The sequence below is a fragment of the Perna viridis genome, chromosome 11, assembly GCF_037379345.1.
Source record: "Perna viridis isolate PV_CMFRI_1.1 ecotype Kerala chromosome 11, ASM3737934v1, whole genome shotgun sequence".
Classification (NCBI taxonomy): Eukaryota; Metazoa; Mollusca; class Bivalvia; order Mytilida; family Mytilidae; genus Perna; species Perna viridis.
The window spans coordinates 4,027,852-4,172,030 of record NC_142455.1 but is presented as its reverse complement, the minus strand read 5'-3'; the positions used below and the strand labels follow the sequence as shown (position 1 = coordinate 4,172,030).

The 144,179-nt window shown below is 32.6% G+C and overlaps 8 protein-coding genes across 12 annotated transcripts; 4 read left to right on the top strand and 4 right to left on the bottom strand.

Moving 5' to 3' along the window:
* Nucleotides 1–5,758: 5,758 nt before the first annotated feature.
* LOC148602380 (uncharacterized) lies at nt 5,759–25,572 on the bottom strand. The gene is made up of 3 exons (XM_088552425.1): nt 25,099–25,572; nt 7,412–7,483; nt 5,759–6,925 (listed from the first exon to the last, which is right to left on the bottom strand). Exons 1-3 carry the CDS (start codon nt 25,294–25,296, stop codon nt 6,650–6,652), a joined length of 546 nt encoding a protein of 181 aa, XP_088408551.1. The 5' UTR covers nt 25,297–25,572; the 3' UTR covers nt 5,759–6,649.
* A 16,081-nt stretch (nt 25,573–41,653) lies between these two features.
* On the top strand, nt 41,654–42,886 carry LOC148602379 (uncharacterized). The gene has a single exon (XM_088553289.1). It carries the CDS (start codon nt 41,837–41,839, stop codon nt 42,884–42,886), a length of 1,050 nt encoding a protein of 349 aa, XP_088409415.1. The 5' UTR covers nt 41,654–41,836.
* Nucleotides 42,887–45,499: 2,613 nt separating this feature from the next.
* LOC148602378 (uncharacterized) lies at nt 45,500–51,654 on the top strand. 2 transcript variants are annotated; one of them, XR_015916318.1, is made up of 2 exons: nt 45,500–45,589; nt 51,569–51,648. XR_015916318.1 is itself a non-coding variant. In XM_088551558.1 (2 exons), exon 1 carries the CDS (start codon nt 47,600–47,602, stop codon nt 48,008–48,010), a length of 411 nt encoding a protein of 136 aa, XP_088407684.1. In that variant the 5' UTR covers nt 46,592–47,599; the 3' UTR covers nt 48,011–48,428; nt 51,569–51,654. The 2 variants fall into 2 exon arrangements, 1 of the variants encoding a protein (XP_088407684.1); XM_088551558.1 differs by lacking the exon at nt 45,500–45,589 and adding an exon at nt 46,592–48,428 and having other exon boundaries at nt 51,569–51,654.
* Nucleotides 51,300–67,785, bottom strand: LOC148602377 (glycine--tRNA ligase-like). The gene is made up of 17 exons (XM_088551553.1): nt 67,515–67,785; nt 65,887–65,988; nt 64,711–64,810; nt 63,318–63,459; nt 62,766–62,854; nt 62,131–62,207; nt 60,761–60,906; nt 60,069–60,218; nt 59,006–59,168; nt 58,247–58,411; nt 56,979–57,091; nt 56,397–56,537; nt 55,637–55,722; nt 54,738–54,847; nt 53,792–53,885; nt 52,410–52,597; nt 51,300–51,502 (listed from the first exon to the last, which is right to left on the bottom strand). The coding sequence occupies exons 1-17, from the start codon at nt 67,743–67,745 to the stop codon at nt 51,389–51,391; spliced, it is 2,211 nt and encodes a 736-aa protein (XP_088407679.1). The 5' UTR covers nt 67,746–67,785; the 3' UTR covers nt 51,300–51,388.
* Nucleotides 67,786–67,978: 193 nt separating this feature from the next.
* LOC148602376 (tRNA N6-adenosine threonylcarbamoyltransferase, mitochondrial-like) lies at nt 67,979–79,206 on the top strand. Its single transcript, XM_088551555.1, has 10 exons — nt 67,979–68,350; nt 69,806–69,905; nt 71,020–71,114; nt 71,610–71,672; nt 72,824–72,953; nt 73,651–73,855; nt 74,752–74,900; nt 76,501–76,631; nt 77,350–77,421; nt 79,092–79,206. Exons 1-10 carry the CDS (start codon nt 68,112–68,114, stop codon nt 79,168–79,170), a joined length of 1,263 nt encoding a protein of 420 aa, XP_088407681.1. The 5' UTR covers nt 67,979–68,111; the 3' UTR covers nt 79,171–79,206.
* A 136-nt stretch (nt 79,207–79,342) lies between these two features.
* On the top strand, nt 79,343–89,662 carry LOC148602375 (uncharacterized). 2 transcript variants are annotated; one of them, XM_088551556.1, is made up of 10 exons: nt 79,343–81,194; nt 81,926–82,024; nt 83,655–83,816; nt 84,702–84,769; nt 85,484–85,588; nt 85,840–85,891; nt 86,087–86,203; nt 87,007–87,105; nt 87,380–87,442; nt 88,585–89,662. In XM_088551556.1, the coding sequence occupies exons 2-10, from the start codon at nt 81,970–81,972 to the stop codon at nt 88,758–88,760; spliced, it is 897 nt and encodes a 298-aa protein (XP_088407682.1). In that variant the 5' UTR covers nt 79,343–81,194; nt 81,926–81,969; the 3' UTR covers nt 88,761–89,662. The 2 variants fall into 2 exon arrangements, with proteins under 2 accessions (XP_088407682.1, XP_088407683.1); XM_088551557.1 differs by having other exon boundaries at nt 86,087–86,199; nt 88,585–88,728.
* Nucleotides 89,663–100,833: 11,171 nt separating this feature from the next.
* On the bottom strand, nt 100,834–110,584 carry LOC148602374 (uncharacterized). The gene is made up of 9 exons (XM_088552594.1): nt 110,508–110,584; nt 106,230–106,279; nt 105,533–105,805; nt 104,869–105,213; nt 104,497–104,551; nt 103,949–104,223; nt 102,278–102,341; nt 101,543–101,631; nt 100,834–101,394 (listed from the first exon to the last, which is right to left on the bottom strand). The coding sequence occupies exons 2-9, from the start codon at nt 106,255–106,257 to the stop codon at nt 101,342–101,344; spliced, it is 1,182 nt and encodes a 393-aa protein (XP_088408720.1). The 5' UTR covers nt 106,258–106,279; nt 110,508–110,584; the 3' UTR covers nt 100,834–101,341.
* A 23,988-nt stretch (nt 110,585–134,572) lies between these two features.
* LOC148602373 (uncharacterized) lies at nt 134,573–139,466 on the bottom strand. 3 transcript variants are annotated; one of them, XM_088553546.1, is made up of 6 exons: nt 139,179–139,466; nt 138,704–138,755; nt 137,407–137,607; nt 136,816–136,980; nt 136,278–136,413; nt 134,573–135,901 (listed from the first exon to the last, which is right to left on the bottom strand). In XM_088553546.1, exons 3-5 carry the CDS (start codon nt 137,572–137,574, stop codon nt 136,339–136,341), a joined length of 408 nt encoding a protein of 135 aa, XP_088409672.1. In that variant the 5' UTR covers nt 137,575–137,607; nt 138,704–138,755; nt 139,179–139,466; the 3' UTR covers nt 134,573–135,901; nt 136,278–136,338. The 3 variants fall into 3 exon arrangements, with proteins under 3 accessions (XP_088409672.1, XP_088409670.1, XP_088409671.1); XM_088553544.1 differs by lacking the exons at nt 138,704–138,755; nt 139,179–139,466 and having other exon boundaries at nt 137,407–138,643; XM_088553545.1 differs by lacking the exons at nt 136,278–136,413; nt 138,704–138,755; nt 139,179–139,466 and having other exon boundaries at nt 137,407–138,643.
* Nucleotides 139,467–144,179: the final 4,713 nt, after the last annotated feature.

The following is a 144,179-nucleotide window of genomic DNA, read 5'->3' as shown; positions in this document are numbered from 1 at the left end:
TCATTTTGATTATTTCCAAGATTATATCAATTCGGTAATTATTTAATACTCTTCATTCTAACATCAAACGAACCACTCATGATACCTTTCACCGATACCAATTATCATCATAGACAATTGTTCCATATTCCATTCCGTTTCCACCCCGTTCCGTTTTTGTTTTTCAATTACATCCATTTGAAAGTAGGTTCTCAAATACCAAGCTTAGGATTAGACCAAGTGTTTTTTTCTTTATATTCAAATTGATTTTACTTTAACCCTTTCACTCTTACAACTCTTTTTTTTACAAAACCTATAAGACCTATACAACCACTACACTCTCCAAAGAAGAGATAGTGCAAAACCATAAATCTGTGTTATCCTCTTTTAGTCTCTCCACCAAAGATAATGATTGTGATTTATCGTCTATGTACGGGATTCCTAAACTCCACAAGTATCAATACAAGCAACGTGACATAGCTGGATCTGTGAAATATACTACCAAACTTCTTTCAAAACTTTTAACTTTTAACTTTTATACTCACAACTGTCTTGTCGTAACTACGCAGACTTTTTGTATCGCGCTAGACGTCTTGCAGTTTGGCTTCTGGAACAGGGCTATGTTGCTACAAAATTGAAGTCATCACTACAGAAGTTTTATGGTCATCATCATGAACTCATGGATCGTTACAGTGTATCCAACTGCGCCATGAAAACTGATTTGTTCAACGTGTCTTAGTTTTCCTTTCCTCTTTCCTCTACCCCGGACTTGACTTTTTATGAGCAACTTGGCGGGTGTTTCTAGAAAAGCAGAGGTTACTTACCCTACCGGAGAACCTAGTCCATCCTCCCAGTTTTTAGTGGAGTCCGAGTTGCTCATTTACTTTTGTTACTTTGTATGTGTGATTTTAGTTACTTAATATTCTTTGTTGTGTATGTCTGTTTTCCATGTTTGGTCTTTGTCCTTGGATTGCTTTCTTTTGATTTCTGTTAGAACCTTGGTTCCCTTGATTATTCTTTCAGGCATTATTGGAGTGACCTTTTATAACACCCATTAAAGCAATTAAAAGCTAGGAGTGCTTCCTTGGTTTGACTGCGTGTTCTTAACCAGACGACAAAATAACAAAAATTGTAGCCGCGCCAGGAGATTTCTGGAAGTAATCCCGTTAGGAAAAGAAACTACATTTTACTCGTGCTTTTCGAGAAAACCCGACCTGCTTGGAGAGACTATCTATACTGACAACTAAGTTATTTAAAGATATTCATTGACCAAGTACCTACCGAAGCTCCAAAAAAAAAAAAAAAAACAAAAAAAAAAAAAAACGAATATTTGAATTTAAGTCTGCTGCTTTCCAGTGCTCCAAAGGAATAGTAAACTATTAGGTTAGAAGGTTTCTTCTCTTTGCTTAACAGATGATAATAATAATAATAAAAAATAAATAAAAACAAAGCCAAAGTGGTGAATATGAAAAAAAAAAGAATTATTGCAGAGTCACGTAATGTCCGAATCGCTTAATGTAGGATCATCCATCTTGGCCCACTTTTTATTAAGTTTTGTATAAACATAAAATGTTGTTTTTTTTTAACAAGTAAAGTTTACTAAGTTAAACTCTAATACTATAACCATCTATTATCCGTTTTGTTTGTTTGTTTGGGTTTAACGTCCGGGAAGCAATATTTCAGCTATATTCAGACGATGAACATGAAATTGATGATACAATGAACATGAAATGATGAAATAAAAAAGGAATGGCACACAAGGACAATGGGGTCGACAAATTTTGATAGCCACCGGAAATAGAGAGAGGTGGGTAGGGTCGGGCAATTTAGCCTCCTGTGGCGGAGCCCTAGGGTTCCTACTCCGGGAGAATACCACATTAGGGTTCTTTAACGTGCGAGGAACGGGGCATCTTTCCCAACACGGTGCACCACTATGATTTGCGGTCAGGTTTTCCGTATTATAGCCTGACAACCCCAGCATGTAACACGCCAGGGGTATCCCATTCCACCACCTGGGGCACACATCCCAGTTGCTCTGTGGGCAGAGCGCCCTACCCCCGGCTAGGGTTCTAATCGCTATTTAGTCGCCTTTTACGACAAGCTTAGCACTGCTGCAGGCCTATTCTTTTAACACCCGGACCTGCACGGGGCAATTATCCGGGTTATCCCGTTGCTACCAATGTGGTACTTGTCGCGAATGCACGGTTAATAAACAAGTTTTAGAAAATGGGGACATGCATGGAATAATAGGATAATTAATTGGAAAGAGTGAATAACCAAATTAAAATATTATCAAGAGTGCCGAAGAACGCCTAGATTTAACAGTGTGTGGAACCTGTTCCGCACACGAGTCAAACCCTCAAACGTTCTTGTCACGAGTTATTCACTCTTTTCAATTAATTATCCTATTTATTATATATATTTTCTTCATAATTTATTGATATTTTGAATATTAATTTTAAATTCTGTGATTGGCGGCTTGATATCAAAGTCGTGACGTTTTGGCGGGAGAAAGTCCGAGAGTGAAATTACCGAATTTATTTCACAGTGTGAATTGTCGAAATTTTTAATATGACGTCTTCATATCGTCAAACAGTATATGTCGGTTAAAAACGTTAAGGCGATGACTTAGCGGCTGAGAGGTTATCTAATTGGAAGCAATTTTATAAATACGCACATTTCACACATACGATGACATAATAAAAATTAATGTATTGGTCATATTAGAAAAGAATTAATTCCTTCCGGAGGTAGATTTGTACTAGATTTCAAGATTTATTTATTCACTCTGACAGTATAAACTGTTACAAGAGGCAAATACATATAACATATATTACAATGGCGAACTAGGTAAAAAATTTACCATATAATGCAATACAAAGATTTACAAATTGAACACACCTAACAAAACAAAAGTAGTGAAATAGCATAGATATGTTATTTTTTGTGTAGTTCATAATGTTTATAATATAATGATACAAACAAGAACCAAGTTGGTAAGTATAAAATTAAAAGTATTTCATAAGTTTTTTTTTAACATATACTGATAAATTAATTTACTGTTAACGTGGGTTTGGCATTTATATTCTCATTTAACACCTCGCGGTCGCTCCGTGTTAAATAATCCAATAAATGTCGTACCCATGTTAAAATGAGTACAAATCTATCCCCGGAAGGAACTATATCTTAATTATTACACTGGGAACATACGATAAAACTCTGCTATCTATAATAATAAAAGATCAATCACCAAAAAGTGATTTTTTTCAGGAAAGTGTCACTTCATTCATCGAGTAAATAATCACATTTGAAAAAATGGTTCATATTTGAAGAGAATCTCGAACAATAAGACAATGTCACTTTTCGGGTATGAATATATACTTTTTTATATTTGAACTCTTTACAAATTTACTTATTTCTATTGTAAATTGGTAAATATCAACTAAAAATTGTTGTAATTTTGTAACTTCTTTCTAATAACCACAGTACTCAGTTAAGTATTGCCAAACTTGAAATGGCACTACTCATACAAATGTACCAGTATAATATGCCAATCTTGAAGCAACACATCAATTACAAATTAAGCCTTTAACACAGTTGTAATTCAACCGGGGCTACAGCAACATCACTTCACAAAACTTAGTTTCTTAATGAACTTTTATCATTTAAAGATGACTAACATGCTTTATTGAATGTCAAATAAGGTGCACTCATCTCATGAAAAAAAAAATGAACAAATTTACATGCTTTGTCATACGAAATGAATAATTCATGCATCTTATCAACTTACAGCAATCAACAAACTTTTGGAAGGTAAACATTTGCATTCCTATCTATAAATGATGAAGTACTAGTATGATTATATTAAATTAAATAATACACGAATATAACAGCATTGCTTACTAACATCAATCCTATTTTGAACTTGTTTTTCATCCGCATCAGAAGCAATCGGTTTACCCAGGTGATCTATGAGTATGGACTAAGCGTCGCACTCTTGAATGGACTGAATATTGGTGAGCTATCATCTTACACTCCTGCATGACAAAACTACCGGTATATCCCAGACGTGCAACCACCGACACCAACTTACAAAATTTACGGTTTCTCACTATTACAGGAGACTAGTAACCGTCCTCCTGAAGACGTCTATCAACCCTTGCTGATGTCAATATATCAAAGTTCAATACATTTTATTTTTGTTTAATATGGTTGTTACAGCGACTACAAATTTCTAGTCTGCTACCTTTTCAGGTACGAACCCGGGACACTTCTACTCGAGACCACCGATAATGTAGACATTAATAGATAAAGTAATTCGTACATGTAGCTTCCTTTGAATTATTCATTGCTCGAAAATATTAGTTTTTTGTTGGTTCGGAATGTCAATTTCAGCCAAACAATATTTTTTGTCGAAAGCTTATATTTTTGCGTATCAGAAACTTACTTCAGCATGCTTTGTGTTTGTTTCGACTAGTACAGAATCTGTTACATGACCGGGGGTGTTTATTTATCATATTAATCATAATTTGCAGTTGTATTATATATTTCAAAATACCAAAACACTGAAACTTTATTTCTTGAATCGCACATGTTTGACGTTTCCGTTTTGAGTATTTCTTGCATATACTGTTAATTTTTGGATTTAGATCTTCGTATATGTTTGATTCTAATTCTGCTGATGAGAGATTACTCCTTGAAACACGCGTTCAGCATATCAAAATTTGGTGCTTTTATTCGTTTTGACACAATTTTCTGTGTTGACTTTTTTTTCAATAATGGCCATGTCGAGTACCGAGCACAATAAAATTTAAGATTAAAAAAAGAAGAAATATCATTTTTAAAACTTTATTACACATCTTGAGATAATACATATCTAACAATATCATATAACATATTTTTGGCTTGGTAGGGAACACTATCAGGCGTAGTATAGTACACTGTAAAGGTGATATACACAAAACTTGTAAAATTCTATCACATTTAAGGAAGTAGATCTATAGTAAGGGGCATAACTCTTACAAATCATTGGAATGTTTGTATTCAGCATTTTAAATCAATCTCATGTAGGATCAAAGTTACCTGGATTGATTTCATTCTGTTTCAAATGAAAGCTGGATAGGCTTTGGTGAAATTGAATATGATGCAAACATATCACTGATTTGAAGAGTAATGTTTCTTAGCTTAGGTCTACTTCCTTCAAAATAAATCACATTGAAGTGTAAACAAAGGTGCATAAGATACAATTTTATCCGAGCATTAAGGTTTGTATATTTTGATTTATTTCATAATTTTACTCAGTTATACTTACTATGAAAGTAAATCCCAAAATAGTCCAAAATTAAAAAAAAAAAGTTTAAATTATAAACATTATTGTAGAATAATTGTAGAAGCTACAATACTTGCGAAATAATTAAATTCTGGCGTTTAAATCTATTTTTGACATCATAAGATCCGCTCGTGTGAATCTATTTGTGACATCATCAGATTCGCTCGTGGCATCATCAAATCCGAATATCTCAATTAGATTACCATTGAGCGGCGTAATTATATTTTTTAGACATATATATATATATATATATATATTCATGTTTTGTTGCGCCAGGCTCAGATATGTTGCATAGACAGCCAATAAAGCACTTCAAAAGACACTTGATCAAAATATTGATTACTAGCAATTTTGATCAAACGAAATGTCTTATATTACATAAACGAACGTTTTTGAAATAAAAAAAAAAATAAACTAAAAACAGGAACAAAGTCTTGAAATAGCGGACGGTTTAGCGTGCTAAGGACACACTTGATACATTTAATTTAACGTATATTTGGTTCACCAATGTAAAACAATAAAGGTAGAATTTAAAAAAAAAATATTAAGACGGTTATGACTTTTATAATTTTCTTCAGTTTTTCTGTTGGTTAGAAAAGCACGTTATCATACATGAACAAAATTAATTTCCTCTTTAAGTCTCAGTCTCTGTAAGAACCAGGCAGTTAGTGAAAGATAGTATGATAAAAAAAATTGAAAGTTTAAATTTAACTATTTGCAACATCAGAATCAAGGAAAAAAGAGAAAATTTTCTTTTCACTTTGGTAAAATGAGTTTCATTGAACTGCACTGAAATGGACATTTCAAAGGGTAGATAACTCTGTTAAAAACCTCGCTTTTTCTACTGATCAAATAAGATCAATTCAAATAGAGAAAGCATTCTTGAATGAAATTATAATATAGTGGGTAGTTGACATGCACGTTTCTGATTTTTCCCATTTTGCCTGATTCATAAAAAATACTCTTATCTCATGGCGGTCATAAAGGTAATAAAATACCAAAAATAGAATACCATCTAGAAAATGTAACTTATTTTAAGTTTTGAAAGTGAAATGAAGGGATTGTATAGTTTCACATTCAACAGTTTTACGACTAACAAGAATAAAGCTAAGCATTGAAAACAAAGATATTGTACAGTACAAGATATAAAAAATACCCAAAATGTATAATTGTCTTGAATTTGAAAAAAAAAATTCTATCTCAAAGTCATGGTATCTAGCAAATGTTAAAAAATCATAATATTAAAATATGCAACAAAAAGGATTTACTTCTTTGATTGACATAAATATTATTTGATATGCATATATGTCTTTGGTTGAAAGCACTTCCTGAGTCAATTGCCTATTTTTTAACACTTTGATAAACTTTAGCTGACGGAACGCCACGAGTAGCCAAAATATGACGTAAGGATTTTTTGATAGTCTTTTTACTCGAATTTCGAACTTTTTCACTCTGCCTCAATTTCAAGATTTTTTCTCTGCATACGACACACTTAAGCGGCAAGCATCTCTGTGACACAGCATTCTGTATTGTTTTGATGAAACACCTCCGGCAGACGACTTTATGGCCACATGGAAAGGTTCGCATAGTTGCTCTAGACGCCAAGCATATAACACACTGAAATAATGTAAAATTATCATTTTAACCAATTAAGTAATTTGGAAATATTCTTTAATTTTTTTTATCATGTCATTAACAAAAGTTTACTATTAGTTAACCTGATTAAATGATTGCATGTGTAAACCGAATTATGTTGTTTTTGGAAATCAGAGAAAAATTCATTCAACACCTGTAAGACCTCTCTTGAAACTGTCTAATACTTTCCTGTTAGGACTTAATAGTTTAATTAAGCTAAGCCTTATTTAAGTACAAATATTATATGTTGTATTTTTATCACATAAATATCTTTATACTGTATACGATTTCCTGATTTTTTTTGTTTGATTACCATCAATAAATTTTACTTCAATTTCTGTTGTCGATTTTTACGCTTTTTGAAGTCTGTATATATGCATTCTAGACTATTTCGGAATAAACTATTGAATAAAACAGTATAAAATTGGAAGTTAGTAGTACTTCTACGGCATAATGTACATTATATACCTCATCGTCTGGTGTGTCATTGAGAAAATCGTGGGTAGAGTCTTTTTCTTCTAGTTTTGCTAAAAGTCTGTCCTGAATTTGAAAAAAAAATTAAATTAGTAGATTAAGTACTTTATATAATGAAACTCGTTTTAATCCGAAACATTGATAAACTGGAAATCTGTCTAAACCAGTCATCTTTAAACCAGACGCTGTAAACCAGACATCTCTAAACAAGACATTTAAATCAGACATCTCTAAATCAGACATCTCTCAACCAGACTTCTCTTAACCAGATATCTCTTAACCAGACATCTCTCAACCAGACATCTCTAAATCAGACATCTCTTTACCAGATATCTCTTAACCAGACATCTCTAAATCAGACATCTCTTAACCAGATATCTCTTAACCAGACATCTCTAAATCAGACATCTCTTAACCATATATCTCTTAACCAGACATCTCTCAACCAGACATCTCTAAATCAGACATCTCTCAACCAGACATCTCTAAATCAGACATCTCTTAACCAGACATCTCTAAACCATACACCTTTAAACCAAACATTTCTTAACCAGACATCTCTAAATTAGACATCTTTCAACCAGACCACCTGTAAACGAGACATATTTTGAGCCACCTTTATGTCAGATCTAATTCATTTAGAATTACCATAAATTGTCACTTGTGGTCTAAAAAGCGCAAATAGTATAAGTTCTCTTAGAGTTGTTAAAACTGTTTTTTCATGCTCTCAGTTCAAGTTGCTCATTTACATTTGTTTCACTGTACGTGTTATTTTAGTTATTTTATGTTTTTGTGTATTTTTCCTTTCTGGCTTTGGATGCATTCTATTGATTTCCGCTAGAATCTTGATTACTCTTTTGTTTTCTGTAGTTTATCTTTTATAAGTACAAAACATTTGATATCGCGGAGGATTGGACTTAACTCAAAAGTAACGTCATTTCAAGAATATTCAAATAATCCCTGTTGACTATTGTTGTCTTTGATAATACTCCTTTTTAGATGTAAAATATACCATGTATAGACTGGAGACTGCATTGTAAAAATGATTTATTTAGTTCTGTAAAACAACAGAATGACTGTAACATTGTAGTTTAACAGGACCATTTATCAATTTCCATTATTTCATGTATCTATATTCAGATATACAAATATAGATAGTTTGTCTGAAAATGCTTTCAAATGAAAATTCTAATAGCATACACATTATTTTTGCATTATGCTTGCGACAGTATTGTCTTAAAACTTGTTGAAATAAGTCTGTGTTGTGATCTCCATAAGACTTATGTAAAGAGTTGTAAATGTTTTCCTTCTCGAATCCTTACTTGTCTAGTATTTTTAATTAAATGATATCTTTGACATTTCAACTTGTACTGTACAAATATTGAATATTATCGAAAAGTGTTCAAATTTAAAAGCTTCATACAGTAATTGTATGGGGAAAATTTTCCATTATATGGAATATTGGATATGGCGAATGGGGATAGAGAGAGTGTAAGGGGGGGGTAATGATTTTAGATGGGGAGGATGCGTAATTTAAAGCACTCATGTGGAAAATGTAATCTAATTAAATACAGCAGTTAAAATGCCACAGAATACGAAAATAAAAAAAAATCAATTTTATAAAGAAAAATGTAATGGGGATTCTAACGGGAGGAAGGGTGTCAGGATTATTCCGCTGGGAATAGGGAATTCTCAATTGGGATGGGTACAAAAGGGAATGGGGATAGGTAAAAGAGTAATCAAGGGAACCAAAGTTATAGCGGTAATCAAAAGAATGTAATCCAGGGACAAAGACCAGACATGGAAAACAGATATACACAACAAAGAACATAAAGTAACTAAAATCATACATACAAAGTAACAAAAGTAAATGAGCAACTCGGACTCCACTAAATATGGACCAGGTGCACCGGTAGGGTAAGCGTCTTCTGCTTTTCTAGAAACACCCGCCGAGTTGCTCATAAAAAGTCAAGCCCGGGGTAGATAAACGAGGGAAGGAAAACTATGACCCGTTGAATAAATCAGTTTTCATGGTGCTGATGGATACACCATAACGATTCACGAGTTCACAATAACGGCCATAAAACTTCTGTAGTGATGACTTCAATCTTGTAGCAACATAACCCTGTTCCAGAAGCCTATTTGTTAGAGTTCTAGCGCGTTACAAAAAGTCTGCGTAGTTTCGGCAAGCTCTGGCATAACGTATGAGTTGTGATATGAACACTCCATACGCAGGAGCCGAAGGAATGTTGCCACAGATGAAATAAGGAACGTGGATTGTGTGGATGGATACAATGGGGAATAAGGATGGATACATTTGAGAATAGGAATGGGTACATTTGGGTATAGGGATGGGTAAAAAGGGGAATGGGGATGGGTACAATGGGAAATGAGGATGGGCACAATAGGAATTGATACAATGGGTATGGGGATGGGTAAAATTGGGTATGGAGATGGGTACAATGAGGACTAGAGATGGGAATACCGGGCAATGGTGATGGGTACGATCGGTAATTGGCATAGTTACAATGGTGAATGGGGATGAGTACCATCGGGAAATTGGCATGGGTACAATGGGGAATGGGGATTGGTACAATGGGGAGTGGGGATGGATACGATGGGGATAAGGGATGGGTACAATGGAAACAGGGATAGGTACAATGGGGAGTGGGGGATGGTGTATTCTTTAAATCGGAATAGCTGTATTGTGTAGTAGTTAATTAAAGTAAGCGTGCAGAATTGATGATTTTAATGCTCTATAAAAGGCCTTATACGATTTTACACATTTATGAGAATCGATAGAACTGTCCGTGTGTTCAAGAGAAGGTAAGATATTTGACAAAGAAATAAGACAGCAAAATGAAAAAAAAAAAACAACGAAAACATAACAAAACAGAAAATAAAATTAAAAAAAAAATGGCAAAAGACCATACAGAATTTACAGAAAACCTATGATTTTCAACTTTGTATACTTCTATTCGCCATAATCAGGTAAAATCCCATCTCAAAAACATTATACATCGTAGGGACTACAGAAGTTTTATGGTTGTCATTATGAACTCGTGGATCGTCACGGTGGATCCATCTGAATCATGATTTTTTTTATTTCCGCTAGAATCTTGGTTCACTTGATTGCTCTTACAAAGAAAAAAACAAAACAAAACAAAAAAAAAAAGGCACTCGGATAAACTCTTTATATTTCATCTCAGAGAAGCAGACTAAACAATTCAATGCATTAATGACCTGAAAGTACTTAAACCATTTGTCTCCATTGAACACCATTCTAGCATCATAAAAATGGTCTGAGGAAGAAATATATTGGTCTCATGAGTTCGATAGCATATTTGTCTTTAATTACAAGACAAATGATACAACTGAGGATAGGACTATGGACAACAGTTACATCATCACATGAAAGTAGAAACAAATAGTTCATAAATCCCCTGGGTGTCATTTCTTGTCTCTGATTTTTTCTTCTGTATATTTTAATACCATTGTTGCTAGATTATTACCGGATTATCAGAATTTGCAATATGATGGGTGTCACTGACTGGAGCAGGACATGCTTACCCTTCTGATGTCACTTTTTGTAGAAGTTCATATTGTTTGTACTTTAGTTTTGTGTGTGACGTCTTGTTTCACTGATCTTTAGTTTTAATCTTTTTATTCGGTTCTCTACGCTGTGTGTTTAGATCGTCTCTGTTTTATGTGTTCACGTTGTCATGTTTTTGGATTTTGACGTACTTGCATTCTCCCACTGCGAGACTTGATAATTTTTTTTGCCAGTATTATATGAATATTCCATTTGATGAGAAGAAACTGCATGGTGAATATTATACATTGATACTGTTTTAAGAAGAATGACCACCACATGCATGTCTTAAGAAGATGTGGTTAATTGATCTCATGATTTCGATTTCATGTTGGTTTCCAGATAAAAATCATGCAAAATGTGATTCATGGTTGAAAAGCTTACATATTGTAATTTTTGATATTTTGTTTGAAATGTTGTAGTAAATAGACCTCGCAGCTTTCTTATTACCATTAATCTGAAGAGATAAACATGGTATAGAATGTACTGTAGAATTCAAAAGTAAGGGAAATTAATGGCAATTAAATACAATAGAAAATGTTGAATTTTCGGTGTGGATTATATTCCATTAACAGACAGATTGAAATGAATAATTATACATTTCACCTGTAAAGCCACTTAAAAGCAAAAATGAAATGTGTAGCCTTTCATAGAGTATATCACAAATTACAGAATGTGCATAATTCTTACTAACACTACTACTTAAGTACAATACATTCGATACAACTGGGAATAAGGCACTGCACAAAAGTTACATCATAACAAGCAAATTGCAGCAAATAGCATTGATGATAAGGTACTTTACACAGATACATTATAGCATTCAAATAATTATTAATCCCCAGGATGTCATTTATTGTCTCCAATTATGATTTCTTTATATAAACATTTACAGTAATGATAAGAAAGTACATTGTAAGCATGATTTATCAGTATATTGTTCAAAGAAGGACGTTCATCACATTGTTCAGAAAAATACATCATTTTTACTTAGTTTCATGTATCCATATGGATAGATTCACTTATGAGAGATTTCGTAAGTAAAGCTTATTGGGACAGATTATTTCCCTGCGCACTGACAGTATTATCTTTCAAGTAGTCGTTTTATTTCCACTGAATAACTTGAATGATTTTTTTTTATCGTGATCTTCCTGATACTAATATGTCGCGTTACAAACGTTTTCTTCTTTTACTATACTAAATCCGTTGAAATAAAACCTATGTTAAATTTTACCATAGAAATGAGTTCAAATATAAAGTCTTCGTATTATGTAATAATTAATTCCAGGTAGTTATGTTATACATAAAGGTTTTGGTCATTAAAATGTTGTGATTTTATATATGTATTGGAAAAAGTCAAACACAAGGAAAAGAAATCAGAAAAAAAACAAAAGGGAAGAAAACCAAACCAAACCAAACCAAACCAAAAAAACCACACAAACAAACAAACAAACAAACAAAGTAAAACAACATAAAATTAACAAATCAACAAAAACAAACCCCCCCAAAAAAAACCAAAACAAAAACAAACCAAAACAAAACAAAACGAAAATACAATAACAACAATAAATAACCAATCAGACCATATTATTAAAGTAAAGCAATAAACAATAAAGTATATCAAAACGAAAATTTACTATTAGGAATCTGAAATTCAATGTCCGATTGTTTTGATGTGTCCCTAAGTTAAAAATAATTTTTTGTAGTTACTTTCAGATGAGTAGACTATATAATGCAATGCATAAATATCCTAAAAGCACTTTGGGAAGTTTCTTCCATTTGGACAAGATGCGTTATATCGGTCTCATGAGTTCGATATCCTATATTCTCTAAGTATAAGACATTTGATATCATTGAGGATAAGGTACTCTACACTGATACATTACCACATGCAAATAATGTATTAATCCCTGGTGGCATGATCGTCTTCGATTAAAACCTATCTATATAGATGTTCGCGACAATGATGGTTAAGATGATTTATTGGTATTGGTGAAAGAAGAATAACAAACAAACAGAAGGTTTACAGAACCATATATCGATAATAAGTAACTTCATCTTTCTGTATGAATGATATTTGTCTTAGAGACCGTAAAAAGAAACTGTAATTACATAACAAATCTTATTTTTATCGTACCAAGAAATGTTATCGTCTAAAAAAAATAAATCTGATGTATGTAACAGAGAAATTAAAGAAACCACGATTTGAAAGATAATCTAAAATAAGATAATCCAAATGATAACAATTAAACAAGAAAAAACAGACGCAAATAACATAAAACGTACCAGAAACAATAGTAAACTAGTAACCAAGAGAAAACTTGGAGAATGGACCATGTGCTCTGTGCTCTGGAAGGGTAAGCATCTCTGCTTTTTTAGAAACACCCATCGATTTGCTCATAAAATATGAGTTCGCATTTGGATCTCCCCATGTCAACTGGTTTTATAGGGATATCTTTGACAAAAAATGTTCGTTTCTTATTTTACTATGGTATACAATTGTCTCACCAACTTTTTTTTCTCTTAAGAATGAGAAAATATTCGACTCCTTATGGTTTTGTTTTTTAAAAATCGTATTTACATGTATGTAGTTGTTTGATATTTTAAATGTCAACTGTCATTTAAGCAAAGTTTGATCACATCTGTTCCAAGAATATCAACATTGTATCCGATGTGAGTAAATTAGGCATCATCATTATACATAAAGCACGGATAGGCCATTTTGAACTGTTATCATAATTCTCATAATATTGTATGAACGAGAAAACCAAACCCTGAACAAACCGGAATTCCGTGTAAAACAGACATATTTTGAATTCCAATAGACCTTTTTCATACTCCCGACACATTGGATTAGCGCAATGGACAGCAGTCGGCTTCAGATTCAAATATTTGATTTATTGTACCTGTGGTAAGTACTTGGTTACTTTTGAATACTTACCGAAGTGTAAATAGTTTCAAAGAAAAATGTTTACTTTTTTCCCTTTCTCCCATGAGATCGCCAACCAGGTTGTCGGGTGTTGGTGGGTTACGTCCCTTTGAAAAACCTGCTAAATAGGCCTGCATTCCGTAAATATGAAAAATGACTACTTATTGTCAATTTAATTGCGTATTGAACCAGTATGAACACTGATTTGAACAAAACACTTAGTCCAAAAGGGGATTTCAGTGTATGTCAAAAATGGTTGCCCCGTTCAGGTCCGGGTGTTAAAAGAATAGGCAGGCAGCAGTGCTAGCTTGTCGTAAAAGACGACTAAATAGTGCTCAGAAACCTAGCCAGGGTCTAGGCGCTCTGCCCACAGAACAACTGGGATGTGTGCCCCAGGTGGTGGAATGGGGTACCCCTGGCATGTTACATGCTGGGGTTGTCAGGCTATAATACGGAAAACCTGACCGCAAACCATAGTGATGCACCGTGTTGGGAAAGGTGTCACGTTCCTCGTGCGTTAAAGAACCCTGCTGTGGTATTCAATAGGAGTAGGAACATTTGCGCTCCTCCACAGGAGGTTAAATTGCCCGACCTTACCCACCCCCCCTTTTTCTAGTGGCAATCAAAATTTGTCGACGCTATTATCCTTTTTTTTTCATTTTGTCATCAGTTCATGTTCATTTTATCATCCATTTCATGTTCATCGTCTGAATATAGCTGAAATATTGCTGCTCGGTCGTTAAACCCTAACAAACAAACAAACAAACAAACAAACAAACAAACGAAAATTGTTTTTATAAAAACCCATTTTGTAATAGATATGCTTCAATGTCTCTTATTCAACCTGAATGCATCCGGTGTTATCTGGTTAGTTATAAAACCATATCGAAATGAACAGTTGGATTGTTCATCTTATATGGTAAGTTTTTGATTGCAACATTCTTTCCTAAAACTTGTCCGTTATTATTTCTATGTTCAATCAAGGTTACACAATTAAAAGCCAAATTGTGCTTATCGTTGACAGTGATAGGTTTACAACATTGCTTCATCATCATTTAAAAAAAAGTTCACTTTAAGAAAGAAGGGCCTGTACACTTGAACTTCACATTTCGTTTTTTTTTTTGACGTGCGATTTAGAAAACATTGCTTTCCGTCCGCTTGTTTTTATGTCCGTCATAATATTACATTTGTAATAATGACAAACAAACGCTCCCGGGGCAGAGTGTCATGTACTCAGCGCAGCTTTTTATCTATACTCTCATTTAATAGTTTTCGCATTATTTCCATAGCGGTTTCTAAAAATGACCAACCATTGCGGTACGAGCTGCTCCGGTGGAACAGTTAAGAATAAACATGCGGTCTAATTTTCGCGCTTTTATGCCATTGCGAAACATTGTACACTGAAAAAAACTGATTTATGTACAGTATAATTTATTGTATTTATTTGCTATTTTATTCGTTAACTCAATTCGTAATTTCATTATCAGTCTCTGTAATTGTCTGGCAGTGCATGAATCATTTTATGAAATAACTCACCCCTTTAACAGTGTGATTTGACTACGTATGCTATCAGGGTGAAGGGATATAGACAACTTTTTTTCTTTTCATTTTGAAAAAAAATAATGAATTATAATCTCACTGACATATAATGTAAATAAACATTAAACGGGAAATAACTCTATAAAAACCTCAATTTTCCTATGGTGAAAAAAAGCAAACAAATTCAATTATGCTCATATCAAATAGTGTTTATTTTGAATAGTGATGGTGTCCTTATATGTAATAATATCGTCAGAACGTTTTTTTCTCAATTTTTTGACTGATTCTGACGATGACTTGTACAATAGTACAAGATTGAACACAAATATAACTTATCATGCATAACTTAGAATGCAACAGTAGGCAAAATGTAAATATTTCAAGCTCTGTCATTAAATAAGTCAATTTTATTGTCAAAATTGATTGATGCCTGTAAAATAAGGTACCGATGCATACTGGCTGAATTTAGAGATAATAATTGTTTATTTTTCCATGAAAATCCATACCGATGAATTAATTTGAATAAGATAATTCTGCTGTTTATTGATAGGAATTCTCGAGTGAGTGCATCTTCATACATTTTATGAATAAAACTACTGCCAACTCATTGTAGAAGACAATATATTATGTAACCTTTCTAAGCTGAGCCCAGTTTGCATTTGGATGCGTTCATTCTTTGACAGACTATTGGTGTACAGAAGTTGAAATTGATATAAACGTATAGGATGTGATTTAAAAAAAAATGTCAGGTGTAGAAAGGTTTTCCGTTTTTTTTCAGAGTTTAGTTTAGATAAATTACAATGTATATTCTTGAATATGAATCATTGTGAATGGGGAAGCATGCGTCAATGACACTGCTTTCTTTTATTTATGATCTTACTGTGGTCAACATTTTATCAACAAAAATACTGCTAACAATGAAAGAATAAAAATAAGCTGTATAAATATAAGGCCTCACGTAAGTGTCACTATATTCTTCTATAATAATAATACTCTGGTCTACATTTTGAGAGTTCATTTCATAAATGTCAGATCGATCTAGGATTAAGTTTGTCCCATAAGCGTCAGCAGTGGGATGGTTCAAATACGTCAAAATCCAAATAAAAAAAATATATCCTAAACCTGAACACATGAAACAGAGACGGTATACAAACACAATGTAGACAACCGAATAAAAAAAAAGATTGCATATAAAATACATTATTTCTAATATAACAAGTAAAACAATCATTCCGCAATAGCACACTTTATTCCTTTACATTCAGGTTATTTCATTTTTAACACTGATAGGACACCGTTTTTTATTGCATATACATCATAGAAAAAAATATTTAAAAAAGTTACGCTACAGTTCAAAACCTAACATGATTATTTTACAAACAATAATAATGTATAGCATCAACGCTTTAAGTCATGTTTAATTTCAAATATATTAGATAGGACACACAATTTTTGTAATTACATAAGTGACATAGGGCATAATCACTTATTGTAATTTTAGACATAGGACAAATGTTTTTTTTTTAAATGAGAATATGAAATATGCCGTTCCAAAGCGCTTATGAATATAAAACTATCCTTAAATTAACGATTGTCATTATAAAGATGGTTTTATTCAGTTGAATGGAAGTACACATATTTGAGCATCATTACGATGTTTGCCACAGTGATCACCTTATATGGACATTGACGATGTTAATTAAGCCATTAGCAGGGAAATAAATAGATTTAATTAATGACATGATGACTTAATGCTCCTAAACTAAGACTTTCAATCCGGATGTTTAAAAAAAGCACGACGGTGTTAAAGGAATAAAATGCCATTACGAAGACTTTACCCGAGCGATTTTATCACGGAAAAATAATTTTGTCACTCAGGTTTCAATTTGTCTTATATTAATATCCATCAATTTGTTGTGATCATCAAGTTTGAAACATGTTACACTAGTTTTCACACAACACATAATATGGATAATTATACAGATGATACAATAAAACTTATTTACATGTTAAATGCTTGATCTCAAATCAGGAACCGCGAAGTTTTTACTTAAGGGGACATAACTCATGAAATCAGTGATATGTTTGTATCATATTCAATTTCATCAAAGCCTTTCCAGCTTTCCTTTGAAACAGAATGAAATCAGTCCAAGTTACTTTGATGCTTACATAAAATTGATGTAAAATGCTGAATATTAATGTTCCAATGATTTGTAATAAGAGTTGTGTCCCTTACCTTAGGTCTACCCACTTCAATGTCTTTTTCTTCCGACATTAACTCAAACATTTTATTACATTACAAAATTTAAATATTATATTTCGAATTTGATATGTTGAGTATTTTAAATTTATTTGTAAAGTCTAATAACAGAATTGTTTTTCTTAAAAAAATGATACCAATTTTTTCAGGACTAATACGATAAATAAGATGCAGGTTCATCATGCGAAAATTTACGCGGGCAAACGTTTGATACAATCTGGTTTTTCACAAAGTCATGAGACAACAGTTAAGTTACAATACATTATTCCAAAATTGTAGTTTTCAGATTGCAAGACTTACACTAAACAGCAAACTTATGGTCCCTTAACTTGGGCAGCAGCTAGAGTAAGTTATATATTTATTTCAAGATATATAGTCGGTCTTCCCTTGATTAAATAACTATTTCCTGATGAAATGTGTAGGAACGTTAACTGATAAACGGCATATTATAAGTATAATACAGCAGATTCCATGCTTCGTTATTGTTTGTGACAATCTTTTCTGTTAGTTGATACACTGATATGGAAAATAATATTCGATATGTGTGTTGGTTTTTGCTGTTCTCGTGAATTCTCCTGGGTCACATGACGAGACTACTTGGTCCTTTGTTTTAAAGATCGATGACTATACAGATAGAGAGACAAATCATTGATCAAACATAATCATTAGAGTATCTACTTATTTATTACATGTTTCTTATTGTCAGTCTGGATAATTTTTGATTGACTACAATGTATATGCGGACATTTTAGGCGAATTATTGGCGGATTTCTTCCAGATTATTAAGGTCATTTATTTCTGATGGATACTGCATTAGCTTGATTACATTGTATGTTCAAATAAAAATAGATGAGTTTAATGTGTTAAATGAGGTCTCGCAATAAATCAAAATAATTCTGCAGAAGTCGTGTAACTAAAGAATTATATTATGATCGTAAAAGACTCGTTCTTGTTTCGTTTTTCAGTACCTCAAGAGTAAAACTGCCAAATGTATTAACAAAACCTGTTATCATTGGCTGTCAGCAGTACAATGTAAAATTACGTCTTTATGCCGTTTCAGTTATTTGAACAAAAAAGATCTTATTTCCTTGTTTCCAACTACAATGAAACGGGAAAAAAAAAACAACTCAGAACGTTTCGAAAATCAATACTATTCATACAATGTCGATAATAGTCTACACGAGATTTTTTTTGTACTTCACTTGGGAGAGCTTAAGGCGTCAAGTGAGGTTGGTTGACCAATGAGAACCTTTGATTGTATATGCCGGCATTGATGTTTGCATTGCCCACGATTTCAAGAAGAAGAAAATGTCCATTGCCATGTAAATGCACATTTTTTTTTACAATTATGTAACAGTCTGGATAACGTGCAAGTATTATTCGTTAATTTGTTTATCGATCGGAATTACATTGAGTTTTCTTTGGTCTAATGATCATTGTTTTGGATGGAAAATATTAAGTCGTTTTTAAGCTTGCACTTTAGAAGGTAGTTCTTTCGAACAGCTTTTTTTTTTTTTTAAAATTGTGTATAAATTATTGAACATTTTAGACAGGTGCAGAAGTTCTTTAATACAAAAGAACTTCCCCTGCAAAAGGTCCCTTCTATGGCAACGCTTAGTACCTTGAAAATATTTTCTTTACAGTCATTGATTCTAGTTTTAACAAAACATTCCACCAACCTATCTACCATACATATACAAACAAAAACAGTTTCCCCCCAAAACTCGTTTGATCATACTCAAACAAACAATATTCTAGATCTAAAATATAAATTTCATTTGGATATAGAGATGTTGTTTTCTCCCTAATCTAAAAAATAGAAAAAAAAGATTCTATATTTTCAGTGTAAAATGTTTGGGCAGGTCCTTTACATTTTAGCTGTTTTCCGTCCACTGCTTCTATTAGAATAGAAACATATTCACTGTGACCGAAATTGAATCACGTTCCTAATTTCAACCCATTAACCACTTAATTGCTTAACTAAAGCTAAGTAGATTAGCTTTCTTATAACCGTCCGGAATAGATAAGTTTTAGTTACGTATCTACTAAAAGAGTTATCAAGGGAATAGAGATTCGGACGGAAATCAAATGAATATAATCTATGGATAAAGAGTAGACAAGGAAAAAATAACACAACAAAGGACATAAAATAACCAAAATAATACATACAAAGAAACAAAAGTAAATCAGCAACTCGGACTCCACTAAAAACTGTGGGTATGGATATGTACCAGGTGCACCGGTAGGGCAGAAAAAAGCCGAACGGAAAACTATGACCCGGTAAACAAATCGGTTCTCATGGTGCAGAATAAATATACAAAAGGTACATACTTGAATTAAATGTGAAAAGGGTTACATGAGTTTAAGGCAATGCATTTTATATTAATTTTTTTATTTTGTTCCAAACGAACAACTTGCATTCATGATCAATATCCATACTGAATGGGTACATGATACCCATATCCCCGACATAATGGCAGATCAGACTGGTTCAGTACATGTATTGTATGGTTGTCCCAATAATTAATCAGAACCCTACTTGAAGAGGTCAATGCCATGTTCTATGGCTCAAGTTTCCCTTCTGGTCCTTCTACACTGTATGCTCTATAATCTGTGCTACCAATCTACCCTTCCATTTCTTTTCTCTTTCATTTATCTTCTTTCTGTTATGTCTTAAAACAGTAATGTCCTTGAAAAGGTATCAACAATTCACAAACTACAAGTCTATTGGAGTCCAGGTTGCTCATATGTAAAGGCACAATTTTTATATACTTGTTTTTCATGAATTAATTTGTTAATCAGAAACAAATATTTTTTCATATGATTTTTATGAAAGTCCTTCACATATGGAAACAATATAACAAACACCAGCTTTCAGAAGTATTCCAAACAAATGCACAACATTTGGTTCAATTTGTCCAGCGTATTTCTAACTTTCCTTATGAATTTACAGCTTTAAAGTACTTATGACATGAAACAATATTGTTTGACGTGTAAATAACGTAAATAAGTACTTTAAAGAAGTTGTAAACAAATAGGTATAAAACGCAACGATGGTTAAAGCGAACAAATAAATTCTTAGATCATGGGACATAGAGCGCTTGGAGCTATCCTCTGTTCACTTTGTTAACTTATTTATGGTCAAAATGTCACTTTTCCCATTAAACTTTAACTTACAATAAATACGTAGTTTCGCATCAGGAGATTTTGGAAGTTTGTACGTCAACTGGATGGACAAATTATGCCTTTCACGGAAACAAAAGCGTCTTAAAATACTTTAATAAAATCTTCAGCACGTCATGTTTGTCAAGAGTTCTTCAGAGGTTTTATTTCTTAGTAAAAGTAGATAAGATATAAAATTTTGTTGAATATTTCGGTTGTACCAAATCATCTTAAGAGTCATTAAACATATGTTTCCGTCCTATTTTAAGCTAATAAAAAAAACATGAATGCTGTCAATAGACCTAGGATGTCAAATGGAGGACATATTCCAGAGCAAGCATAACAATGTTGAGTTGATTGAAATTGAGAAAAAAAATCCACTTGAATAAATTCTAATTGAGTATGTTGATTATGGGAGAAACAGAGATTTACATCAATTAAGTTTGTATATCATTGAAAAAAAACCAATGAACTAAGGAACAACTAATCTTTAATTAGACATAACCTCGTAATCCAATTAAAAAACAGCTAATTGACTTAATAAACATCCGTCTCTTAAATTACGATGTCAATTATGTAGCAAATGGTTTCCGTAATTGTCCGGTCAATAACAATAGTTGGTTCTTATATTGTTTTTTTTTACTAGTTTGAAAAAGTTAGGAACCAATGCGAGTTTTCCATTTGGTTTGAGTACTACTACGTGTCCATGACTAAATGTATCGTCCATGTTGTATTTTAACACAATTAAAGTAGAAAGGAGTCTTCAGTTTATGCAAAAGTATCCATATCTTTCTCGCTTTATTTAACAAAAAAATTAAATATACATGAACTTTAACCATACATGTAACTGACCTATGACATCACAGAAAGGTACGTGTAGTGATATTACAAGTGTCGAGACACAAACAGGATAACAATAATAACTAGATGATAAACATATTAACCCATTGGCGTAAGTATAGGATGATTAACAGTCTTTGCAGTTGTTTTACGAGGTCTATATTTACCAGTTTATATCATGGTTTAACAGGTCAGATGGATAAAATGATAGCACCGAAAGTGATTAGCTGCGTTTTATTCTCTAACGGTATTGTCTTAATTCAATTATCTGAAAAACGCTACAACGGTCGGTCTAGAAGGTCAATATAGTGTTATCCAGAGCATGCGACCTAACATGATTAGTATTAAATGTGTTAGAATTTGGTATCACACTAGAGAGTCAAAGGTCAATGTCACTCATTAGATAAATTTGAACGCTTTTTTTACAGAGCCAAGGTAATGAATAACACCTGAACACATTTTGATGTGGTATGATATTTACCAATGACGAGTTGTTAAAAAGAAAACAAAATTAGAAATATAAATATAATAAAATAAAAAAACGTAGTGTTTTAATTAAAGTCAATGTGCTGATTCTTTCTTTCTTTTTTATTTATTTTTTTTTCTAATAAGACACTGTATTAACTTAACAAGATGAGTCAATACATTGAGGTATAACAAATTTGTTCAAATTTTCGTTAATTACGCGTCAAACAAGACTTTACTGTTTCATGTCTTAAGACTATAAAACTGTAAACTTCAAAGATGGTTAAAAGATCATACAATACGAAAAAAAGTAATTCTATTTACAAATTTGGAAAATATTATCTTTTTTGAGACAATGCATATTTCCAATTCAGCTAATTGTCGAATTTTGGACATTGAATTTGTTATGTTTTAATAGTAGATGTTTAATTGCAAAACATTAAAATTAACAATCTTACAAAATGTTTTTATAGAAAATCAGATCATGTCCGGTTGAAACAAGAAAATGAGAAGAAATAATGGTTTGAGCGATATTCAATGCTCAAAACTTGAAAGACATAGAGCAAAGATAATACATTAAATTGCAGTAAGAAACAACATTCAATACACAGTAGCGAAAAGGAACGCAACAGCCAACTGAAAATAAGAAACCATATAAACGAAGCGGGCATAACAATGAACTCATAGAGACAAAAAAAAACACAGATTCCAATTTCGCGTATTTAAAGAAAAAACCAGCTTTTCTTTCCTCGTTTGTCTACCCCGGACTTGACTTTTTATGAGCAACTCGGCGGGTGTTTCTAGAAAAGCAGAGGACGCTTACCCTACCGGTACACCTGGTCCATGCCCCCAGTTTTCAGTGGAGTCCGAGTTGATCATTTGCTTTTGTTACTTTGTATGTATGATTTTAGTTACTTTATGTTCTTTGTGTATGTCTGTTTTCAATGTCTGGTCATTCCCTGGATTAAATTCTTTGGATTACCGCTATAACCTTGGTTCCCTTGATCACTCTTTAACGTCTAAAATAAAAAGTGCATGTAATCAAAGGAAGCAAGATTCTAGCGGAAATCAAAAGAATGTAATCCAGGGACGACGACCAGACATGGAAAACATACAAACACAACAAAGAACATAAAATAACTAAAATCATACATACAAAGTAACAAAAGTAAAGGAGCAACTCGGACCACTTAAAACTGGGAGCATGGACCAGGTGTACCGGTAGGGTAAGCGTCTTCTTGGGTAGCTTTTTTAGAAACACCCGCCGAGTTGCTCATAAAAAAGTCAAGTCCGGGTAGACAAAAGAGGAAAGGAAACTATGACACATTGAACAAATCAGTAGGCCTGGGTCTTTTCAGCACAATTAACAGAATTTTAAAAATGCTAGGAGTAATCAAGGGAATAAAAGTTCTGGCGGAAATCAAAAGAACACAGTTTAGGGACAAAGACCAAACAGGGAGAAAAAACACACACACAACAAAGAACATAAAATAACAAAAATAATACGTAAAAAGAAAAAAAAATAAAATAAAAGTGTTTCAAAAGTAACCGACGTGTAGTTATTAAGGCCGAGGTGTTGAAATTATTATTGTTATCAGTTGTAATTTAATCTGCTGATTCTTCTGTGTGTCATTTCCTACTTACGAATATTTCGTATAGTCCAAGAAACAAGGTATTAAAATATATTAATATAAAATTGAACAAAATTCTTTCATTTAGACTGTCTAAAACTTAAATAGACGTTTTTTTTTCAAAATATGTTCAAGAAAACAAATAAGCAATAATCTCCCATTTCTGTGAATATACCAGACAACGAAGACAAAGAAGCATTATATATAAACACACAGAAAACGTGGTTCAACGAAAGATGGAGCGATACATGGACAAAGTAGAGTGCGCATACAATGCAGTTTAAAAACATTTGAGAACATTGAATCGCTATCAAAATATTTAATTCTATTTTGAAATGAAACATGGAGAAAATGTTTTGAAATGCTATGTTTTCATGAGTATATATTTTATTTATTTCTCAACATTTGAAAACCATATATATCGCAACTTTTTTCGTGTAAGGCTTTTATTCTTTACAAAATGTTGAAGAAAAAGTAGAGCGCTCCTGTGATAGAAATATACAAGATATGAAAAATGATTCGATACGGATGAACGTTTTAACCGTTGCAGTCTACCTTTTTAAGGAGAAACCAGTCGTCATTACCCAGAAAACCTATTATTAATTTTTCGAAAGATTCTTTTTTTTTCAATTTTTGTTTTTAGATTGGATATGCTCATCTCTTTGATATTGTTCTTATAGATTTACTTCGTATTTTACTTTATTTTGAATGTAAATTGATGGCAGTATATAATAAAGCTCAGTTACTTATGGCATTTGTCGGCGTAAAAGGTAATCAGCTCTTTTCTCTTTATGTGTCATTATTTTTAATTAACTGCATTATCGATGTACACTATGTGCAATTTACATTATTTCATGTGTTTTTAAATTCCTTTTATCAAAGAAAGCAGAGAGTTTTATATTGTAAACATAACACTTATTAACTCCGAAAATATGGGAAACAGCATGTATACAGATAAATTGCACAAAATTCCTTTACTTAGATAACCATACAATACAAACAAATAAACAATAATGTACAACATGTATCAGCTTTTAGAGAATACAACAGACAAAATTCCATGTAATTTATTTAGAATATGAAATAAAATTATATTAAAAACAAACGTAAAGTTGAGACATTCCATCAAAACAATCGAGGTAATTTTACCCAATCGGATGACAACGATCAAATAACGGAGGTATCTTTACAAGATCAGATAATGCAATCATAACAAAATATACCAATTCTGAAAAAAAATGCTATATGTTAATAGTGACTTACAATTTTTTGATTCAGATGATCTAGTTCCTTTTCTGTTACTTTTCGTTTCTTATCCTCTTTTCTTTGACGCTTGAATTCGTAATACTTGTAATATAAATACATTCCCGGTACAGCAATTGCTGAAATATGCCTAAAGACCGAAGATGTTTGTGGTTCATCCATATCCTTAACTTGTTCTCGTCGTCTTACAGTTTGCATTGTTCTCTCTCTTAGAAGTCCTAATATCAGAAAAATGCGCGAAAGTTGAATCAATTAAAATGACGTTGCTCCAACCAGAGTCAAGCAGAAACACTTTCGAAGTTCGATAACAGATAGTAAAGCATATACCCAGATGATGCCAAACATTGATCCGAAAAGACCAATTAGAAAAGACAACCAATTCCAATACCATAATTTGTAAATTACTTCTGCAAAAGCATCACTTCAAACATGATTGAACCACGTGATTCATCAGACAACTTTACGAAATGTCGTCTGCAACTTGTCCCGATTCTGACACTGTGATAAGCATCTTGTCGACAGGATTAAAATCAAGTAATGTGGGATGCTGTCACCGAAAGCTTAGAATTATCGTTGATTTAAAAATCAATAAATAAATGGAAACATTTCAAGATTGATAAATATCTTAACGGTTTAATTTGAGTAGGCAAAACTAGCGATATCCACGCGCGGAACAAATCGCAATATAAAATTGAAAGGTTCCGAAAGAAACTATCGGCTTGTTATACAAATACATTAACTTTTTATTTGCAATGATATTACTGAATAAAGACAAGAAAACTACATACTTCATAGTAACAGGGTTTGTATGATTTTGGTATTTAACAGATTGAACAGGTGTATTCATAACTAACAGTATAAAGATTAATAAATGTTATTACTATAGTATACAGTTAAAGTTGTCTAAACCAAACCCAGCATAAACCAAAGCCCTGTCTATAGCAGACACTTTTGGACTTCCCTTTCTATCACTTAAATGTATTATGAACCTGGGTAAACGATGTGCAAAAACCTACCTTAACATATTATACAGTCGACAAGGGGTCTGGTTTATACAGTCGACAGGAGGTCGTCTGGTTTATACAGTCGACAGGAGGTCGTCTGGTTTATACAGTCGGCAGGGGATCTGGTTTATACAGTCGACAGGGAGTGTGGTTTATATAGTCGACGGGGAGTCTGGTTTATACAGTCGACAGGGAATCTGGTTTATACGGTCGACAGGGCGTCTGGTTTATACAGTCGACAGGGAGTGTGGTTTATATAGTCGACAGGGAGTCTGGTTTATACAGTCGACCAGGGGTCTGGTTTATAAGTCGACAGGGAGTCTGGTTTATACAGTCGACAAGGGGTCTGGTTTATAAGTCGACAGGGAGTCTGGTTGATACGGTCGACAGGGTGTCTGGTTTATACAGTCGACAAGGGGTCTGGTTTATACGGTCGACAGGGGGTCTGGTTTATATAGTCGACAGGGAGTGTGGTTTATATAGTCGACAGGGAGTCTGGTTTATACAGTTGACAAGGGGTCTGGTTTATAAGTCGACAGGGAGTCTGGTTTATACGGTCGACAGGGTGTCTGGTTTATACAGTCGACAAGGGGTCTGGTTTATAAGTCGACAGGGAGTCTAGTTTATACAGTCGACAGGAAGTGTGGTTTATATAATCGACGGGGAGTCTGGTTTATACTGTCGACAGGGAGTCTGGTTTATACGGTCGACAGGGCGTCTGGTTTATACAGTCGACAGGGAGTGTGGTTTATATAGTCGACTGGGAGTCTGGGTTATACAGTCGACAAGGGGTCTGGTTTATAGGTCGACAGGGAGTCTGGTTTATACAGTCGACAAGGGGTCTGGTTTATACAGTCGACAAGGGGTCTGGTTTATAAGTCGACAGAGAGTCTAGTTTATACAGTCCACAGGGGGTATGGTTTATACAGTCCACAGGGGGTCTTGTTTATACAGTCGACAAAGGGGTCTGGTTTATACAGTCGACAGGGAGTATGGTTTATACAGTCCACAGGGGGTCTTGTTTATACAGTCGACAAAGGGGTCTGGTTTATACAGTCGACAGGGAGTCTGGTTTATACAGGTTTCACTGTATTTCTTTCGTGCATCTTACGCGTACACTTCCGTTTAATTTAAAGATACAGCTGTAAAAATGTTATGATACTATCTTTAGTTGATGTGTAAAATGGGTGCCTAAAAGTATATACCTTTGATTTTTTTAGAGTAAACGTTTGTTGTGTGAAAGTATCAATGGCATTTAAAAGGTACAAAAATTTTCAGATATTAGACTTGAGATAATGAATTGCTAAACAAAACATGCACTGATATTTTGGTTGCTTTTCTATAAGAAGGCGACGAACACTTTAGATTTATACCATGAAGCATTCAATGTTTTGGTTTGTGTACATTATTTATGAAATAATGTCTGTATATAGGAGTTAACAGAATTATTAAATAATTTTGGTTCAAACGGTGACAGGTATATTAAAATTGAAATACTGTTCATGTATAAATTTTTGCATTTGCTGATTTTTGCGGATTTTGTCAACTTAACATATTTTCGCGATTTCTATCCATCGCAAAAATAGCAAAAATTAGTATACTGCCAAAATAAACTTTATAGTAATAATTGGGCGCAACAAACAAAAAAAAAAACAACTAAAGAAAAACAAAGGAAAACCTGTAGTTGAGACATTAAGAATTTGTCTGCAAATATCAATAAACTGTTACAGCTAGGAGCAGAAATCCTCTACTGTTATCATGTGTCGCTAAATCTTATCTAAATCTATCACTTCACAACTAAATGTAAGTGTGCTTAAAACCAGGCAGTTTAAAATATAGTTCACCCAGTCTGTCAATTCTGCTCTTTCACAACAACAAAATATTTGACATTTTAGCTTGAAGTTTTTAAAACGTTATAGTATTAATAATTACGTGAACAGTGAACTATTCTTATCAAATTACTTTGTAAAAAACTACAGAGGACGATGTTCTTATAATTGTAGTCAATGCGAATTAAACCCTTGACCCAAGAACCACTGAGGGCTAGATCTAAGTTTGAAGAAAGTTATCTTGTAATACCAAGTGTAATACAAAGAAATCATCTTTTAAATTTGTATCTTTAACAACATTAAATGTTTATACTTTGTCTCTTACAGACTACACATGCCTCATGTGATTGAATAAAGGTCGTTCAGTTCAGCATTATAGACATTGGCCAATTTCTTACAAAGACTTTTACCTAAGTAAAATGACTTTTAATACAACTGCTGCAATCGCTATTTGAATTATAGAAAATGTGCATCAGTTGGCAACCAAATGCAGTTCATCAAGAACTGGTTACTACATCAAAAGGAGACAAACTCTACACCTACTATACAACTGCTGCAATAGCTATTAAAGTGCCTAAAGGTTAGGAGGCTGTTGTAATTGATCGGGATTTGAAAGCATTCACCTCAATGTGCACTTACGATACGTCTGACGAATAATGGTAAAACAAATGTATATCCAAGAGACAACAATCCTTGAACCATCAAGAAAGTCACATTATTTAAGGAGGTGGATCAAAGATAAGGGACACAACTCTTACAAATCATTGGAACGATTGTATTCAGCATTTAAATCAATCTCATGTAAGCATCTAGGTAACTTAGACTGATTTCATTCTGTTTCAAATGAAAGCGTGATAGGTTGTTTTGAAACTGAATATGATACAAGCATATCCCTGAATTCAAGAGTTATGTCCCTTACCCTAGGTCTTCCTCCTTAAAACAAACAACAATAATACTAACCACTACTTTGAATCTTAATCAGGCCTTGGTTAAACCAATTGTTGAATATCAGGGCTCAGTTGTTTTATGTTAGGTATATACTCATCATCATTTTTCAAATTGATTTTCATTCACATAAAAGGATAGCACACTGGAATATGACATGGGATGAAAATCACAGGAACTTGACTTCGAACGTATTCGAAACAACAATAATAAAAGCTAAATAAAAAGTGTTATTATAAAGATAGTATTGTATTATCGAATGTTTCCTGTGTAATAAATTTCAAAAATACACACTGTGAAATAATCGGTAATTTTACTCTCGGAAAATATCCCGCCAAAACGAATGTCAATTTACCGATGACAAAATTAAAAATATTGAAAATAGCAAAAGAAAAGAAAGGGGATTAATTATGGAGAAAATCTATAAAATAGTAAGATAATCAATTGGCTGTCGTGACAATCAAAATATAATTACTCATACTAAGACCGCTTGAAGATTTAACTCGTGCGCGGAACAAGTTCTACCTACTCGTTACATCTAGGCGTTATTCGTGATCGTTAACAATTGTTAACAAACCTCATCTACTCTGAAACTGGCTAATATTTCTGTTAATGTGCTACGTCATATTGGAGTTATTGCCCTTTTTCGACCTTTTGCGCAATTTTTAATGTTATTTCTTATTATTACCAGATCTATAGGAACCAAACTTGGTATGAATGTTTCCTATAGTATTGCGCATAGAACTATTTTTTTCTATTTTTGATAAAGTAATCAAGAGAATCAAGGTTATAGCGGTAATCAAAAGAATGCAATCCAGAGATAAAGAACGGACATGGAAAACAGACACAACAAAGAACATAAAGTAACTAAAATAATAAATACAAAGTAACAAAAGCAAATGAGCATATCAGACTCCACTAAAAAACTGGGAGCATGGACCAGGTGCACCGGCAGGGTAAGCGTCCTCTGTTTTTCTAGAAACACCCAACGAGTTGCCCATAAAAAGTCAAGTCCGGGATAGTCGAAATAGGAAAGGAAAAGTATGACACGTTGAACAAGTCAGTTTTCATGGCGCAGATGGATATACCGTAATGATCTCTCGAAAAACATGGCAGATGCTACTTAAGATTTTTGCATATATCTCTAAAACCGTTCGGTTTAGCTAAATTCACACGCAGGGTAAGCGTATAAAGGTTGATGAGATCTACCTGTGGTTATATTTTCGAGTGAATCATTTGTTGAAGTCATTACAGTATTTCAACGTTTTTTTGCTCTTTATGTGGTTATTTCTTGCAAAAATGTTTACCTCTAAAATTTCTCGACAGAATTCAATGACAATTGGTAGGAATTTTCATAAAAAAAAAATAAATAAATACATAAATAAAAGATGCCACTTCTACTATGGTCGGGAGGGAGGCCGTTGTTGACCTCACCGTTTGTCCGTTCTCTTTACGTCACGTCATAGTAGCGCAAATTCTCGGAAACTACAGCACAAAATTTCTTGTAGATAATAGAAAAATACAGCAATATGTTTACATATTCAATCATGAAGAATCATAATTTTAAAATTTGCACTTTTAGTAAAACTTAATTCAAATAATCGTACAAAGACAAAAATTAATAAAGTAAACAAACAAAAAGAAATCCACACAAAATGTATATTCTCAAAACTCTGACAAAAAAGATCATTTCAAAACGAGCATATTTATGAGTATTTCTAGCCAAGGATTACAATCCGGTTCCCTTTACTTCACATAGATCGTAACATTTGGCTAGCTACGATTATACATGAAAGTATTGCGAAAGGCTTAAGTCTTAATTAACAATTCAGTACAAATAAGTTGTAAGAAGGAAATGAACTGGACAAGCGATCGAACAATAACATATTTATTACTTTTTTTACAGTTTGTGCTAATAGCCGGTTAGGTAATGAATAATAAAAAATAGCTCCATATCAGTTTGTCTTACTAGTTTATTAACTGGGCTAATCAAAAATGCTTATTACTTATCCTAATGTAACAAATTATCTTTCATTGGGTTGAAAAGGCAACATTTCGTACCAGTTGATTGTTATTTCCATTATTACAGCAATGCACGATTTCTTTATATAGAAACATGTGTTAATTTATTGTTGTACAATAAGGTAGCTATAAACATAATGAAAAAAAAATCATATGTTTTCTATTTTGCATTGCAAAACCAAGGATGAAATGGTTTAAAGACACCAATGAAAGTATTTGAAGTTAATTTACAGTGAGTAAAATTGTTTAATGAAGGAAACAGGGTTGATAGAAAGACTATTACTTAGCGAAATGTCTTACTGATAAGGCAGTTTAGTTTTGCGTTGTCTTTTATTACAAAGATATTTGAATATTTGAATTATAGAAAATGTGCATCAGTTGGCAACCAAATGCAGTTCATCAAGAACTGGTTACTACATCAAAAGGAGACAAACTCTACACCTACTATACATGATATGGTTGATATCACTTACATATATGTATTTCATAAAAATCAACGGTGGATTTAGAAATTGATAAAAGCAGCAATCCAATCTAAAACATTTGATATGGAGGGGAGTTCCAGGACTATGTTTTGCACTTTTTGCCAAACTATTGCACAAAATTGATAATTTGTCTTCCAAAAAGTGATGGGACCCCAAACGCTTAAAACCTCCTCTGAATCCACCACTAGGAACAACCCCTCACTTTATTTTCCCTTATACATGTACCTAACAAAAGTGGTTCGTTTAACGTGAATCATTTAAAAAACAACTTTCTCCTACATTTTACTTTGTAGTTACCAGCTCGAGTTGCAAATTGATATCGCGTGTTTGGCCGATCTCTGGAGATCGCTTACCACCAGGAACAGACAATTTTTTCACTTCTGTTATCCTATAGGAGTCTTAAAGGAAACAGACATTGACAAACGAGAATGAATACACAACTAAGTACAAAAATGTACATCTTAAGCATATATCAAGTTAATATTTTGATATTTTCAGGCACAACTTCAAACTTCTGTACATATACAATTGTACATAGAAAATGGCAAATCGTCAAATAAAAAAATAACGCGCGATCGATAACGAGTACCAGTATAGGAACGTTATACTTATGTATCAAAACAATATGCAAGTAATTGAAATTGCATTTGACACGAAAGTGCGAGGGCGAATATATTTCAGTAAAAACGTCCTCAAACACGACACTGACTATATAATGGATGATATGACCATCTTAACATTGAAACTAAGATTAGGCGAGATATTATGAAGTCTGCACGAATTGACTGACTTAAAGTGAATAATAACTTTGCGGAAAAAATAATGTGGTCATTTCTATGGTTACTTTGTATGCTGAGTGTTTTACAGTCAGTAAAATAGGTAACGTTAGAGAACAGCGTTGGTCTTCTTTTGGTTAAAGAGTAATCAAGGGAACCAAGATTATAGCGGTAATCAAAAGAATGTAATCCAGGAACAAAGAACAGACATAGAAAACAGACATAACAACAAAGAACATAAAGTAACTAAAATCATACATACAAAGTAACAAAATCAAATGAGCAACTCGGACTCCACAAAAAACTGGGTGCATGGACCAGGTGCACCGGTAGGGTAAGCGTCCTCTGTTTTATGATCATTACTCAGGTCGTGAGACGATTCAACCTTTTTATTTCTATAATCATTTTAATATATCTGGTATAAAGTTTAAATTTTCTTTTCAATCGTTCTGTTATGCACTTATGGCATTTCATTAAGAAGTAGTCGTTTATTCCCTGAAGTAGACTGTTTTACTCGCTATAAGGTGTTTTAGAAATATCAATTCCTAGTAGAAGCAATAAATCATTTTAGAATCAAATTACCAATTTTTTCTTAGAACATTGAAATAACAGTTTTCCTCTTTTGGTTAACCCATGCATCGACTTGATTATCCATTCAACTTGTTATATTAAGTGAGTGTATTCAAAGGTAATAAATGTCACTTCCTTAAACCAATCTTTTCTTTCAACAGTTAAAACAAAATCATTTCTTGAAAGGTGTGAGTCATAAGAACTAAAAAGTGGTAATTTCTACCAGAAGTATATTAGTACAATGAAACCTAACTAAACCGAACCCATTTAGGACATGACAATTTATCCGGTTTCAGACAGATGTTATGTAAACCAAAGTTCAACAACATTTAAACTGATACAAACTGGGACTATAAGTGTCTGTTTTATACGGGGTTGCGTATTTTTAAGGGTTGGTTTAGACAGGTTGCACTTTAGTACATTGGACACATTCAAATCAAATTTATGTAAATATATTTGTTGTTGGAGCACAGAGGAAACATTAATATATAGACCGATCCCCCCCCAAAAAAAAACAAAAAACAAAAACAAAAAGCAAACAAAACAAAACAAAAACAAAAACTCGTTACATTTATCAACCCGAAATACCAATGCTTGTGATGTATTTGTTCTTTTCTACTCGTATTAGTACGGGCATTTTAAAACTGTTTTACAGATCTTCTTGATTTTATTCGACGATTTTACATTGTGTTGACCACTCGTGGATAACTGTTGTCTATATAACCGGAGCAGTAACATGAGGATGATATAATTGATTAAAGTTTTTGAATGAACAATTTGCAAACGACAATAAAGGTAAATCCATCAACCAATAAGAATGATGTTGAAACTAATATTGTAATTTCAAAACATTTGAACTGAAATTGAACTGAATGTCATGACAGATATATTTCAATCACGTCGCTGGCCAGTGTGTACATTTGACCAAAGACAAAAATGGATTTTATCTAGTGTCCACAGAATAATTTCCAAAAATAAAAAATCGTGCAAAAATGTAATAAGCTCCCGTAATCGTCTATGCTTATTTGGGCAGCACGTTGATCTGTTTGAGGTATCGGCTAATGCCTGACCCTTTAACAGATACCATAATTTTATTTTTATTCCCCCATAATATAGATAAGCAAAATCGTACAAAAATGTGATAAGCTCTCGTAACTGTCTATAATTATTTACACAGTAAGTAGATATGTTGGAAGTATTCGGCTAATGCCTCATCCTTCTATATATATATAGATATATATAGCCTAGCTGGCCGAGTGGTCTAGGGCGCTGGACTTTGTGCAGGCGGTGTTGCCATAGATGTCACAGCGGTACGAGTTCGAGTCCCGCGGAGGGAACGACCAAAAATTTGCATCGCAAATTTGACAGTTCTAACATCGTTGGGAATTTTTCAGACCTTTCTATACGTTTACATATCTTCCCTGTATCAATTTGATCCGATGGAGCAGTGTGGTGAATAGAGTCATCACATTCTGAGACGTTTGTATAATATTGATTTGTTGTGACATGCATCATTAATTTGATCCTCTATCCTGCATAATAACATCTAAATGAACTGTCCCGTACTACCATACATCGTGTACTAAGTTACAGCCCTAGATTAACCCTACGAGGAGGAATGACCCGGTCAGCGAAAGCTATATTTTTATATAGCCTAGCTGGCCGAGTGGTCTAGGGCGCTGGACTTTGTGCAGGCGGTGTTGCCATAGATGTCACAGCGGTACGAGTTCGAGTCCCGACCAAAAATTTGGTTGTAACAGTTCTAACATCGTTGGGAATTTTTCAGACCTTTATATATATATATCTAAGGAAAAAGAATAATTTGTGGTATTAGTTCATTTTAATGACATCATAATGGTGTCATAATTTTACGTCATTAATTCACATATGATAAACCATGTAATAATGAATGTATTTAAAAAAATGACAGAATATCTGAATATTGGTAATCGTCAAGTAATTTTTCTGTTTTTATGCCTTTTATCTGTGATGGATGCATGTCTCCAAATTCAAAATTGAATTATTCGAATTTTTAGGCTAACAAAACCCTTTATCGCCCATTCCCCTTCCATTAGGTTTATAAAGTTTACCCATTAATGATAAATACCTATATAGATATTTCAAGTTCATACATATTGTATGTTAAAAAATACAGTATATAATACAGTGTACTTTATCCAGAATTTCTTGTACAGCTTTTGCCCTTTTTTCTTAAATTTTTATCAGTTATTGTATTTTACCGTGCTGTCTACAATGAGTATGTGGATGGTATCGTATCAGTTTTCTGTTTTGTTAATACCTCTCAATTCTGATGTCTATTCATTTTCCTTCTGCTTTGATACTTTGTTTATTCTTGTCGATATATAATCGTTAAGAATTTCATTTTAAAATTAAATATCTCTCGATTAAACGCAAAATTCTTCACAAGAGATTCTCTCTTGTTAAATAGTAATTATTCGCAGAGTACGTTGTCTCTCTTAAAAGCATGGAACTGTTATACAGAATATGATAAGATGTAACTGAATCATAAAAGCTTTTAAGACAGAAGTATTACCCTACTCCCACGAATATGATAATACGTGTAGTCATCAGCCCTAAAAACCTTTAAGTGTTCCTGTGTGTCACTTAACCGATTTGTTCTCTGATATACAGAATATGGGTTTTTTCTATATCAAATGTCATAAGGCCTAAGTCTTTCATTGATTTTTCAATGAACTCTATAGTTAATTGCATATCTCTAGTTATTTTTCTAAACAAAAAAAAAAATGCTTCAATAAAACATTCACTTATGTTACTATTTCGGACTTGTAAAATTTAATTTTTCGCCAAAACTTTGGGGGGGGGGGGTGTTCACGAAAATCAGAAAGAAAAGCCAATGTCGTTTTGCCCTAATCAAATCTACCTTCAAATAACAACATTTTTATTTTATAATGCTAAATTTCTTAGCAAAATGTTTGTAATTTCATAGTGTTATGGTAACTCTTTTTTTAGTGGAGTCCTAGTTGTTCATTTGCTCTTGTTGCTTTGTGTGTATTATTTTAGTTACTTTATGTTCTTTGTTGTGTATGTCTGTTTTCCATGTCTGGTCTTTGTCCCTGGATTGCATTCTTTTGATTACCCTATAACCTTGGTCCCCTTGATTACTTTTTTAGAAGTCATAGATCATAATTTAGACAAAACATTACTTCAAAAAGATTAAGAGGCTAGTCCTTTAATTTCACAAATCGAAATATGGAATCGACGTATTTACATACTGTATGAAACAAATGATTTAAAAATAAATACTTTTTCAGTTACATTTCAAATAAATTGCAATTTATTGAAAAAATAATCTTCCTGATACCGTTTTCTGGATATATTTATTATAGGGCAAGATTAATCAAACAATATGAATAATACATAATAAAAAATAAATCAAAATATATGTTAAACAATATTACAATAAACCAGTATTGATTATTTATATAATTTCAATTATTTTTTCAAAGTTTATTGACAAACATCAAAATAAATTGATCACAACTTTGATCATTTTTAACACTTTAAACAGTTTTGTTTCTGTCTTTGTTTAATATCTAATTCCACCTTGGGTAGTCATTAACCTGATCTCCCAAGTGTCCTGAGCTCATATTTAGACACCCCAAATAACAACATTATTTAAAATCAGAAAAAATAATAAAACAGTGTGTTTTAAAATAGAAATGATTTTTTGTCAGTCTATCTTGTAAATAAGTTTTAAGGTAAAATTCATTTGCAATTTAATTTTGTGAATGATGTCAGCTAGACTGTTTAAGGATTTGTTTTGCTAATTTGTCATAAAGTATTTGAAAATTAATTAATTACATTTTCAAAAATTTTGGAAAACAAAACAATCGAATACATATTACAAATCAAAGTAATTGCAATGTAATATATTTGACTAAAATTCCAAAGTAATTGAAAATATTTAATTACTTTTAAAAGCTTTCGAACCCACCGCTGGTAACATATGTGTTTAAACAGTTTCGTTGGTTAGATGATCCCCAGCCTGATTTTTATACAGACCCATACTTAACTTCTGTAAAGTAATTGAGCTTGTACGTGGTGTAACGCTATGCAAACTTACAAAGACCTGTTTTAAGTCTAACATTCTTTCCTACAACTGTATATGAAGTCTCTAAAGACTAATAAAAATTGATAAGACGATGCCATTGATGAATCATCAAAATAAACAGACTTATTTACTTTTAAAATGAGTTAAATGTGTGAAATGGGAATAACAACAGGAAGTTCTTCTGTTTTTATTTTGAACTACAAAGAGAATACTCTTCTTAATTTCTTTATATTAGATAATTATATGCCCTTTAGACATGGTAATAATCCATTAACATGCTTAATTCTCTTTATCCATATCAGTATGATAAAACAATATATGTGTGCTCAGGCTGATTGGTGAAAGGTATAGTACATAGCCATTGGTTCATCAACCTTGAAGCGAATACATAGGAAAAAATGGAAAAAATTGGAAAATGGAAGGTAAATTTGTTGTTGGTAGAACTAAAGCACGAAACAAAAATACTAGTGAGGTAGAAATGTGATAAAATACTTCAAAATGATAAGTGAAATGTTTAAAAAAATGATTCTAAAAAAGGTAATTACGAAATGATCAAACTGATAATCTCTTGACATAGAGATCATAAGTTGCTGACTAAATACGTAATGAACGAAATAAACACTTCTTTGTATTGAGGTTGTTTACGTTACAGTTACTAATGTTCCGTTTAATGAGAAGTATAGACTAGCTGAAATATAGTCCACATTTAATTAATGGTTATTAGTGGAACAGTAAATTTATTATCTCTAGGTACCGACTATTACTTGGGGGCAACGCCAAAGGTAATACTTGATATCGAGTGATGATAAATTTACTGTTTTCAGAATGAACAGTCAGCACATGTTTAATTATACTAAACCATAATGATGCCTTAATAACCAAAAAATTAATAATGAAACCATGTTGTGGATTGCCGTTTTATCAGGCAGTATCGGGTTCAAGGATAAACCTCGAGAACATTTGATTTTTGACGAGCCAATAAGAATCGGAGAAAAAAAACCGCGAAATATGAGTACAGCACTATTGGAAGTTCAATAGTAAGAACTGCTGACCGGTTAAACAGAACAATTAAGACCTTCTGGAATAAAATTTAAATGTTTCGCCGATATACTACAGCAAGATATATATTACATAAGATAAAGACTATGTTGTGATCCATATTTTTTTAATTCATTTTCCGAGGATGTAATGTGTAATTTTAATCATCTTTAAAAAGCGTACAAAACTGAACATTTTGTCGGAAGAAATATGATGGGCGAAGGTCGATTTATCCAATTATTGTGTTGGGTGGGCATTTCATGCTAGCAGTTATTCAACCTTGCCCAATTCACTTTGCTTTGTTAGTTTCAGTATTTTGACTTTTAATTTAAGTACTTAATTCTACTAAAAATACATATACCTCATTCCTTGTGTTTACAGCTCTTTTGATATACTGGTAACATTCGTAGAACGTATCGTGCTGCATTAGATATTTTTAGTTATGGGTTCTTCACAGGTATTTGGTTCTAATTGTGTGCCTGTTGACCAGTCCCAGCCAGCCCAGTGTTGTGAGGGTTTCCTCATCGTTCACTGAAAATCCATTGGGGCCCTGAGTTGACAATTTCCATTCCGGTGGGATTGTTGACTTTTTGGCATATTTACCATATCCATTCTCCTTATTTTTGAAATACGTGTAATTACGTTAATGGTTTATACTAGTTGGGTATATATGGGCAACTTTTTCGCAATATCTATGTATAATGTTGCTTTGAGGTCAGCTGCAGCTTGCCATTTGTTGTAAGGATTTTTTAGGCGTACATTGAAGATCAAAGGGTTGCCTTGGGCGTATATTTTATCCTGGTGGGGTTGTTGTATCTTTGACATATACAGCATAACTAGTCTCTTTACAGTATATCGAAATCTGCAATATTTATATACAATTTTTTGGGGGAATTTGTAAAATAATGAAATGATAAAGCTTCTTGTCTGAGGAAACATTAATAAAATTCAAAATGAGACATTGTCATTAATGAACTTAACAGATTAAATGTAAATCTTTGAGATTTATTCTTTAGTTTGTGTATTTTAGTAGTAATTTTGTGTTGGTAATATATTTATGTGTGTAGTCTGTGTCCTCGGATCAGTGGCATCATATGTCTCGTTATAAGCATTCCTTGATTTGTCTTTCAACGTAGAGATGTATATATAATAGATGTTAGATATGTGGTTCCCGAATGCCTCTTTGTAAAGCTTTTCCTATCGGTCCTCATCCTTCATATGATCCTATCAAATGTGACATTTGAATTTTCTCTTTTTGATTTTATTTGCATCGTTATACAAACTTATGTACTTTTGTTAACATTAAAAATCAAACATTACATGAATACACCATAAATAGAATATAGTTTTAGGAGAACATTAAATTCCCTGAAGTGAAATGACTCCATATCAGGCAATTATTACATGCCAGTTAGTCATAATGATTTGATTATCTCTTTCATATTTGTGCAGTGTCTTAGATTGTAAAATAAAATGTTACTTAGATGCTAATCTGCTCATATTTTTGGTATAACATAACACACTGGGACCAATTTGTAATTGTTGTATTCTACGCTAATTGCATTTTGTGTAAGACATTGTAAGAATCAGGCAAAATGGGAAAAATCTGAACATACAAAAAACCACCAATCTGACAATATAATTTCAATCAAAGATTATTTCAATAGTGTTAAAAAATGTTTTTGGCCGCGTTATCTGTCTTTGAAATGTTCATACGCAGTGCATTTCAATGGAGTTATAACTCAATTAACCAAAATGATATGGAAAATATTTTCTTTTTTCTTTGATTATTATGGTGCGAATAGTCAAATTACATTTTCAAATAGTTGTTTTTTTTCATACCATGTTTCGCCTACTGCCTGATGTTTGCAGAGACATGTTATTAAACCATCAAGTTTACGTCAGTACTTAACTAAACGTAGAATACAAGGTTGTTTAATGGCTGTTTGCGTGGATTGTAAACTTAATTTGATTACAACAAAAAAAGTTACTAATCACTTCAACAGATTGTGACTTGGTCAGTAATGACAATTCTAGTATCAGAAAACTCGAATATTGAATTGTGACAGATACTTTTATTTGGGTTATTACATAGCAAGTAGCTACTTCACAATATTTTTTCCCAATATTTAAAGCTCGAATCTAGCTGTTGAAGGTATGAATTTGTGAGATGGGAGAAGTCCTACAATCCACGAGTCGAAATGGAGCAAGGTTTTCTCAGATAAAGTTTACATCACAAATTAGATACTAGATAGCCAAGGTGGATTAATATAATGTTTTACTGTGTCCATTTTAAAGGTAGGTTCATGAAAAACTAATATATTAAAGATATATAACAGAAAACCGATATGCTGAAAATAAAAAAAGGAATTAATAAACTAGCAATGTCAAATGACAAATGTCAGTTGAAATGACTTCATGTTTCCTTATAATTTTATGAAAAACTAGACCAGTCAAGGTAGAATCAATATGAATGTAGTACATTTCATTTACATGACCGCCTCATATGTCACATTTTTAAATGGTTTAAAAAAATGACTGGTCCTTCATTTTTTTGGAGACTCATGTTGAATCAGTCCACAAGCATCCTTCATAAATTAAATATGGAATATCAAATCTTTTTAAACTAGTGTATGGAGTAAATCCATCTTCGTATTGTTTTTTTATTTCTGTTGTAAAACGTTAAGTACTTGAATCCAATTTGAAATGGAATATATATAGTATAAATGGCGGCATCAAACATATCGAAGCGTCAATAATGCCCCATAAATGTAATCATGTCCTTTTCCACCATCGGCATTTATATCCGTAAAACCTAGCTTCATATGGGGTAATACTCAAGCCAATTACTCTTCTAACGTTTGATCATATCATGCAGAATGACATTTTTATTCAAATCTTGACTGGCAATCAAACAATATATTATCAGATCAATCATGTTACATTAGGAATTACCGGGTAAAACATTCAATCTACTTATTTAAGCGACATTTCAAAATAAGCTGGTACTTGCATAGTAAACTGCTATTAAAATTATAGCAAATATTTGATGTGCGTGCATTTCAAGCATACTGAGCATACATAAGTTAAAAAAAGTATTTGTCAAATTTCCATAATTCAAAATAAAACGATTTCGACTCTTATAAAACAAATCGTGATTTTAGTGCTTCTACTATAATATAGTTTCTACTGTTCGGGTATAAGATATCCACCTTCCGTGAGAAGTTTGATTATATTGCCAAAATTCGTGCTGTTGTGAAATTCTATATTTCTTGCTGATCTAAATTTTTCAATATCGAAAAAAGTTCAAAAATGAACTTTTCGTGTTCATCGTTGGGGCACGCGTTCAGTTAAAATTGGCTCATTAATGCAAGATAAGAAGGGTACTGTTATGGTATTATCATTTAATGTAAGATGAGATGGATACAGTTAAGATGGGTTCATTTAATGTAAGATAAGATGGATTCAGTAAAGATGGGCTCATGTAATGTAGATAAGATGGTATAGTTAAGATGGAATCATTTAGATTTGATTTAAACATATTTTATTCAATTAATAAATTAAATAGGATTGGATAGCAGGCAAGGCCTATATATACAACATACAGATAGAAGATATTCACATGACTTGAAAACACACACATATATAAAAGAGTACATTGATTGATAATGATTATATGCAAGCACTTTTGTATTTAAATTAACAATTTACCCTATAAAAAATAATAATATTAATTCTCTGTGTAATTTATATTGTAATGCAAAACTTTTCCATTATCTTCAAATTAATCGGGTTTATCTAAGTAAAAGATAAACCAATTTAATAAAAGAGAAATTAATCTGTTCTTTCACAACGTTAAACCGGAATCCGTTCCGGATGTATCCCGATTTTATATTTACGTCTAACGCTGCCATATTTTTTGAAACACCACATCAAAACAGATAATCAATCCAAGCCATCCTCCTTAAAACGCAGCATGAAACCTGCCAAAAGAAAACGAGCAGCCCCTAGAAGGAATCAACAAGACGGAGATGCTACAAAAAACCAGAAAAAGAAGAAGACTTTGCAGACTGCTCAGACGTCATCGTCGCCACGCCAATCCAGAAAAATACCCTCGACAGCTTCCACGTCGTCCAGCGAAATTGATGCCACTGATGCCCCTACTCAAGGTCCCTCGACCAGAAAGTCAACTTTATCTGTGAGCCACGGTCCGGTCGTCAATATCATAGCCGATGAAGCATTGCCTCCCATTCCTGATGAGTCTCGTATGCCTGTTCCTGTTACCGCACAAGAGGTCCCACCCCAGCAAAGCTCGAGTGGAATTGGTAGGTTTATCAATACTTCACAAACCTTAGCACGTCCATTTTACTCTGGGTCTCCTGTTCCCCCCCTTTCCGATCCTGATACACAAAGGTGTGGCGATATGTCGTACATCAATCAATCGCCCGATTCTGTGTCTAGTGTCTTTACTCCTATATCATCTCACGTCCCAAGTAAAATAAAAGATAAAGTATGGGCAGGTGAATTTGTAGATCTAAACTTGCTTCTCAAATCAGCTGGAGATTTAGCAGATAACTGTGAGTTAGATGGAGAGCTCACTATAAAAGGGGGTACCCTTGCCGTTGTAAAACAACAAAAAACACAGTTTAAAAACATTGAAACTTGGACTAATGCATTCATGATATATGCAAGCATTATTTTAGAGAAATGGCCCCAAAAAGGGTTAGAACTTTTCAAATATATGCAAACAATTCGACTTGCAGCCTCCAGGGGCTATTTTCGAGGTTGGGTTCACTATGATGAACAATACAGGTTGCGTAAAGCGGCGTCCCCAACTTCTTCTTGGGGAATAGTTGATATGGAACTTTGGATGATGTGTGTTTCAACCCCTTATACACCCCCTTCTCAGTCAGTAGGTCATGGATCGGTTCAAGACCCTTCAAATCATAGACCTGGACATTCCTCACCAACTTCGTCTGTTTCTGTGGTCAGTTGGGGGCAAAACAAGACTAGCACATTCCCTTAGGATTGTCACATTCGTTAATATATGTTATCAAATGTTGAAAGGAATATAAATGATTTATTATTTGAAGCGGTAGGGCCGCGGGGGGGGGGGGGTAGATATTTGAACGTGTATAGACACGCCCATTTGGCGGAATCTGGCAAGATAAGGGGACACTATCCTTTCCTTAATTGTACGTCGGGTCATATCAATAAAACTTTCCTACGCTTTACCGTTGGAAGTTGGTCTAGACCATCTCATGCCTCCATGAGTGGTCGGTTCTTTTCTGATCACCAGATTGAATTTGGCCAGGGTATTCTAAATACAAATAAATAATCAAAATAAATAATAAACTCACTCCCATGTTTTTATAAATATTAAATGAAAAAAGTGGTTGCTACCATGGGGTGACAAATGGTATGGGCTGGCGTACTGGAAAATCGTGTCCCTCGTTCTCTCAAGGTACCTTGAGGAATGTGAGCATCCATTGTTTACCAATGGTGCACAGAGTTGTCCGTATACCCCTGCGTTTGGCATTCTGTTTCCCTATCTTGTCAATTCCTCTCTTGCAGTGAGCTGTGGCCGTTATTAGCCATTTATATTGTTTCTTGAATTTTTATAAGCCAAACAATTGATTCTTTGATTAAACTCTTTTTTTATTTTAGACTATTATCAATAGACATTTTTGTAAACATTGATGGATAGAGTTCAAAGATTGAAAATTATAAACTCGATCTTGACAAAAGAGGTATTTTCTGCATATTTCATTTTACTAGACATGAACCGATCACTACATTAAGGAAGATGGAATTGATTTGAAATGATTTTTGATATCAAGCAATAATTAAATTCAAATGCATGATATCATTTATAATACTGATGAATTAGTATTGTTTTTTAAATCAATATTTTAAGAAAAAATAAATGTCTGTCAGCAAAAGCACACAAAACAACCTATAACATGACTTTATTTAATACATAACTATAATATGGTACTACTGAAAGCGCTTGGTATTTTTGATTTAACTTTTGCACTGCAAGCATAATTCGCTCATTCTGGGTATCATTCAGAACTTCATTGCCAAATAGTAGATTTGGTAAATTAAATATAATGTTAAGGTCCAAGCATACAGACTGCAGTGACCTCCTGTGGTGAGCATAATAATTGCAAGATAAAAAGAAATGATGATTATCTTCAATGTGGTCCCCACAGCGCGGACAGTTTTGGTTATCAGTCAAGTGATGAAAAAACAAATGTTGATTAAGATTGCTTGCTTCATTCCTCAACTGACAGAACCATATATTCTCTTTGCGGTTACCTATATTGAAATAGCCAGGTGCCTTCGTACTATTGGAAGATAACCTATTCTTAAAACATCAACTGACGGACAGTTTTTGTTGATGTGGGTAAGCGGTTCCAGGCCCTTATTGTGGATGGGGAAAAGCTGTCGGAGTATGCATGAGTGTTACAAGCAGGCACACTCATATGATCATCTGAGATGTGTGTCTAAGGTTATAATTATGAATATTATTAATATATGGCTGGACTAGGTGGTTAAGCTGGACTAAGTGGTTAAGCTGGGCTACGTGGTTAAGATAAGTTGGTGCTAGTCCATTAATGATATTGTACATGAGTACTAGTCTATGGTTCTCTCGACGCCTAAAAAGTGGTTCCCAACCAGATTCCTTATAAAGTTTTACTTAGATGAAATAATGCGAAGCCCAGTGATAATCCTGGCTGCTTCGACTTGTACACTCTCAATAAGATTTGCCTCATATAAAGTACAATTGTCCCACACAACATCGCCATATTCTAATACTGGCCTAACAAAAGCAAAATATATATTAATCAGAGCTTTTCTGGTCACCTGGTACTTCAACATTCTAAATAATTTAAGCCTGTCGCATGCCAATAAATCTTATTTGTATGACTGCTCCATTTTGCATTATACTGGAAGTCTAGACCAAGATGGGTATGTATATTGACATTCTGCACCTGGTTATCTCTACCCCCTAAATATTAAATATACTGGATGGGACATCACATTTCTGCGAGAGAGTAGCAGTGACTCAGTGGACGGCTTGAATTGGATGACCCAATTTTGAGACCAACTATGTATAGTTGATAAATCTGAAGAAAGAAGGTTTGCAGCATCATTATCTTCTATAATAACAAATAATGAAGTATCATCAGCAAAAAGCTGTATATGACACTGTATATCCTCTATAATATCATTAATATAAATACGGAAAAGAAATGGTCCTAATACAGAACTCTGAGGCAATCCTGCATCTATATCTCCCCAACCAGAATTAAATCCCAGACAACTGTCTGCTTTCTCTCAATCAAATAGTCTGTAATTCAATCTAAAAGATTTCCATGAATCCCTATTTTTTGTAATCTAAATAATAACCCCCTGTGTCAGACTCGGTCGAAAGCTTTAGAAATATCACAACAAACAAAGCAAACATCCTTACCATTGTCTAGATTACTGATGACAGTATTATAAATATTCAACAGTTGATATACAGTTGAATCTTTTGGCATGAATCCTGATTGGTGTTCTGTTATAATTTAATTATTCATGTTATGCATATGCTTTACTATGATTTTTTCCATCATTTTACAAAGAACATATGTGAGAATTATTGGCCGGAAGTTTGTAACATCTGACGTGGACCCTTTATGCGTATAAATGGGTGTTACGTGAGATCATTTAATGTAAGGTAAGATTGTTATAGTTAAGATGGAATCATTTAATGTAAGATAAGATAGGTACAGTTAAGATGGCATCATTTAATGTAAGATAATATTTTTACAGTTAAGATGAGCTTATTAAATGTAAGATGGGTACAGTTAAGATGGGTTCAGTTTAGATTGATGCATAAGAGCATTGGAATTGGCATTCAGAAATCCTGTTTCAAGAGAACGATTTACACGGAGGTAGTCCCGCGCACCCATTAAATATTGGCGTAATTCGAAAATAGTGATATTTACCCTTTCTAAGTAATAACCTCATTAGAAGGATCAGAGCATTAGCGCGGTCCTACATACAAAGACCCTCTTTCAAAACATAAATGGTCAAAATCTTTCTATCAGAGGTGACGTATGCAGTTAAGATGTGATTGTTTCAATGTTTAACGCAGACGAACATCATGCGTTATTGGAAGTCTCGATTCCCATTGGTCGAGCAATCAGCGATAATAACTGTACACTGTGTATTGTCAATGAAGTTAAATGTGCTAAGCTTCGTCCCTTATAGGCAAAGCCTTAAGTCATGTTAACAAGTTGTATATATAGCACGTCCATATAAAGTGTAATGACCTTCCCATTTAAATAACGCAGTTAAATAGCTTAAACTTCCTTCTACCTTGCATCATGTACGTAACATATGGATAGTAGATGACTTCATATCTCAGAATCAAAGTTTAATTCAAAAGTAAATATCAAATATTTAAAAAAAGTAGTAAAATTTTCAACACGTAGGCGACGATCTGGTCTTTTACAATATATAACGTTATAATTACATGTACCAATTATATCAATAAATCAAGTCTAGAAAATTTACAAATGATAGTATTCATCTATTTTTATTTATAAATATTTTGTATATATTTTGAGAAAATACAAATCAGAACATGATAAATTTTACAATAAGATCACCTATCGACTATGCGTTTTTGTTTCGAAAATACCAAAAAAAAAAAAAGGAAACAAAGAATGCATATAACAAAACCAAAATCCAATACCTAATATATTTTACATTTAGAATAAACATGGATTCTGTGTGTAGTATTTGTAAACAACAGCTGCTGATATCGGTCCCTGTGATATGGTGTCCAGAACATCTGGGCTCGAGGCAATAAGGAACACTCTTTCTGAAGCAGTTGAAGATCATGAGAGAAAGTTACAGTGTTTACATACGAAAGACGATGTTAAAGGCTCTTGACGACAAAATGAAAACAATTTTAGAATATTTACTAATAGTCAAACAGTATACAATATCAGATATAAACGCTATCTTTAAAGAAAGCGAGAGTACGATTTCCGGTCCATTGCGGATTCTCAAAAGCAAAAGAGAAATCGTTCAAAATATCCATAATCAGGTAGATCCTATCAAGAAATATGCCTCAAATTTCCAGACTTTTATAGGAATTAAGGAGATAGAAAAGATAGTGTACGAGTCCAATCAACAATTTCAAGAATTGTCACAAAATGAGATCGACATCGACATCAAAATGGTGAGGAAAAAAGATCTAGAGGAGACCATTAAGGAAATGAAGTCGTTTAGTAAATTTAGAATATCTACGGCACCGAAAAACGTAGCATTCAATACAATCAAGTCTAAACAGGCACAGACGACCGCGGTAGAAATTGTTCCAACAAAGCTAAATCTTCAAAAGAAATTTGATATAGGAGCTGGTCGTTATATCGGATGCTGTTTATTGCCAAATAAAAACCTTGTCATCATTGACAAGGATAGTGGGAACGCCATGCAATTTGACAGGGAAGGTTCACAGCTTTCAGTAATTGCGTATTCTGGTCGGTATGACGCTTATGATGTTACGAGCATTGACGAAAACCATGTTGTTGTATCTAACCCTGCAACTGAGAGCATCTCATGAATTCAAATTCCTTCTTTTAAAGTCATCAAAACGTTTAAGATAGGACATGAAGCAATTGCAATAGCGTGCATAGACCACGAAGTTTTGTTTTGTGTGCGTGATGTCGGATTAATGAAACTTGATATTAATAGTGGGAAAATTGAAGCCCTAATTAGCGATGGGAATATATCCTGGGATTCTCGTGTAGCAGTACACAAAGGCAGGATATGTTTTACTTGTCCGCAATCGTCGGCTGTCACAGTTTTGGACTCAGAGTATAAGCTGCTGTACAAACTCAAAGATGAGACATTACTGAAGTATCCTACTGGTGTTGCTTTCAATGAACGTATGAATGTGTTCATATTAGGCCACCATTCTAAGAATTTAGTGCTTATTTCCCCCGATGGGAAGACGAGCAAAGAGTTACTGACAGAAGCTGATGGTTTGAAGGAACCTTTTAATGTGAATTATAACTCAAATACAAAGAAACTGATTATGGTAGAATGTGGAAGTGGTGAAGTGACGACGTATTCTTTAGAATAAACTACATGTATGTGACAACAATTTCTAGCTAAAGGAATCCTCTTTATGTTTATTACAACCTGAACCAATATTCTGACGCATTTGTGCCTGTAATCATACGTATATCAGAATGTCAAACGACTGGCAAAACTGGCAAAAAAAAAAAATAAAATAAATTAAGATACTATTTTGATGAATATAACAGGGCTTGGATCTTTTTTTACAAAAAATTTGTTATGATTATTTTTCCTGACCTAGTTGTTACTCTCAAACTTCCTTCCAAATATGCTGTTATACAGAATTGATTGTAACGAAGAATTCTGATCCTTGCGTCTGATTTCAAATGTTGATCACATCATCCCACAATAGATTAAAATGCTTCATGGTTAAGATATACTTTCACGTTCCAGGAATTAGTTTCTACGTTCAGCAAACTAAGGTAATCAAAGCCAATTCAATCACTAATAATAACACATGTAAACATTGTCGTATTAACTGTATTTTCTCATTAAGGATTTCATTACCTTGAAAGCATGTGTCGTGTTTAATCTTCGTTTCTTACGTTCATACATTTTAGTTATGTCATATCCAATATAACTTTAGAAGTTTAACGACCATATTGCATGTTATATTATGCAATCATTTGTTTTTGAATGAATAAACCTAATTAGCAAACAATGCACTTAATCGGATTTCAGTGGTATTAATAGATGCATGTATCGAATCTTTTTTAACTCGCAAACACTTAAAACAAAGGGAAATAACTTGCACACCAAGAGGTCTAATTCATAACATTATATAAATTTATACCTGTCAATCTCTACAGTGGTAAAAAAAAACATAGCTATTCAGTCAGCTTTAAAGAATATAAATAATTGATATAGGCAGTGGCTGCTCGTCCACGCATGTGTGGACTGGGAGCATCTACAGACTAATCGTCCACACATCAGGTTTGAGTCAATAACACACAAATATGACGAAACGTTTCATTTACGTTACTAATGTGGAAATTGTGATAAATTATTTTTACACAAATCTATACAAAATGATACAAATTCAATTTAAATCATAAATGGTGTAACAAATACATTGTAAAGATTAAAAGTCATTCAGAATTAATACAAAATACACATTTATCAAACTTGAAAGACTATTTTAAACGAAGTTTGCACATCGATAATCCTTTCAGAAACTGTTTACATTTTTTAAATAAGATGAGAACTTTTTCACAGCACTATTAGGAACAGGGGTAATTTCTGCGTAGGACTATTTTTGCGTACCTTCCAAATGCTCTTTGGTTGAATTGGTGGTCTGTAACCTAAACGATTAGTCTGAAGAGGCTCCTCGTCCACAAATGAATGGACGAGGAGCCACTGCCATTGATATACACTTATTGGCTTGGCAAAATTTTACGAAATTGTTATATCTACATTTAATTGATATTTGTCCATTGGTATGAGGTGATCAACTTTCTTTCGCGTTGAAATGATTTGTTCTACTTAGATCTCGATTCACCAAATTTTATTGTATGCATTATCTAAGTTTAGATCGTCTGCTGCACTATTTTCCCTTGTGTGAGGCATTCAGTACAATTAAAGTTTAAAAAAACGTTAATACTAAAACCATGATAATTAGGAGATTATAACTATTTTTGATTCATTCAGGCTTTTCCAGGGTTTGGGTATTTTTAAAACTTTTTGAATATTCTGAGAATGAAGTTTACTCTTTTGCCTATTCTAAACAGTCCGTCTACCAATTTGTCTTGTACGCGAATTACTTCTCTTTGCATGAATATCCATGAATCAGTGCGTCGAGTTACTTCCCATTACATGAATGTGAAGGCATTAATTTGGTAACAGTAATTGGAAAAGCGACTATTGTATATTAATATCAGTTTCCTACTGAAGCATAAAGTTTTATATAACCAGTCATTTAGGTGTTTTATAGCTAAGAATTGGAAAATTGTAAAAGTGTTTCCAATTCATCTTTAGTTCACATTTTATTGTTAGGAACCATGTTTTAATACTGATCATAGATTAATGATTAAGTCCAAAATTCTTATCTACCGTTCTCTGTGAAGAAAGGTACAAATCTTGGGTATGTTGACACTTGTTATTAAAGAGTAGGTCAAAAAGGAATATGTTAATTGATAAAGGATTAAGGATTACTTAAGGTGTAAACAGACAGTTTTAACAAGATTGCCAAAAATATATTATAGAATGTGATGTAATAATACTTCAGGATAAAACAGGGTTAAAAAAAATCCCCTTCCAGAGGGAGTTGCAAGGACAGTCTTGGTTAGGACAGATATGCTTTAGATCACATTTGGACTGTTGATAATTTAGTTTTATGTTTCGACACAATGAAGTTTAAATTATATATATTGAATTCATATTGTTGGATGCAGATTTACTATAATAACTGAATCTTATTGAATAATTACATGCAATATTTATGGATACCAATAAATAATATACTGAGAACTTTGCATGTATGTGCCAAACCTATAATGAACTGAGAACTTAGCCTGTATGTGCCAAGCCTATAATGAACAAAAATGGTCATTTTGAATTGCTTTAATAGTTAAACATGTTTTTTTTTGCCCAACATTTTCTTGTGTATGTTATATATTTTCAAAATCAATATTCATTTTATATTTGTAATTACATGATTTGGCATATAGCTATTTAGACAATTTCAGTATGCATTTTTTTACAATTGCTTATTTCGCAGATTCTGTCAATTTATTATACTTGTGGGTATTGATTTTTGTGGTTTCAAAAAATGATAAACGTTCTACAGTGTTAAAACTCAAAGTTGCAAGTATTTTTCAAACTTTTCTGTCCACAGTGAAAATAGCGAAAATTAGTACACCGCAAAAATTAATACTTTACAGTAGTTGGAGTTATGTAATGTACTATTGAAGACAGAATTATGTCCTCTACTTAACATTGTTGTTTAATGGTCATGATTCATATATAAAATGTATAAATTCACTCAGCACTTTATCTTCAAATCCAAGCCAGAATAACCAAGGAATCCCTGATTACCCTAAAACAATTCAGATAACACTATAACTGCTTAAGGGGGGTCTTCAATGTTTGAACAGGTCAAGCAGGTTAAAAAAAACAAATCTGGACATGCAAGCATATCTTGGTCAAAAATAGATAACAAACATCTCTCAGTTTGGAATTTTTTAAATCATGGACTGTGGACCAAAAATTGTTAATGCCAAATTATAGTCTAAACAAAATAAACAATGTTGCCAAAATAAAAACCAACCAATCAGCAGGCATCTTACAAATCAAACTGAATTTACGCCATTTATTTGTTTCATTAAGTTAGTACATTTCAATTGCATAAAATGAAAGACTGTTTGTATGATACTGAGGATGAATCTCATTTATCTTTAGTAGCCTCTTGTTGCTCAAACAGTGGATAGTTATTAAGAATGTCCTCCCAAGTTCTTCTACATAGAGCCAGATCTTGTATTATCTTGGGCAATTCTTCAATCTGAAAATTTATAATGAAATTAATCCTGTAATTTGTGTGTTTATAATCATCTCATTTTTTTTTCAGAGATGATTTTACAGGGTCAACAAACAAAGTGGAAATTGGCAAAATCAGAAGTAAATATACAGTAAAAAAATAATCGTAACAGTAACATACCGTTTGAAATAACAGAATTCCACTAAAAAGTGATAAAAAAACAGCCCTGTTTTTTAATGAAGTTTTTTTTAACATGTTTGTGTTTTATTATTATGAATATACAGATATATTTCAATCATAACTAACTTCAAAACAAACTGTTCATATCATTTCATAAGAAGTGTGAGATTCAAACTTATAACTACATTTATGTCACAATCAAAGACAGCAGGAAGTAAAAGGTTTATAAGTACTTAAGAAGGTAGACCTGGGGTAAGGGACATTACTCTTGAAATCAGTGATATATTTGTATCATATTCAATTTCAACAAAGCCTATCAAGCTTTCACTTGAAACAGCATGAAATTAGTCCAAGTTACTTTGATGCTTACATGAGATTGATGTAAAATGCTGAATACAAACGTTCCAATGATTTGTAAGAGTTGTGTCCCTTACCCTAGGTCTACTACCTTAATATAATATCAATAAGCTATGTTAAAGTTACAAGTGAAGAAATGGTTTGAGTCAAGACTTTGATGAACACAATTTAGTTTTTCCCATGAAAAAAATTGTAAAAAAAACTGAGCAAATATTAAAAGCAGGAAAGAATTCACTTAAGATTAAATCACTGCCTATTTGTAAAAATGTCTAATGCCAGTTTAACTTAAAAATGCTGTAAACTTCAATATTGAAAAATAAAAAATTAAATTGCTTGGCTTGAATCAATTTCATTTTGAATTCATGAAGACCAAAGTTTCCGATTAAAAACTTACATTAGCTCTGACTTGCTTGGTTGAATCCCTCTCCCTAAGTGTTGCCGTGTTGGGAGCCTTTAAGCTGTCAAAGTCAATAGTAATACCATAAGGTATGGAAATCTGATCAGTTCTGGCATACCGTCTGCCAATAGATCCACTGCTATCATCAACTTTGTGGGATATGTCATGAGCTGTCAAGGCTTTAGCTAAAAGGAAGAAAAGTCATGGTGATTAAATACACTATCTACTTATTACAGTAAAACAAGTCTAAGCAAATGACCCCTTTTTCAATTCACATTTTTTAAATGACAAAATGCAAAAAAAAAAAAACAACAAAATACTTGTTGAATCAACAAGCCTTTGACTAAATCTTGTACTGTAAAGGTACTCTTATTTATTTCAAATTTCTAATTTTGCAATTTATCAAAAGAGTTTCAAATTCATGTAATTTTATACAGCCTAAAGTTTTCAATAAAATGCTTCTGGGGTGCAGGTTGATATGACTTCAGAGGTTAACACTGATTAGTTTGTGCAAGTACAGATGCACCATTCAAACTTGATACAATTTAAATTTTGATTACAATTAAATATTTGATCAGACTTAAAGTTGTCACTTTTTGGCCCTTATTCATAAATGATTCCAGCTAAAACCTCAAATCATTCTTTTGGGGTATGGCACATTATAGTTTCTGGCCCCTTATTCTCTAATCACAACCCAAAGAATTAACTCCAGTCCACCTTATGTGCTATGGCACCTTGTAGTAAAATTAATATAAGATCCATTCACTTTTACTTAAGTTATTGGTTGGACATAAGGAAAGTGCTTGTTTTAGGCCTCTTTTTGGCCCCTAATTCAAAAAAAAAAATTCAAGTCTTAACCTCCAAAGTCAATCCCAGTATTTTTTGTGGTATGGTATCTTGTATTAAAATTACAAAGAAATCTATTTGCTGATAGTCAAGTTACTATCTGGACATCAGGAAAATGTGTGTTTCTGACCCTCTCCCTTTTTGAACCCTTATTTCTACTATTCAAGTCCTAACCCCAAAAATAAACCCCAGCCTGAATATTTTGGTGTAAAATATTGTGAAACAATATCATAGACATTCCTTTGCTATTACTATAGAAAAATTCTATGAAATTCTGGTTTTTTACCCTTTTGACCCCTAATTCCAAAACAGCCAGGGCCATAACCCCCAAAATAAAATTTCAAGCTTCAAGTTGTGGTTTAAAATCTTGTTATAAAATTTCATTAAGATCAATCACTAAATTTTAAGTTATCACATAAAAACAAAGTGTCTATAGACAACAACACGCACAACAACACCGACAACTATGACAATAGGATGGCAACTAAAGGGAATTTGGCTAAATCACCAATGAAAAATCATTAACAACTTACACAATTCTCTGACTAGAGGCTGGAACTCTGGGTTTCCACTCAGTGGCAGTACTGAACACTTGTAGGGTGATATCTGGGCAGGCAGTGATAAGTACTGTAAAGAAAAACACAATATTATCAACTTTTCATAATACAATGTACCTGTATACATGTGATTGGCAATTTAAATTTGACATCCTTTCAAAGCTTTGAAACAACAATCATAATTTATTTTTCTATTACTATATGAGTGGCATGTGCTAAGATGGGCATGGTTTGTGTCTGCATAAATTTCCTTCAACAAATTCTTGAATTGTGTAGGCAAACATGATATCATTCAATGTGAACTGGCTATCAATACATTGTCATTAATTCCAGTAGAGTGATTCATTAATATTTATCTTAAGCACAACTTCACAAATGGACTTAGATGACTTTTTTAAGAAAACAATGAAAGGTCTTACAGTGAGTATAAATAAAACACCAAAAAAATGCATGTCGCCTACAATGATTCAGTACACGTTGTAAAAAGTAGGACCATATGCGACAGCAGCAACTTAAAGATGAATTAATTTTGTCACATGTTTGCCTTTTGTTGTCAGGGCATTTCAGAGCTTACTTGAATGTGTGTTCTTCTATTTTCATAAGGGTAATACGATGATGCATTTGTTGCCTTTCACCATATTTGTTCCTTTTACCAAATTTGAAATCAATCCATCTATTAAAAGTTGAGATAATTGTGAACAGACAGAAGAAATGAGGGAAGGATACGGTGATTCCCACTAGTGGAGTGGGGAATAATAAAACATCCTATGTTGGGCTTTTAATAATTGTTATCTTCTCATAATTTCACCTTACACCACTACTACTGTAAGTTGTATACAATATACAGGAACATATTGTAAACTAGTCCACTATTCTGCAATATGTTATCCTGTTTATTATTACTATTGTAGAACAATCCTACCGTTCTTTGTTCATCATCTTCTCGCATCTTAAAGTTGTGTTCGAATACTGCATACATCACTCTACCAATACCAAAGGACGGCTCAATGACGGAGGGAACTATTTCTTCAACTATGGAGAGTTAATACATTGTTGGTTATGGCTATGATAGGTTTAAGTAAAGTAATCATTATTGGTCAAAATTATTTGTTTATATCAGTCAACATAAAATGCAAGTAATTTTACTAAAGCCAAAAAAATATCAGTGGCAATACATTGACAAAATAAAACTGTACTAAAGCACACAGACAGTCTACTATTGGTGGTGGTTCAAGTCCAATTATTCTATAAAAGAAAGAAGAATTCAACTTTCTCTCTTTGGTGTTCTTTAATTATGAAATAAATAATGGTAACTCCATTTTATCATTGTTTTACCACAGGTCAGCAATGTATGTCACATTGTTTTCGCGAAATGATAGCAAGGGGCTAAGAAACAACATAAAGAGCCAGCATGTGGTAAAACAAATATAAAATGAAGTTTCTGGGATTTATTTCCATTCTGATAGGTCTAGTTTCTTCACATTTTTTAATAGTCGCAGCTCTGTGTTGCACAAAATGTTCATCATGTGTTTATCACTTATTTTACCATGGCTGTGGTTTAAAGAGTTTTGAAGCCCCTCATATTAGAACAGCAACTATATTCCTTTACGCACATCTACATATGATGCCTAACCTTCCTATTAATTTTCATCAAATTCCCTTGAGTGGGTTAGCAGAAGTTGCACTAACAAGAAATTTCGACAGATGGAAGTACAGATAGATAGGAAGAGGGGAGGATTTCTACAAATCAAACTTTGTTTCCGGAGGTATAGTAAACTGAAAGACACCCCGTCAATTCATTTGGTGTTAGTTTTAACTTACCATGAAACTTTTTCTGATATTTTTTAACAGCGACCATGTCTGGTGTTAGTTTAAATGTCTGGTCATTGACTGATATCTCAACAGAACTAAAAATAAAAGAACGACATTTCATAGTCTTCCGAATATTTATCTTCTTTGAATAAAGATAATATTCTTTAATAGAAATATTGCTCAGTGATTCCAATGGAGTTGTGGCTATTACTTGACATCTAAACAGTAATCATGTGATACATGTATGCAATTATTACATAGATAACAGAAAACCTATCAAATGCTCCCTGTGTAAGAAATTTCAATAATTCACATGTGAAATAAATTCTATATTTTCACTTTTGGACCATCTCCCCCAAAAAACTTCATAAGACCTTTTTCTTGTGACGGTAACTTTCCTTAATTTTACTGCTGACTTGAGGGGGTAATATTACTTCTTTCTGGCTTCGGTAACCTTTGACCTGTGAATACCAATCTATTGATATTACAAGTCATTAGAAATGTTCTCAGATGTCTGGTCTCAGAGAATTTACCATAATCATAAAACTCAATAACTATTTTACAGGTATGGTAAGAAGCATTTAGGCACAGACACCATTTTGGGAGAGGGGACTATGATTTCATGTTGAGTTAGAATTTTTTTTTTCAGATTTTAAACTGACTTCAAAAGGAAGACAAACTTTCAGTACTCAGGGTACAGTCTACAAAGGTTTTTGGTTTACTCAGCATTTGGTTTACACAGGATTCACTGCATATGTCCAGTACCTACCTATTGTTGTTAAGGTTTTGTTCGAGTTGTTCCACTTCATTGACTTCTAGATTAGTGAGGTATTCTGAGACAACTTTAGCATCTTTTTTAAATGACTTCCCGAGGACCTTCATCTGGGGTTGGCATTCAACAACATCTTTTGTAATGTAGGATAAGTTAAGAAAATTCCAACAGAATTGTAATCTGGTACCACAGCTGGGTGAAAGTTAACATAATATACAAGGCCTGGTAAAATCAAACTTATAACACATGTCAGAGTTAAAAACATTCTTCACTTCTACAATAACTCAAATCAAAGCCTTAAAAATTAAAAATAAATACAGCAATTTTATGGGTTATCAAAAATGTTCTCAAAAATAAAGTTAAACCCTGTTCTTCGAAGTGTTCCCCCAAGCCAACAATAAGCAATGTGCTTTTTGAGTACTATAATTTAAGGCCTGTGATGTATTGATTAGAATGTAATATGAATACTGTGCTTATATTTTTGGAAAAAGCATTTTGAGTTATGATATGCCAGTAAGCACTGTGTTATTTCAAATTTACGGGAAGAACTCCACTTTCACAAACAATATCTGCATAAAGGATATAGGTACTGGAAGTTTTCTCTCAGCCACCAGTTTAGTACCAGTGGCCTTTGAATGGGCCATCAAATCATAACAAGATCTGTCAGCACAGCCGACACATTCTATCCATCCCTACAAAATAAAAAGTTTCATGTCATGACTGTTGTCAAAAAAGTTCTGGTTTCTTGACTAAAGAATAGTACCAACAATGAAGATTAGGGAAAATGTCCATGAAACAACCAATAAAAATACAGATGAAACAAACAAGGACATCTAGCCATCAATACAAAGTTCTAATAACACTTAACAATTTTATTGGCCCCTATGAAAAAAAGTTAATAATTCTTCACTAAGAAACTAAGGCCATCATAAAAAAATTCTTAGATTCTCATCCCTATCCCAACCCAATTTTTTGCCCCTGCCCCCGATTTTTTAAATTTTCAAAACATACTTTGAAAAATATTCCCAGACACAAATTTCCAGAAATATACCATGTCTTTTCCGCACCAGGGTTATAATTATTGATACTTATTAACTTCCAGTTTGAAAATCAATTTTTCACTGCTTTTTTTATAGAATGGTTCCAAATTTGATGAAAACTAGTATACATATACATGTAGGTGTAGCAGTAGAAAATATCAGCTTTGATAGAACTGTTTCATTACCGTTGTGCTGGTAAAATCTATCACCAAGTGCACAGATGCCTGTTGGTAAAAAAAAACGCCACTTTTTTAGCACAACTGACAGTTATTGAAGAAAAATTAAAAATTAATAAATAGAATTAGGCCAAAATTTTCAGAAAAGTTGGATGAGAATCTAGGATTTTTTTTATTATGGCCTGATTTGTTTTGTGAAACATTGTAAACCTTTTCATTGGGCCAATAAAATCATACTGTTAACATACAAGTAAATAAAAAGTAAAATTTCGAGCATGAAAAAACAAAATCTGACACATCAAGTATCACATGTAACATGAGTACTAGTATTGGATGCAAATTTTGGAGGCTTTCTTTGTTTTTTTCCATCAGCTTTATTTTTTTTAGTTTTTTTTTTTCAAAATATACGTGTATCAACACTTCAGGATCAACATCAGTAACTACATCAGTTTCAAATGCTGTGTCTAACTGACAGAAAACATACCAATACATGGTATACTTGTCAGTAACATAGTCAGAAATTTCCGAGGTCTTTGATAAATTGTATACCATTATGTTACACCATATATTGTAATTATCACACCAATTAAATAATTCCAGTAGCATGAGTGTATCATATACTCTTACTTACATATGAAGTTTTACATTCAGCATCCCAGCAGTCTTTAGCATAGTGGGCCATTTCATTGGACATGTGTTGACGGAATCGTAACTTTTTAGAGTCAACACCAACTTTTGTCATAAACAAGTAAATTCTGCCAATAAAGTATCCTAGGGTTTCATTGCAGATCAATCCCTATAAATACAAAAACAAAAAGAGTTATTATTTTATAGAAAAAGTAATAAAAAGAACATTTGTTAATGTTTCTGAACAGTTATTCCACATTTTTATTGTGAGTTTATAATCACAAGAGGTATTTTCCACAATTAATGATTTTCATCAAATAAGCACTAAAAAAAAATTCTGAATCGCCAAAAGATTTGACTTCATTTGTTCAGTGATTTTGTTCTTTTCACCAAATCATCTTTTTTCTCATTTCATCTCTATGCCATTCTATCCATCATTCCACATATCATTCTGTAAAATAGTCAACAACTCTTTTGTTTCCTAGATACTCCAAAACATCTGGATGGATTTTTAGAAACTTATGAAGTTATCCCAATGTGCAAATGTTATTTTGATCACTAAAATGAGCAGTTTGCAGGGCCACAAAACTGAAAAAAATCTTGTCTAAAAATATAACTTCCATGCTAGCTCCAATCAAAGTGTCTAGACCTCATGATGTCAAAAACAGTTTAGAATATTCTCTGTCAAACGTATCTATTTAAATTTATGTGGTGATTGGGACTTGAGATTGAACCATACTTTATCATAAAAACTTCTTCTTACCTCTTTGACAGCTTCCCCGAGGTTTTTAACCTCAGCTGATTTGCCTTCCATCTGGTTACAGGCAGAATACATATTGATATTGAGGTCTGCTATACTGCTAAATTTAGGGTGATCTTTGTTAGTCGGGTCACAGAAATGTTCAATCTCTGCCATGGTAAATTCTCTATAAACATGTAAATAACAAGAATAATTTTATTACCAATAAAAAAGTTTTTGATTGGTCAATTAACTGAACTACTAATGCTTTGATATTCAGACTTAAAGTCAGATTGATTGATTAGTCAAGGTTTTACTTTATATGGCAGATATCACATGCAATTTAGAATGAGACCATTTGATCAATCAAAGGAACCACTATTTTTCTACTCTTGGACATGATGGGTATGACTTTTAGTGCTTGCTAACAGGTAAACATGTTACCCAACTCAAGACATTGCTCTGACTCCAAGCAAACCTGTCACCACTCTTTCTCCTGTATGCTGTGCACTTGACAATAAAGCAGTTACTACCAATTATAAAGTCTTCAGTGTATCTTGACAAGGAATCAAACACATGACCTCTCAGACTCAAGGAGAGCACTCTAACATGAGGCAACTGATGCAGACAAAAAACAAACACATGATCTCCCCGACTTGAGGTGAACATTCTATCATGAGGCCAATGTTGCAGTTGCCTACATGTAAAATTTTGGAGCCAAGATGTGAAATGTCTGTAATAAAGTAAATAGGTAAATTCTGATACATAAAATATTGTTCTATAAAAATAAGTAAAATACAGAAAATGGCGGGTTTCTATTTACAAGAAGAAGAGGTGTGACAGACCCAAAATTGCATCCTATAATATGAGACTCATACTGAAGAATGGGGTCTCATATTATAGGATACAAATATCCAGTGGCTGTGATGTATAGTTGCTGAGAAAAATGTTACAAAAATATATTCCCTGCCTATGTTCCTTCTCTCCCAACTGATATTCACCTTTCTATAAGTTATAAGACACAAGGAAAGCCTTGAAAACTTTTCTTTTTATATCAAGCAAGAGATTCAAATGTTAGCTTACTAACCTGACTCTAATAAGTCCAGATCGAGGTGAAATTTCATTTCTGAAGGCATTACCAATCTGTGCTGCTGCAAATGGCAGTTTTCCTTGGTTAAATTCTAGTAATCTCTTGAAGTTAACAAATATACCCTGGGCTGTCTCTGGTCTGAGAAATCTGTTGATTACAAAATCTAATGTGTAGTAAACTTGATATATAGATACAGCAAATGTCTAAGGCAATAACAAAAAATCTCCATATCTGCTGATTTTGAGGTAACTGTGTAAACATTTGTCTTGAATTAATAATTACAAGTGTATAAGTGTTTGGTAAATGAATTATATATAGTTGAAAGCAAACCACAAACAACAATTTAAACTAATGCACCTTTTTCTACTTGTACCTACTTACATGTACTTACAATAAAAAGGTGATTTGTGTAAGGCAAAGTAAAATTAATTTCTTGGTTCTAAGGCCTTCTCCATGTTATCTTATCTCCATTAAGGGTGGTCATTGCCCATTTTTATCATCATATCAATAAAATAAAAACAAAACAGCATCTTCCTCAGCATTTTCATTGTTAAAGAATCTAAAAATCACTCACATCACTTTTTCTGGAGTAGTGAATTGGTAAGGAGAAAAGCACCTCTTATTGCTTTCAATAAATGATTGGCCTTAAATCTGAAATGAAACTATTTCTCTGCCAATTTATCTCTTACCCTTTAATATGACCAGTTGGTCCAATAGATGTACCAAACATAAGATTGAACTCCATGGGGTCAGAAAGGTCATTTCCTGTGATTGGAGACTTCATGTTATACTGTCTTAAAATTTCTGTCATGTCATCTTTACTCAGGCCATCAATCTGAAAGACAAGGTACATGTATGTGTAAATGTTCAGGTACATGCACTGAACTCTTGGCAATGGGTAAACAATTCATAAAGTTGTAGATCTTATTAAAAAAATACAGTACTTCACCAATCAGTGAGTTTTCCACCTTGGTTTTAATAACTCTACGTTTCTATCACTGTTTATGTAACGTAATGTTAATTGAAGCAGAGTTAAAAAACTAAATTATATGTGTACATTTGTAGCTCAAAGTATGGACTTTGAGTTTTCATGTATCAACTGACACTAGCATTCCACATAACACCTTAATGTTGGACCCAACACTGATTCAGTATATCTGTGATTTTCTCAAGTGAGTAGTAGGACAGTTACTGAACATCTGTTAAGAAATGCTACTTTAGAGAGCCAATGTAGTGTATCATAACAGAAGATTTTAATTTGATTGGATGGTTAGTGAAAATTCAGAAATTATTGTGAATTTTTTATTTGAGTCAAAAATGTTATTATAAATTTTGCAATTAAAAAAAATCACCTCACATCTGATTTATTTGTGTTGAAAAATCCATGACACAAGTTTTAAAATTTGGCAATTTTGATGTAAAAAGATATACAAAGTGGATGCTAAGTGGTGCACACAGTACTGAAACCTAGAGTAAATATTTTGGGCTAAAATTAGTACCCCCACAAAAATTATCTGCCGTAATAAAAGCATTTCATTAATTTCTGATTTAACATTATTGTAAAAAGATCTCTCATAAAAGCTCCCCTGTAATTTTCAACATTATTTATGGCCGAAGTGTTAAATAATACAATGTCATAATCAGTACAATCAATGGTTATATTTCCCTTTAGAAAATATTTCTCTAATTTTTTTAGATATCCCACAATAATTCAATTTGATTTGTAACAAGCTTTCTGATTGGTTGGTTCTCTTTGGCCGACTAAGTTATTCTGTATATCTCGTTTTTTGGAACTGTGACATCATTAACGTTGATTGTTCCACAGTTGGCAATTGAAATGATCCCACACAAAATCTAGATTTAAAACCATTAGAAATTAAATTACAAGGAATTTTTCTTATGTTTTAACAGGTTATACAAAATGACATGGTCTGGGCCAGTCTACACCTTTTTATATATGTAAATTGCTGCAAACCAAGTGACTTTGCATGTTTGCATAACCTGTACAAAAATAAGAAACATTCCTTTTAATTACAACCAACTCTGTCCTAAAGCTCACCAATGCCAACTGTTTTCTGATTTCTTCTTTCTTTTCAGCACTTGTTTTCTTATCTGTCAGCAACTTTTCTAAATGAGCTGAAATTGAGTGCAACAACATTGTTTGATCACTATGAACAAATTTACCATTTAGAAAATCCCTCATCTGACAAATATCAGAAAATAACACAAATAAAGAGAACTTATTCAGCCAATCAATATTAAAATTAAAAGCTTTGATTTGAAAAATTGTTGCATTCATGTAAAAATTTGAAAGAAAGGAGGCTTAAACAAATTTTTGGCAGTTCTAACTTTATAATTTGCCTCTCTTCAGAAATAACTGTGAAACTTCAAAATTTCTTGAACTATAAATTTAAAGGTACAACTCAGCTTTCAATCAATTAAAATTATGGTATTAAAATTGTCACCATGATTCACTTTCAAAAGTGGAAGGACTATGATTTTTCCAAATTTCATATTCATAGTCTACTTGAGGAAAACCAAAAGTTTTCAAGTGAGTGTCAATGAAAATATAAAATTTGAAGGTCAAGGATCTTACCTAGGAAAATATTTTCAAATGACTTAGTTCAGAAATTTAGGGTCGGAGACCTCAGAACCATGCTAACTTGGACCCTATCATTGTTGTGTACAAAATACCTTCAATGAGATGATCCGCTCTAAAACATTCCCCAGTTTTCAGATCCTTCACCATGTAATCTTGGAATCTCTCTAAATGGCCTGATGCCCTGAAATAAAAAATTTTCATTTATGATGTCTTCTACAATTAAGGACATGTATTTAAAAAATAGTTCTCGAAAGACAATGACTTGCATTGAATTGTGTCTAATTATTTCAGTACTGGTAAATGTGTAGAATTAGCATATGAAAAATCAACATTAGAAAAATCACTGTGAATGTCCCATATGAGATGAAGATATAAAGAAAAGGCTCATAATGTCTCACCCAAGCTATACTATCAGAGGAATATTGGTAAGGCTCATCCCAGCTGTTGGGTATAAACATCAACAAGTCATATATGTTGGTAATTAGAAAATTTGTGTTAACTCATTTTGTTATTTATTTCTTTATATGTTCTAGTTTTTTATTCTTCTAATAGATTTCTTTTATTTTTTTTATTATGACTATTTTACATGTGACATGCATATAGTTTATCTATTAAAAGCAATCTTGACTTGAGCACACTCTTACTTAAGTACAGTTTCTGGTGTGAGCATGGAGCAGTCCACCTCTAACATTTGTTCCTCCAACACAAAAAAGTTCCTCCACATCTGTAAGAGGTTGGACTTGACCGCACAACCCATTGGACCAAAGTCATACAAACCATTAACACCTACAAGATACATAAAAAGAAAAAAATGAATCATTATCTCCCTTACTTACAAAAAAAATAACGAACATAATCATGATAATGAAAATCAAAACTTGGCATATATGTAAATTTGTCAGATAGCTTTTGTCAATGTTGGACACATGGTCAGAAGTACCTTCTAGACATTAAGACATTTTCATTCTGGTCTCTTTGACATATACAACATACCTATTCTCCTTTTATATCAAGATGCATTTACCTTTAAATTTATCCACATCATGAAAACATTAATGGCATGGAAACATACCTATATTATAAATTATCAGATACATGTACATGTACTGCTGTGCAGCAATCAACATCTCTAGTGCAAAACATTCCCAATAAAATAAGAAAAAATGAACACTTCATCTCACAAAGATTCTACTAAGTGCATTCGACCAAAACAAATTTCAAACATTTACATGTACATACAGTTAAATTGTTTCAGGGCCTTATCTAGTGGGAGAAATAAGCAAAAGTTATCAATTAAAACTTATCAATGTTTAGATTAGGCCCTGTCATTTGCCATAAATTGCCTTTGAAATGAGGCTGCTTACCCTGATGAAAGTTTTCTAATTTGTCAAAAAACAAATGCCTAAAAAATAATCAAAAAAACGTATGCACTTTTTTCCAAATTGGTAGTCAAAGGGTAGGATTTTGTGTTTCTGTTCAAAATAACATGTATAAGGATTAATTGTTTATGACTTATCTAGACTTCTTCTTGACATCCTCTATTAAACTAATAATTTGTACTACTATCCAAGGTTTTTATTTTTATTCAAAATTTCACACTTTAGAAAAGTATTACACATTTTAACGAAAATATAATTAATAGGAAGTTATGAAAAACGTCAACAATATTACTGACATGTGCAAAAGACTATCGTGACACAAAAGTACTGATCTAGTGACTCAGGATAGCAACAAAACTACTAATCCATAATCAAGTCATGTCCAAAACAAATCTGACAAAATACAGACAATGTAGATATTGCACCACCAGAACAGCTGGAACTGCAATGGTGCTGACTTGGTACAAATCTACACATTTCATACTACATGGTGGGTTAAATCCATCTTGCTTTGCAGCACAAATATATGTGAGGTAATTACATAACATCAAAATTAGCATGATATATGGTTCAGGTAAACTCCTGGGTATTTCACAATAATTTTTAAGCAGTAATAAATTATTTGAAAAGTAATTTAGACAATACATGTAGTTATTACCTCCATATATAGCAAATGATTGGTCAAAGAAGAATTTCTGTTTGAGTAAATCTTCCATTTTTGCTCGGTCAAAAAAGTCTTTGGGTGTCAATTCTAGCTCCTGTAAAAAGAATAAATCATAAGGCATTCTTTCACCCAAAAATGTAAATAATATATTTGCTACTGTGAAAGTACTATTATTCGTGGGTTACCAATTTTCGTGGTTATCTGAGGGATGTTAACGAAATTGTTCAGACTAAATTGACCATCTAAATGACCATGCATATCTCAAATATTGTTTGGTTTCGCTGAAAATTTTTTTGTAAGTATTTCCATTTTTATTTGTGTAAAATTAAGCACTAATCTAATTTTGAAAGTATAACCAACTTCCGTTATGAGAATCGATGTTTCAGTAAAGTGTTCATTTTATGCCATTTCGTCTAGAATGTCATGAGTGGAGTATTTGGTCACTTTTTATTTTGTAGTTTTTATATTTTGAAAGTGATATGCATTTCATTACCAATGAGTAACATCAAACGCTTAGTGAGTACATTCTGAGCTTGGCTTACCATTCGCTAAGGGCTTGGGTAGCTAGACATTCACTTTTTCTTAGCGGCGAAATTAAAACAAGTTGTAATTATCAGTAGCAGTTCAATCAGTGTTGATTACTATAATATTAATTTCTTTTGAAATAGTTTGAAGAAAAGCATTTGTTTAATTAAATTTAATCGAATTTTGATTTAATTACTAACATTTGATCACATTTTCATGCAGTCATCTCATAAATTATATTGTGAATGACCACTTTATCTTGCCGCAGAAGACTCAGGTCCAGCAAATTCCCATAGAGCATTAAGCAATATTATTATTATTTTTTTAAAATGAGAAATCCACGAATTCAAGAATCCACGAACCTGCACCTTTTCTTGAATCCATGAAAATTGGTACCCACGAATATAAGTACCTTCACAGTATATGTTTTTACATATGTACATGTATGTGTCATGTAAAATTTCTAAAACAATATCAATATTGAGTATCTCACTTACATGTAAAAGGCAATAAGCCTAGAATGTACTTGTTATCTCCAGAAAAGAGAAAAAATACCATCCATATGAATTAATTTTTCACTGGAAATTACATGCATAGAGTTTGAGGAAAAAAATAGAGGTCTACATTGTTGTGTATTCCATTTACCTTTGCTTCCAAAGCATGTTTTCTGTTCTTAAGTTCTGCTACAGCTCTCTGAACATCTATATCAGGGGCCTTCTCTGATTTCAATTTTCTAACAAGATCTCCCTATAAACAATATACTAGTTACTAAGTAATTTATATACAGATAGGAAAGATATATATTTTTTTGATAATTCATGTCTTTATAACTTTCAGACTTTCTCCCTCCACAATGTCACAACATAAAAATCAATCTGCTGATGACAAAATTTAAACTTTATGTTGAAAATACAAATGTGCATGTACATTATAGAATTAAACTATGGAGAAAATTAATTATGTTTACATAGGATTATAAACTGGTTGTATACCATGAATAGCCAAAATATAATTTCTTGTGCTTGAAGATTTAACTCACAAACACTAGTAAATATGTGTCGCTCTTAAATACGCCTGCATATGCCTGTAGAAGAAAAGCATACAGTCCTTGCACCGATCCGCGCAACGATTTGACAGATCGCTGACCGTTGACTGATTGATCGCTGACGGATTGATGACCGGTGACCGATCTGATCGCAGTTTTGTTATGTAAAATGATGTAAGATCTGTTTTAAATTAAAGAAATGTAAAATAAAAGTATAAATTAATGTTTTATATCTATTACATTATGTAAATATGTGGAAAATTAATAAAGAACACAACAATAACAGTTAAATACATTGACTGCTATGTGGTCACGAGATGCGATCACCTTGAAATGGATCAGTTTGACGGAACGATGATTGACCGGAAACTGATCGGCAATCGATGACTGATCGCAATTTTTGTTGCACGAATCGATTCAGGTACTGTACGCCTGCAACATTAATATTGTGTTTTCTGTGAAAAAGATGTTATATTAGCTTAGTAAGAAGTATTTTGTTAAAATAAATTATACTTTCAGGAAATTACTTCTTGATGGAAAGTAGAACTAGTCAATGTAAACAATGATCTGGCAGGCATTTGACAATCGTGATTGGGCATGCACATTTGTATGAGATAACTATAATTACCAAAGTAAGAGAGATGAAAATAAATGTATTGACTAATTTATCATGTAGGTCTCATGGTTAGAGACAGCCTTGTCAGAAGGAAAGAGAAGGAAATTCAGTAGTATCGGAAGTATCTAAAATGCTAGGCCTGTTAGAATTTTGGAAGTACATTATAAGAGGATAAAATGATTTGGTACCCATGTTCTGTGACCTGAGAAAGGTTGAAATGTAGGTGTATTTATAACCTGCCGGCGTATTTTAGGACTGGTTAATATAGGTGTTCTTCTAGTTCTAAGACATAAAAAGACACATTTTTATCTTTCATAGTTTCATGATGGACACCACTGATATTTTTATTTTTGTTGGTAAGCATTTTGACTATGAACAAATGCTATAAATGTGTGATAAAAGCAAAAGAAAAAAATAAAATGCATGGTTTATGTTTAAAATAGAACTACTTCCATAGACGTTCTTTGACGCTGTGATCATATACAAAATGTACTTTTTTGGGTTTTTCGCGCTTTCCAATTTCCTATAATTAGAATTGTATTAGTTTAAGTCAGAGTTTCAAATTATGATTCTAAAAACACTTTAAATCATACTTTCTTGAACAATTATTACCTGTTCCTTGACGAGCAAGCGTAAAGGTTGCAATACTTTCTCAATTTCTGGATCGGCCATCCTCTCTAGCATATGCTTGAACTTTTTTATGTGTTTGTGCCTTAGATCTTGTGTATTCTTAGTGCACGGAACACTTAAGTATAATGCCCGTCGGTTCAAACTCTCCTTTAGTCCAAATGTGACTCTATTGCTCAATCTAACGATAGAAGAAATCAAGCATACAGTTTTCATGAGTATGTCATCATTTTCGTTTGCCACGGAACCGGAAGTCAAGTTTAAATAGTCGTAAGGAATTTCAACTGAATTCCGAATAGGTAGTCAATGTAACTAATTATAAATACGTTTGGATAATGTTTTGAATTTAAAAAAATGTTATTTATAATATTCAATACTTTAATGGATAAATAAAACACACATAACATGCACATGAAAGTGATTGTTTAATTAGTTTCGATAACCATTCGACTCTCAGCTGTCAAAATTCCAAGATGGCTGCGCCCATTGACCCGGCATGAAAGTTATTGCTAAATTATTCACGTTTTAAAGCCCATTTGCTTACTGTTTCAGAAATTCTTTGATTGGGATCAAAGATTTCTGATGCAACATATGATGTTTACTTATTGTAAACATGCGTACTTTAGGAGGGCTGCAAAGTTGTTTCAAAATAAATTGGAGAAACTTGTTTGCAGAGTTATCTCCCATAGATTTTGTTCCAGAAATCAAAAATTGGTCCTTGGAATCGAAACTAGCTGCGATGACACAGGTGCAGCTGTAATTGATTCGGATAAAAGGGTCTGTGGTGATGCTCTTCACTCTCAAACAAAAGTACATTTTGAGTAAGCATTATTTTGCAACTTATTTGAAAATATTTACTGTGAGTACCAACAGATTTTTGTGACATTGTTTTTAAAGTATGAAGCATTACATTGAATTATGATGACATATTCTGGGTCAGTAGGAGTAAGGAAATATTTCAAACCTAACTTTAGCATAGGAAACCAGTGTTGGGAGAATACATACCAACATATACCTGATCATGATTTTTATTTAGGTACGGCAATGAGAGAATGAACAATTTAGCATCAAAATTTGCAAACTATGTAGGTTTAACAGCTACAATGTATGAGTGTCACCTTTTTAGTATTAAAGGGCACTTTTGACAGTTTAACAGTTAACTAAGTGTTAAAAGTATGTCAATATGTGCATTGAAAATAATAAATAGAATTTACGAGTAGTAAGCCCCTTCTTATAGTGGATTTCTAAAATTAAAATAAAAATAAAAATGATGACATTTTACACATTATTACTGTATTAGTACATATTTTGAACTTATTGTAAGTTGCGTAATGAAGTCAATTTATTTTTCAAGATTGATGCAACCAAATTTCCAAAATCATCACTAGTTTCAATAAACACTTTTGGACCATTTCCTGTGAAATTTTTTAAGTCATTTCCAAATTTGATAATTATCTGATGGAGTTTGGAATCATGTTTCTTTTTCTACTAGATATAAAAAGTAAATATACATTGTATTGACATAGTAATGATGTCTCTGTAGGAGTTCACCACAGCACCATGCTTGATTATTGTGCACCATGGCACGTTAAAAACCTCAAGCACCAAGCTTAAAAAATCAACCTAAAGTTGATCAGATTGTGATGTCAAAGTCAATTACACAATCCAGTTAAAGAGTTATCAAGGGAACCAAGATTCTAGTGGAAATCAAAAGAATGTAATCCAGGAACAAAGACCAAACATGGAAAACAGACAAACATTACAAAGAACATAAAGTTGCTAAAATAATACATACAAAGTAACATTTAAAGTAATTGAGAAACTCCATGGACCAGGTGCACCAGTAGGGTAAGTGTCCTCTGCTTTCTAGAAACACCCACTGAGTTGTTCATAAAAACTATGACCCATTGAATAAGTCACTTTTCATGGTGCAGATGGATACACCGTAATGATCCACAAGTTCATGATGAAAACCATAAAACTTCTGTAGTGATGACTTCAATCTTGTAGCAATATAACCCTGTTCCAGAAGCCTAAGTGTAAGAATTCTAGCGCGATACAAAAAGTCTGCGTAGTTATTGCAAGCTCTGGCACAACTGTATACGCAGGTGCTCAGAAGGAATGTTGCCACAGATAAAAGGAAAGTAATATAAGGTATAAATCCTGTCTGTCTTTAATAACACCAATTATTCATATTTGACAAAGGCTCCTGATTGGCTAAATAAACTTGTATTCCTTGTATACAATTCTTCATCTTTTTATCCTTTTTTTTGCAGTTATGGTGGCATTGTTCCTCCAAAAGCCCAGGCTTTACACAAAGAAAACATTGAAAATGTTGTAAAGAATGCTTTGGGAAGAGCAAATGTATCTCTGCAGGTAGATTTTTAATGGAGTAACATTTTTACCATTAATTGCCCGAAAGATATTGCAACTGTCTACCTGAGCACACAGGCAAATGAACAATACTAATTACAAGTCCCTGACTGAAAGATATCATTTTTTTCTGATTTTACAAACATTACAAAAATGTTTTAAAATTTCTAGGATGTGACAGCATCTTTGAATCTGGCCTAAAACATTATTTTGTTGCTCTGTGTGAATTTTGTTGCAGTGTAAAGACAATTACTGATGTGACAAGAACTTTGACAATTGCATTCAGTGCAAACACTGTCGTATATTTTCCATGTGTTCTAAGTCTCATATGGGAATTGGTTTTATGTCAAGTCAGTGCACTGTTATTGTCTGTTTATACTGCTAAATATAGCTAGCAGTTGTTCTATTTGAGTAACTTGAAAATTCAGTGTTATTAATGATATGTTAATTTTTATGATGTACTAATTTTTCCTATTTTCATGGTGGACTGCAAAATTGATATAACACTTTCTAATGCTAATTATTTTTGAAACCCCAAAAATTGATACCTGCAAGTACATAATGTATGTTCACTTGGCAAATTCTGCAGAATTAGCAATCACAAAAATTTTAAATATTGAAATATGTAATTTACAGTATATGGTTATTAAACACTTTTGCTCCACCTCTAATGCTACCTTTGCTTGAACTGCTTTGTTAATTAAGTGTCACCTGTGGTGCAAAGGTTGAAATCTAATCATGTACATGTAGCTGCTGTCTTTTTTAAGTTCGGTAATTTTGGATGGGTGAGCTGTGTGAAAAAAAATTCCTTCCTATCCCTCTGTACATTTTTTCTTCACCAAATTTTGATACTGTATAAGTAGCATTGTCACATGGTTTATTAGTTTTGCTATTTTTGCTATTGCCAAAAATCTGAAAACACTGTAATTAAAATAGTGGATTTTTTTCAAATTATACATTGATAAACAGCATGAAATTGTGCATCTGATATGTAAAAATATGCAAAAAATTATAGCACACAGAATTTTCAAAATCAAAAACACACATATTTGTATGTATATACATGTATAAAAAATGCCGATTGTAAATGTACATGAACATGTGAGATTTTTGATAGGAATTAGATGCTATAGCAGTGACTGTTAAACCAGGACTGGCATTGTCTCTTGGTGTTGGAGTGGAATATGCTAAATCTTTGGTAAGAGAATCAGGGTTAGTGTTATCAAATATTACTTTTTATACAAAATGTATACCTGTATAATGGTATCATGCTGTTGTCATCTTTTGTTGTTGCGGCTTCCATTATCTTTTATAATGACATGTAAAATTTATCAATTTTTTTTTTTAGAATTTTATTACATTGTTCCTAGGTACATGATGTAGTTTTTAAAGACTTTGACCCCAACCTCCCCCATTTATAATGAAAATTCCAGTCTGCGTTTTTCAGTCAAATTTCAGATATCTTTGTGGCAGTGTTGTAAAGTTTTTTTTTACTTTCACTTTACTTGAATCAATTAAGCATGAATTAACCTTCCTGCAGTATAAATGAAAACAATAAGATGTTAAATTCAACTTTCCCTGGGTCACTGAATCATAATTTACCTGCCACTGTGAAAGGATATTGGAATCTCTAGAACTCTTGTACAGTTTTCCAGCGTTGTTTGTGTTCAGAGTGGGCCACACCTTTCAAAATCAACTTTATTTCAGAAAACCAATGATACCTATCCACCATATGGAGGCCCATGCTTTGACAATTAGACTGCTTCAAAAGTGAGTAGAAATAGTTCTATTAAAATTCTAATGTTATATATAGTTTATGGAATTCTTTCAGTTTCATGTTTTTTTCTTGTTTTTTTTTTAGGGGGGGAGGGGTTAATCACACTAATACTTAAATGAATTAATGATCAACTTTTTGGTCAGGCATAATTAAACTGGAAAATTCTCATGGGCATGAAAATTGGCATGATTTTGTTCAAGGCTTTGAGAACCCTCTGTAATGAATCTCATTTAAATGTATATATCATACCTGTTTATTTTCTGCAATTTATTTCGTTTCTAGAAAATATTACATGTATTGCAGAACTTTTTTTCAAACATTAAACGTTATGTTTATATGTATGTTTAAATCTTACATTAATTTTCCAGTTCAATAAACAGCAGTAGCGTAATGAGATAATTATAGATTTTGATTGATGGTTAAATTTTCCAAAATATCAATTGTTGCTATTAAATTTTGAAAATCGTAACAAATGAGCATCCGAAAGTTTGTTTTTATGTTGAAATAACGCATGTTGATATATATATTTCCAGTATTCAAATTTCACAAGTTATAAAACCTTTTTCTTTAAGAATTCCTCTGAAATATTTGGCGGCTTGATATTTGGCATTTTTTTTGGAAATTTTAGTGACCTCACCAGTTGTACAAGAAAAACAATGTAAGAATCGTCACAACATTTTTTTTTCGACCAATTTGATTTTCACACTAAAATAAATCCCAACTGAAAATTTTTCATATCAATACGAAAATAGGAGATGTAGTATGATTGCCAATGATCCATCAAATACCAAGTAACAAACAATTAAATTTCTACAAGTCACCATACAGTCTTCAACGATTGGCAAAACCCATACCATAAAGTGAGCTGTAAAAGGCCTCTAAATAAATGAAGTGGAGCTATTCCAAAAAGACAAAAGTTGACTTAATCTATAGAAAAAAAACCACAAAATAAATAACAATGAACATAACAAACAATGACACTCTATGATGATGTGATATCTAGCTGCCCAAGATAAAACAACCAAATCATTGAGAAATACACTTACTGAAATATTCTTGAAATTCGAGAGGACCAGGGTTATACTCAATGGGCAATAGTGAACAGATACCTTGTAAGACATATTTCTTTTTTTTCTGTTTGTAGTGTAGAGTTGCCATATTTAGTCTATCTAATGAGTGGTGGACATTGTCTACTTGCAGTAGCCAGAGGTATAGAGGACTTTCTACTATTGGGATCCACCATTGATTTGGCCCCTGGGGTCTGCATTGATAAGGTATCTTCACCTGATTTTGTTAGACTTTCAGAAATTACATGTAGTTTGGTTCTGTGGTCGATTTAACAAAAAAATAAATTTGTCATCAGTTATGATGTTTCAATTCTGTATCTTGTCATGACATGGATGTCATCACTTACAGCTAATACTACACACTTTGGGAAATTGACTGCAGTTGATTAATGACACATCATCTTTGTGGTAAGGCTCAATCATGTAGTTGGTTAAAATAATTTCAATTATTGTGTTCATTGTTTTTGTACAATTCACTAGTTTCCAATTCTTTCTTTTTCTCCACTTTTGATTTAAAAACTTAAATTGATATTCAGATACCCCCCAAAATATGGATACCAGTAATTCTAATTTATTTGACCTGTTAAATTTTTGTCTATGCTTGCCAGATAATTTATGGTAAACATATTTATTTTCACTGTTGCAATTTTTCACAGATTCTGTTGAGTTATTCCCTAGTACCTATTTTTGTGGTTTCATAAAAATGATTGCATTACAGTGTTTAAAAATCAATTTCACGGGTACTAATTTTCACAGTTTTCTGTCCACTGCAAAAAAGCAAAAATTACAGTTTTAAAAAAATGAGTTTTTCCTACCTAGCAAAAAAAAAAAAAAAAAATAAAAATAAGTATGAATTTGTTTTTTTTCTCAGTCACACAAATGCATCTTTTTCTTTTAATTACAGGTAGCTAGAGCTTTATGTTTAAAGAACTTGCCACAGTGTGAGGGTCTATCTGGGGGAGCTGCCATAGAATTAATGGCAGTAGATGGTGACCCCTTATCATTCTCAATACCACATCTAATGTCACACTATAGAGACTGTGATTTCTCCTTTACAGGACTGATAACTTACTTTGAAAGAGTAGTCATGACAGAAATGGATAGACTAGGTATTTATAAACACTGCATTGCAATAAGTGATTTTGTATAATTGTAAACTAACAAATATGAGCAGTTACACATTATAAATATTTTAACCTGATATAATGTATACATTGATAACGTTACAATGAGTGAAATAATGAATTTCAGGGAGTTAGTTTTCCCTTGATAGATTGACTATTACCTGATTAATTGTCTTATGTAGCTTACTAGGGGACTTAAACTTTCTATAAAAAATTGATTCTAATATTTACGGAAGAGTAATCAAGGCAACCAAGATTCTGGGAGAAATCAAAAGGCAGTTATTCAGGGACAAAGACCAGGCACAGAAAATGGACAAACATAACAAAGAACAAAAAAACTGGGAGCATGGACCAGGTGCACCATTAGGGTAAGCCTCCTCTGTTTTTCTAAAATCTACCGCCAAGCTGCTTATAAATAGTCGAAGTCCAGGGTAGATGAAAGAGGAAAGGAAGGCTATGAAATGTTGAAATACTAGAAAGTGTAAAACTACTTCCACATTCTGGATATGTTGGTTATTATTGTGTCTTTGGACGTTATTTAATTTTTAGTTTATTTTTAGGAAGTGTAATCAGTTACCCTGGATTTTATTACTTTTGTTGTTTGGACCTTTCAGAGCTAACTTAAATGTGTGTTCACACTTGTTAAAGACCTTTTTGTGATCTCTGACAGTATTTACTATTTTGTGCTGTTATACAGCGGTGCAGTTGTTGTGTTTCACCATATTTGTTCTTGTGTCTACTCTTAAATCAATTGTCCATTTAAATATGTCACTTTGAAATGTCATTCAATCCATCTGTCTCCTGAAGTTAACTATTGTACTTGCTGTAATTGCTTTGAGCTTTTTATGGTTATAATTGAGGTTGATTCTATATTGTTATAGGGGTTCCTGAGGACCAAGTGCTACCTAATGCATCAGATGTCTGTGCCTCCTTCCAATATGCTGTGATTCGTTCCTTGTGTAGAAAATTACAAAGAGCTTTTATCTATTGTGATGTTAAAGAATTGCTACCTGAGAAAAATAAAGTTTTGGTATGCTATAAAAGTTACCTTATGTTCTGTGCTTCAAATGCTTTCCCATTATAAGCAGTAATTATTCATGAATTATTAAAAAAAATATATATACCAACTTCATAAAATTTCGAGGTAATCAGTTTTGTATGTTTTTTTTTTAATAGTTGTCAGGGTTAACCATTTGATGTCTTTCTTTTTGTAGTGGATCTAACAGCTCCAGTACTAACTTGAAAAAATATCACAAACATATGACTTTAGGCTTTGTACTCAAAATTCATTGATTACACAACTTAAAGTTGTTTTATTCTAATATCAACAGGAGACTTCCTATAACATGCAGTTAAAGGTGAAGCAATCACATCGTAACTGCATACATCAGAAAGATTTTGAGCCATTCATGTTTTGACAGAAGACCTACATATTGTTACAAAATAGGTTTAGGTCAATAGGTTTATAATGAAGATATATATTTGAGTGCCACTCAGGTTCCTTTTTCTTGTTTGTTCGTGTCTGAGTGAACTCATGCATGATATGGACAATTTAAACATGATTGTATTTGTATTATTGTATTGGGTTTATCATGGGATTGTTTTCTAAGGGTCAAGACAGAGTTCGTTCTCATTGTTGCATTACTCGTGTCCAGTCAGTCCCTGGCTGTCAACATGTCCCCAGCTTTATTTCGTCTGTTTATTCATATTTCTCACCTGTCTTTATATTCATATATTCTGCTAAGGGATATGATTGTTATGTCCCGTCTTCCTTCTTTTCCATCCTGTTATTATATTTTTCCTCTCAATGTCAACCATGTTTGTATTTGGCAGACCGGAAGTAATTAGTTAGGAGAATATAGACTTCTGTGGGAATGCAAAGATTTCTTAACCAATCATATCGTTTGGAGGCCTACAAGGCTAAACCAGTGATATTAGCATTATCCCCACATTCCTTAAAGTGGGCCTAAAATTCCAACAATTGGGGCAATTATATATAAACTGTGGGCTGGCATCCTAAAATTAAACCTGGTAGAATTATTCTGAGAGCAGTTAGTACTATTCAGCTCGATTTTGACCACTGAGCGCTACCAGCTCACCAGGAGAACAACACCCATGGTATGGCCCTGTATTTTAAGTAGTAAATATTTTTACTACGACCTGACCTTGACATAACCTATAGAACCTTGCAGCCGTATCATATTTTGGGGGGACCTCCGTTTATTCTTTAGGGTTCAGTGGTAGGGTTTTAACATTATATATTGTATGTATTAAATTATTGACTCCTGAGAGGTTAATAAATGTTATTTATAAGTTGAAATTCTGTTGGGTTGTGTATTAAGAACAAATATATGGAAATACCTTCAAAGGCCACGATACCAGTGAAATACCATTTTACCATACACTTGCGCTTGAAATATACCTACAGACCCATGAGTGTGTAACAATATGTAGATGTTGTTGATGCTTTGTTCCTCAGTTTCAGCATGCGGACTAGTTTTACCAGAAATATAAAAACCTAGGATTACACCCTACTACTTATGATATGAGACATACCTATTAGCAATGACCTTTTAGCTTATATATTCATCCTCTTTCAAGTCACACCTGTGTCATATTAATATTTTCAGGTGGCTTCAGGAGGTGTAGCCAGTAACATGTACTTCAGACAAGGGTTGACACAAGTCTGTGATGATTTCTCCTGTCAGCTGATATGCCCACCTCCCCATCTGTGTACAGATAATGGCATAATGATAGCATGGTAAGATATGTCTTGCTTTGACGAGAATAGAGGTAATTCAACTTACAAGGATGTTTTTGTTTCAAAGCTTGTATTAATGCACCACTCTTCATAAACCATTCAATGGATTTTGCTAAAACTTATTCTGAATGTTATGCATTATGCATAGACATGTATATAAATTTTCATGAAGCAAAATAATATTAATTCTAACAGAAACTTTGAAACCAGTATGTCAACCCTCTTAAATGACTTCTGTTAACATATTGATTTTCTTGGTTGCTAATTTTCTCAGATTGTCATGTGAACATATTCCCTGGTATCAATTTTTAGCAGTTTTAAAAAGTGTTTAGTCTTTTGTAGTGTTATAAATCAATTTCAAAGGTACTATTTTTTGCTGTTTTCTGTCTTCAGAGAAAATTATTACACTGCGAAAGTTTACAGTATGCTAGTAGTTACAGTGCATACATTGAAAATATTCAGGGTATAGAGTTGGTCTTTCTTGATTAAAGGACTTTTACCAAATTTACTGCCTTTGTTAATAATTTATTTTAGTACTCATGTGGAAGACTTGATAAACACTTGAAAAGTGGTAGAAAAATTACATGTATGTGCAGTTAATCATCTCCCACTCCCAGTGATTGTTTGCAGTTTTTGCTAACTTATAAAAAATAGTACGATCCATGGGACATAGTGATATTGTCTATTGTGATAATTGTGTATAACTATTTTATTACAGGAATGGTATGGAGAAGTTGTTAGGAGGTGTAGGAATAGCAGATGATCCAATGGCTGTCAGATATGAACCTAAGTATGTGGATTGTATTTTAAGAAACATTTCACTTACTGAAAAACAACTCTCTTCAAAAATAAAACAGCTTCTCTTAACAATATCAAGAAACTACTCATTTATGTGAAATTGTGTACATTTCCCTAGTGCAATCTGACTGAGTAACTTTGTAATGGTCTGTGTCAGCCAATTTGTCTGTCACAGGTACTTTTTGTTTCAGCTCCTTTGAGCTAGTGCTATGACTGGCTATGCCATTTTGTTGCTTTGGTAGGAAGGAAGTAAAATATTTATGTGTTTTAATTTTATCCAGCAGCTGATAGCATAATAGGAATGAGTGGCCATTTCAGTAATTTTGGAACAATTGAATTGGTTTATAAAATAAATTTCACTTATAAAAGGAGAACTAAGGGAAATTTCAAACGGAGTTTCTATGAAATCAGAAGGGAATTTTTGCAATTTATTTAGTAATCAGTTTGCTTTATACAGTATTCTCTCTCTGAAACTGCTCCCTGACCAACAGCTGCCCATCTTATGCAACCACATTTCAATTGCATTAATGACCTATAGTGCAAATTGACACCTTATAAATGGTCACCCTTCTGACACAACCAGTGGCCAAGACTTTCAATTAAAAATAAAGATCCAGTCTCTCACATTGGCCATGTTTATCGTCCTTGGTGGAGATCAAGTTTAGCGTTTTTCCCCATGTATATTTTCAATAAAGTAACTTGAACACAAGTTTAATTAGTATCATTGTATTCAGTTGCGTGTCAATTGCTCTGAATCCCTTACATCAGATGTACAACTTTGTAAACATGTCAAGCATGGGCATCCAAGTGTGAAATAAGTCTAAAGCAGACCTGTCCATACCTATCAACTTGCATGATTTTAGGGTGTTTTTCACGATTTTGACCATTTGTCCCGCTAACACGATTTTTCATGTCAAATTAGTCCCAAAACCTGATTTTGTCAAATTACCTAGAAAAATCCTAATTCAAACCCCTAAATTCGTGTTTCAATCACATTTCTTTAATTAGAAGAGTCATAAATCAGAAAAAGTGTTAATTGCTGTCTAAGAAAAAGATGTGCAAGTTTCTATAGTTGATAAATGTCTCTAGTTATTATAAATGAGCATGATCTCTATTCATTCTAAGTAATTACAAATTGAGAATTTATGTTCCTCAAGCAGAATGTGAAGATAAGATGTGCTCATTGCATTCATGTTAGTAGAAATACGTAAATTGTTTTCTCATTCAATTTTTAGAATTAAAACCAGCATTTCAATTAGGTTTTGAGGAATCCACCACAAAAAGGGCTTACAAACATCAATTCATTACATTGCATTCACATGCTGTTCAACTGAAAAGGGCCCTGTATTACTGGCGTGTTTGTCTTATTAATACATTACAACCGACAGTAAAGCCCATATAGCTTGCAAAATATGTTGCGACATTGTCCTATCACACGCCTCACATGAAAAACCCCCATGGGGATTTTCAAAAGTTGGCAGATATGCTTGTTCTTTCTAAGCAGAAGAACTGTGGTTGTGGACTTTCTTTTAATCCTGTCTCTTTTTCTGATTGAAGTGTAAATTAAGTAAGGGCTTGCTGTACATACTTTCAGATCATGTAGTACAGTATTGTTTTGGTTAGCCACATGTATTGACCTTATAATATGATGTTTATTTTTAGGTATCCATTTGGAACAGATATCAGAGAAGATGTTAGAACATTGCATTTAAAACTACCTCGCCTCAAACTTCAAACCTGATGTAAAATAGAAACAATTAAAAAGATGAACATTTTATTTATGTTTTAGTAATTCTAATATTTGCCCTTATCCCCAATTTTTATTATTTTTCAATGCCAGATATTTTTTATCTCATGTTATTGTTGCGATACTAAAATACATGTATATCAGCAATTTCAAATTACATGGTTATGTCAGATATAATGTGACTTCACTGATATAAAGCAGAATAAGGTAACAACAAAAATCGCACAAATACACACATGTAAACAGGTACTCTACTGTGCATGTACATGTACATGTATAAATCTTGAAATTTAAAGCAAACAGTAATTTCAACACCAATAAAAACATATTTAAATGAATATTTCAACAGCAACTAATAAGCATGATGGTGTTTATTGAATATGATTTTGGAGGAATACTGATGTATATTTTACTTATTGAATTTAAAAAAAATTGATATAACAATTATCACAAACTAAATACATGTATACAAATATTCTATGAAAAAATTACTATAATGTTAAATAAATTGAGAGAAAATAGCCTGAATTACGTTAAACTTCAATTTTCGATTCAATCTCAATGACAATTTTAAATTTTGCATTTTTTATTAACGGTGTCAAAAATGTAAAAGGTTTAACACACAGCACTTGCAAGTTGTAATGACTTGCCTTGTACACAGCACTAATTGCCTGGATCTAAGTTGTAATGACTTGGTTATATACAGCACTAATTGCCTGGATCTAAAATGTACTAACTTGCCATGTAGTGTACACAGCACTAATTGCCTGAATCTAAAATGTACTGACTTGCCTTCTACACAGCAAGGACCACCTGAATCTGAATTGTGACTTGTCTAGTACACAGCACTAATTACCTGAATCTGAATTGTAACGATTTTCTTTGTACACAACAATGATTCCCTGAATTGTTATGACCTGTCTAGTACACAGCACTAATTGCCTGAATCTGAATTGTAATGATTTTCTTTGTACACAACAATGATTCCCTGAATTGTTATGACCTGTCTAGTACACAGCACTAATTACCTGAATCTGAATTGTAACGATTTTCTTTGTACACAACAATGATTCCCTGAATTGTTATGACCTGTCTAGTACACAGCACTAATTGCCTGAATCTGAATTGTAACGATTTTCTTTGTACACAACAATGATTCCCTGAATTGTTATGACCTGTCTAGTACACAGCACTAATTGCCTGAATCTGAATTGTAACGACTTTCTTTGTACACAACAATGATTCCCTGAATTGTTATGACCTGTCTTAGTACACAACACTAATTGCCTGAATCTGAATTGTAATGATTTTCTTTGTACACAACAATTATTCCCTGAATTGTTATGACTTGCCTAGTTCATAGCTCTGATTGCCTGAATCTGTATTGTTATGTTATATCCTGAGTACTAATTGCCTTATTTAATGCCTTGCTTATTACACAACACTATTATAATATACTATCTAGTTTATGGGTGGCTGCAGATTCAATTCCTGACCAAGGCATTGTCTATTCATCAATCAAATGTTCTCGTTGTGTAAGCCATTTTTAATAGATCTCTGCCTATATGATGTTGCACTATGATCATTCAATCTATTATTTGCAATTAATTTTTTATTAAACTATATCCTAGCTCATCATAAAAACAAAGGGTTGCTTTCATATCTGATTATTTAACAAAATGTGACCTAAATTCACACAACCATATGTATGATTTTAAATAAAGCGGTTGACATTCGTTGGGACGAAATTGTGGGTCGAAATAATAAGTTCTTTAATTTGTCGCTTGTAACAGTGATAAAAAGGCAAATTTATTAAATTTTAACTTTAATGTCGGTATTTGATTCAAAAGGTTGATAACATTTATGTTTTTAAGTTGATTTATATATTTTTGTGACGTAATTAGTATTTGGTTTGACTATAATTGATGCAAGCGGTAATTGCATGTGCTTTCTGTCGTCTGCTGTGTGATTCCTGAATTTCCATGCGATTCAGTGTTATTGATAGAAAATTTCAAAAGGTATTCTTCCATTAGCATGATTGTTTCGTCATTTATTACTACGACATCAATACAATTGTAAAATTACGTGTCAAAAAATTAATCATACAGTCTGCACAGTTGACGAGTTGTACACATTCCTTAAATTGAAATTGTTTTTCATGTCATTTCTCATGATCAGTTGTTAATTCCAGCTAGCAGCTTGAAGTTTAGTCCAAGTAATTTAATTTCTTCGGAGGCATTTTTTTTATTTTGGTAGCCTTAAGCATCAGATTAAAAAAATGCCTTAAAATTTGAAATGCATTCAGCCAGTACACGATAAACAACAAACATATCTAGTCAGCACCATTGTGGTGGTTTCCAACTTAACAGTTTAACCATGATATTGCCATTTGTAAAACACTTTCCTTTTGACTATTGCCTTGACTTCATCACATCAGTCAGAGATAGCTGCGAAATCGTAGCTCTTGATCTTTTTTTTTTGATTTTGCGATCTAGACAAAAAAAAAAGAGCTGCGTTTCGCAGCTACAGTCAGAGACTGCCTTAAAGTAAATATTTAATCAGTGTTGAACTTGTCAGAAGTCTCAAAGTCTTGGTAAAGTGTGTTAAGTTGAAAATTCTTGCCTTTGGTCTGATAAATACTAATCAGAGAGTAGATATCGCCATCTTTAAGACCGAAGCAGTTCTTACCAATCTGCTCACCAAAATTATTTGATTTAATTATTTGAAATTTAATGTTATTATTGTCTAGCATACTACATACCTGAGAGAGATCCATATGAATACACTTGGATAATGAACAGCACAGAGGCAGCTGGTTTCTTGCAGTGGACATTGCCCTATGCCAATGGTATATGTGTATAATTAAGTTTGCCATTCTCAGCATGTTTTTGTAAGAAGGCTGCATAAGATGTTTACAAAATGTTGGAATTTTTAATCGACAACATATTTGTCCAGTGTGGTGGATGTGTTTTTCAACAAATGGTCGGCATTTCAATGGGAACAAATTGTGCTCCTTTACTTGCTGATCTATTTCTTCACTCTTAGGAGGCTGACTTTATAGCTGGTTTGATCAGAAAGTAAGAATATCGTTTGGCTAGATCCTTCAATCTCAGTTTCCGCTATATAGATGACGTATTATCTTTAAATAATCCTAATTTCGGGGATTTGATACATTGCATCTACCCAAAAGAACTTGAGATAAAGGATACAACAGACACTGTGAAGTCAGCCTCATATCTTGACCTACACTTAGAAATCGATGGAAAAGGAAAACTATTGACCAAACTTTACGACAAATATGATGACTTTTCATTCAGGATTGTCAACTTTCCTTTCATCTGTGGCAACATCCCTTCGGCTCCTGCGTATGGAGTGTTCATATCACAACTAATACATTATGCCAGAGCTTGCCGAAACTACGCAGACTTTTTGTATCGCGCTAGAACGCTAACAAATAGGCTTCTAGAACAGGGTTATGTTGCTACAAGATTGAAGTCATCACTGCAGAAGTTATATGGTTGTCATCATGAACTCGTGGATCGTTATGGTGTATCCATCAGCACCGATAATGAAAACTGACTTATTCAACGGGTCATAATTTTCATTTCCTCCTTTGTCTACCCCGGACTTGACTTTTTTATGAGCAACTAAGTGGGTGTTTCTAGAAAAGCAGAGGACGCTTACCCTACTGGTGCACCTGGTCCATGCTCCCTGTTTTTAATGGAGTCCGAGTTGCTCATTTACTTTTGTTACTTTGTATGTATGATTTTAGTTACTTTATGTTCTTTGTTGTGTATGTCTGTTTTCCATGTCTGGTCTTTGTCCCTGGATTACATTCTTTTGATTACCACTATAACCTTGGTTCCCTTCATTACTCTTTTATAACCAGCCACAGGAAGTGTCGTGGCATTATGTGATACCCTTTGAAAAGTTTGTCCACCTGTCATCCGACAGTTTCCAGATGTTAACTTCAGAATATATTAAGAATCTTTTCAAACTTTGTTTATTTCTTGAGTTTAATTAGATACAGATCAAAATGGAATTTCAGTTTGATCAATCTGTTTACTCTAAAGTTACAGTAATTTTGAGTTGTTTTTATCCTCAAAATTTGTTAATGAGTCAGAGTTATCTTTCTTTGAATATTTAAGATTTGTAAATCTTGAGTCTAGAAAAAGTTTGATTTTTCCCCCACAACACATTTTGTGAGATGAATTAGGATTATCTATTTTGGAAAATGAAAAGGTGAAATTATTTTTCCCTGGTTAATTAGACATCTTTTTTGGAATGCTGTAAAAAGTGAAAGTTAATTCTTTCGAGGTTATGGAGCCTTGATAAACATTTAAATTTGAGTTTTATCTGTTGTTCCATTGTGATTTATGTTGTAATTTAGCAGATGTCCATGGATATGAAATGAAACACAATGATTTGAGGTATCTTTTAATGTCCAATCAAATGTCTTATTTTTGCTTTAATTATAGGATTACAGTATTCCTTTCAATTGATCATGAGATGGTTTGCCTACATCCTGGTACTCATCAATAACAACTTGTCAACACACAGTCAGACACATATTACGCTGGTGACTGTCTTTATCACCATTGTGTTCTTGAGTTTCACTTGCTACAAGAAGAAAAAGAAAGGTAGCTACTGACATTTCACTTGAGAATTATACAACATAATTAATTGTAAGTGATCTTGTTTTCTCAAATAACCTCTGAAAAAGGGCTGTATTAAAACTTGAATAATGTATAAGTGAACAATAGCCATGTTTAAAAGGTGAAAAGGAACTACATACAAGTAAAATATATATAAAATGTAAAAAAAATAAAGAATATTTTTTCACAATTTTTTCTTTACATTTTCTTTATATTTTATTTGTATGTAGTTCCTTTTTACCTTTTAAACATGGCTATTGTTAACTTATTTATTATCCTTATTTACGTTTAATTTGAGCCCCTTCACATCATATATTATTTGTATATATGGCTGAAAATTATCCAAAAAAGAATGGATTTCCAAATTGGTTGTTAAACTTCTGTTAAAAACTACACTGATAAACTGTTTTTGTTTTTTGCTTTTTTTGTCCAAAATTAAGTCCTAAAAATATGGTTGATCTTTTTCTTTTTATCTATTTATTTTAATTCAGATTCAAGGTTATATTCCAGAGGGGAATTAATTTTTATAACCTAAATATTGCCCAAATTTTGCATGAAGTTTACAAAATTTTCCAACAAAAGGGGAGTTCCAACCCCAACAACCCCTTCCTCCTTGGGTCTGGCCACCATCGATTACTATTACACTACAGAAAGAAAGTTTGCCTAAAAAACCTTTTTAGTTGAAGGCTTTTGGCAAGTATGTATGGCATAAAAAGAAAGAATTAATCTATTTAGGTATTGAATGACTGTTTGAAGAAAAGGTGGAGACTATCTTATTTACAGTACACCATGCACACATTTTTAAAGGATAGCTCAAGTCAGGGTTTTCCAAATGTTTTTAGGAATAAACTTTTCTCTTTTATGTTTTAGGTAGTAATGATGTTGAGACTACAGACTCTTCCATAAAGATGAATTGGAATGTGTTTGACCTAGCCAAGGTGAACATAATTAGTTATGAGTTGACAAAATATCATATATAAAACATGCAGTTACATGTAGTGGCTGTATATATATTATACTATATATTTAAGTAGCAGCTAGTTTTTAAAAACATACAGGAGATGATTCCAACCAAAGTCAATTTGATTTATATTATCCAGAAACAGTTACATTTACAGACTACATAACTAGTCTGACAATGTAGTTTTCATTCACATTATTCAGTTTTTGAACTTTTGCAATAAAATTATATAGATTGTGTATGAAAATGTACTTTGAAAGAGTTATCTTTCTTGATGCAGTTGATTTAAATGGGAGATGAATTCATTGTTTTCGAAGCTAGATCTAAAAAAAACGGGTCTAATTACAAAAAACACTTCCTATAATGTTACATTAAAAAATGCATAAATAGACAGAAAAACATTGTTCAGTAGGTTTTTCTGCCATGATTCAACTCTGCCATGGGAAATATCTGAATTTTGTATGATTTGGTGCTTGATTTTGTGGTAAAAATTGTGAATTGCAACTGAAATATCATAAAAACCTGCTTAAAGCAGATACTTTTGAAGTCCCATCATATCAGTTTTAACCTAGGTAAAACAAACACATTTCTAAACCAAACAAAATCTACATCAGAAATTGGGTTCTGTTTAGGATTCACTGTACTAGTGGTATGATTTTGTATCATGTTAACTCATGACATTGTTTTATAGTCTGCATATGAACCAGGACACACTGATGCAGTAATTAAACTGGTAGAAAAATATGATTATGATATTAATTACATGATGCCAGCAAGTGGATTATCACTTTTTCTGGTAAGGAAGTTTTAAAGAGAATATATATATATTGAAAATGATGAATTAATCTTCAATATACTATATTATTTAAATAAATTTCACGATTGCAATTTGCATTTTTACAATAAAAGCTTTGTCCAATTTTCATTTATATTTTGGTTTTGTGGTCTATGAAAAATGGAGTTGTTAATCAAAACTTTTGAAATATTTACTGAAATTAAACTGCTGAAGTACTAAAGTGTTATTTTTTTCTTCTTTTGTAATTTCAGTGTTCCTGTTTAAGTGGAGAAAAACGACTTATAAAATACTTCATTGATAAAGGTGAGCCAATATTTAAGATGTGGTTAAATTAGAATATTTGGAATTCATTTCAGTACAAACTTAGTTCAACTGCAGAATGTTTGCAAAAACTAACAAACAAACAAAAGAGTCATATTTCCTGTAAAGATGGTAAAAAAAAAGAAACACAGTTAATGTGTTCTCTATTTTTAAAGATTGTATTCATTTCTATTTCAGGTGCCGATGTACATGTATACACGAAAGAGGGGGATTCTCCGTTATATCTGGCAACTTTTGGAATTCTTAACTCACCCTTTATTGACGTTGGAGTTCTTACAGATTTAGTAAAAGCAGGTTCTTATTCAAATTGTGTACAATAATTACAAAGAGCTTCCAAATGTTGGTTATAGCCTTTTTCAGCAGAATTTAAAGTAATTATACCCCACACAACAATTTGGAATCACCTTGTCCATTCGTCTGTCATTCTGTCCTTCCCTGTATGATCAAGGCTTATGATGAAAGTGATTTTGGATCTTATCCAATATCAACTTTCTGTTTTGTGGTACTTTGCCATTTTTTTTCTATATGGAATGGTAGAGAAAAATCTCAGCTCCCAATGGATAGACTGATTTCAAATTTGGTGTGTTGCTTAACATAGCTGGAGCATTCATTGAAAGTGGTTTTGTCCAACATCAACTTTTTGTACAAAAAGGGTATCCCTAGCACTACAAGGTTTGCAACTTCATGCTTGTTATGGTGATAATTTATAACCATATCTTTGTTGGAATACATGATATGTAAATAATTACTTTGAAATTTGAACCAAAATTGTTGCACTCTATATCTTAAAAAATGAGAGTCGAATAACTGAAAAGGTAGCCACATAGCCAAATGTTAATTTTGATCAGTTGTGGCTTATGAAAATCTAAGCAAGCCCATTCAAATGTATGAGACATTAGCAACACATGTTTTTCTCTCCCATGGTAGCAAGTATAATGTAAAATTTCTCCTAGTGCTAACTCAGAATATCATGTTTTTTCCTATGAACTTAAAAGCTTATAAATCTGCTTAACTTTCATTTCCATGTAATCACATATTTGGGGAATGATAATTTTGTATTATAAATTTATTTTACATGTAAATTGTTATATGTTTAGGATGTGGGGTCAATACACAGAATTCCAAAGGTTATACACCACTTCATAGAGCTGCAGCTAAAGGGGACAAAGAAGTTATTAGATGCCTTATCAAGTTGGGTAAGTGTTCACCTAGTTCTGATCATGATACAGATATCAGTTATCTTTCGGTCAATTAAAATGATATATCTAGATGGCTAGTTCGGGTGTTTGGCTTTCAGATTAAAACTTGGTGTACAGGATAGAGTCTGGATCAAATTCTAACATATATATATTAAATATGTTATGATTGCTAAATATTCTGTAATAGTCTCCCAAAAAATGAAACAAAATATTTTAAGGGCCAAGATATATATATGTGACCTGTGATCATTTCTCATGTATGTATTTACAGGTGCAGATATCTACATACACACGAAAGCTGGAATTTATCCAATGGATAGTGCCATTAACTCAGGTGAAAAAATCGTCATACTTTTTCATCATTAATATATTCTATGACGGTTTAGATTAATTTACTAAGTCTTGTGGTAGAACAGGTCAAAGCTTAATAGTTTCATGTTGCTGGGAAAAAATAGCATGAAATAACAAAGTGACAGATGATTTGTTCCAATTTAAAATTTTAGATATTTGAGTTTAGTGTTGCCATATTTTTTTTTCTCATTATTGTATACTTACTTTTAACTTAATTCAGCATTGCAATATCGTATCTGTTTTGCTTAAAAGAATATGTTTCTTGCATTGATTTACTAGGGAACCAAATATAAGAAGGAAAATGTCCATTTGAAAACTACCCAAACAGTCACATAAAAATAAACCCTTAATTTGACACTTTATAGTCCCCTACCGGTGACTTCTGCTGAAGGGGACTTAGGGATCACTCTGTCTGTGGCCGTCCGGCAAATTCAGTTTTCACACTTTTTTCGTCATAATTACAGATTTTTATTTGATATTTTGTACATTGCTTTACCATGACAAGTTACAGATCAATTGAATATTGTTTCAGACCATTGATTTTTTGCTATTGTGGCGCTCGGACTTAGAAAAATTATTGCATTAACTCAGTTTTCCACATTTTGTTAAGTCATACTTTAAGATATTCATTTTAAAGTATTCGGTACATCACTTTTCTATGGCAAGTTACAATTCAAGTTCAAATTTTGTTCCACTCTGTTTATTTTTTTTCTTAGTTATGGCCCTAAATGGACTCAGAAAATTATTCAGACTTGAAGTCCATGATTTTTTGTTTACAAATTTTGCAAGAAGTTTGCATTCTGTTCTGTCAATAAGGTACTTTGTATTGCTATTCAATGCTTTGAGAATGCTTGTTATGCTTAATTTGTATATATATATATAGGGGTAAAATCAATAAGTGATAATAATTACCTCCCCTTCCACAAATTTATTTCCACATTTAATTATAAGATTGTGATTCATCAACATGTATATAGTTATCCAGGTTTGATATGCTGTGCATATTTTGACCAGAGTGAGCATCATAGAACACCTTTCGCAAAAAATCTTGTGAAATTTAACATAGCTATAGTTTATCATATAAATAATAATTGTTTGAAAATTATTGTAATAAACTTATTGCAGGTCATTTAGATGCAGCAGAATTATTGAAAATCAAGGTAGATAACCCACATGTTTGGGATGTAGTAGATCCTCACACTCCTCCGAGAATACAGCTTGGATTCCAGAGTCCAGTCAGAAAGCATCTGATAGAATCTACTAAATCGCACAGACCGTTCCATAAAGTCTTCACATTTTAACTATTTTAATATAATTGCTGTTGTAATAAACCCTTGCATTGTTACTTAAATTTTATAATTAATGATGGCATTAGTGCTTCCATATTAAACAGGTTGAGTTTACCGTCAATTTCATTCAGAAAAACCATAATTATACCTTTAAGCTTTATATCTGGTCCACTGTTATGCAAATCTTGTACGTACCAGATTTGATTAAGAAAGAAATTATCATTTTTGAAAAGTTGACAATTCTATTATTGCTTATAACTATTGACTAAATTTTATTATCTACTATAAATGTTTTAAGAAAAGGAGAGTATATTTTGTAAGTATAAATTGTTGTTTACTGTGAAAATAAACTTTTATTTATGATTTCAGATGGTGTATAATTATATTTTTTAATGGAAAAAAACTGCAGAGAGAATGAACTTTTTTCATTGAATGTTTATTCCCACAAACAATAATTTATTTTGTGTATTAAGTACTTTAAACGCAGAAATTAATGTGTGCATTAATTCTTATGATTTCATCATTTTTTTGTAAAAATTGCAATTTTATTTTCATGATTTTTAGAATATTCCTACAAAAGTTTTGTTAAAAATTACATAATGTGAGTTTTAATCATCATCTTGATTAAATGAAAATCACATTTTTCCAATTAATAATAACATTGCAGTAGTTTCTTAATTTACAGTATATATAGATTTAAGTATTAAAGATTTATTATAGAATCATGTTCAGCCAGATTAAGCTAAAATTATAACTTTGATTTTTTAGTATAATTTGTTGAATTAGTCTTAATTGTTCAAATTTGATTAAAAGTCGAGCTAGGTCTCCTTTGACCTGGGCCATGAAAAAGCTTATCTGTGATATTGTTGATGTTCTGATGTTTTTTTTTGTTATTAAAATGGGTTGCAACTTGATGATGTCAATCTTACCTTATTCTGTCAATAATTATGAGAAAATTCCAGGTAAAGTGTCTGAATTGAATTATGAATGAGACTTTATTTTTAAAATAGAGGCTCCAAAGAACCGGAATCACTCACTTAAAAGCATTTGGTAATATAATTTGATCATCATACAAAAAATTAATTTGATTTTAGGCTTTGCCCATAAGGGATGGAGCTATTTGTACTCAAATTACATTTAACTTTATTGATTATGCATCTTTATGTTGATTATTGCTGATTTCTTTACCAAAATGCAAGAATTCCTAGATAACACATGATGTGTGTCTGCATTAAAAGTTCAAACAATCACATCCTAACTGTTTACATAGAGTTGGGAATGGTTATCATTAAAACATAAACGTGATACAAATCATGAAATGGCATTCACAAGTATGTTTTTAAACCAAATTTGTGCGAAATTGTAATTTAACCTCCATAGTGCTCAAATCATTTTTTTTTTTTTCAGAGTGGGATCTGGGATTTTGTTGCTTGAAATTTTATTTCATGCAGTCACAAAACTGATATTTTTTTTCAGCAGCTACCAGAGTATTTTTTTTATATGAAAATTTATATTATTAAGTAATTGGGAAATATTGAATCATAATTTTTCGTCTGTCCATGCCTGAATAAAAAACAAAATTTTGCTGAAATTTTGATTTCGTGTTCAAAATAATCCCAGCACTTTACTTTTTGGTGAAAATGTCCATAAACCTGCATCAGAAGGCCTGCTTTGTCTTTTAAGATTCCATCATGATCCATTTTATTCCACATGCACTAATACAACATCCTTATCTTTTTAAGTGAAAAGTAATATATTTGATATTCAAAATATCATACATGTACGCCAAAAAAAAAAAAAAAAAAAAAAAAAACTGATCCGAAAGAAAGCATATCGTTTAGCTAGATTTACAGATACTACAGACACAGTGATGTCAGCGTCATATCTTGACCTACACTTAGAAATCGATGGTAAAGGAAAACTAATGACCAAACCTTGCGACAAACGTGATGACTTTTCATTCAGAATTGTCAACTTTCCTTTCATCTGTGGCAATATCCCTTCAGCACCTGCGTATGGAGTGTTCACATCACAACTCATACATTATGCCAGAGCTAGCCGAAACTACGCAGACTTTTTGTATCGTGCTAGAATTCTAACAAATAGGCTTCTGGAACAGGCTTATGATGCTACAAGATTTAAGTCATCACTACAGAAGTTTTATGATCGTCATCATGAACTCGTGGATCGTTACGGTGTATCCATCTGCGCCATGAAAACTGATTTGTTCAATGTGTCATAGTTTTCCATTCCTCTTTCGTCTACCCCCCGGAATTGACTTTTTATAAGCAACTCGGCGGCTGTTTCTAGAGCAGAGGACGCTTACCCTACTTGTGCACCTGGTCCATGCTTCCAGTTTTTAGTGGAGTCCGAGTATCTCATTTGCTTTTGTTACTTTGTATGTATGATTTTAGCTACTTTATGTTCTTTGCTGTGTTTGTCTGTTTTCCATGTCGAATTTTTGTTCCCGGATTACATTCTTGTGATTACCGCTATAACCTTGGTTCCCTTGATTACTCTTTAATCATATATAAAAAAAGTCCAGGAAAAAAAAAACAAAAAAAAAAAAAAAAACAAAAAAAAAACGGAATTGTTTCTAAAAAGACTTGGAACCCTAACAGTTATGAGGCGGACAAATATCAAAAATCAGTTAGATTATGAACCACTGCATGAGGACATTATTTTTCCCTATAACATAACTTCTTTAAAAATAGTATTTGTATCAAATTGCGCGAATTCGTCCACATGGCTTTGAAAGATGCATACAATTAAGAAATGGAAATCTGCAAGGCAAACTTCACCAATATTTTGTCACGTCCACATTTGAAAAGAGACAATCTATATTGGAAATGATAAATAAAGACAAGATCTGTTACAGAATATTGATAGATTCTTACTGGTTCTTCTGTTACAAAAGAAAAAAAATAGAAACTTTGTTTCTAATGAAAAAATCAATAATACATGTGCCCCTGTATAAAATGATAATGGAAGATTTGTCTGAGGGATTTACAAACAGAGATTCAACAAACTTTTGAAAGTAAGACAATTTTAAAGACAACGGCTATTGTTTATCAATATCAGAAAATATAGCGATCAAGAGAAATAAATCCCAGACCTGCGACCAAGATGTAAATTTAACTGATGTACCGCGTCCTACGCAACACTTTTAAGTTTGTGTAACTGCTACATATCATGAGTACATGAAATTTATGCAATTTGTTCCAAAATAAATAAAAAAATGAATGAACTTTGATTAAAATCAGTTTTAAAGTTATGATTTTCACTGTACATAAAAATTTCAAACCCAAGCATGGTCCTTCTGGTCAAGTCGTTACGAGAGATTTAACCATTATCGAAAACAAATCTCTGCGTAATATCCTTTCTAAAGGTCCCAAATACCATGAACCACGCTTCATAAATTGGAATTATAAGTTTAAAGTTCTTATGGATGCCGTCGAGAACTATGCAAGAAAATGGATAAAACGAGAACAAGAAGACATTGATTCTCTGTCAGAGTGGTTTAAGGTCGTGAAGTCCTTAATTTTGAAACGAATGAAAGTTTTAAGTAGGTCAATGAGTGCCAAGGCTACATCAGTTTTCAAAGACCCCGATGTAGCAAAAACACTGTCTACTATACATGACAAATATGTTGTCGTACCAGCAGACAAAGCCCAAAACAACATTGTTTTTGTCTGCAAAAGGTTTTACATCAAATGTTTATTATAAGAGGTACACGTAGAAAATAATAGCAGTGATAAGACCTATACTGCTACCACTCTCTCCAAAGAAGAGATTGTGGAAAACCATAAATCTATGCTATCCTCTTTTGGTCTCTGCCAAGGACGATGGTTATAATTTACCGTCTATGTACTGGATTCCTAAACTCCACAAGAATCCATACAAACGTTTCATAGCTGGATCTGCAAAATGTACCACCAAACCTCTTTCAAAACTTTTAACTTCTATACTCACAACTGTCAAAGAGGGTCTGCAGTCCTACCACAAGACTTGTTACTCCCGTAGTGGTATCAATTCAATGTGGATCCTGAAAAATTCGAAAGATCTTTTGGAGACAATCAATTCAAGACTATTATCTGAATATAATAGTATTAAAACCTATGATTTTTTAACACTGTATACTTCTATTCCCCATACTCAGTTAAAATCCCGACTTAAAAACAGTATACATCGTTGTTTTTCCAAAAAAGATGGTACACTTAGATACAAATATATACTTTCTCGGTAGAGATTCCTCATACTTTGTAAGAAATAATTCCCAATCATCTTCCAAATATACAGAGGAAGATGTTTACAAAATGCTGGAATTTTTAATCGACAGCATATTTGTCCAGTGTAGTGGACGTGTTTTTCAACAAACAGTCGGTATTCAAATGGTAACAAATTATGCTCCTTTACTTGCTGACCTAGTCCTTCACTCTTATGAGGCTGAATTTATTGCTGATCTGATCAGATCAGAAAGAAAGAATATCGTTTGGCTAGATCCTTCAATCTCAGTTTCCGTTATATAGATGACGTATTATCTTTAAACAATCCTAATTTCGGGGATTTGATACATCGCATCTACCCAAAGGAACTTGACATAAAGGATACTACAGACACTGTGAAGTCAGCCTCATATCTTAACCAACACTTAGAAATCGATGGTAAAGGAAAACTAGTGACCAAACCTTACGACAAACGTGATGACTTTTCATTCAGAATTGTCAACTTTCTTTTTAATCGGTGGCAATATCCCTTCAGCACCTGCGTATGGAGTGTTCACATCACAACTCATACATTATGCCAGAGCTAGCCGAAACTACGCAGACTTTTTGTATCGTGCTAGAATTCTAACAAATAGGCTTCTGGAACAGGCTTATGATGCTACAAGATTTAAGTCATCACTACAGAAGTTTTATGGTCGTCATCATGAACTCGTAGATCGTTACGGTGTATCCATCTGCACCATGAACACTGATTTATTCAACGGGTCATAGTTTTCCTTTCCTCATTTGTCTACTCCGGACTTGACCTTTTATGAGCAACTCGGCGGGTGTTTCTAGAAAAGCAGAGGACGCTTACCCTACCGGTGCACCTGGTCCATGCTCCCAGTTTTTAGTGGTGTCCGACTTGCTTATTTGCTTTTGTTACTTTGTATGTATGATTTTAGTTATTTTATGTTCTTTGCTGTGTTTGTCTGTTTTCCATGTCGAATTTTTATCCCTGGATTACATTTTTTAATTACCGCTATAACCTTGTTCCCTTGATTACTCTTGCTACGTAAGTACCGGTTATAAACACAAAAAATCTTGCTGATATTTTTGCTTTGCTTTATGGTTCCTCGGTCATGTGATTTTGTGTTTTTATTTTGTTTTCGCTGAAATTTATAGTAAATAACTTGTAGGATGACTTCAAGACAAGTTGCATATGTTGTTGCTATGACATTGGTTGTGATACATACAGTTCACTACAAGTGTTCCGAATGTGATGCTTTCATTTCGAAGTATGTCAAATGGCAAATTAGCACAATGGAGACGAAAACACCAAGTCGTAAAGGTATTTTTTTTAATAATTAATCTTTCAATATATTAACCTTTATTGTTCCTCAATGACAAATAATTTTAATAAATCTATTATGAAATAACAGAGTCAATTGAATCTATATGTATGTAGGTACATGTATATAATAATACACATCAACGTTTACTGTTCATCACTTACAAATATTATTTAGAAGTTAATATTTGTACAATATATGTTTGTTTGTATGGAGATGATGCACTGCATTTAACCACGAGTATTGGTTAGCCGAAACTTTATATATAATTGAACATTGGAGAAAAAAGTTAAAGCACAAATAAGCCTTGTCCGATAAAACAAACAGTATATCAAGCCTTTCTTAGATATTCTTTAGGTTAAGTAAATACCTTGTATATTTTTATGTAGAATATGCGTCATGTAGAGATACACCGGTAGCATTTCATGGAAGACGTGACTCACAAAATATGCTGAACCTTGCCAGTAACGCAGTCTTGATATTTGATAAAGTGTTTACAAACGAGGGCAACGGATATGATAAGACTACTGGAATTTTTACGACACCGATAGATGGCGTCTACAGCTTTTCATGGACATATCTCACTAAAACCGGGAAAAAGGCTCATAGAGAATTAGTGCTTGATGGCGCAATTATTGCTTACACCTATAACTATCCATCAAGTTCATACAACTCTGCTTCTCAGAGCGCCGTTTTGTAGCTGAAGTTTGTTTGTTCGGGTTATGCGTCCGAGCAGCAATATTTCAGCTATATTCAGACGATGAACATGACATTGATGATAAAATGAACATGAAGTGATGATGAAATGAAAAAGGGACAGGACACAAGGACAATGGGGTCGACAAATTTTGATTGCCACTGGAAATAGGGAGAGGTTGTTAGGGTCGGGCAATTTAGCCTACTGTGGCGGAGCCCTATGGTTCCTACTCCGGGAGAATACCACATAGGGTACTGTAACGTGCGAGGAACGTGGCATTTTTCCCAACAGGTGCACCACTATGGTTTGCAGTCTGGTTTTCCGTATTATAGCCTGACAACCCCAGCATGTAACACGCCAGGGGTACCCCATTCCACCTCCTGGGGCACACATCCCAGTTGCTCTGTGGGCAGAGGGCCCTAGCCCCGGCTAGAGTTCTGAGCACTGTTTAGTTGCCTTTTACGACAAGCTTAACGCTGCTGCAGGCCTATTCTTTTAACCCCCGGACCTGCACGGGGCTGAAGAAAGGGAACAAGGTTTGGTTGAAGCCGTACGGAAGCAACGGACAGTTCTTTAATGATTCTTACTCTTCTTTCTCTGGATTTAAGATATAAGAATGGACACGCTGTAATTAAAATGGTTTCGAATATTTTATCTTAAATCATAAATACCACATGGTTTCATTGCATGGTTGATAATATTTGTATGATAATCTTTTAGATGGGAAAAAGATCAAAATCGAAATTCATTCTTTTTATGACAGAATCACTTCCCTTTTACAATACTTCATTTAGCTTATAAGAAAAAAGAAGAAAGGTAAAATAATACGACATATCGACAAAAGTTTGCCGATTAAAAAAAAAGATGTTACATTAAAGACTAGACCACTCCTCCCCCAAAGAAAAAAAAAGGCACGCATTTGGCATAATAAGACAGCAGACTTAAAGTAGGTCATACACAATATTTTCATAGGTTTTCCAAGTTTTTTTCACAAAGATGGCTTTGAATGAAACTACTTTGAATTTTAACATATAACAAAAAAACCTTAAAGTGACATTTTATTCAACAAATGGAATATGAATGCAATTTTTATTATTAACAAAACCTCTAACAAAAAGTAATATTCAGAATTTCTTATCAGATTAGTTAAAACCACTTAATTGACATATTCTTTCAAATATAAGAAAAATTAAAAAAAATATTGGGGTCACGAAATTCTTTTTCTTGTAATATTAAAAAAATATAAATACATGTCTATAGAACATTCCCCCGCATTTTATCTCCACTTCTGAAGAATACCACGCCAAGCCAATTGCCTTCAGTCACAAGAAGCTTTTGTAGTTTTATCATACAAAATTGACGGGAAAAGAATGGTCCGTTTAATATGAGTAAAGCATAGCCTGCAACCGAGCATCGCATATCTACATTATTTACATTTGTTAAGTCATTGAAAAAAGGGACGATAGATAAAGGGGAGACAAAGGAAAGGAAGTCAGTTTAAAAAAAAATTATAAAGCGTACCGGATCCTGCTACCGTATTTTTTTCCAATTTTTTCTTCGTTTATTAACCATATATTTTAATTTTAAATCAATCTAAAGGTTACTTTCAATGTGAATTCATGTCCCTGACCCATTTCTGTGGTTTAACCTGATACCTATTCCTGTTAGCTGAACGTATATCGTTAACATCGAATGCGATGCTCGGTGTTAGGTATGATCCACCTCATGAATCTCATTATTAAACAGAAGTTTCACCGGGTGGTTGTATATCGATCGGTTCTACCAGAAAAGTTGGCATATTTGACTCAGTTGATGACAAATGAAGGTACATTACTAGGTAGCGTATTCGTTTCACCCTTCTGCAATTTATAAAAGTACTTTTTTTTAAATTCAGCTATCTGTACCAGAATGATAAAAATATTTTGTTATGACAGCAGTACATTATTGCATGCATGAATTCATAAGTACCACGCGGCAAATTAGTTGACGATAAGGAATATGTTGTCATAAATACTCGTATTCATAATTAAAAGTAAAAGTAAATATCTTCACCCCTTCGTAAAGCACCCAAAACTACATAACATATACTCAAACCGTGAAATGTTTCCCGTTCTTCCATATTCCGAACATAATGTTTTATTCCAGAATTGAACATATATTGCTTTATGTTAGCTTAATTATTACATGTAAATGTTTAATCTCTCGTTTTGTTTAAAATTATTGACACTATTTTTTGTTTGGCAAATTTAATACGTCAAATTGCATATTTTGATGTCGAAACATTGGTTTTGATGTACACAGTTCACAGCAATTTTTCCTATGCAATGTTAAAATTGCGACACATATCAAAAGGCGAATGAGCACCATGGAGACAAAAACACCAAACCGTAAAGTTATCAAAATTTAGCATAAATCTTTTAAGAAAAGCGTATGATTTTGCTCATCTGAGATAATTTAAAACATAATAAAACCGACGCAATAGATATAGGAACACTCTTACCTATACATGTTAGTCAGTCATAGACATGTTGCAGAGTTCATGCATTGCAATGAAACATGGAGCATGAAACATCCGAAATACTTATATAAACCACCTCGTAAATAATATTGTACATGTAGTACAAATATATTTAAACAGTTTTAGACAAATTAAACAAAACCAATTCTTTGTCTTCATACTCGTATTAGTCATGTTCAAAATTTTGTACAGTTTTGATATTATTGCTTTTTTTACTTTGTATGTATGATTTTAGTTACTCTATGTTCTTTGTTGTGTATGTCTGTTTTCATGTCTGGTCTTTGTCTCTGGATTACATTCCTTTGATTACCGCTATAACTTGTTCCCTTGTTTACTCTTTGTATTCATAATGTCAGTCATGTAGAAATACGTCTTCAGTATTTGATGCAGCACTTGATTCAGGAAGTTTACACAATCTTCCTAGCAACGTTGCTTTGAAATTCTACAAAGTGTACTCTAACAAGGGCAACAGGTTTGATAAAAATACTGTAATATTTAAAGCGCCCGCCAAAGGAGGGCGTCCACAGCTTTTTATGGATACATTGAACCAAAGGCGTTTAAAGAATAGGCCTGCAGCAGCGCTAAGCTTGTCGTAAAAGGCGACTAAATAGTACTCAGAACCCTAGCCGGGGGCTAGGGCACTTTGCCCACAGAGCAACTAGGTTGTGTGCCCCAGGTGGTGGAATGGGGTACTCCTGGTATGTTATATGCTGTGGTTGTCAGGATATAATACGGAAAACCTGACCGCAAACCATAGTGCACCGTATTGGGAAAGATGCCACGTTCCTAGCACATCAAAAAGCCCTACTGTGGTATTCTTCCGGAGTAAGAACGATACGGCTCCGCCACAGGAGGCTAAATTGCCCGACCCTAACCACCTCTCCCTATTTACAGTGGCAATCAAACTTTGTCGACCCCATTATCCTTGTGTCCCATCTCATTTTCCATTTCATCATCATTTCATGTTCATTTTATCATCCACTTCATGTTCATCGTCTGAATATAGCTGACATATTGCTCCTCGGGCGTTAAACCCCAACAAACAAACAAACAAACAAACAAGCATCTCAAAGCGCCGTCGTTTCGAAAATGAAAAAAGGAACAAGGTTTAGTTGAAACCACATCAAAACGGTAGACACAATTTTGATAAAGGCGGGTCTTCATTCTCTGGATTCAAAATATAGAAATGGACATTATATTATTAAAATTAATTGCTGTTTTTGTTTGGTATTCTTTTTAATTTTTATTCAGATTAGAAACATATATAAGTCACATATCAATGGTATAAATTTCGATAAATACGTTCAACACTTTTTGAATATTACAAAACAATCTAAGCATGCAACATCATGTTAACACATCTTGAAAATAACAAAGTTGACGCGCAGATAGAAACAAAAGTAAATGATCAAACTTCATTAAAAATTGGGCACATGGACCAGATACATCATCAATCATCATTAATTCGTAGAAACCTATTTTCAACTTTAAGAGATGAATTATATAATTTAGTGTAAACCCATGAACGAAAAAAAAAACCCCAAAAATATAGATGTTAATTTAAAATCGGAAAAGGGGGTTAGAAAGGGGTCCCAGATCATATGCCCATTTGCTCACTTATGCCAAAAACATGCACAAACAACAAACTTTTCCACCAAAAGAGGATTACAGCATGTATTATTCTATTTGACATGCTTTAGCCAATCTTCGGAGTAATAGAACAAATAATTTGTTTAACTGAACAAAATGCATTTATTCGGAATAAATGATTTAAAACATTAAATACTTGTACCTGAGATTGAAATGTCATAGGTAAACACACGGTCCCGATCAAGATAATAGTGAAAGGACTGTGTGACAGTCTATAAATTGATGACATTTTGCCCTAAATGTGAAAACAAAAACACATAAATGATCACAAACCAAACTTTCCATTTGAAAAGTGTGTAAATTTCAAATACAAATTTATTAAAATACCTACGCTTTCAATTGCAACATGTTCTTTATCGAACTTGCAAATAAATTAATTAGGGTGTTAATGGAATTATTATTTCAAATCATGTGCATATGATTAAGTTTATGACACATATCTATAGCAAATAGAAACATACGGAAAACAGTCGAAATATATATTCTTAAATATGATTTGAACCCTACAAATAGTTCTTAATTAATTCCCTGCTGCTTTATACATAATTTGCATATACCATTGGCTTTCTGTTTCGATAGTTATTTTTTGTTTTATAACTTCTTGAATACAATTAAATATTTGGATTCCGGTTGATTGATTAAATCTTAGATTTTTACGGACATTGTAAGCACAGTGTCCAAACTGAACTAGTACGATACAAATACTAGTATCTAAACATTTTCTGATACATCACAGGATTGTTATCTACCGCCTATGTACTAGTTTCCTAAACTCCACAAGAATCCATATATATGGTGAGAACTGGTTTGTTAAACGTGTCATAATTGTCCTTTCCTCTTTCGTCTACCACGGACTTGAACTTTAATGAGAAATTCAGCCAACGTTTCTAGAAAAGCAGAGAACGCTTATTCTACCGGTGCACCTGGTCCATGCTCCCAGATGTTAGTGTAGTCCTAGCTGTTTATCTAATTTTGTTGCTTTGTTCGTACTATTTTGTTTATTTTATGTTTTTTTTTCAAGTGAGTCCGTTTTTCATGACTGGTTTTGTCCTTGGATTACATTCTGTCGATTTTCGCTGGAGTCTTGGATCCATTGATCACTCTTATCATTAAACATCTAGTTGTCTTAAACAATAAAGGATTAGGGAATTAATAAATCGCATATACCCTTGGCTTGAAAATAAGGATACTTCTGTCACTATGAACTCAACAGACTCATATCTCGGCTTCCTTTTAGATATCAACGGAAAGGGAGAGCCCATACAACAAACGCAATGAGTTATCGTTTTGTACTGTCAATTTTTATTCACCTGTGACAACATCTCTTAAGCACAGTAGTTATATGATATCTTATACGAAATGCCAGAGATTCATGGAACTAGGAGGATTATTTTGTACCATGCTAGACAACTACCCATTAGGCTTCTTTAAAAGGTTTACGTTGCTTTAAGTTTTAAAGTCATCTTTTAAAACTGCGTTATAGTTTTCTTTCGTCTACCTGGGACATGACATTTTATGAACACTTAGGTGTGTGTTTCTACAATTACAAAAGATGCATGTCCTGCTGGAGCACCTGCTCCACACTTGTAGTTTTTAATCGAACACAGGTTGCTCAATTACGTTTGTTTCTATATGTGTTTTTTTAGTAATGATATGTTCGTTCTTGTGTTAGCCTTTTCCCTTGATTGTGTTATTTTTGTGCTTGTTTTACTGTCAATATTATAATCCGTGCGAATCAAATGTATATATAGATATTGCTTTTAATTTTATACTCTAAGTTTGTGCTTGTTCTAAATTGTATGGTATGGAGCACTGAAGTATTGATCTGGTTCGAATGGAAGTCAAACATTTTAAAATATCTCAATATTTGAGGCATATTATACAATCTACTTCTGATATTTTGCTTAATTTAAGGAAATTGGAAAAACAAATGTTCCGGATTTGTAAAAGAGGCCTACTTGATATTTCAAATTAATATTTTTCCTTTTAGCATTAAATATGCCTACAATTTACATTTTTAAAAAGTCTTTAAAATCAGAACAAGACAATTATATAGGTATAAAAGGCAAGTTACATTCGTATAGTTTTCACAAGATACATAATATGGGATTAAAAGTAGTGTTTCTGTCTTTTTACGCGTTGCTTAGGCTGACTACGTTATGATTTGCCAATCAAATCATCGGTTTATCTTCATCTTTTCTGGTTAGTACAAGTTCTTCATCACCTTAAAAAATACATAAATAACTATCATGAGAAAAGCTTTCCAGAAAACATCATCGTAAACTGTGTATAAATAAAAACATATCAATATATCTCTTCATAGTTAATCATGACACAAAAGGTTGCTTGCTATTTGTCTTTAGGTTACTTACAGTTTTGTCTTTGAATTTTTGGGTGAGAGGCGAAATCTGTGAAGACTGTGCAACGCTTTTTCCTACCGTCATAAGAAGTTGAATCTTCACTGAAGTATTAAACATGTGTTTAGAAAATGACAATTCAAAAAGAGAACTGACAATCTGAACTAGATAGGCTTTATCCTAGATTGTAACAGTTTACACTAAACATAAAAAACTCTAGTGGTTAAAAGTAAGTTACTTTGCTGATATATCTGTAATTGAATTATGAAATTTTTAAGGTAGATCATACCTATATCTCTCGAAAGAGGCCTTTTTCTAAAAAAATGTTTGTAAATTTTACCATGCAAATGTTTATGTCAAAAAATTTTTCCGCTAGAATCTTTGTTCTTTTGATTACCCTTTAAAATGATTTAAACATATTAATTTGATATATTTTTGAATAAATGAAAAACGACAGCAAGGAATGCTCCATTGATAGTTCTTTTCTACCTTACAAATCACACCACCTACATGCACTCCTCTTTAACTATCTTGTTTCAAGACTGGAGCAACATGGTCCCAACAAATACGAGTGTGGACAGTAAGTATGGTTACACTTTAAAAAATAAAGACACAAACAGAAACACACTCTGTATCTATTTTTCTCTCTTTCTCTCTCTCGTGAATATTCATTATCTTAATATTTTAAGATAATTCGTATTTGAAATGCAAATAAAAATGTATTTTAAAAAGCGAGGGTATTGTACATACTTTTGTATTGTGTATCTTGCACATGGTTCCTTCTTTATGTGTTCTGTTGTATAGCAAATTTCACCTGAAAAAATGTATTAGGTTCAATATAGGTCTATAAGTACCCGAATGAATAAAAATAGTAGTGTAAATACAGGATACCTTAGGGTAATACGACGGGAGCATAAAAACAAATGAATTATAATTTAAAAAAGGAACAACTAAAAACTTAAAACCATTCAAAAACATTACAATTATGAACGAAAAGTTACAGACAGAATAACACATCAGTTGGTTAAAAGGTATATTGTAAATGTATTTAATTGAGTAACAAGTCTGAACTAATACATGTTGTTATTTCCACTAACATATCACATTATGATAAAATGTAAATAAAAATATATAAAACATAATTACTTTGGCAAATGTTCAGTAAATAGACATCCCCACTCCTCTATCGAATAACATACATTATGAGCACATCAATACCGGACAATTCGACCCAAGACGATCTTGACAACCCACAGTTCCTTGCCAGGGCCTAACATTTAGGCACATACATTTTTCAGGCCATGACAATAAGAGAATACATAAGGAAAATGAAAACCGTATGTCATTACGCATTTAACCATTTGTAAAATAAATAATAACTGGGCTGATAAAATTTAAGAATTGTGCTTGATTTTATGTTTTTTGGGGAACGTTTAAGGTTTTACCTTCCTCATTTTTAAAGATATCTATAAGGACTGCCTATGTACCTTTTACAATCAAGAGCCAAAAAAAAACAAAACAAAAAACAAAAACAAAAAAACAAAAAAACCCCAAAAAAACGAAAAAATAAAAAAACAAAAAAAGCATGCAAATTCTACTATGTTCACACGCATATAACAGAAAATTTGGAAATATCTTTTCTTCACTAAATTGATGGTACTCTTTAAAATATTAATAATTTAAGAAAAAATGAAAACCAAAGAATGCATTCTTCGTGAACCTTAAAGAGCTAGTGAACAACTTGAATATCTGAATAGTATTAAATGAATTCCATTAACTGGCATAAAAAGTTACGTACGGATAAACGAAAGGAACCCCAAACTCATCAAAGGAAAACTCCATATTCGTGAATTTATATCTAGGATGTTGAAATAAAAAACAAACTGTGATATGAACATTAAATTCAATTCAGTTATGTGTGAGGAGAAGCGGATAAAGGATGACTACTGTATCTTCTCCAAATCAACATCCATGTTTTAGTCTAGAACCTATCACCCCATTTAGAAACAACTACAAAAATATTGATAAACGAATTTAATATTCAGATCGAAATCTGACATAGATGGTGCACATCTTCTATAACTGAGATATAATCCGTAGATATTTCTTTCTATTACTTTCAGTGGTGTGCAAAAAAGTTGTGGATTAAGGTTGGCAACATTTATCTATCTAAGTTAAAGGCAATGTAATACTATTGAGCCCATATAATAAACTTAAAAGGGTGGTGACTATGTTTAATACTTGGTTGACAATATGTGAAATATTGATATGTGTAGTAGTAGTTTCGGATATTGGTACGTTATCACCATCTATTGTTAAGTCCATTCGTCTTCTTTCAAAAGTATAAAAAAAATTAATAAATTATACAGGGAAAACAGTTAAAGAAAATAAGCACATGTTAAATAAATGAACGATATTTACCTCCCATTTTGCATCCTTCACATTCATAATTATCGAATTTCATCACGTTTTTTTCCTTGCAAACTTCGACAAAAATTGGCAATACATTGGTGTTCTGTAAGACATACTCAAGAAAGTATCGTGCTCTTTGAATCCGTGGCCTCGGTTTGTATTGACAAACATTTTTTATAAACTCTGACACGTAAGTCGATCTCTTGAATGTTTCATCGATGATATCAGATTCTATTTGGTCAAGTAAAGATATTTTGTCTTGCAGTACAGCTCCCCGTTGACATCTTAAATAAACAAGAAACAAACGTTTTTAAATAGTACCCTCGAGCGTTTCAACTGTGGCAATTCATTTAAAATACCAAATGCAAAAAACAATGACATTAGTTTAGTCGCTGTGGATGTTTTACATGCACTTGCGTTTGCACTATCAAATTGTTGTTACCATTTTAACATAAAAATATATATCATGAGTTTCCAAATGTTATGGTTTCTTAGAAGTAATTTAAACAAATGTCATGATTATCCGAGTAGTTTGGTCCTAGAAGTATTCAACTAACCTGAAACAGCTATGTGAATCATTATGTTTTATGTCAGCTTGTGTTTTCGGTTTTCCTGTCGTGGAAATAAAAACCCTTCATGTATTGTATATCGAATTCTGTCCAAAATAGTAATTAACTATTTAATGATGTATTAACTTTCCCCTGTGTTAAAATTTAGAAAAAAAAAAATAAAATAAATAAGCATTTGGTTTTATCTCCTCATATTTATCATGTATTATAACTAACATGGAGTAAGTTTATTTGTATCACACCTTTAATAAAGCCAACGCTTATATTTAAATTTAAATCGTCACTCCAAACTTGTTCACATTTCAATTTTTTTCTTAATTATGTTTGCCTAACTCTTTTTGACCGAACGTGTTATCTTACCGAAGTATTCATCAAATGGAATACTACGATGTTTCTTGTAGATTTCAATTTCAACAGATTTTCCAACTGGCAATAAATGTTTAAGTGACCGAAATAATTGTTCATTGTTATAGTCAGTTGAAGAACTTCGACGACAATGGATATAGATAGATTCGCCATCACGAATATCGAGCACGTTATTTTCTAAACATTGTCGGATGACACTTTGATCTGTGCTGATTTCATGCAGAACTGTTGCCTCAGCGGAAGATGAAGCCATTGTTAGTCTGTAGACAACATCAAGGTCCACGTTGTTGTCGTCTGTGGTAGGTGTTGTGTCACCAAAAGGAATATTATTAATACCGTCTTAAATGGAAAAGGATTATTGCATGAGATAGATAAAGATTTGTTCTAACTTACAAACGAAATGTCAAATTTTATTTTACAAAGCATCATGCACTGTACCTTAAATAACAGATTCTGTGCATTTAGAGCGGATAGGAACACATCTCCTCTCAGAAATACAGAAAGATCTACACTAAATAATAATTACCTTTGGAATGGAATTATTATGTAAATTGTTATACTGATATTTTTGTTAAACTTTATAAACCAGAAACCAGAACAAAATCTCGAATAGCGTCGATTTATTTGTGTTTTTGCAAAATATACATATTAACTGTACCTTCTATGTGGTCTTTCGTGTTGGAAAGTATATATATTTGTCCTGTGTCCTTCAGTATTTCTTGAAATCGTTTTATCCAGATACCAATGTCCTTATTTACTAAAATCTCATATAATATTTGACGTTTCTTCTTCCTATCAATTTCAGAACTTATCCGTCTATACTCTTCTGTTGATATTATATGATTCTCGAAAATAAGCTTTAGCGTATTGTTAACTTCAAAGTTGGTGATAAAGAAGTCACGATTTTGAATAAGAACTGTCCGAATACCTCCTGCAGTTATAATGTATACATTATTTAGTAGCACTGCAGCAAAAATCATGCAAAATATGATTCATGGTTCGGAAGCATAAACATTTCTTTCGTGATATTTCGTTTCAAACATTATACTAAACTGAAATTAACACGTGGTTTCATAAGAGATATAAATTATATAGAATTAATGTATTGTAAAATTACATATAGGGAGTTAACTATTTAAATGACACTAAAATAAGTAGATACCATTGGATTTTTAATGTGAATTATCTCCTAAGAGAAGACGAATTGGAATGAATAAATATACATGTACATTTCATCCTATAGACCTATAAAGCAACTTAATAACAAAAAATAATGGTAAGTAGACTCTTTTTTAGTGTACCACATATTCCAGAATTTGTATGATTCGTAAAGTTCAGCTACTTAAAAAACTTACTATATTCTTCTACACCACCAAATGCCATTGCAAATCACCCCAGAAGGCATCTATAAAAAAATGAAACAGGTAAATATTTGATTTTTTAAAACGAATTGTCAACAATAAAATCCATTTTCTAGCAGATTTCTTCGAACAAATATCCCTGACTAGCAGTTATGTACAAATAACACATTTAACACACATGAAGCATGTATGGGTATTAGTAACTTGTAATGGGACTTAAGTTTTAGAGAAATAAAGAAAACCAAGATTCAAGAGGAAATCAAAAGAAATATGAACTTACCAAAAATAATACGTACAAAGCAACAAAAGCAAATGAACAACTTGGACTACATTTAACACTTGCATTATGGATCAAGTACACCGGTAGGTAAGCGTCCTCTGTTTTCTAGAAACACCCGCCGATTGCGAGTAGCTCATACAACAAGCCGAGTCCAGGGTAACCAAAAGGGGAATCGAAAAATATGACACGTTGAACAAATCGGTTTTCATGATAAAATGGATACAAATAACGTTCCATGGGATCATGATACTACAAACATGTTACAACATAACCCTATTTCAGACGACTAATTGTCATAAATTTAGTGCAATACACAAAGTCTGCGTAGTTACGACAAGCACTGGCGTACGAGTTCTGATATAATAACTCCATATGCAGGTGCTGAAGGGATGTTGCCACAGATGAAAGGAACGTTGACAATACAGAATGAAAAGTCATCGCGTTTTTGTATTATTTGGTCAAAAGTTTTCCTTTACCGTCGATTTATAAATGTAGGTCAAGTTATTAAGCTGAATTTACTGTGTCTGTAGTGTACTTTATTTCAAGTTCTTTAAGGTAGATGCGATGCATAAAACCCCTAAAACTAGAATTGTTCAACGTTAATACGTAATCTTTATAGCGGAAACTGAGATCAAAGGATCTGGCTAAACCATGTTCTTTCCTTTAGAGCAGATCAGCAATAAAGTCAGTCTCATAAACTAAGAAAGGAATATGTCAGGGAGTAGAGGAGAACAATTTGTTCCCATTGGAATTACTACCTTCATCTTAACCTTTAACAAAAACTGGTGTGTAATTTCTGTGGAAAAAAAAATGATGGCCACAAGTCTGTATAAGGATGAGGTAGGTTGAGAAACAGGAGTGTCAAAACTTGTATTATAACAGGAGTATAGAAAAGTAAGAGGTATAGAATATAAGTTAAGATCGAATGTGAAGAAATCCAATAGATGTTTGTATGACAGGAAATTGACCATATATGGAAACATCATGTATGGTAGGTGATGTATAGCCATGTTTTCATATGCTTCATCAAAAAATGTCTGCTCTCCTAACGAATGAACAAGATAGATAAATACTAAATAGATAGATCGATCGAAGAAGTACTAACAAAAAATATTTTTATAAACTTGTTATTCTCATGCGTCTCCGTGAGTTCTCAATATCTAAATACCTGTCTTTCCAATGTTATATACTATGTAGTTTCAAAAAGTTCGCCACGTGTTATATGTATACGAGAAGAACAATAAGTCTATTTAAATATCCAACAAATAAAATAATTCATGAACGCTTGCCATAATATGGCTTGTGTAAAATAAATTATTCGATTAGACCGCCGAGGTAAGAGATATTTTGTAAAAAAAACGAATAATGGTCGTTTTCTTCGACAAGACGGACGCAAGTAGTGGCCTCATATGGATCATTATACAAAAAGAACAGTTTTTTTCTATGACGTCAATTTTATCTTAACAAACTGTCTACGATTACTGATAACGTCATGATACAACAAATGGGAATAAGACCATTTCACTATGACTTCAGGTAATGAATAAAATGGCAAATGACATTTACATACTTTACATAGTCCTTCTACTTTTTCGTAAATCTTTTACACCCGTGAAGATCCGCGGCGCAGGATTTTTAAACAAATAAAAAATCAAACTCGTAGGGAAAGATCTTGATAGGGACAATATAAAATATATTACATTAATGACGATTTATAACCACATTTGATGCCAACCCTATTTTACTAACAAAATTAAGTAAGTACTAAAACAATTATATTATAAAGCCATACAGAATGTATTTTGAGAGAAGAACATTTTGAATGTTTATCCTAAGGACACAAACTGAAGCAATTTAATATTGTTTGAACCTTATAAAAGTTTCATGATTGCATGAGCTCAAATTAAGATCATTTAATTCGTATCTTCTTTCTTTGACTAGGTTTATATGAGTGTATTTATATATTTACTGCTGTATGTCTGCACAATCATTATTCATGCTTTAAAACTGAGTAGCTATATTAGTTTGACAATTGGAGAAGGATGTAAAACAGAATTTAATACCTTTACATATGAATTGGTGTCTCATGTTAACGTTAGTTGGTGAGTTACATAACGCGCATTTTAAAGGTTTTTGTTTAAAATCGTATTACAGTTGAGATTTATGAGTACAAAAGTACGGTGTGGGTAATGGCGATAAAAAATCAGAAATCGTGCGATGACAATCACGTTTTAAATAAATACCGTAAAAGATGATTTTTTAACCAATGAAGTATGTATTAGAAAGAAACAAAAATAAAGTTTATTCAGAGGACCTTTAAAATTTGCACTAAATGCATGAGAAACAATTGAGAAACAATACAACATCTGCAAAGAATATTAAAAAAATGTTTGTTGTTTTAGGTATACATGTACAAGTATTTGTTTTACTGCGGTGCTTGTCTACAATTTGTTTCTTCCTCTCTTCAAATTGCAAATGCTAGAACTTTTATGGTTACAAATTACCATATTATGTTAACAAAGATTGAATAAAATACGAAACACACCAAGAAAAAACATTAATAAAAGTACACAGAATTTGACTCATACTTAGTCAAAATCTTAGCAAGATTGCGTTCATTTCTAATTCGACGGTTGCACGTATAATTAAAAGGAATACATACAATTGTAACTGTGCGAGAGTTAACGTTTTTGCTTTTGATAATTTACATGCACGTGGATGATGAATTTATCGTTTCCTACAAAATACAGGTCTGTACTCAGAAAAAAACTATAGTTACGTAACAATTTACCATTTGAAGACCGAATAATTATCCTTTGTTTGCTTCTGCAACATGACCTACCTCTACTATTGTCAGGGTCCGAATTTTAACCATATTTTGCTCATACCGAAATCAATGACAAGCTTATAAAAACAATATAAAACAAATACCAAAAACAACAAAAATATTTAAAACACACTTCTTAAAATGAAGCATGGTCAATAGGAATGATGAGCAGTCTTATTGCAATAGTAGTAATAAACATAGCGCTTTAAAGGAAAAGTTTTGGCGTCGTTGCATTCGTTGTCATCATTTAGATCATTAAAATTGATAAAAATATCTACGACTATAGAAATTTAATTCCCAATTCATATTTGTGGAGCTATAAATATGATTTGTAAGGTGATTAAAATAAAATAAATGTAAAAAGAAATATATTAACGCAAACGCATATAAATGTCACGTGTACCGAGCGTTTATACTAAAACATTTCAAAATTTCTCCATGAGTTCTTTTTGGGATCTTCATTTACTCTTAAGTTAAATTGTTCTCAACGCCATAACAGTAAAACTTATTTATATGAACACAATGATATATATATTCTCTATACTGAAAATTAATCAAAATTAACTCAATAGGTTTTATCTAAACCCTTAATAGAATTTTCTCACTGAGTATGTTCAGTGAGTTACTCAATAGAACATTAATTTAAACAAAATGAGCAAAGTATCATATGTAATCCTAATTTCACTTAATAAAACACCATTAACTTTCTGGTATCTAGACGATGTCCATTTCAGTTCAATTTATAGATGAGGTTTTAAAAGAAGATCTAGATTTTTTTTAACTTACCTAATATATTAAAAAGAATACCTTTGACAAACCAATTAAGTTAACAAGGGTTATACTTTATTTTTTAGGTGAAATAACATACAGACTTAGTTAATAGATCATTGCTAGTCAAACGATACGGTTTCTTTTTGAAACATGTATAAGAATAAAAAAGCAACAAAACAGTGAAAACGAAAGCAGTTACGATCACTACCTTATAGTTTATTTGTACACATTGAATAAGTACCTTTCTCTCATCATTACGGAAGGTTGAAACATAAATCAAAACGAAATTTGTAATGTCAAGCATAGTTTTCTTATACTTCAATTGTTTTATAAATAAGAGTTAAACAATATATAAAACGGTTCGTGTTATTCAAATGTTAAGTAAAAAACTTACTCAGTCGTTTCAAGATACGGGTTATTGTACAGGCGTATCATTTGTGTACCATGTATAAATAAATGGGAAGCTACAATGAGCAAAGAATAAATATACGAGTTGTATATCTTATCTGGGAATGATAACTGATAAAATGATAAAATATCATACATGCAGATTGCATGTGATATGTGTGGTATTCTGGCAATCAATACATATAATAAATGATGAATTGCTTGACAATTTTGTAAAAACTTACTCTTATATATTTCCTTTTAAAATTCAATTACTTAGCTTTAATTTGCAAGAGTGAATATTGTATTTACATAAAAGGCGATTCTACCATTTCCCGATTTTTTAACGTTGAAAAAATGTTTTTGTAAAAGGGTATGTATCTGATGTTTACGCATTTGCTTAAGGCAGTATCTCCGCCTTTTCACCGATTTTGTTCAGTTGCTAATTATAACATTATGTATATGACTATAAATACATGAAATATTTTGTTTATATCACGAGGTGTAATATATATATTTTATTCTATTAAGAGTAATCAAGGGAACTGAGGTTATTCTATTAAGATAATCTATTTTCTCAGTGTCTCAATTATTCCTTTTTTCAATTTATCCTTAGATACGTAAAATGATTATGTTTTTGATTATTGTATTTGACAAATATTTTTTTTTTAATAACAATATTATTAATAGATAATAAACGTTTTATTGACTTAACTTACGAACTTTACCTACAAAAACCTTTAACTTGTAGTTAAAGGTAAATCAGTACTATTTCGCATTATTTTAGGTTGCACGTTCGTGTAACGTATATCCGGCTCCTTTGAATGGATACAATGTGATGATATTCAAATTTGTTGATTAATATTTAGACTGTAACATTATTCTACTCTTAAAATAACACATTCTATGCTTTGAAAACCATTGAATATATTTTTTTGTACTTTTCTGTTAAATTTGTGTTCTATTAGCAGGCACAATAGGACAAATATCATGTGCTTCAAATAGAAAAAAGTAAACGGTTTTGCAATGATGTTTCAATGGTTTTTTACACCATAGTAACACGCTGTGTCCTAATAATTGTTACCAAATAAGTGGAAACCGAAAACTCTTTATTGTGCTGATGTGGCCACTGATTCACCAATTTAATGCAATAGCAAACAGATGCTATTTAATCACATCTGATATATTCTCGCCGAAATGAAATAGGGAGGTTTTCCGTGCTGTGAAACTTAGATTTTACCCAGCCTTTCATTTAAAATGCTTGTACCAAGTCAGGACCATTGCAGTACTAGCTGCGCCGGCGGTGTAATAACTATTTTATTTATTTTGGACTTTGATGGATTAATTATAGATGGGATTAGTATTCGGTTATTTTTGTTGTTTCCCGTATTTAATAAAAGTATTAAAAATAATATAAAACCGCAAGAATTCTGACGCATCTTCGACCAAATAAGGAGCAAAATAATAGATTCTGTTATATTTTAATACTGATTTCAATTATTTCGAAAATATACTGGGTTAATATGATGTTCTGTTGATTCCATAAGAAAAATATTGACATTTGATCCCGCCGTAAGGATTTTACGTAATTGCCTCTTGCAACATTTTCAATAGAGGTGCACACTACCTTCAAAAACTTGTTATTATCTTAGTTATATATTGACGGTCGATTGGTTCATGAAAATACTATTTTTTACAATGCTTTTAATATTCTATGTACAGAAAGAAGAGAGTTAATGAAAGTCGTGAGGCGGGGCTATCAATTAAAAATGAGCCTATGAATTGTATTAAACACGTGATATAACTTAAAGTAAACATGCAATAAAGACGTATTCAGGTAGGTAATTGGTAGGTCATTCCGGGTCATCCCCTATAAGCGTACTCAGATTCCTTATACTATTAAATTCCCGACATGTAAAAGCGTAAAGAAGAACACAGTTATAGTCACTAGGTTATAATATATTCGTACAGACTAAATCAAGACTTCAATCAAAGAAGGCTGGTACATTGTCACAAAGCTAGATAAAGAATGTCAAACATAGTTTTTGGAATATATAAAACAAACGTTCCATAAATTTTATAGGTTATCATCTCTTCGTAATAGGCGATAGATCAAAATATATTTAGCGGTTCGTTTTATTCATATTATAAGTATAAAGCTTACTAGAAAACAACTTTAATCATGTCAGGTTACTGGTAAGTGTGCACTGATCGAAAGTGGACGGCTATTTTATCTTTTTTGTTGTTCAATCTAGTTCAATAGATACGTGTAAATTTTTAGATTAAATATTTTTGGCAATTATCACATAAGTTACTATATTTTGTTTCGGTATCGCAATGATAAATTATGAAACCTGACAAGCGCAGTTTGTGTGTGAAATGTTTTTGGTATATTAGTTAATTAAAATCATCGTCCATTGGCTGGGAGGGTCCAACGTGCACCCTCCCACTTATCAACGTCATGGTGAATTTTAAGTTCCTTTATACCCCCATTGTCTGAATCAAATTGTTGCCAAGGAATATTCTCGGATTCTTTTTCAGTAAAAGCCTATATTGTACCCCGCTTGGTCGAAAGAACAAGATGTTTGTGACCCAATTGTTTAAGCCTTCCTCGGACAGCATGTGTAAACAAACTAAACACATTTAGGTATATTATGTAGCTCAATACCTCAGCTTTAAAATGGAAGCAGGAAAGTAGCGGTAACACTTAGGTTGGTGTTTAGGGTAAAATGAAAAAAACCAAAAAAACCATAATTCACCGCAAAATCGTTTAAATTGACTTATTTGTTCATGACAAAACCCTTAGAGTATTTATGCTTCAATAAAAAATAGCTTATTTGGGTTTTTTTTTGTTAAGTATTATCACAATGAATACTTCTGGAGTTCTTTAAATTAATTTTGGCGATTTTTGTAGTCAAAATTTATTTCAAAAATGCATAAAAATGGGATTTTCGATTTTTCTGAATTCGAGTCACGTCCACGTTCTACCATCAATGGTAGAATGTTTAATAATGTTTGATAAAACTAATATGTAACACAATTTTTCGCTGTTTACTTAGGAAGATGATTACAAAATGCTGAAATTTTTAATCGACACCATATTTGTCCAGTGTGCTAGGCGTGTTTCTCAACAAACGGTCGGCATTCCAATGGGAAAAAATCGTATACTTTACTTCCTGACCTATTCCTTCACTCTCATGAGGTTAACTCTATAGCTGATCTGATCCGGAAGAAAGAGTATCGTTTGGCTAGATTATTTAATCTCAGTTTCCGCTATATAGATGACGTATTATCTCTAAACAATCCTAATTTCGGGGATTTCATTCATCACTTTTTACCCCAAAGAAAAACTATTGAACGAACTTTACGACAAACGTGACGACTTTTCATTCAGAATTGTCAACTTTCCTTTCATCTGTGGCAACATCCCTTTAGCACCTGAATAGGGACTGTTTATATCACAACTCTTACGACATGCCAGAGCTTGCCGAAACTACGCAGAATTTTTGCATTGCGATAGAATTTTGTCAAATAACTTCTGGAACAGGGTTATGTTGCTACAAGATTGAAGTCATAAATACATAATTTTTATGTTCATCCTCATGAAATCGTGGATTGTTATGGTGTATCCATCTGCACCATGAAAACTGATTTATTCAACGTGTCAAATTTTTCCTCACCTCGTTTGTCTATCCCAGACTTTGTCTACCCCGAACTTGACATTTCATGAACAACTCCACGGGTGTTTTTAGTTACCCTACTGGTGCACCTGATCCATCCTCCCAGTCTTAAGTGGAGTCCGAGTTGCTCATTTGCTTTTGTTACTCTGCATGTATAATTTTAGTTACTGATGTTCTTTGTTGATAAAAATCACTGAAAAAAGAGTTATCTCCCTTGAAAAGCATATCTTTCATAAAATGCAGTTGTTTTTATGAGTGCTCATTTACAGTTTTTTTTTCATTTCATTTTTATTCAATAGCACAATTTAAATAATTTAGCTTAATTAAGGGGAGGGGTTGTTGCATGTACTCCCATACACATGGATGAATTTCAATATCTACTAAATGCTTAATTAACAAGAACATTATGATTGAAAATGGCATCTTGTGAAAAATAACACCACAAAATTTTATTTCTGTATTGTTGATAATTCCCTTAAACATCAGTGTTATTATTGAATTTGAATATTTTAAAAATACATTGAAATTGTCTCCCCTCTGAAATAGAGAAGACCTAATTTCACTGAAGTTATTTTCAATCTAAATGTTCTTTAAATGTTTTTACATATATCTTAATTTCAAACTGCTTTTCAAGAAATAAGCAAATCTTTCAGCCTAAAACACAACAAACAGTAAAATATAATAACTTACATGAATGTGACTGATTCTTTTTTATGTATGTACGCTTGTTTTTTTTTTCTTCAATTATCTCATCCATGTTCATGTTATAGATGCATTAAATATGGTCTGCATCAATCAAAAAAAGTTTTCACAGTTGAAATAATGTTTTTCCCATTTATAGTAGAGAAACCCTCATTATCAAAATTATTTAGGTTTTTCAGTTGATGTAAAATCATACTCCTATTACATGTATTACAGACCATGTTACAGACTAGCAATACTTCGAGAAAAGCTTACTGGCAAAATGTATGTCTCCCACACTAATCACAGCCATTGATAATTTGTAATAAATAATTTCACAGAATTTACTTACTACCAGAAGTTTCTCTTTCCTCAAATACATGTTCATTTATATCACATACTGTTTAACATCTTTGTCTGATAAGGGCCCAACTAGTTATGTTTTTTTTTGTTTTCTGTGAATTGTAATTACTCTCATTAGATTAATTGTCCAATACATTTGACTAGTTATAGACTATTGAGTCTGCACACAGTACTTGCCAACAGCTACATATGTATATTACAGCATATGTAGTGCTGGTTGCTCCATGGTGAAAAAAAAGTTTTCGGCCATCACTGTGTTTTTAAAAAGGAAACTACTTTCTGACTGACTTTTCACAGCTAGGTTCTGAACTACTAAACCTCCATTTTCAGTAATACATTTCTCTTGAGATGTGCATTTCATACATGTAGCTGCATTTCACATGGTTCTTTTAAAACCTGAAATGTAGGGACCAAATTATAATCTATGCAAACAATTTCACCTGTAAGAAATCATACAGAAAAAAAATAAATAACATATCTCTCTTTTAATAAATACTGCTATTTAGTTTATAATATAGAAAATACTGTTTGAATAACTTTTGTAGCGGTCTTGGACACAAATGCCCAGGGTTTTCAGTACAATACGGACCATTTGTTCTGTGTTTCGTAGACTTAACTCCATCACATTGATATACATGTTTATTATTAATACACATACATTAAGTGAACATTAAGTAAAATACAACTTCTACTACATTGTATGATGTCTTAAATAATGAGGCTAATTCTTATCTAAATGTCTTCTTAATTTATTGACAGATTAATTCAAGGGATTTTAATTTTGTTAACTGCTAGCTATTGTTAACACTGTAATTCAATATTTATATGCATGCATGAGAAGGGTTTAGCATAATGCCCAGTTTGCTGTATACTGTTGTTGTGGGAATTCTTGCACCACCAATTGTAGACCCATCTTGACATTTTTCTCTCATTTGTTTTTGTCATTTATGGTTGATATGCTACAGAGTATAATGCAATTTACCTTATCTTAACAGCTAATTGTAATCATATTGTATAATTAGAACCAACAAAGATATAAATTTATGGTTTGTGTCCTGATAATAAAATAAGTCAAGGGTATGTCGAATTATCGTGAACTATTGTGGAATGTTAAATCAAGGGCGGATTTAGGCTGGGGTGTGGCGAGCGTGTGCCCCCTAAGCAAAGCATGGGTTGTCAGGGGTAGATTTAGGCGGTTTTAGGTTAAAACTTTAATTTCTCGCTAATTTTACCACAAAAGATGTCTACATTGCACTCACTCTAGAAGAATATTTAAAAAATTTAACTTAAAAAACAATTAGCTGTGCGCCCGATAATAGGATAATAGATCATTATAAAACATGCAGGGATTTCATTAAATACTTGAACCAATTTAGGTGGTATGTTCCCTGGAATATGATATTACTCATTTAATATCATCTCATTTTAGTACAGTGTAGCTTTCTGAAATACTAAATAACTGACGAAATTATGTGAAAGTGCAATTTATAACAAAGGCGCCAGTGACATACATTTATATTTTTCATGACCTTCATTTGTACATGTAAATAAACAACCTCTTATGTTTACACGAGTGTGGCAGTTCATGGCTTTGATCCCTCGCTGGGACACACCAGAATGTAAAATTGGTAGTCATGCACTGCTTCTCTGCCTAGACTGTGCACATGAGAGATTGAATTATGAATGGTTGGCATGGAAACAGAATAATGAGTCTCACTGCCTACTTGCAGGCTGTTACTACTGTCAGGTCAAGCACCAGGCAAGGTCAACTTGAATGGTCAAACATTCTCCTCCTGAAACGCATGAAAAAATGGAGGATAATAAATCACAATCCACAAAAAACTAGATAGAAGTGACAGGTGAATATGAAAAACTAGCTATCGATTTTAATATGCTTTGAAAACAAAGGCTCTCATTTTAGACAGAGCCTTGCTCTCCAGTACTACCACTCTGGTGCGGTAATTGGGTCTATGCTTTAATATTATGCTTTGTAGCACACCATGGCATGATCTTGAGTAATATAATTTGCTACATTGTACCTAAGACTTTGAAAATCATACCTTTTTAAACTGTAATTTATAGAGGATGAAGTCCACATAATGGTACTCAATAGCAATGGATTCAGATACAAAATACAATGACCATTGGACATTATGTCATTGACTTTCGTACCTTGCTTAATTGAACGTGGTGCATTGAATAGCTGCAAAATCATAGCTACTGCTAATTTTTTATATTTAGTAATTTGAACGATCCCAAATTATAAATATATATAAAAAAATAAATAAGCAAACTCAATGGCTACATGTTTGCAGATAGGGACTGATACAATTTCAACTAACAAAGTTTTACCAAATTATGTAATTTGTGAAGAAAAATAAATTAATTGAAGATGATGTAAAACTATCAAAGGCATACATTTTTTTAAATTTCAATTTACTCTACTTCATGCTCTTACAGGTTACATCTGCCTCATAGTATACTAGTATTTGTAATTTTACTTACAAGAATCAACTCGCACAATATGCCAGTGGTTGCACAAGTTCTTTTCTGGTCTGATTTCTCCTTTTGACAGTGCAGTTGATGCAGAATAATCTAACAGAGTGATAGTGTATTGTCCTCCAAAGCAGATTTTTTATGGCTGATCTTAAAATTAACAACATCTTTGTTGGAAACAAATTGACTCTTTCGTAAAAAGTACATGTAGGAGTAGGATTTCTGGTATAATTACATGTGCATGGACTAGGAATGATTTACATATTCTTAAGTGCTTTAGAGTGTCTGTCCTGCAAGTACAAGTGATGTTCTGCTCTCTAAAACGCAAAACAGATGGACAAGATCCAAAAGATGGACAAAACTTCGTATTGTATTTGGGGCTGCCATTTTGCAATTAAAAAACAATTAAGGTATCTTTCTTATGTTGAACTGAATATAAATACAATTATATATTCCTGCCATGTCATGAAAGTATTAAGTCTTGTATTGTTGATCTGACACAACATTGTAAGCGTTTTATTGAATATTCTGCAATGTCCATACTGCTGAATCCAATTTTTTCTCATATTCCACATCTCTTCTCTCCCAAAAGTAGATTGCTGATTTCAGTTGTATTGGAAGCATAATTTATTTCTACTTTTCAAAGACAATTTGTTTTGAAAGTTTGTTGTTAAAAAATGTTTCACCTTCACAGAATGTGATTATAAATAAGTAATTACATTGACTGGGGAAAGCCCTAGGTTAGATATCAGGCTTATTCACAGTCGCACAAAAGGTTATCAACTAACAGAAAAAGTTTGGCATCATCTTAAGCGTTTGAAGGCACCTACTTTATACATTCAAAAAGCTATAGATGACCATTCCTACAATTAATAAAACAATAAACTGGACAATTACCATATGTGAAAGGATAGAGTCAAAAGGTACCTATAACAGTATGATGAATCTTATAGTGAGGCTACGATATACAGGTATATCATGCAAGAGAAATCAAGGGAACCAAGCTTATAGCAGTAATCAAAAGAATGTAATCCAGGGGCAAAGACGACCAGACCAAGACATACACACCAAAGGACATATAGTAACTAAAATCATACATACAAAGAAAAAAAGCAAATGAGCAACTCGGACTCCACTAAAAACTGGGAGGATGGACCAGGTGCACCGGTAGAGTAAGTGTCCTCTGCAGACCGAGGTGCTCATGAAAAGTCAAGTCCGGGGTAGACAAACGAGAAGGGAAAACTATGACCCGTTGAATAAATCAGTTTTCATGGTGCCGATGGATACACCATAACGATCCACGAGTTCATGATAACGACCATAAAACTTCTGTAATGATGACTTCAATCTTGTAGCAACGTAACCTTGTTCCAGAAGCCTATTTGTTAGTGTCTAGCGCGATACAAAAAGTATGCATAGTTTCGGCAAGCTGTGGCATAACGTATGAGTTGTGATATGAACACTCTGCTGAAGGGATGTTGACACAGATGAAAGGAAAGTTGACAATTCTAAATGAAAAGTCATTTTGGTTAATAGTTTTCCTTGACCATCGATTTCTAAGCGTAGGTCAAGATATGATGCTGACTTCACAGTGTCTATAGTATCTTTTATCACAAGTTCTTTGGGGGTAGATGCGATGTATGAAGTCCCCGAAATTCAGATTGTTTAAAGATAATACGTCATCTATTTATCGGAAACTTAGATTAAAGGATCTAGCCAAACGATACTCTTTCTTTCGGATCAGATCAGCTATAAAGTCAGCCTCATAAGAGTGGAGGAATAGGTCAGCAAGTAAAGGAGCACAATTTAGAGTAAGTTAGCACACGGGATCAAAGTGTTGAAAAAGTGAAATAACTGTCAATTACCATACGTATTGTATCATCAAAAATATTATGTCAATCGCAATGCATTGTGGTTGCAAAAATTGATTGATTGCATTGTGACTTAAAGCATTTGTGTCAAGTGTTATTTAAATATCCTGAATATACCATTATTCAAAAAGCCCAAACATTGAAAAAAGACCTTGTTATCATTTGCCTTGCTATATGTGTTAACAAGTTAAAAAGTTCAACGGAAATATAGGACAAATTACATTCAAATTAGTTTTCTTATTTCGGTTTTAGTCGAGCAGCTGCAACAATAATCACAAACACATACTATGAGATAAATGATTATCGGTTCACATTGTCGATATACTGAATACACTACAAGCATCAACTAGAACATAAGAATAAACTCAACCGAAAACTAAACTATATAATTACTGATGAAGGAGTAAATTGACATTGAAAATTCCCTTTGATCATTACGATGCACCTTTTCACGCAGAGTTGGAACTACTCGGTTTATTTTGCATATATAAAGTTTAACTAATTTAGAACTATAACTGTTTCAATTCTCCGAACGTACTCAGTATTTAGTACTACTTTAAGCTATAGCAAACTTTCAATTCATAAGTTAAAAACAAACAGTATCAACTTTTTCCATCTACCAAAAGTAATTTCCTTTTTTTTGTTATTTGTTAAAACAATCAATTTTATTTTCGCATGTGTCGAAACGTGTCTTGTTATTAGTCTAATTTAGCAACAAGGTATAGATAATAAGAGAGAATAATCAAGTAAAACCAAGATTCCATCGCAAATCAAAATAATGTAATCTTTGGACAAAGATCGGGCATGGAAAACTGACACAGACCACAAAGAACATAAAATTACCAAAACTCCATTTAAACTGGGAGCATGGACCAGGTGCACTGGTAGGGTTAGCATTCTCTCCTTTCTAGAAACACCCACTCATAAAAGTCAGTTGGAGACGAAAAAGGAAACAAAAGCTATGACACGCTGAACAAATCAGTTTTTATGGTGTAGATGAATGCACCGTAATAATCCACCTGTTTATGATGACGACCATAAAACTTATGTAGTGATTCAATCTTGTATCAAAATAACCCTGTTCCAGAAGCCTAATTGTAAGAATTTAGCGCGTTACAAAATTGATAGCTTTGTATTAAAAAGAATAAGTGGAGACATTCTATGACATGGGGTATAAGACATGTTGTTCCTATAGAATCAATGCCTCTTTATAGTTCGTAATATATAATCTCATATTTTGTGATTTTCTTTGCTGACAGTATATATTAGAGCTTAAATTAAAGTTTTGTGAAAGTCTGATATTCAGACATGAACTATGATTGCCCGAAAGACAGGCTTTGGACCAAGGTTCTACAAATACATATACTGATAAAATATTATTGTGCATGGGGTATCAATTTTCGTGGTTTTCGTGTGAAGACCAACTCACGAAATTTGGTTCCCAACGGAAAGGAGATTTCCCTCAGTGTGTATACTAAAAACGTCAATTCACAAACTTGTGTTTCTTCCCTATTTCAGAAAAAAAAATGGTATTCACGAATTCAAGTACTTTCACAGTAGCACGCTACCTCAAATATGCAGATGAGCTATTTCATGCAATGTTTTACTCATTGACTGATTCTTACAGAGACTAATATTGAACTGTTCGGCATAAAATCAGGAGGACACATTTTGACAAAATGTCCTACTTCACGTATTGAAAGCATGTAGTTACATGTATGACATTGACTGTTATAAAAAATATTCAAACATCTGTTACTCCAAGAATAGATCAATCTAGTACTCATGTTACATAAAAATCGAAATATTGTTGTTGATGATGAAATAAATAGTAGAGACGTCCTGTATAAAAGAGGGAAGGCTCTGTAGTTCTTATACCTGCTATTTCTGTAGATAGTTGTAACAAATAAGATAAGACACGTCTTTTTATTTACATACCATTTTTTTATATTAATCAAACCTTGTATCAATCAACTTTCTTATTTTAGTGCTCATTACAGAAAAATCAATTGCTCATCAATAGGCCCGTATTGCTTCATTTTTATCACTAAGCGTTCATAACGTGATCACTCGGCATCCATTTAGCATGTACAAGGTTCATTTTGTATTACTAAGGATACCGCTAATTGCTGAATGGTTCAAACGCTTAAAATAGAGGAAATATAAATACAAAGTAAATTCGTGATATGATTTCCTGTTTTCCTTACCTAATTAAGACATTTCTTAACAGAGTTATTGAGCTGTATGTTTTAATGAATTAGTCGCTTAATAATTCAGCGATAATCTCTGAGTATTCAATTTCGATTACCTAATGATAAAGCGACACCCAATCATGTCATAGCGAGTATTACTCACCACACTACTGCCTATATCTGATGACTAATTCAATTCAAATACAGCGTTTTTACCAGAAATCTACCTCCTAATAGGTACATTAAAAATTGTATACTGATATATTGTGTTTATAAATGCAGCTGAATATTTTAACATATAGTTTTTTTTCTAGGATGAGTTTCAAAGAAGTAACATATTTCGTTGTTAAAATGATTTTTATGGTACAGGCGTATATATCAAAGTATGTCAAGTGGCAGATGAGCACCATGGAAACGACACATAGTGGTCATAAAGATACGCGATGTATACGATATTTCTGTCTGTGTCATCTCGTCAAGAATCTTGATGTTTTGACAGGTTTTTCATTGCTTATTCTTTCATACACATGTACATTGAAAATATGACACTATTGTCATAAGACAAACGGCCTTACAGAGTTTAGTAGGTGGCATAAGGAAATGGGTATTCTAAATCAAGTGGAAAATTTGCAGCTCAGATAGATGGGCTGTACAACTTCTCATGGACATTGATGACGATAAAGGGTAAATCGTTTCATTCAGAATTAGTTCTTGAAGGGAAAATTATTGCCTGCACTTTTAATGCTGCACCAACAACCACACACAACACAGCATCCAAGAGCGCTGTTTTGAAGCTTAAGAAAGGTAACAAAGTCTGGATGAGATCACATTTACATCATGGACTATATTATCAAAAGACCTGATCTTCGTTTTCAGCTTTTAAAATACAAAATAAATAAAATATAATGCAGAATATCAGACTTTTTATATGAAACCTTATACATTTTGCAAACTCGTTTCAAGATATCCACTTTCAGGTACATGCAGAACGAAGAAATCAAGAACGAAACATATGGCAAAAATTCAATTTAACATACATTTATAGAATTCTTATCTCAAAAGTGCAACAACTGCACGAAAAACTGAAATGTGGTCTCTAGGCCTTCTGAATTTGGTGACTGTTTGTGTATCACATCCTGTCTGCTGCCTAAGCAGATTTAATCTGTATGAGTTGCAAATATAATGAACCATCATTATATGTTCACTTCTGATACAGGTAAACAATACATGTAAATAGTATATTATTGAAACTTCTATTGCAGTAAGTAGTCGTTAATAATGTTTTAAAAGCCGATTTAAGATAAACAATATACAGAATAATAATGGCATTACTTAACCTCTTTAATTATCTCAATTTATCTAAAAAAGCTCTAATTATTAGGCAAATTAATACTATAAAATCAATGGTCACTTCTCCACCACGAACGTGGTGTTTAAGAGTTAGATTGATGACTTGTTGGCTCGGAGTGAGAATAATGTCCAAGCAAGGTGGCATGCCTACCTACGAGCTCTTGCATTTATGAGTGAGCACAATAAAAATTCAGCTAAGCCTGTCAGACGGGTGGAAAACAGGGTCTGTTCGATAGATAAATTGTTCTCGTCCTGAAATGCCTAAAATATCTGTCATAAGACGTTCAAAGGAATCTTTTACATTTTTTACATCCCCCCAGCCCCCCCAAAAATGTTGTTACGTTCGTTAACATAAATAAGTTAAAAAAAAATAAATAAATAAAGCAAAGCAGCGAAGCAAAAACAAAACAAGCAAATAACAAAATATAACGGAAATATAACAACAATATATAAAATGAAACCAAAAAGAGGAGGGACAAAAATGCCAACCAACACACGCACAAAAATAAAAAAAAAGAATCAATTTGTCTCATAGATATAACTATAAACAGCCCCAAAAGTCGGAATTAACAAAGAGGTTGTACGGTATTAGTTAATATTTGCCGATCAGAAAACCTCCCAAAGCCTATCAAAATCGTATGGACCGGTTTTAGTACATAAGAGTTGTATGAAACCCTAAACTTTATATTGTTTTAAGGGAAGTCTAATGTAGTTTTTGTCGTGTTCGACACTTCTTTACCAACAGTCACATAACATGTTTGTTATATTGATAGGACAAAAGAAAAGGGGTAAAGGCTATGTGACCAGTTAGTATAACTAGATAAAATTACTGGTGGAGTATTGATAATGGTGTCTTTTTTCTTTTGATCGGAGGGGATGATGTTCAGTTAACACTCAATTAATATTCAGGGTAAAAGTCCATACAGCAGATACAATTATAGTAACCAACATATGGATAATAACTTGATAAAGGATAATACTTTAATAAATTAATATAACTGGGGATTCAATTCGCGGACAAGTCTTTTCTTTATGTTGTAATATTTAAATTATATACACCTATAATCATATTTTCTATATTTCCAAAAGTTTATGCAATTTGTGCAATATTGAAAATGCAAGCCAAATTGGCTACCTTTGACCTTTTTTGGTTCTTTCATAGTGTAACAGGCAACAGATTAAAAAAAATGCTTTTAAACGCCAATGAAACATAAAACAATAAAACATTGAGTGACTACATGTATAATAATAGTTCATACATTTCTCTCATGGTGTTTATTTCTTGGATTTTATGGATTAAAAAACGTGAATCATCAACTCATGAAACATTTCATACAGTACCTGTATGGGATAAACTTCCCAATTTATGTGGAATGGGGGAATGGGGAACGGGGCAGTGGGGAATGGGGGATGGGTGATGGGGCAATGGGGCATGGGGAATGGGGAATGGGGGATAGGGCGAAGGGGAATGGGGCAATGGGGAATGTGGCATTGGGAATTGGGTAAATGAATAGGGCAATTGGAATGGGGTTAGGGAATAATTTTGATTGGTCAATCAAACAAATTGTTCTGCCTTTTTCTGCTAGCAACGTACCTATCATAAGTCTATGACAGCATTTAAAATAAGTTTTAAACAAGCTTGTTTTAGGGTAATTTTTAATTATTACAGGTGTCGCAGTTCTTTATTCATTGACATAGTTTTTAAATACTAACCGGAAGTACATTTGTACAATATTTAATTTCAGGTCGTTATAGATTGAAAATGTTCGCGCTCACACGATTTCTAAACGTAAATCATTATTGAAAATTTATACTGAAATAATTTTGTGTCGGCGACACTCGTATGATTTTAATATTGACAAATTAAACACATTGAGCAATAATAACAAGACCATTAAAAAAATATATATAAGCTGATTCCCTTTCAATTGTCAGAAATATCTCATTCGTCGCAACCTCGAAAAGGATGAAAATATTGCCATTTTTAATATTTTATACAAGAATTTTAGATCATTTTTGAAATTAAAACTGTTCGCATTCTTACAATCTGCAGATATATGTCATTTTTGAGAAAAGCGATTGAAATTAATGTGTCAAAGCCACACACAAATGATACTTTTTGTGATAATTTTAACATTTTAAACAATAATATAAGACCAATAAGGATATTTTAAGTGTTCGCACTCATTTAATTTAAAAAAAATTCTCATTTTCAAGAATTTGGTCTGAAATATATGTATCACAGCCATCAGCATAATAATGATATAGACAATTTTAACATTTTTACAATAATTTTAGACTAATAGATATATTAAAAGTGTTCGCAAACATACACTTTGCAAAAATATGTCATTTTGAAGATTTTTGACTGTAATATGAGTGTCGCAACCATCAACCGGATACAAATATTGCCAGTTTCAATATTTTTAACAATTATTTGGGACCATTATTGAAATTAAAATAGTCCGCACCCTTACACTCTGCTGAAATATGTCATTTTTTGAGAAATTTAATGTGTCAAAGCCATACACATGATACTTTTTTTTTTGACAATTTTAACATTTTAAACAATAATATAAGACCAATATAGATATTTCAAATGTTCGCACTCATTTAATTTGCAAAAAAAATTCTCATTTTAAAGAATTTGGTTTGAAATATATGTATTACAACAATCAACAAAAATCTTGTCTGGACAATTTAAGCATTTTTGAGAATAATTTTAGAAATGAAATTCATTCACAATTTATACATATATCTATAGTTTAAAGAATATTTTGCATGATTATTTCTCATGCAGCTCGGAGTGGCGATAATACAAGTAAACAATGCAAATACCGCGTGATTTCGGTAATTCTCGAACTCGCCGGCGAGATCCTAAAATCAACATTGATTGCACCAAACTTTCTACATCCTAATGCATTATATGTGTTAGACAAAACATTTACTTTACCTTTTCTTTTCGGAATTGGAAAAGGCTTTGCACAACGGAAAACAAGGCGATGCAATAGGGGATGGAGTAATTGGGAAGGGATCAATAGGGAATAGGGTATGGGGGATGGGACAATGGGGAATGGGGCTATGGGGTATGAGGCAAGTTGGAAGTTTTTCCCATACAGACAAATTATCTCATAAAATTAGCGTATTTTAATGATATGCACAGTACATGTAACTATAGGTTTACAAAGTGACATTGGATATTCATCAAGTAACACATATGTGTAAAATAATTATTGTGCATTAGTCTATAACCCTTCAGTTTCTCAAACCTGTTGATGACAAACTTTGAGTTTTTGTTATTAAAAATACCACGGAAGCGTACCAAACTTAAATCACAGATGTTTTTACCAATTGACTAAGTATGGCGCTTAAGACAGTTGTAGTTTTCTACCTTCAACCGCTGTTCTCAAGGGTGAAATTTAATACTCGAAGATCTATTAGGAAGCCTTTTGTTTTCTTTTTCTTTTACTTATAACATTTTACGTCCGGCCGGTTAGACCAAAGAGTAAAGGAAAACTATGAATCTTTTGTAGCGATGACTTTAAACTTGTGTGAATATAATCCTGTTCCAGAAGCTTAATTGAAAGAGGTCTACCTTGGCACAAGAAGACTTCTTAGTTTCGGCAATCTTTAGCATATCGTACTATAGTCGGCGTCACATAAATAACATACTGTTAAAATTTGAATAAAAATATTTTCTACGACTTTATTGACACCTACCGTCGTTTAAATTGTCTTAAATGACTTGCTCATTCGTTTAGCCAAACGGCTTCTCCCTAAACATTGAATCGTTAAATTCCGGTCAGATTTTAATTCTAGGTGCCAATATTTACATTGTAAAAAGTCGGCCATGTTTACAGTGATCGGGTTGCTAGGAGATGTTGTTTACGTTTAAATGGTTTGTCCAAAAACCGAAGAACCCAGAATGCACTTCGACGTTATTTCGGATATCTCGGATTTATTTTACGCGAACAACGTACAATACCGAGAAGTTGATCAAGCAGACGATTGTCACCGGAGTTCGACGGGAACTTACGAACTTCGTTTGTAAACAAATCGTCCCGTAAAAACCAACATGGCGGATATTAGTATGGGATTTTCCCGTAAGGATTTGTTACGCATGATTTAAGCTAATAAGCGACTTGTTTTTGAGAAGCTGTTTGGCTAAACGAATGAGCAAGTCATTTAAGACAATTTAAACGACGGTTGGTGTCAATAAAGTCGTAGAAAATATTTTTATTCAAAATTTAACAGTATGTTATTTATGTGACGCCGAGTATAAATGACAAATCCATACACAATTGCTGGTTCAACAAATAAAAAAAAAATGATAATACGGATTGTAAAGTCATTGTGTTTGCTGTGTAGTTTGGTAGGGACATTCCCCTTTTCATCGATCTCTAATTGTAGGATATGACGGAATTTCCGTTTACTGACAAAACCTTTGCACTTAACCTTAATCGTTTATCTTGGCGGTAAAAGCGAGAAATCTTGTGGTTTTTCATGAAACAAGGTACACAAGGGAGAAGTATGATATATTTTTTTTAATAAATGGTACATCTTTAACATAAGGAGCATTCAAAAATAAGCAATAACAGTCAAAGAAATAAAAAATCATACACATTTTCAATACATTCACATATTCATTAAGATTACAATATAAAAAATATATCTACAAACTGAATGTTAAATTTTCAGGTTTTTTATAAACATATGTATATTATTCCAAAGAAAGAAGTGTGAAATGTGCGTATCGTGGATTTTTTAGCATAGTTAAGCTTAATCCGAGTACTGGAACATTGGTTGTTCAAATAATTGGTCATGCTGCTATATACGATGCAAAAGAAATCGGAACATTGCAGTTAATGACAAATAATAATAATAATCTACACGCGTTGCCATAGATGTCGGAGAAGAGAAGGGTTTCGAATCCCGCTGAGGGTAGCGACCAAATTTGCATCACAAATTTGCAACCTCACATCGATTCTAGAGTTGGGGTGTAGTTTAGACTTGTTTATATATATGTATGCATCCTTGTATTAACATACTATGTTGATCCTCGCCGTGCAGGCTATGTATTTACATAATGTACTAGCAAGTAAAATGGTAGAGTTGACTCACCCGATTAGATTTCTTATATGTATTATATACTTCGTGTGGCCGTATTTGTATACTGTTACAGATCCTCGATTGTCTTACTCGATACCATCAGAGGTTGTCCTATTCAGTTACATCATGTGCTAATGTTCGCACTCTAGATTTACTAACGAGGAAGTATCACTCGGTTAACGAAAGCTATATTTTTATATAGCCAAGTTGGCCGAGTGGTCTAGAGCGTTGGACTTAGTGCAGGGGGGTGGGGTGTTACCATCGCTGGCCGGGTCATTCCTCCTCGTAGGATTAATCTAGGGCTGTAACTTAGTACACGATGTATGGCAGTACGGGACAGTTCATCTAGGTGTTAATATGTAGGATATATATATATTTACGATGTCATTTATATACTTGCTTTAGTACGCATTGTTGTTATATTTATCCTGTTGCGCTATTATACATGCATTATGCTTTATGATAATAAAACTCCGGTGTCCACTGATCAGTCGCACTGGGTAATTTCAATTTGTAAAATAGTTTATTTATATAAGCGTATATAGTTAAATGTATAGATTATACCTAAAAATTCAATAGCTTATCACAATCACTCATTGGTCGTTTCTCTATCACTAAAGAGTAATCAAGGGAACCAAGGTTATAGCGGTAATCAAAAGAATGCAATCCAGGGACAAATACCAGAAATGGAAAACATACATACACAACAAAGAACATAAAATAACTAAAATCATACATACAAAGTAACAAAAGTAAATGAACAAATCGGACTCCACTAAAAACTGGAAGCATGGACCAGGTGCACCGGTAGGTAAGCGTCCTCTGCTTTTCTAGAAACACCCGCTGCGTTGCTCATAAAAAGTCAAGTCCGGGGTAGACAACCGAGGAAAGGAAAACTATGACCCGTTGAATAAATCAGTTTTCATGGTGCTGTTGGATACGCCATAACGATCCACGAGTTCATGATGAACATTCTCTGTAATATATTACCAACTCGAATCGAATACGGAACGGAAACATTTTGTTCGGAAGATCTGCTGAAATTTATGACAATTTAGCTTTATACATGCAAAAATGACATTTAAAAATACTTGATCTGTACAGAATGCAGTCATTGATATCATTTTTTATTTATAACTTAAATGGACATTTCATTGTCTAATAATATAAATCGTGTTCCACATATCCCTTCAAAATATGTACAATATAAATTGTATTTCATTGTTTATATATCGGCTAAAAATACCAAGCGTCAGATTTAATTAAGTTCAATTAAAATCCAAATCATGGCTTGAACGTAAAAACAGGCAACGATATACATATACAATGTATGGAACTAAACAGAAAAAATACACATAAAGGACTCTAGATAGGGAAACAAGACATCGCACAAAAAACTGAAGCACTTTCAAAATGAACTCCCCCCACAAAATAAATAAATAAATAAAAAAAACCGGAAGTGACGCCAGATTTTGAAGGATAGGCTTGTCTGTGGAAAGTACAGGTAATTTGTTAATTCATTTATTATGCTGTTATTATTATTAAACTGTTTTTATAAGCACATTACTGACCTCAAATACAAAAATCGTACCTAAAAGAAAAAAAACACTGTAGAAAATTATATACAGTGAAATGTCTTCAAACCGGCCACCACTGAAACAAAAAGAAATGGCCGGTTTACAGGGGTTGCTTGTTTGGTGAAAAGTAGCAAAGAATTCCCCGAGTTGTCTCCACTGATTGTGTTTTATAACTGACTACGTAGTCTTGCATGTACATCACTAAATCTATCATAATGTTACCATGTTTTGTTTTATAATAAAATGTCTTGTTTTTTGTTTTATGATAAAATTTCATGTTTTTTGTTTATTTCATATTTGACTTGATAAAAACAAAAGGGTAATTATTTTATAATTTATTAAAGCATCATAAAGAAATCACGTACATAATGCAAAGACAAAAGACAAGTTAAAAGTAATGATATCACTACATAACAAATAGCACATTAAAATTGATAAAATTTCGTAAAATCACTGGAAAAAACTGTCTCCTTTGTACACGTTTCTGTATGAGTCTGTGTTTTCTGAACGGTAGAGTTGACTGTGTCAGTTTGGTGAATCTTCTTCAATGCTGATAGTGTCTTTTCTACTGAAAGCTGTACTGTAAACGTAACAATTTTCACTATTGTCGCAATGAACAGAAAACCGCAAAAAAGAAAAAAATTATCACAAACATTAAAAAGGTTAAGTATTCATTACAAAATTAAAAGATACAGATAATTTTTTGTATATTAAATACATAAAAATACTACGGTCATGTAAGTATAACATTTAGCAAGTAAAAATAAATTTTAAAGAAAGCAAAAAAAAAAAAGCCAAAAGTCTAAAAAGATGATTTTTAAACGTTTTCATAACGCGCCAGGTATGATATTCCAAAGTATGGCCGCTGCTATACCGAAACGTCTATCTCCTTACGTCTAAATTTAACACGACATCAGTGCACTTTTATCTCATCGTAAAAAACTCGTTGGTTGATTGAAGCTGTCTTGTTCTTGTAGATGTATGGGTACACTATCATGAAGAAAAATCATAAAAAAGAATCTTATATTGACGATGATAATATACTGGTAGCCAATGGAGAAAAATGAGTGTCAGTGTTACATAATCATGTTTTTAAGTTCTTGATATGAAACGTACTATGGTATTCTGGACTCTTTGTAACTTGTTTAGAAAGATTGATGGGTACAGCAGCCAACCTCGCATTTCCGTATTCTAATCGGATTCAACTAATGTCTTTCAAGCATTCTCGGTAATGTAGTTGCGGATACATCTAATGCGCCTGCAGTTGATTTGATGAAAGCACGATTTATAGATGGAATTAATTTGCTTATCCATGCTTAGGGCTAGCTGCAGCCTATCGTAAGGGATGAGGATTTCCTCTTCGTTCGTTGAAGACCAATTTGATTGTGTTGTTGTCTCCTATTTTCGTTGTATTAGTGTTGTGTCAAATATTTCACCAAGATTTCTTACAAATGAAACATTGCTCGCAACATCAGGCAAACTGTATCATTCAGGATACTGCTCATCGCAAAGATTCAATATCATATGAATAATGAAAACTAAATTCGTTATATGATTTCGTGTTTTCCTTACTGAAATTGAATTTTATTATATGAAAATTACTGAAAAATCAATGGCTCATTTTAAAGCCTCTATTGTTTCATTGTTACGCAAAGTATTCAGAGTGTGCTGCTTCTATTTTAGAGGTATGAGGAAATGCGTCTTAAAAAGTCTCTTACAAAATTTTTTTTTGAGATATCAATTCTTGGTTGAAAAATACTTAGTTTCTTCTAAATCTATGAGTAATTATTGTTTTTGTAAAATGTTCGGGATTTACCGATTACGAAAAAAGCATGTAAATGCTTTTTAATTATCACTGGTATAGTCACGCCGAAATGAAAGAGGGAGGTCGTCTGGCGTGCTGTAAAACCTTGATTTAATCCACAATTTCGTCTGAAGTGCCTGCACCAAGTCAAGACCAATCAGGGACCAGCTGGCCCGGTGGTGTAATATCTATTTTGACATATTTATTTTGGACTTGACTTGATTATGGATCGAATAAGTGTTCGGTAATTTGTTGTTATCCTTATTTAAAACGAACGAATATTTTAAGTAATGAGTGCTAAATCAGTTTTCAAAAGACCCTGATGTAACTTTAAACATTGTCTACTATACACGACAAATATGTTGAAGTACCAGCAGACAAATCCAAAAACAACACTGTTTTTGTCTGCAAAACGTTTAACATCTAACATTTGTTATCAGAGGTAGACGTAGAAAATAATTGCAGTAAACCTATAATTTTCAACACTGTATACTTCTATTCCTCGTACTCAGTTAAAATCCGACTTTACAAAAAAGATGATACACCTAGATACAAATATATAGTTCTGGTAGAGATTCCTTATACTTTGGTAATAAATAATTCCAAAATATCTTCCAAATGTTCAGAAGATGTTTTCAAAATGCTGGAATTTTTTATCCAGTTTGATGGGCGCGTTTTTCAGATTCCAATGAGAACAAATTGTGCTCCTCTACCTTTTACTTTTACTCTTATGAGCTGACCTTATCACTGACCTGATCCGAAAACAAAAGAATATCGTTTAGGTAGATCCTTTTATCTCAGTTCCCGATATATAGATGACGTATTATCTTCAAACAATCCTAGTTTCGGGGATTTGTTACATTGCATCTACCCAAAAGAATTTTAGATAAAGGATAATACATACACTGTGAGTCAGCATCATATCTTGACCTGCACTAAGAAATCAATGGTAAAGGAAAACCATTGACCAAACTTTACGACAAACATGTTGACTTTTCATTCAAAATTTTCAACTGTCCTTTAATCTGTGGCAATATCCCTTCGGGACGTTCTATAAGGCTTCCATATCACAACTCAAACGTTATGCCAGAGCTTGCCGTACATGTAACCACGCAGACGTTTTATATCGCGCTAGACTTCTTACAAGTAAGCTTCTGGAACAGGGTTATGTTGCTACAAGGCATCACTACAGAAGTTTTATGGTCGTCATCATTCGTTACGGTGTATCCATCTGCACCATGAAAACGTAGTTTGCAAGGTGCGATGGTTTTCCTTTCTTCTTTCGTCTACTCCGGACTTGCTTTTTTTTATGAACAACTCGGCGAATGTTTCTAGAAAAGCAGAGGACACTTACCCTACTAGTGTACCTGGTTCAAGCTCCCAGTTGTTAGTACAGTCCGATTTGCTCATTTACTTTTTTTGGTATGTATCATGTTAGTAATTTTAGATACTGTTTCCATATCTGGTCTTTGTCCCTGAATTACATTCTTTTGATTTCCGCTAGAACCTTGGTTCCCTTGATTACTTGTGTTACTTGCTATTGGAAAATGTGCTAAATTTTGAACATAGCCCCCATAGTATCCTTGTTGCTCCTTTAGGCATGAATAATTTATGTTTACCAAATTAATATGGGTTTAATGTTCAGTTTTTTAATGTATTTGCTATTTCATTTATGTACGAAATGTTGAGTCTCAAGTAGCTTTTCACGACTGGAAACGACGGTGGAGAATCTGTCAAACTATTCGCCCGTGAAATTTCACAACATGTTCATTAACAAAGGGAATTGGTTTGATAAATCAACTGGATTTTTTTACAGTTCTGATAAATGGTGTCTTCAACTTCTCATGAACATTGATGACGAGAAAAAACAAAACCTGTCATCCAGAATTCGACGTTGACGGGAAAATAGTTGCTTAGACTTATTGTATGACAGAAACGTCCTACAACACAGCATCCCAATATGCTGTTGTGAAGAGATGGAACATGGTCTGGTTGAGATCACATGCACATAACGGACGGTATGACCATAAGGGCTGACCTTCATTCTCGGGTTTCAAAATATAATATAGAATAAAAATATTATGCAGTGTTTACGACTCCCTTATGAATTCATACTTTCATTCTGTATCATTATAGAATTTGACAACTCTTTTCGACAAACTTACTATTTATACAATTATAAAATTATATTTACTTTACTTGACCTAAAAGCGTTGTGTTTTGTTTCCGTTAAATCATTCGGTACTATTGCTAATGTCGGGCTCTGTATTTGTTTCATTTCTTCTATTTATATAAAATTGAACTGTAAAACGTGTCTTTCATATCAATTTAAAAAAATTAATCTGCTATAAAAACAAGTTACAAAATGCAGTGCAGTTTGTCTAAATAAGGCCAGAATTATCCAAAAACGTTTCGTAACAAGACACTTTCAAGACCCGTATACGAATATAAATATAAATATAAATATGAATTTTGAACAGTGCATATCAAACCGAATATCTGTCTATATAGAACTAATTAAGTAGTAGTTCTTGTAAGAATCATGCAAATTCTGTAATATGTGATACACCCCAGAAAAAGGCTACATATTTTTATTTTTGTTATTTAGTTGGTTGTTTTCTACGTCTAGATGATGAAATGTATAATTATTCATTCCTATCTGTCTGTTCATATGAGATAATTCACATTGAAAACCCAGCATTTTGTATTGTATTTTAGTGTCATTTAGAATTATCCCCCTTAATTTTTAATTCTATAGTGCATTCTATATATTTTTATATTCCATGAACAAGGATTTTATGAAGATCAAAATGTTAATTTCTGTTTACTATAACATTTTAAACAAAATATCAAAAATAAAAAAATATGTAGGCTTTCCAACCATGAATCACATTTTGCATGATTCGTATGAGGATTGCTATTCATAAATACAAACGTTGTTCGGTTTTGATAGATTTTACTATATCTTAAATGCATCAATAACATTGTATGAATAATAACTTTAAAGGGAAAATCCTAATAAGCTCAGAATTTGTGTTTAAACATAAGAATATTGCTTGAAAGATGACTCTTGCTAAATGTGAATTATATGCATAATCTATATAATTCTTATCTGAAAAGAGAAACAACTGAATCAAACACTGGTAATTAAGTGTGTAACTGATTCTAAATAAGAAAAAAGTGACTTTGCGGATTTTTGATAAAGAATGTCTTTTCAGTAGATAGGAGTTATAACGAGTAATATGTCCACTTTGGATTTATTATATATAATATATGTGTTGTCCTGAAACTAGTAGTGCTTTCAACTGACAGTACCGTAGTAAATATTGTTTTAAAAGACGATTATAGATAAATTGTAGACAAAATAATCATGAAGATTTCTGAGTGTCTCGTTTACACTTTCGACAAAAAATAAGTCAAAAGAGAAATGATACTTATATTTACTTGAACTACATGCACTTAATTTAGTGACTTTCATCCTTGCTTGTATGTATGAATGATAACTTTTTCAAAACTTAGGCGCACACAATTGTCTACTTGAAGTTTGCAGAGTGGGAAGTTCTTTTGTTGTGTACGAATTTTTTCAACATTTTAATTTAAAATTCGTTATTGGAAATCTAAATTGTTGAGTAACTTGATATCTGTTGAATTATTTTCATTTTTTGTCTTAATATAATTGAGTAATTCATTTGGCTAACATCTATAATAATCTTCTTTTATAAAAGAAATTCCAAGCTCCATCTTCCCCACTAATAAAACAATGGGTATTATTTAACGAAAGTTAATCTTTTCCGTCTTTAGGAACGAAGATTCGATCGGAAGTCAAGAGAATTAATATCTAAAAAAAAAAAAAAAAAATACACACACACACAACGCACATCTTGAAGACAATAGCCTTATTTTGTCTTTATAAAACGAAAAACATTAAAATTCACTTAGAAAGAAATACGTGTAACCTACTTCTTTCAAACTAATTTCAGAGAACCTTGATCGGTATACCTTGATAATTAAATTGTAATCAATACTTTGACTTAAAAGCAAACAAATGATAAAATGGCCGCTTTCCTGAAGCCTTTACATTGTCATAACCGTGCACCATTGAGTGTTATCCTCCATTTATTTTACTTCTAGACCAGAATCGTCCTTCAACGGACCATCTTCAGATGAATTACAAGACTCAACAAGTGTTCACACGTCTGGTGTTCATATGAGTCGACTCTTTGTATAGAAAACTTTACATTATGTTAATGCTGCAATGTCGACAATCGTTCATGATCTCTGAAAGCAGAATTTCTAGACTAAGTGATGTTCTGAAAATTTATCTAAATTCAAATTTTATGACAAAACAAACCACAGAAAAAAGCGTACAAAAATCAAAACGAAAACAAAACGAAAATAACAAAAATTGATCAAGAAAAAAACCATGAGGGAAAGGGGCAAAAATACAAACCAGCACACAACAACAATTATTCACCGTACAGTTATTTAAACATGTAAGTGCAAGTTTACCCACAGGTAAACATAGAAACTGCCTCTCGCATTTCCAAGATCGGGATTCGACAAAAGTTAAAAGGTACTATTTAGGATTTTCCGACCGATGTCGAACATTTAAATACCTGACTTTAGTACTTAGGATTTTTATCATACCCCTAACCTTATATTAATTTGAAGAGAAGTCAGATTGATTTGCGTCCGGAGGTTCCATACCAACAGAGTCAAGTTACGTGCATCATTCTGTTGATACCACAAAACAAATGAACGAACACTATAAGCATCTCAGCCAACATTTGCTGAAACAGAAGGAGAGACGCATTGCTTTAAAAGACTAACCGAATAAAGTTCATTATGCAGCCTTTTTTATTGCAATGCAAACGGGGTGAAATGGGCTACTGTTACAACTTGATCTTAATTTTATTACCCTTTTTGTTTTCATTTTGTTGAATTAACTATCTATATGACAAATTATTGTATATTTGAAAGTTACAGCATTTGAAAGGAAACGGAATGTTTAATGTATCAGTTCAGAATTTTTTGTTAAAAATATAAAGATCATCTAGAATCTTGTATGGACTTGAAGTATGGTTATTGCATTGACGATTTTGGTCATTAACGTTAATTATTGTCACAATTTAACAATTTGTCAGTTGAAAAAGTTTGATAGAAATTATACAATTCATAACAATCCTGTGTACCTTGCAATGAACTTCCTTCTCGAATTCAGAATCATATTTTAAAGTTGTTGTCATTGCAAGAACTACTGTTACATTGCCATATATTTCTGATGGTTGTGGGGCAAGAGCACTGACGGCCGACCCATTTAAATGGTAGAGTGAAAGTTCAAAATGGTTGTTCCTAATCTAAAATGGAAAACAAATATTTAAATCACGACAATATCGTATGGCAACGCAAAACATCTTTAGCAAGCAAAAATGTATATTAAAAAGCCAATATAACGGGTTTTTTCGTAGTAATTATATTTTCATACAATAAAGTTGTGGATATATGTTTAAGTTTACGGGAAAAAAGTCCGAACGCTATCCAGGTTTAGAGTATTTTTATATGCATGATGTTTCAATGTTTATTTCTCGACCTTTATCACATTTATCGATGTAATTTACGCTTAACCAGTACGAATACATTTGTAAGTCTCTGGTTACAAATGCTGCAAATCATCTTTTCCAACATTTAACATTTCTTTTTTAACAGTACTTCTTTGAATCATCCCGTCTTAGTGTATATCATCTTATCTTAGTGTTCTTAAGTAATATGTGTCTAATTCTTACGTCTTTATCTGCATCAGATACGGAAATGGCTTCAACAAACTTCAGAAGAATACCAGATATTTCTTCTGATACACTTGAGTTGTGGTGGTCAGAACTAAACACAGGTGAATTGTCATTCATGTCATTAATTGTTATTACAACAGTGGTGTTGACATGATCCACTTCCATCTGTGGCAAACCTGAAGAATTTATTTCTTTGCTCTGTGGGTTTTTAGATATAAAATTTAAATCATTATTAATTCCGTAGAAAATTTGAAGTAACAAATCTAAATATGTTAAAGGCAAATATGTTTTCATACAAAAAATTATGTAATTCTAAATGCTAGGCAAATTGTTCTTGATGCTATATTGATTATATTACGATATATGTGTATCGATTAGCTATTATTTGTATTGCAATATACTGATAGAAGCGTAAGCATGAGCCTGTTATAAAACCTTGTTTTAGTCATCATTTCGATTGGAAATGCTTGTATCAATTTACTACAATTTTGACTTTGTTTAACTTTACGTTTTCTTTTCTTGATGTTGCAATTTGTTATATGGTATTTCCGTTTTGACTATTCCCTTTAACTATTACCTAGCGTTTATTATCTTGTTATTTTTTTTACCTTTTATTGAAGAAAGCATTTTTTTTTTATTAACGTCAATTATTTTACTCACCTAGACGTTGCCTCCTCATGTTGGATATTTTCATATTTTCCTACAGATTATTTTTTTTGAATCTAAGAATATTGTGAGTCAGATGAAAAGTTTGCCAAGAACATGAACATTTCTGCTTTTTTAAGAAATGACAGAGGCAAAACCCATCTGTGAATTGGACATCTGGGGATTAAATTTAGTAACACTACGGCTGAGAATCGTGCATTGTGTGATTCATGGTTGGGAAGCCTACATTTTTTTAAGTGTTTGTTTTATATTGTAATTAAAATGTTATAATAAACAGAAATAAACATGAGGCTTTTCATATAAACTTTGTTCTTATGAGATAAAAATCATACATAATGTACTGTAGTATTCAAAATTAAGGGAGATGACACTAAAATACAATATAAATTATTGGATTTTCAACGTGAATTTCTCTTGAGTGCAGAATAATTATTCGTTTCATTATATTGGCATACAAAAGACGTAATAAAAATAAAATAAAAATAACCTTGTTTGGGGGTATTTCACATTTTACAGAATGTGCGTGATTCTTTCAAAGACTGCTACTTTATTATAAAGTTAGAAGTAAAGTGTGCAACCAACAAAATCACTTCGTGTCAAATTATTAAAAATCGTTACTATATCATACCTGAATAGTAAGTCGGCAAATTCCATCGACGTCGCTAATTGGCGGTATGTCCCTGTCAAATAAAGTGCCCATTACATTTGTTGATATTATACCCGAAGCCTTGTCAATGTAAAATAGCCTGTCACATGGCCCAGAACCCCAATAACAACTAAAACAACTAATTAAGCAAATTTTATTCGTTTAGTTCTCAATAAATCCGATTACTTTCCAATCTATAATTGCATTACATTGATTCCATATGATATATATTTGTGGATTTCTTAACAACAGAGAATTCAGTTTCGAGAGAAAGAAAAGATACTTATCAAATAATGTAATGAATATTATGTCATATTTTAAATTGTGTATTTAAATATGTTGTGACAAAGTCAGGCAACAATCATACTTCTACATATCAGCACATGGTATTCAATGATGGGAGCAAATCGACAATTATCGACGCAATGACTCATTATATAACTTATAAAAAAGTTACCTATGATATGGTATTCTATATCATTTGGCACACCAAGGTCACGATCAAAGGATTTTATAGATACTAGGAGTATCTGAAATATAAAAAAGCACTGTATAAATTAAATTTTACCATTTTCACGTAGTAAACCCGGTAGTTTGCAACTAATGAACTATCCTAAAAGCTTCTTGAAACTGCTTGCGTGTAAGCCGCAAGCTTCAAAGTTAAACTGGAATTTCTAAGCTTTAGTTAACCAAACTTACTTCTTGGCTTCCTTAAGTTTCAACTGTATCTATTCTTTCGGTTATTATTACTTTCAAATCTTTCCCTCCGATTTAACGAACTAACTGAATCTATTTTGCAAGGAATTGAGGCTTTATATACCAAAAGCGCGTACCTCGACAAGAACACCCAGAAACTGAGAAAGCGTCTATAACAACCGCAAGTGTGAAGTGATGATTTCCAAAAATTTTTCCGACTTTAAACCAAAAAAAAAATGGATATCTTATTATACATTTGAGCATTTTAACAGTCTTAATTGATTTGTAATAAATAAACTGCATTTTTGTCACAGTATATTCAAAATTGTTGCACATGGTCAATCAGTGATCAAGAGTTTTCAATTGCATTTTTATCGTTAAAGTCGCTAAAAACCATTGATTTTTTTTTAAATTGTGGTTCACTTCATGTTTTAAAGAATAGAATCTCATTTCGTTAGTAAATTTACACGACTTATTCAAATGTCAGCTATTCATTTTCGATAGTAGTATTATGGGTTTACCATTGAATAATTATAAGACTTTGTCTAATACAGTTTCAATATATGCAGTTTTTATTAAGTTAGATGTCACTTTAGAAGGACTTTCAGATTAGTTTGAATTTAAATAGCTGCTATTATTACTAATAGAACGATACAATAATAGAAAAAAAAGTATAACGTAAAAAATACCGATTAAATCTTTTGTTTTATATTTAAGTGTCAGTATCTGTAAAAATCAACCAGTGAGTGAAACATGGCGTGAAAAAGCACACATGTTGATAGTTTATTTGACTGTTTTAAACATCATAATCAAAGAAAACAGACAATATTGTCCATATTTCATACTGGATCATTGAGTTACAATTTCATAAAAATGCACCGGAAATGCACATTTGAAGGGAAGATAACGCTGTCAAAAAACTTATTTTTCTAAGATTCTATTGAAAATTCTTGAACGAATCCAATGAAGCAGAGATCAAATTAAAAAAGTATCCTTGAGTGGTACATTTTGACGGATCGATCGCTGACAGATCGATAACCGATGACCGGTGACCGATCTGATCGCAGTTTTGTTAAGTAAAATGACGGATGATCTGTTAAAAATACAACAAATGTAAAATAAAAGTATTGTCTCAATTTATTGCATTTTGTAAAAAAGTGTAAAATTGACAAGGAAAACACCGGAAACCGTTAGATATATTGACTGCTGTGTGGTCACATGATGCGACCACCATTTTAATAGATCGGTTTGACAGATCAATGACCGATCGCAATTGTAGTTGCACGGATCGGTTCATCTTCTGTATTTACTTTACTTTACCATTTTAATAGATCGGTGGAGTTTTGACATGCATGTTTCTGATTTGATGTTGCTTACATTTAACTAGTATTTTATTCTTGTCCATTGTGTTTGAAAAAATATAGATAACATAGTATCATTCAATGTTTGTCTAATATCCCAAGTGCATAGTGAAAGGATATACAGATAATTTGTGAGATAGATTAGATATAATAAAAACGTACATAAATTTAGACTTTCTTTACTTTGTTCTAAATTTGTCAAAAATTGAATTTATAATAAATGGGCAGCAACATGTCAGATCATCTTTTGCCATTTCTGTTATAAAATGCGAAATGTTTGTTACTACATTGTATAACGAATATTTGTCTATTTCAAAGATTTAGTACTCATCCTTCTAAAACTAATATATCATCATTTATTCAACTTACTCTAGCGATGATATTGTACCGATGAAAACTGATATTTTTCAAAATCCAATTCTTTTCTTAGAGTCACCAATCCAGTATTAACGTCTATTTTAAAATAACCTCCTATCTTGAAAAGGACATACATAGTGAGTGATACTTTTTTTCAGTATATCTCAGCCCTACTTAATTTTTCGTGTTTGAATTTTGTTTTTATTTGTTTTCCTTTGTTTTTCTTTGTTTATTGATAATAAACTACAGAAAAATAAAACAAAAGATAAAATTAAAAATTGTAAACGTAGTATAGCTGTTTTCTAACGATGCAGTTTTGCATAGACTATATATATGTTATCATCTTTCTATTCAACAATATGGATAATCTCTTACCTGGCCTGCAGGCTGTAAAAATACAAGATCAAATATTAACAAAATTAAAAGAAAATAATTTTGATCAAGAATATAATTCATCAATTTCATAAAGAAAGGTTTGCAAAATTACTGGCGAAATGATAAAAAAAAAAAAATTAAATTAATGAAAGAAATATGAATGATCACTTGGTCCGTGAAAGTCCCATTCAAAGACATATACTCTACATAATGTTGATTTTAGTGGATTGAATATATGATAATCATTACTGCACAATAAATGCAGGTTTAAGTACACATCTCCTGATGCGTTGCCAGGAACTCAACTTGCATCCGTGCTATCTTTAAAATACATACGATTCTTAAAGTAACACAATTTTTCTTCTCCTGATTAAGTCCACATCGATAAAACAAACGCACTTTGTAGTATTCATAACGTTTAAATCCAAATGTCGTGCATCGAAAATTCAACACAATATAGCTTTATTTAACACCTATTTAACCCTTTTAATATAAAAACGTAATGTGTACAACTTGTACAGCTTTCTTCTAATGAAGACATGAAAGAACCTCCTGCACCATTATCTTGGTCAGTAGCAGATACACTTAAAACATTTGTTCCGGTAACTGTATTCTAGTTAAATATATTTGTTTGTTTGTTTGTTGGGGTTTAACGTCCGAGCAGCAATATTTCAGCTATATTCAGACGATGAACATGAAATTGATGATAAAATGATTATGAAATGATGAAATGGGAAAGGGATGGGACACAAGGACAATGTGGTCGACAAATTTTGATTGCCACTGGAAATAGGGAGAGGTGGGTAGGGTCGGGCAATTTAGCCTCCTGTGGCGGAGCCCTATGGTTCCTACTCCGGGAGAATACCACGGTAGGGTTCTTTAACGTGCGAGGAACGTGGCATCTTTCCCAACACGGTGCACCACTATGGTTTGCGGTCAGGTTTTCCGTATTATAGCCTTGACAGCCCCAGCATGTAACATGCCAGGCGTACCCCATTCCACCACATGGGGCACACATCCCAGTTGCTCTGTGAGCAGAGTGCCCTAGCCCCCGGTTAGGGCTCTGAGCACTATTTAGTCGCCTTTTACGACAAGTTTAGCGCTGCTGCAGGCCTATTCTTTTAACACCCGGACCTGCACGGGGCAGTTAAATATAAATACACACATTAAATGTAGAGCCAAACTTGCGAAGTGTCAGGTTTGATAGTTAGATAAGAAGTGAACTCTATATGCAGTAATATTACTTGGACATCCAATAAACAAATATTCTAATAATAGGATAATAATTGGAAGGATTGAATAACCAACATATGATCACGAGTGCCGAAGAAAGCCTAACTTTAACGAGTATGCAGAACTTGTTCCGCGCACGAGTTAAATCTTATTACGTTCTTGGCATGAGTGGTCATATTTTGGTTATTCACGATACCCAGTTGATTATCCTATTAATTATATAGATTTCCTCAACATAAATTTCAAACTTTGTGAACGGCGGATTGATTTCAAAGTTTTGACGTTTTGGCGGGAGAAAGTCCGATAGTGATATTACCAATTTATTTCAGTGTGAATTATCAAAATTTATTTCACTGGGAACATTCGATAAAACACTGCTATCTATATAACAATGATTCCTCATTTCCCCCATTACTTAACTACGTAAATTTTCAACACAAAAAAAACTTTGGCTGCTACTGAAAAAAAAAGAAATTATTTACATGTAGATGATATTATTAATGCTAAAAGTGAAAATAACAAGCTAAGAACAAGAACAAGGAGAAGTTACATTTTATGAAACGAATATAACCTAATCTAATTCTAACTAAAGCCCAGAACAATAAATGAACAATTGTAATATCTCAAATCCGTCCTCGTCATCAAAAATGCATCTTAAAATTTCTTCCATGGCTAAACCCCGATGTAGCAAAAACATTGTCTACTATACATGACAAATATGTTGTCGTACCAGTACACAAAGCCGAAACCAACATTGTGTTTGTCTGCAAAACATGCAATGTTTATTATCAGGGGTAGACGTAATACCTTCAATAGCTGTAATAAGACCTACACTGCTACTTCACTCTCCAAAGAAGAGATATTGTAAAACCATAAATCTGTGCTATCCTCTTTTGGTCTGTCTACCAAAGACGATCATTGTGATCTACCGTTTATGTACTGGATTCTTAATTCCACAAGAATCCATACAAACAACAATACTTAGCTGGATCAGCAAAACGTACAACCTACCTGTTTTCAAAACTTTAAACTTCTATTATCGCGACTCGAGTCCTACTACGACACTTGTTATTCCAGTAGTAGTATTAATTCTATATGGATCCTGAAAAATTCGAAAGATCTTCTGGAAACCCTCAATTTAAGATTATTATTATAATGCAATACCATTGAAACCTATGATTTTTCAACTCTTTATACATCTATTCCCCACACTCATACACGTAGATACAACTACGTAGTTCTTGGTAGACAATCCTCAAACTTTATGAAAAGCAATTTCAAATCATCTTCCAAATATATCGAAGAAGATGTTTTCAAAATGATTGAATTATTGACCGACAACATATTTGTCCAGTGCGGTGGACGCATTTTTCATTGGCATTTCAATAGGAATAACTTTTTTTTCTTAATTTGCTGACTTTTTCATTTACTTTTAT

Bases quoted from the DNA above. Each gene is read 5' to 3' on its own strand.
- LOC148602376 (XM_088551555.1), top strand. From the start codon at position 68,112: ATGCAACATATGATGTTTACTTATTGTAAACATGCGTACTTTAGGAGG. The intron at 68,351-69,805 runs GTAAGCATTATT...TTTTTTTTGCAG, and splicing joins CAAACAAAAGTACATTTTGA to TTATGGTGGCATTGTTCCTC. The intron at 76,632-77,349 runs GTAAGATATGTC...ATTTTATTACAG, and splicing joins AATGGCATAATGATAGCATG to GAATGGTATGGAGAAGTTGT.
- LOC148602377 (XM_088551553.1), bottom strand. From the start codon at position 67,745: ATGAAAACTGTATGCTTGATTTCTTCTATCGTTAGATTGAGCAATAGA. The intron at 59,169-60,068 runs GTTAGTAAGCTA...ACATGTTTATAG, and splicing joins TCTGGACTTATTAGAGTCAG to AGAATTTACCATGGCAGAGA. The intron at 53,886-54,737 runs GTAGGATTGTTC...TTTTCTTTACAG, and splicing joins AAGATGATGAACAAAGAACG to TACTTATCACTGCCTGCCCA.
- LOC148602380 (XM_088552425.1), bottom strand. From the start codon at position 25,296: ATGCAAACTGTAAGACGACGAGAACAAGTTAAGGATATGGATGAACCA. The intron at 7,484-25,098 runs GTAAGTCACTAT...TTTCAAATTCAG, and splicing joins ATCATCTGAATCAAAAAATT to GACAGACTTTTAGCAAAACT. The intron at 6,926-7,411 runs GTATATAATGTA...ACATTATTTCAG, and splicing joins ATGACACACCAGACGATGAG to TGTGTTATATGCTTGGCGTC.
- LOC148602379 (XM_088553289.1), top strand. From the start codon at position 41,837: ATGAAACCTGCCAAAAGAAAACGAGCAGCCCCTAGAAGGAATCAACAA.
- LOC148602375 (XM_088551556.1), top strand. From the start codon at position 81,970: ATGAACAGCACAGAGGCAGCTGGTTTCTTGCAGTGGACATTGCCCTAT. The intron at 84,770-85,483 runs GTGAACATAATT...ATTGTTTTATAG, and splicing joins ATGTGTTTGACCTAGCCAAG to TCTGCATATGAACCAGGACA. The intron at 87,443-88,584 runs GTGAAAAAATCG...AACTTATTGCAG, and splicing joins GGATAGTGCCATTAACTCAG to GTCATTTAGATGCAGCAGAA.
- LOC148602378 (XM_088551558.1), top strand. From the start codon at position 47,600: ATGAAACTTGATATTAATAGTGGGAAAATTGAAGCCCTAATTAGCGAT.
- LOC148602374 (XM_088552594.1), bottom strand. From the start codon at position 106,257: ATGGCATTTGGTGGTGTAGAAGAATATA. The intron at 102,342-103,948 runs GTAAATATCGTT...ACATTTTTTCAG, and splicing joins TGAAGGATGCAAAATGGGAG to GTGAAATTTGCTATACAACA. The intron at 101,632-102,277 runs GTATGTACAATA...TTAATACTTCAG, and splicing joins GCAAGATACACAATACAAAA to TGAAGATTCAACTTCTTATG.
- LOC148602373 (XM_088553544.1), bottom strand. From the start codon at position 137,703: ATGAAAACATATTTGCCTTTAACATATTTAGATTTGTTACTTCAAATT. The intron at 136,981-137,406 runs GTAAGAATTAGA...TTTCCATTTTAG, and splicing joins TATCTGATGCAGATAAAGAC to ATTAGGAACAACCATTTTGA. The intron at 136,414-136,815 runs GTACACAGGATT...CTTCTGTTTCAG, and splicing joins AGAAGGAAGTTCATTGCAAG to CAAATGTTGGCTGAGATGCT.